Here is a 140,393-nt window from a genome sequence, read left to right on the forward strand (position 1 = left end):
TTCCGTACAAATACGAGTACAGTTATTTTATGTGGAATAAGAGGTATTAATTATAAAAACAAGTCCGTGTCAAGTCTTTAATTCTGATTTAATAATATTTTGTTATCAGTCAGCTTTTTAATGATAGTGGGCAATTATTTTCATACTTGAGAATTTTCAATCCCTGTTACTTCAAAAGAGCATGCAACTGTTTTTGACGACAACCCTACTGGTGTAAAAATGCTACTACAGTCTTCCCCAAAAAGTACTTTGCTGACTGCCTTTGATAAAACATCTGTACTGGACATGGAAACTGGAAACTGTTTATTAAATTATACTACTGATGATAAATGCATAAGAGCAATATTTTTAAAGAATTTAGTGACAGTTCCAGCTTGTGTCTAATATTTTGGCCTCAGCATTTTCTTCTGTGCAATGGGAAACAGTACGGTCTTTAAGGAATAAACACCAGTTAATGAATAAAGTGAAGGAGGTGTCCTATAAAATTATATATAGATGTTATCCTGTATAGAGCTCTATAGCCAAATACCACAATGATGTTGAGTCACTATGTAGTTTCTGTAAGTTTAATAGTGAAACAGTAGCGCATTTTTCCCCAAACTGTTCTGGTTTGACATTTCTGGCTATGTAAATAAGAAGTTATCAAAAAAGTATCGATATCACTAGTGCAGAAATTATTTTTGATATTGAAGCCAATCGCAGTAATGAGATATAATTAATAAACAGTAGCAAAAATGCAACAGCCCACTGACTGGCAAAAATATCATGTGTAGTTACTGCAGATACAATACTATCTATGTAAGGAAATAAGAGCGTCAATTACAAACAATTGATTCATGTCAAAATGTCAAATTAAAATGTTTGTCTCTGTTGTTCTATTTCTTGGGGAGAGGGTGTGTAATCCTCAAGCCAATCATCAATGGAGCACAGCATACAATTAAGTGCACTCAGCAGGAGTATGTCAGTGTTGCAGTCCACTGAACGTCCACTTGAATAGTTCTTTACTGGCAGCACAAAGGACACTGGCAAGCCCATCAGCTCTGCAGCCTTGTGCATCTGTGGCAAAAACAAAAGAACTGAGGATTAAAAGCAAGAGTAAACATTTCTTACCCACTTCAATTCACTGCACCACAGCTACTATGCAATTGCTACAGTTGCATATAGGTTTCAAAATAATCTCCAAATTGCCCCTTGATTATCAAGGTAACACACAGGCACGAGAACATGAGCATACCTAATTTTTGATGAAGAATATACATTGTACTAAAAGAGAGTAAATGCAACAACATTACTGGGGACCATGACTTATAACATTGTATCTGGTTGTTTTAAAATTACAGGTATTAATCGACAGAATTACATTTAATCATGACTATACATAATTGAGCCCTGGGATAGATTGGTGCTATTCTAGGGTGTATTCCTGCCTCTCACTGGGACAGGCTCTAGCACCCCCCATAACCCTGACCAGGAAAAAGCAGGAATAGATAATGGATGGATGGATGTATATACATAATCGTGACCTTTGCTGCTGAGAGGGATTAACAGTTCAGCAGAAATAAATCACGACAGACAGATGGCAGTGCCTTTACCCTCTCCTTAACAATGCGACTCCTGTAGACATACTGCACATCAGCTTCCACTGCCTTGCAAACCTGGTCCACCTTGGTCAGAAGGATCACATGTGGGATGTCTGTTTGGGGAGGAGGGGCACACTTCAGTTAATCAACTGTACTGCACTTTTTATTATTATTGTTTTTAAATTTAAGTAGGAAATTTAGCAATGTTCCATTTATTGCAATACCAAGCGGTTTTTGAGTCAGAAGACCAAAGGTTTATATATAATGTTCTTTAAGATGTTAATTATGTACTGGACATATTATTCATGAAACCAACTATTGTATACTAACACAAATTCAACAGCCTGAATAACTATATTAATTCTAATTTACATGACAGAGCCTGTGTCTGAGGCTGTGGCTTACTGATCTTATTCATCCAATATATTCAAAGAAATGTTCACTTTTGTTTTAAATATACAAAAATGGGCAGCGGTGCAGGTTAGTGGTTAAGAGACTGGAGTGGGAATCAAAAGCTGACAGATTGAACCTATATACCTGAGGACAAAAAATATGATCTTCTAATTAGCCAGGCAAATCAGCCAACATTTAAACTTTAGAACATCGATTGATATGTTTGTGAAAATAAAACAAAATAGATGGGTACCACACAAGGATTGTCTAGTCTACTAGTTACACATGCCATTCAGCATAGCCTTGCATAGTCTACATTTGCATCTGTACAGTGTAGCTCACAAGCATTAACCATGACAATGGACTGTTAAATATTCTTCAGCAGTTCTTAAACTAATTTCAAGTTCAATAAGCTCACCCATGTCTGATATTTCCCATCTCAGCTCCTTTAGTTTGTCTTGCAGACTTTTGCTGTACAAGTGCACTTCGGTTGCATCCAGAACAAACGCAACACAGTGGATTCTGTCTTTCAGTGCAGGTGCTAGTTGGTAGCCAGCTGTGGCAGGGTTGATGGGTGCGTTACTTTGAAACTGATGTGAGACAAGATGAGCACAGAACAAAGACATTACACCAATTATTAGCAGCCATCAGTCATGTATTTAAATAAACAACATAAATTCTAAATTGACATTGAGAAAAATTGAGAAATTATAAGATTCAGGACATCCCAGATGACGGTTGAGTTAATCAACGTAGCCTAAGCTATTTCAATGAGAGACACAAGGAATATGGGAGACTGGCTCTACACCCGTCAAATAGCGTAAGATACACATTTGTTAAATGTGTGTAGGTGTATGTTCTTGCTGTTCTCATTTTAATGGCCAACACAGACAAATGGAGTAGCCTACATAATGGGGAACCATAGGAGAGGGCACAATGCGCATATTTACAGGCAGCAAATATACAGTGGCTGTTAGGGGACTGTGGCTATCCATTAAAATTGTGGCTATTTCATACATTGAGACCAGAAGGCACGCACAACTTTCTTTTATTTGCGCATTTCTCATGGCTAGTTCAGTGACAAAATTGTGTTTCAGATGTTCGGAATGGTCGGGTGATACATTGCGATACAGCATAGTCCTCAGAAAGTTAGCGCATTCTTTGTGGCGTGCAGAACATGACATAGCTGCGAGCTGCAGTGCAGTACGATGGTTAAGGAACTGGGCTTGTAACATCAATTCCCAGCTAGGACAATGCGGTTGTACCCTTGAGGAAGGTACCTAACCTGAATTGCTCCAGTATATAAACTCAAAAAAAAATTGGAAATTTGTGTTTGGTCGATCATATCTGTTGTTACTGTATTATTAGCATTGTATGTTATATCATTGGAAAGCCTGTTCATTTCCTTTTACAATGATCATGCATTTGTGGGATGAGCAGCACAGCTGATTATGTGGGTGGGGTCCCAAGTGAAATGTGCCAAATTTCCCTGCCAATGTCAAACAGTGTATTCTCCTGTTGGTATTGACTATTGTTTTGAGTTGTTTGGGGGATTGTATGATTGAACTCTATCGGTAACAAGGAATAAACAAGACATTGGTAATTTTACGCTTTATTCATTGAACAAACAGTCAGGAGCTGCAGTAGCGGGTGGAAGAACCATACGTAGCTACAACAGCCTGGCACTTCCTCCTCATGCTGGTCACCAGCCTGGTCACGTGTTGCTGTGGGATGGCATTCCATTCCTCAATCAGGATTCGTCGCAGGTCAGCCAATGTGGTTGCGTTGGTCACTCTAGCACGTACAGCATGCCCAAGCTGATCCCACAAGTGTTCAATTGGGTTGAGGTCTGGGCTGTTGACAGACCATTCCATTCAACCACGTTGGCTGACCTGCAACAAATGACCTGCCACTACTGAGGCTCCTGACTGTTTGTTCAATGAATAAAGCGTAAAAATTACCTGATTGTAATGTCTTGATTGTTCCTGTGTGTAACCCTTTTTTATGCAGAAAACTTTTTACTGATACACCAAAATATTAAATATTTTCAGTGATGACTGCAAGAAATACCTTGTGTCCCTCAGGTACATGTCCTTTAATAACTTCCAGGGTGTCATGCAGGGTCAGACCAGTCTCCTCACTCTCTCCAAGCGCCAGGACATCACAGAGAGTGAGCGGTGTGGGCGGTCCGCCTTTCTGCGCCCGGATTTCATAGGACTTCAGCTGGAAGTGAAAAATAAAGAGGTTGTCTTTAAAGCAACCTGATGCTATTCAGTATAGCGGCAATTATGTTATCATGAAATCACCTATGACATTCACGAAAGATTCTACAGAACCCAATCTGCAGTAGCCCATCTGATTCGTTTACTAGAAATGCTTCAGCTGAAAGTTCTCCCAAAGCCATACTGAATAGTGTGGGCTTACATTTGTGTCAGACACTGACTGTCACGTACGGGAGGGTAGGACCCAGACGCGGAGCAGAAGAAATACAGGAACTCAAGGAAAGTTTAAACAAAGACATTTACTACACAAAAAATGCATATGTTTTCTGTTACCTGTATGAGAGAGTAAAGTCTTTGGTTTGATTTGCCTTTCGGAGTTCCTGATGTTTTTTCTTACTCTGTGTTTGGGTCCTGGTCCCCGTGACCTGACACATGTCCCCTGGTAAAACGTATCCCATCCAAATAGGGCTTTAGTTACAAACTATTCATTTTCTCTATATTCATATTGATTAGTATAGTAAAATCAAACATTTTGTATTCTGTATCACGTCAATGCTACTGGAATTGGTGTTATTGTGAATTGTCTTTCATAGTAGGCATACCAACAATTACAGTGCATACATATTCAAATGGTTTTGTGCATTTTCACATTTTGTCGAGTAATAGCCGATTCATTCGCTGACCATGAAACAACTAGGACTTTTCCACAGTTATTGCCATAGCTTACCTTCTTGGTGAAGCCATCTTGCATAGTGCCAACATAAGGCATCAAGAAAACGTGTCTGTACATTACAGATCTGATGGAGTTGATAAAGCTGGATTTCCCTGAACCCACTGGACCCAACAGTAGAACCCGCGCCTTGGACAACACTTCACTCGGTTTGAAGGAAACCAGATTCTGCCTCAGTTCTTCTTTATGGCTAAGAATATGTATTTAGAGAGAACGAAGATGAAGTTATCCAGGAAATAGCATTGTAAATAGTAGAAATTGTGCTATAGCAGGATGCAGAGAACTGCCCAAATTTTCGTTTAAAGAAAATGCACGGAAAACTAGAACTGAATTCCATACTTTTCTGTCCATGCGACCTCCATCCATGGGTTGAGCAGTACATCGCCAACATCTACGAGATGGAAAAATACAAGCAATTACAGAAAAATAGTTAAGTACGCTATTTACATTGACCAGAGAAAATATTATCTGAGTTTATGTTATTCATTGTATGCCATTCCAAACTACTGCATACGCAGAGGCGCAAATAACTCCACTGTCTACCTTGTACGCGATGCACCTCCACTTCCAAGCAGTCTGCCGTTTCCTCGGCCCAGAAATCGCCGTAAATGTCGTCAGGCTTCGATACAACGTACATTTTTTTATTCTCAGACAGCAACTGCAGGCAGTCTCCAAATGCAACTTTTTGCCCCTCGAAAAGGAAAGCTTTGCTGTGATCTTGGACTGGAAATGAGGTTGCACTTTTTTCATCCACAGAGAATACAAAAGCTTTAGGATCAGCACAAGCTTGTCTTGCAAGATGTTTGCTGATATAACCTCCCCGGACAGCACCTGTTTCCAAATACACGGTAAGTACAAACCTTCCTTGGTTTTCAGATTTTTCACGTAATGCATACATCGTGAATCCATGGTGGCTCGCCTTGTACAACAGACAGAGACTGACAGGTTCTGGAAACAGTTTCTGTACATTTCTCTCTCTCTCGAGACCCAATCGAGAAATTAAGGAAGACATGACAAATTGACTCGAGGACTGTTCATAAAGAGTAGGCTAATTTAGCATAAGAAGACAAATGAAATCTAAAATGTATTAACGTCTACACTCGAAAAACGAAACTCAAAGCACGTTTTATATCCGGAGCGATTGTGAGACTTTGGGCGGAGTCTGTAGTTAGGGAAAAGTGCCAACATAAAAATAATAAATATATAAATACAAGGGGAAAAAAAATACACAATAAAATACCCACTGCTAAATTCAACTCTAACATTGTTAATTCGACTCTTAACAGATTACATCTGTACACACTCTGGAATGAGGGACCAAATGTTATCTGTTCAGAGTTGAATTAACACTGTCAGAGTATAAATAACACTGGACATTAATGAACGTAAACAAAATTAAATAAATAGATACATTCTGACAATAGGTATTTCTGCCTTTATTTCCTTGATTATTAATACCTGTATATATCTATTTCCATTTATTTATTTCTTGATTCATTATTGCTGTATATATTTATCTGAAGAAAAAAGTTTTCAACATACAAAAATGTAAAGTTACTCACACGTACAAAACACTATAAGTCATTAAGACTTGCTAAATTCAGGCCTGTAATTAAAAGTACTGATATCAAAATTAGGCCAAGTAACAAGAAACAATATTGGCCAGCTTAGCTAACACAAATTAAACATGCTGTATTCCAAAGCAATGCTGCTACCACTGTTTCCTAAATTATTTCAAGTAACTTGGCCCTGTGTTTTTATGCCTCCGTGACGGCACAGCCGTGGTCGGAGGCATTATGTTTTCGGGTTGTCCGTCCGTCCGTCCCGATTCTCGTGAACGCGATAGCTCAGGAACGCCTTGAGGGAATTTCTTAAATTTGGCACAAACGTCCACTTGGACTCAAGAATTAACTGATTAGATTTTGGTGGTCAAAGGTCAAGGACACTGTGCCCTCACAAAACACGTTTTTGCCTTGAGGGAATTTCTTCAAATTTGGCACAAACGTCGACTTGGACTCAAGTATGAACTGATTAGATTTTGGTGGTCAAAGGTCAAAGTCACTGTGACCTCACAAATCACATTTTTGCCTTGGTTGGCAGAGGCATACAACTGCAAGGCGGTATTTCTAATTTCATTTTACCAGAGAATGTGGCCAAAGCATATGTCACACCTAAGTGTCAAATGGCAATCATTTATAGTGGGAATAATTCTACTGAATAATTTCAGCTGTGTAACACCAATTATTATTATTATTTTTAATGACTACACAATATGTTTGAACAATTGCCTGCATCCCGTGCTTTGGGTGTACGAGAAGCACATCTTCAATAAAATTCACAAATAAAATAGTTTTGCTTAGAAAATTCTGTTCAGAAATACAATACAGTATTTTACATTTTACATTTTGCTGTTGTACTCATTTGGTGAAATTTTATTTGACTATTAGGACTATAGTACATTATTGGGCAAATGTATGTCTGGCTAGGTTTGTAAGATTAAATATTTCATAGGCCTAAATATTTCAAATTTGTCATGTTATTGTTTCTTGGTATAAATGTGTGTTTGTAGGCTACATGTGAATATTACAGTATATGCTACTAGAAGAATGTCATCATGGGGATAATGAAGTATTCTATGTATGTATGTATGTATGTATGTATGTGTATGTATGTACCCTATGCATGTGCAGTATTTACAATATTTTACCATCACAAATGTTGCAGATGTAGAAGAGCTGGTTATATTAAGATGTTTACAACGATATATACAAATGTCAAAAATAGAAAAATGTATAATTTATTACACTAACGGGAAACAACGGGAAGAAAACGGTTTTCGTGCGTGAATCGAAACAGCTCTGTGTGTGATGTAATTGTGCGACGGGTCATCTCGGGTGGATAACCACTTAGCCGTTATCAATTGTCTTATTAAAATGACACAGACATTTTTTTAGATGATAAAAATGGGTAAAAAGAATTATTTATTCATATACGAAAAACGTCCAAATGTCATAATTTATTTTAAAGGAATTCGGAAATCGCCATTCATTTGCCCCATGTCTATTTTTTTAACCGGAAGTCCCGAAAATGCTAACAAACCCGAAGATAATGACGACACGACTTCTGAATATCTCTGGTATGACCATGTGACGTATCGTGATGTAGCACTAGATCACGTGATACTTAAACGCACCTCCCCTGTCTGTGCGTGGGATAGTGCTGTGGAAAACGCGTGTATTTTGCTTTGTTCACCCACTTTAACTTGCAGCTATACGATTAAATCATGTCTCTGGAAGTGGAATCGGCAGAGTGAGTGATTAGGATGATTATTTTACATTATCTGAATATGCTGATTAGCAAGCTGTGTTCTTATATGGTTTCATAAAATAGCATTGTATGTTGTGTTGTTAGCTTTCAAGCTAACCAACGCTAACTAATGCATTTATAGCAGAGCTAGCTAGTTCGTTAGCTCACCTCAGCTGGCCTGCATGTTTATTCGTCCATTTTCTGACTGTAGTTTAGCATTGTCTGTATAAAATTGTGATATAATTATGAAAGACGTTGATGACTAGCGAATGGCCAATGATATTTGGGCACCTGGCTTGCTAGCACCATCAAGTCTGATGCGCGTCTGTTGCGCTAATAGTTAGCAAAGTTGCCTAGCTACCTGTGCCAGCTGGCCAAGTAGCTAGCTACTTGTTGAACTCAATTGCCTTCTATTTTGGCATCAAGTAATGCGTTGTAAGTTGTAAGGTGGCTCAGTTAAGTAGTTACCACATTGACAGCCACTCTAAGCATGTGGTGTTGTATGTTAATGATTTACAAAAAATTTTTTTTTGGACTTTAATGCCAGCTCTCTGCTTGCAAGAAAAAGTGTATGTATGAACGGTTAAGTTCAGTTCAGTGTCTTAGTTTAACAAGCTAGATTAGCTAGTCAACTCGTGTTGTGAAGTTGGGCTGTATGTTGTCTTAAACATTGGCTAGTCAGTTGTTCATAGTCGACTATGTTTTTTTACCAATTTAGGCTGGTTAATGAGGGAAATTAAGTGTAATTAATCACACTTGAACATTTAGCTTAAGATATACTTAGCAGTTCTGCAGTTTTTATGCAATATAAAAACAATATTTGTCTTCTCTGAGATGATGCCATTTGTTAGTGACCCTCGGTTATGTTTCCTGTTTGACTGGGTTCAAGGATTTGGGTAATTGGTGCTGTTTTGTATTTGCAGCGTGATCCGTCTGATAATGCAGTACCTGAAGGAGAACAACCTGCACCGCACCCTGGCCACCCTGCAGGAAGAGACCACCGTGTCCCTCAACACGGTGGACAGTATCGAGAGCTTTGTGGCCGACATAAACAGTGGGCACTGGGACACAGTCCTGCAAGCCATCCAATCCCTCAAGCTCCCGGACAAGACTCTCATTGATCTCTATGAGCAGGCATGGCTTTTCCCTGAACTGGTGCAAGCCAGATGTGCTTTTGTGATTCATATGCTTTGTGTTGAAATTCTGGACCATCCCTGGATAGAAGTAAATCTGTTTCACAGTTGAAGACCTTGGCGCTCAACCTGGAAGGATGCTCTCACAGAAGTGTTGTGTTTTGGGTCAATGTGAATAATTTACTGTGGGTGGCTGTTACTGGTGGTAGAGTGTAGCCAGTGCTGAAGGCTGAAGTCTCTAGACGTACAGTACTACTGTGTGTTGTTCTGGATACGTGCGTCTACTAAGTGATTGTAGTGCAATGTAATATAATGGAATCTGTATCTCGTTGTGTGGATGTAACCTGGTTACCGTGTGAACGGCAGACTACCTTATGGCTACGTACCGCCCACCTGTTGGTGCATCTAACACGTGGTGCCTGGCTGATGCAAGACGTGTGTTCCCTACAGGTGGTTCTGGAGCTGATCGAGCTGCGAGAGTTGGGGGCGGCCCGTTCCCTGCTGAGGCAGACCGACCCCATGATCATGCTGAAGCAGACCCAGCCCGAGAGGTACATCCACCTGGAGAACCTGCTGGCCAGGTCCTATTTCGACCCGCGAGAGGTGAGTTTCTCGACCAACAGGGAGAGGCCAGGCTGATCTTGTGTGGTATGTGGATATTGGCCACAGTTGTCCTTTCCTTAGCCAGGCTTCTGCCTGTCTCATTATATGTCAAACTGGGAGACTGGTGTTTAGATCACTTGGGATTCTGGTCACACGTTGTTGCTGTTTCGAGCTTATTGTCTTCTAGTAACAGGGAGGCACTCAGGCAAAATGCCTGCCATGGCCTACAGAAATGTGCTGACTGCCACTTGTTCTAAAATGCGTTCTGTTTAAATCCAGCTTAGATCATCTTTAGGGTAATTGTTTTTTTCTGCTGTGTGGGTCTTTATTTTAACTTGGTTCAATAGGCAATATCGTAATGGTAATTTAGCATATAAAAATGAAATTGGCAAACAGAGTCTCCCAAGAAGAAAATGTCGTTGATTGATTTAACGGATTGGTGGTTTTCACCAGGAGGGTTTCAGAGGACCGCCCAGCAAAGGGCTTCCAGTTCTGGTTTCAGTGCCTTCTGTGATTTCAGTTTATTCTTCTCTGGTCTCAGTTAGCTCCCCTCAGTATATTTCTTGCCTTGCTGGGCATTCCCATGTACTTGAGGGAAGAACTGAAGACTGGGCTTCTGTGAAGAACTGTAACATCAGTCGATCCCAGATGTGTGCATCAAGTTGTGAGATCTCAAGTCTGTGGCCTCAGTTTAAGATTGTCACCTCTGTGTGTGGATGTGTGTACGCACATGTGTGTGTGTGTGCGTGCGCATGCCTCTGTGTGTGCGCACTTGTCCGTGTGTGCATGGATGTGCACCCATGTGTGTGTGTGTGAATGTGTGCCTCTGTGTGTGTGTGTGTGTGCGCGCCTGTGTGAATGTGCACCTCTGTGTGCGTGGGCACACAGGCCTATCCAGATGGCAGTAGTAAGGAGAAGCGGAGGGTAGCCATTGCCCAGGCCCTGGCAGGGGAAGTGAGTGTGGTCCCGCCTTCTCGTCTTATGGCTCTGCTCGGTCAGGTAAGTCATTTGCCTCCATTTCAATCCTGATGTAATACAAGAACGACTTACATTTAAATGGTTGAAAGATAACCATTAAATACCAGATGTGCGTTGTATGAGCACAGTATTACGTATATGTAATGACCTGTTGGTCTGAACATTTTGTTGGACATAAACATCTGTAGAACATTTGTATTGTTTTTATGGTTTGTGTGCTTACCCTGAAAGCGCTGTGATTAAGCACTGCTTTGGGCTCATCCCGCTACTGTGCGTGTTTAAAACGTGCGCGTCTCACCCCTCTGGCGGCCTTGCTGTTCCTCCCCCCCCTGCAGTCCCTGAAATGGCAGCAGCACCAGGGCCTGCTCCCGCCAGGGATGACCATCGATCTGTTCAGGGGCAAAGCTGCTGTGAAAGACGTGGAGGAGGAGCGTTTCCCCACCCAGCTCAGCCGACACATTAAGGTACCCCTGTCACCTGCCGCCCACCACTGGCTTCCATGCGTCCAGAGCCTGAGGGCTCCATCATACCGGTACAGCATTTATTCAGCATGTCCTGTACCGAACAGCCAATGGGATGTGTTACCAAGGCTTCAGAACGCAGATCCTTGCTTCAACGACACATCAAGTAACGTCCGCAAATCTCAAAAGGCTTCGCCACTTTAGGATAATTCTAGTCTTACCGTGGATTCGGCGAAGGCATTTCATGTTTCCTGCCTTGGTGTGGTTTACACGTGCAGACGTGCAGACCAGTGCTTGTTGTGAAACCTGCTTTTGAAAAGGCGCCCTGTCTGAGCGTTGCTGTGTGTGCCTGCAGTTTGGGCAGAAGTCCCACGTTGAGTGCGCCCGCTTCTCTCCCGACGGCCAGTACCTGGTCACCGGCTCCGTGGATGGCTTCATTGAGGTGTGGAATTTCACCACCGGAAAAATCCGAAAGGTACGCCGCTTGCCCGACTGTCAGAGGTTGAAGCTTTGGTGGGGAAAGTTATGTAACATTTGTGATCAGAGTGGCAGAAGTGCTTATATCTTTGATTGTTCTCTGAAAACAATAAAAATTTAGTTGGGCACAGACTAATCCCCACCAGCGTTTAGTGATGAATGCATGGATCCTCTGACAAAAATGAATCAAAATCAAGACTATTCTGTGGTAGTAGTAAGGTATTAAGGATGCACTCCGTAGCGGTCCGACTGCTGTGGTGAGCTTGAGCTGTGTGATCTGTGGATGCGGATGGCTGTAACAGGAGGTTGCGGCGTGACATCAGTGCCCTGTGTCTCTGCGCGATAGGATCTGAAGTACCAGGCGCAGGATAACTTCATGATGATGGACGACGCGGTGCTGTGCATGTGCTTCAGCCGGGACACCGAGATGCTGGCCACAGGAGCACAGGACGGCAAAATAAAGGTTCTGCTCCCGCTCTCTCTCAACTCTGTCCTCGGTGTAACAGCATTTAAAGCCATTTTGTATTCTTTATAGGCAACGCCCTACAGGCCTGGGTCCAGTATGTATTTTGCATGTTTAAATGGTTAAATATTTAAGCAAATACTAAAATACAGTACTGTTTGAAAACAGTATTGCAGGTCTCACAAGTTTGATATCATTATTGGTGAAAATGTTTCCTTCTAAACTGCAAATCTTATTTACTGGTGATCAAAGGGATAAAGTATTTCCAGTAATTAATCGTCCCAGGTCTAACAGCATAGCTGTTTCTGAGAAGCATCAGATCTTACTGACAGACTAGCGATACATTGTAGGCAATCATTTTCATTACTTGCTGAATGTGTGATAATTAGAATGATCTACTCCTCTTCTCGGACAGGTGTGGAAGATCCAGAGTGGCCAGTGTCTGCGGAGGTTTGAGCGCGCTCACAGCAAGGGCGTCACCTGCCTCAGCTTCTGCAAGGACAGCAGTCAGCTCCTGAGCGCCTCCTTCGACCAGACCATCAGGTGGTGCTACAGTTGGTGCTACAGTCACTGCACTGGCCTGAGCCCAGCAGCAGGCTGACCAGTGACTGCTACACACAGACACTGTGGAACTGGCACTCTGAAGCAAGGGTGTATCTCACAGCATTGGTCGTGTTTGTTGGCTCCTGATTGGATGGTTTGGGGCATGGTTCTACGGACAACCAGTGGTCAGAATTCCAAAACTTCTGCGCAGTGCAGGGATATAGCCACATGGGCATCTGAGGAAAGCTAAGGCTCGGCCTCTGGCGGTCATATTTTCTGTAGAGCTTGCCTGTCATATCGTAAATAATAAGGAACTGCTTCGACTCAGATGATACATGTTCAGAAGGCCTCACTGAGCTGTCACACTTGAACAGGAGAATATTTGCAGCTCATATCTGAGCTCATATCTGCAGTGGTGCTCAGGACCTCAGGCCTAGCACTGACAGCATCGGTGTGAGCAAGCAAACAACAGAGCTTGGGATTTCTATGAGTTTCTGCCAGCAAATCAGATTACTTTCGTCAGTTTTGAATGACTCGTAAATATACTGGCTGCTATTGGCTGCTATATGCACAATTGTGCATTTCACATGGTATCCAATGACAATAATGGCTGTCAAGGCTCCTGTCACTCTTAATTGAGAAATGAAAAGCAAACATGAGAGTCAGTTGATTTTTCAGATGGGAGACTTCCCTCTTTCAAATGTGGAACAATTATTTTTACAAAGCCAAAATGAATGGTCCCCATTGGGGATTATATGTAATAAATTAGAAGTTACATTTCTAGATCTGACTTGGTGGGAATGTAAATTATTTTTCAGTTCTGAAATAAGAAATAGAAATTTTAGGTGTCTGACTGTTTGCAACTCTTTTGGGTTTTTTCAGGATCCATGGGCTGAAATCAGGAAAGTCTCTGAAGGAGTTTCGGGGTCACTCCTCGTTTGTAAATGAAGCGGCATTCACGCCGGATGGACACTACGTCATCAGCGCGTCGTCCGACGGCACTGTCAAGGTACTGCCACTTGCTCAGGTCTCTTCAGCAAGTGTGTTCTGTCCTTTTCAATAGCCAAATGTACCAGGGTATGCATGAGTCTCTGAAAGTGCTGGATTTTGAGTGGCGATTCAAGATGGCCAAAGTGCTTGGTTTTTGAATCTTGAAAAGTAAAGTTTTCCAGAGCCCAAATTTTTTAAAACTTCTTTTTTGGCCAGTAATGCTGTCATCCAGCAGTCATGCTGCCTCCTCATTAAAATGCTTTGAGCAATAATGAAAAAAAAAAACAATTTCAGGTTACTGGACTCATCTTGGTTGTAGTTGGACAAGTTTGTTCTCTGATGGGTTACTTAATTTTCATCCTTACCATTATCTAGTATGAGCCATTCAGTTAAAGCATTCATTCTTCAGTTGGACTACGCCCAGTGATTGGGGGATGTAAATGTATTTATCAGGAATTTATCGTAGCCCATTACCTTCTAATGTGTTTAAAATAATGGCTACAAAGAAACAGCACATTTCAGTTGAACTGCAAACAACCAACCTAGTGAAACTGCAAAAAAGCATGGCTTTAATGAAGGTGATCTTTTATTTTTTCAAATAATTGAATTGAAAATACAGAAACTTGCCCTTGCAGGTCCTTGAAAATTGTATGGTTTTTACTTTACAATTGTTATGGAACCCTGCATAAAATAGGATTTTAAAATTTTTTTGGCATCATTTAAAATATACTGAAATCTGCACGTCCACTTATGTCAACTTTTTAAGGGTTGTGATTGGTTTAGAAATGACAAGTGAAGCACTGCTCTTGGCAAAACCTGTATTGTAAGAATCTGAAATTTGTCTCCCAGGTCTGGAACGTTAAGACTACAGAGTGCTCCAACACATTTAAGTCCCTTGGCACCTCAGCCGGCACGGACATCACCGTCAACAACGTGATCCTCCTGCCCAAGAACCCTGAACATTTTGTGGTTTGCAACCGATCCAACACTGTGGTCATCATGAACATGCAAGGCCAGGTGAGGACTGCTTTGTTAGCCTGACTGGTGTTGCTCACATAAAATGCGCTGAAAATGTCTTTGAAAATAATGTTGTGAAAACAGTGGGAACACTGTGAATGTTTTCTTTGCACACACCCGAAAGGAGTTTTGCCTTTATTGATTAAAGCTGCAATGCTGGAATTCTGTTTAGATTCGTGTCACGTTGGCAGCGTGTGTGTGCACTTGGGAAATAAATGAATGTTGGGTCATCAGTAAAACTGTAATATTGGGGTCATTAGTCACCAGTAGGACAGGAATATTGTACCGGTCAGTCAGTGTCAGTTGTGCTTGTGGTGCAGATCGTGAGAAGCTTCAGCTCTGGTAAGAGAGAGGGGGGAGACTTTGTGTGCTGCACTCTGTCGCCTCGTGGAGAGTGGATCTACTGCGTGGGGGAGGACTTTGTGCTCTACTGCTTCAGCACCGTCACCGGCAAACTGGAGAGAACCCTGACGGTACGACCCCTGTCTGCCCCACCCCTGTCTCTGTCCCACCCCCTGTACTGTCCCCGTGTTGTGATTCTTGTCTGTCCCCCTCTTCTGTTTCCATGCTCTCTCCATCACCTTCCTCAGTCTCTCTTCTGTCTTCTTTGCCTTCTCCCTCTCCTCTCAATGCCTCCCTTCTTTTTCATGTTTTTCACACAAATTCCCCCAGATATTAGCATATATTTTATACATTCTGTTGCTGCAAAAATGTTAGAGCCAATGTGATCGGTTCAGTGAAACCCCTCATCTTCCAAGGGGTCTGGGAAACAGTGGCCATGCTGGCCTGGTTGTTGAAGCTGGGAGGTCTCTTTTTAAAGTGTTAGCCGTATTTAATGTCAAGCTTTAGGGCTGTATTTTAAAGGAGATCCTGAAGATGGCCTTTTACAGATTTTAAATATTCCCAGTAATTATACTGTTGCAATTTATCGGGTAGATAGATACAATTCATTAGTGTACTCCATGGCTTGCATTGCAGCAGTTCTTGTGCAGCTACCTGGTGTAATTGTAACCCTGACTCTTTCACGTATTGGCATGTTAATATTTTTATTACTGAATATGCTGGGTTAACGGTCACGTGTCTGTGTTTGCGAACAGGTCCATGAGAAGGATGTGATCGGCATCGCCCACCACCCTCACCAGAACCTGATCAGCACGTACAGCGAGGACGGCCTGCTGAAGCTGTGGAAGCCGTAGAGCTGCAGACTTGCGCTTTCCGTTCTTCTGAGGGGCGGGGCGGGGTGGGTTGGGGGGGGGGGGGGGGTTCAGGCATCATGCCTTTCTATCATCATTTTTCATCGTGGGACCAGGGAACTCGGATTATTGGTTTTTCATTTTTAAGTTTTTAAAGCATATCAGGTCATAGTTTTTTTGTCGTAATAGTGTTTCTGGTAATGAAATGCATGATTATTTATTTTACGACAGGCAACGTGAAGGGCTGTGCATTGTCTCTTAGTGGCCGTCTTTCATGAATAAACTGATGCATCACCAATTCACGTTTGCATTTTCACCACCCTGTTCATTGTTACTCTCTCACGTGCGTCTCCGCTGCCTCTACAAAGCATGGATGTTATATGTTTATAACCAGTTGGGACGTGCTTGTTAGCCTTCATGTTTCATTGTGTCCAGGGTATTGTTTCCCTTTCGAGGGAGTGCATGCTCGTGTCTCTGTTTTAGTGTGTGAAGTCTGTGTGCAGAGAATCCAAGCATTGAGTCCATATGCAGTTAAAAGAAAACCAACTGGCCAGGTCGCTACATTTTTTGTTTTTTGTAATGCATGGTTATTTGTGGAGTTGGATTAGTACAGTACATACCTCTTCCAGTATATACATTGTTAAGGACCCTTTGTACATTAGAGTCAAAGACAAAAATATTTTTGGACAAGCCTGATTCTGTTCTATAATGTACATTTTTTTCTTCAAATTTTGGTCTGTAGAATCTAAATGGTAGTGTATTACCCAGTATATATTTTTAGCTGCTCAAACTTTGTTGAGTTTTCTTGCCTTAATGTCACTAATTACCTCCCTTCATGCATCCGAGTATGCACAGTTATTGTGGTTTGTGTTTCAGGAACCACGCATTTAAGGTTACTACTAAATGGCCTTGTTTTTTAATTAAGAGAAATGGGATTGTTTTTTGGTCAAAGGCTTGTCAGTGATGTCATAGTAATAACTGGCAGTGTAATTTATGACACTTCATGATTGCAGTGAACTGAAGCTATCATCACTTGTTTATTATCGCATTTGCATGGTTTTCAATATCTGGATGAATCCAAAACCATGGTGTTTGGTGAATGCTCCTAGTTCTGCTGTTGTGACACTTCCTGTGTTTTCAATCACTGGCACCTCCCATTGGAACATCTTGGGATTGCATGCATTCAGAAAGTATTTATGCAGACAGGGGGATGAAGTGTTTGGATTTTCTTAGCAGCATTATTGTTTGAATATTCTAGAATAAGGGCTGAGAGAGTAAAAGGACATTGACCAACAAGGCAAAGCAAGAAAAAAAACAATTTTTGAAAGTTAGCATTTGTGTGTAAGGAAGCTTCCAGAAGAGATGAAACTGGTAGACTTTTTTTGTGGGCCGCTCTGCCACAGAATTTTACACTTGAGTGCTTCAATAAAGGCTTGCTGCAGTTCCAACCACTGGACTCTCATTTACTTCCTGTGTGTCACAGGAAGAACACTGAGCTCTTGTTCATATCCATGCCCATCTTCCCTCCCACATGTACTGGTAATGCATAAATAACTGCTGTCAGTACAACTGAACCACACCCTTTATGTACATTTTCTCACATTCGCCAGGCAATATATTTTTTGTGGGCAAATCTTTTATATCAAGATTTTAAAATGGGGATTGACATAATTGTAAGGTTTTTTCCACTCTCGGTGACTAAGAACACAATCATGGGATAAGTGGGAAATATAAAAATAAAAAACCCTGCTTCTTTTTCTGCCTATGTGCAGCTGAGTTGGTGTAAAGCTTAATAGCTTTTACACGCAAAAATCTATATTTAAAATCAGTGGATTTCACGTCCTCTTGGTTAAAATTAGCATTTGGCACAAACTTCCTTGGGTACAATTGGTTTTAAATTAAGGACTACCAACAGCATACTTTTTATATCAGGTAATCTAGTTCGTACAGGAGATTAACATTTCAGATTTGAATAAAAGGCAAAGTTAAAAATATACAAGCAGCAGATGCAAAAATGTATCGTGATGCTCTATGTACCATTTCATAAGATCATCAAAACCTACATTTTTCCACTGCCCAATAATTCCACTGATTCTGTTTTTTGTAATATAATATAGCCTAAATGATGATGCAGGATTCAGAAAATGTGCTTCCTTTACTTTATCCTGTGCCATATTGACACCCTTGAAATGAAAAGCCATCCCCTCTGTTTTCCTGTCACTCCTCAACCCCCAAAACAGAACTTCACCTCAACCTTCACATGAAATGATCACACGGGCGAGTCTTCTGACTCACAAACAGGAAATGCACATCTCATCCACTTTGGCAGCATCCTTTTCCCAATTCGCCACCTAAACCAGGATGTGCAGTAATGGAAGGGAAACCTACTTCTTTGTCTGTCAGTGAGATCTCTGTCATCACATCTGCAGCTTCCAAAATGCCTGGGTTCTCGTTTCAGAGCAGAGCCCTGATTGATGTATCCCAGTGCTCTAGGACGTTTGGCACTGAATGCCACCTCTCGAGTGGTAGTCTGTGTCCTCCTTGTTTTCGAAGAGATGGCTTTCGCGTGGCAACTCGCAGTCCTCCAGGTCTGTGTAGAAGTAGAGGTCATCGTCCATTCTCTCCGAGTCTTCGTCCTCCACCTTACCCGGGAGGTAGCGCTCCAGCTCCTTCAGCTTGTTCGGGGACAGGAAGTTCTCCTCAGGAAATACCACCTGAGGTTACGAGAACAGTTCGTGTGAAATATGCATGCTTTCAGCCCACAGGTTTGTCACATCTGCTTCCTTCCAGCACAGGGAGCTGTGCTGCATAAAAGGTCATTAACACCCACATAAAACGGCATTGTCTTTAGCAACACTGACCATGTTACATCTGTGAGGACAACACAGAGACTGCTACGGTCTTAAGGATGAGATGCTGCAATGAATGACTCATACACTTTGGAGAGGGCCATCAAATATGGTGCTGTAGCCAAATTAAGTTCCCCCTTTTGCCCTTAGTCTCACCATCAAATTACACTTTTAGGACTTACTGCCTCATCTCTAAATGTTGAGCATTCTTGTACAAAAGGGCACCTTTGCATCTCTAGGGCAGATGCCTACATTTATAGATGAGGTTTTCACAGCAACTCTAATGAACTTAACATCATGGGTGACAGGCACTTCATAGCCACAAAAGTCAGTTTATTGCTGATGAGCAGATATCCCAAAAAGCCACACTAACCCCATTACAGGTCCAGCAGCCCATGGACGTGGACATGGTGAGGCAGAGAGGGGCACCAGAGATATTCTAGTATATTCTCTATGGGCATTGGCAGCACCCACCGTGAAGACGATGATGAGACGGCCCTTCTCAAATGGCCGGCGATAGAGGGGCATTCCCTCATTTAGGACACACTTCTTGGTACCAGGCTTTATTAACTCTCCTGCAAGGACAAAAAAGGAGGACTTTAGGAGTCAGGGTGCACAAAATACGATATTTCAGGTGTCTTAGTTACAAATGAAATTAAACACGTGCTCAATGGCCTGTTCATCTCATAGAATAGTTTGTTCTTTCCCTGTACATGCACATTTTTGAGGCCTGCACCTAAACGTGAACTTAAATATAAAATGATGTACAATAAGTGCATACTGAAGGTCACTGGAACTACTACAGAACACAGGTCCGATAAGGTACAATTCTAGTTATCCATAGCCATGAACTTCAAGTATAGTTCCAACAGTAACCATAGGCTAAGTCAGTGCAGTTATGGCAAGTCAAACCTGAAGTGAGGCACGATTACAAGAGATGATAGAGCTACAACATCAAGATGATGATACAGGTACAACATAAGTGCGAGATGAACATACAAGTGCAATATGAAAGTCCTAGAAGATCAAGATATAATGGCGCAAGTGATATAAGAGTGATCCTAGATTGGGAGTAATCCAGTGGTGTGTTGTAAGAGTTAGTCAAGGTAGTCTGAAGAGATGTGTCTAGACGATGGCGAAAAATGGGAAGTGACTGAGTGATTCATACAGCAATGGGGAGTTCGTTCCACCATGGGGGAGCCAGGGTGGAGAAGCGCCATGGTCAGGACGAGCAGGAACCATCCTCACTGAGGGCAGGAAGTGCAAACTGCCCTGCTGCAGTTGAGCGGAGCGGTCGAGATGGCGTGTAGTGTTACCTGGATGTGAGGTGATGAGGAGAGTTCTGCTGTCCAGAGTCTGAAGTGGCTTCCGAAAGCCACACAGCGCCTCCACTAACTGAAGTTCCATGGTCATGATCAAATTTTCACCCTTCCTGGAACAGACAACAGGCAACATGGAAGTGTAGCCACAAGAGTATGGATAAACAGGACCTGGACATGTGATACTCAGGACTTAGGACACAAGATTATGATTCATGCATTGGAATATCACTGATTTGTAAGTAAATACCAAATGGGCCCTTCTGAACCAGAGATTCCTTTTCTGCATTCTGGTTATCTCCGCAGCCTATGAGGAGAGTCAGACCTCACCGGGTGAAAATGGGGTGTGCTTTCTGGTCCAGGACAATAATGACATCCCCTGGCTCCAGTCCAGGCTCCTGGTCACCCTCTCCATGGAAGACTATCTTCTGTCCATCTTTCATTCCTACCAAAACAAACAATAACCATTCAGCAAATGCTGGGTTCTGACACTCCCAGGCACACTGGCTTAAGAGCCATACACCAGACATTCACTCCAACCAAAAAGCCTATGTTAAAACACTAAAATCAAATAATGTATGTCAGCTAGATGTGCATAATTGTATGTTGGAGGTAGGGTCCCTCTCTTGCATACTGAATGCTGTATTAGCAAAGCAGGCTTGTGCCTGAGGTCAGTAGTTCCCCAATTTCACCATGCAAGCAGCTATAAGCCAAGCTACTGTGTACCGACAATGCTAATATAACATACTGGGCAAACAGAACCCCTGCTCCACATTTTCCGACGGGCATGACTATCTCTAGATCTACATTTCCTACATGATGAGTAAATGGTATCCTGCCTACTGTAGATGCCTACAGTTGACAGTTATTGCTCAGCTTTACCTGGCATGTGTAACCCCGCTGTTAGCATTTCAGTCCACAAGTAACTGGTATGTCGGCTAATATTAACATAGTCGAAAGGCTTCCACTCAAACATGTTAAACACCCTTTGCACAGCTATAATATTTCCCTGAACTTTTAGCATGTTTTACTCAGCATAGAAAGCACGTTCTATCTTCAATATGTCTAGCTTCTTCCAGCTGCATTGAGCGGAAGCCTTCTAGATAAAGCAATGTGGGTGCTGTCTGTCTTCCCTGTGATCCATCGAGACCAGGGGTATGTTTCTGCACATGGGGCTGAAACAGTGCAATTGCAATAATGTAAAAAGGCACCTAAGAAAAAACTAAGATGATGCCAATGACACCAGAATTAAGATACACCACGCTCTTCTCAGGTAGGGCAAGTCCGTACCTCTGTCGATGTGGACCTCCAGAGTCTTGGTCTGGCGCAAGATCTTCCGGGCCCTGCAGGCCTTACACTTGTCCTTTTGGCTGATGCGCAGCCCCTGGCCATGGCAGGCTATGCAGAGGGTGGACACCTGCTGCACTACGTGTCCCATGAGCTGGTGGAGCTGTACCTGTACCCCTGTACCCTGGCAGCATTGACACACCTCCACCGCTCCCTTCCTGCCCCCACGCCCTGCAAAGACACAACACACACACACAGGATTGACCACGACCCCATTTGTATTCTCACTATCAGCAATAGACTTCCCGAGGCCACGACTCTCACCCTGGCATCGGTCACAGATGATGTTCTTCTGGAGGGAGAGCTTCCTGGTGGCTCCGTTATAAAGCTCCTCCAGGGACACACTTAGCGTATGGACCATGTTCTTCCCTGTGTGTAGGTGAGGTGTCACTTGACTAGTCCAAGTCAATTCATAACCTCATGCATAACCTTTAATCTAATACACCACTTACTGAACAGTACAATAACAAGTATATCACAGTAATCTATGCTTTACTACACAAGTTATCTGTAATCTTCCAGTGGGATATTAGTTCAATGTTCATAAATTAACAGCAGTATGAAGGCCAACTAAATATGCATGCTGAGAGTTCATAATCAGTTCTCCATTTATAAAAGTGTCATTGTAGTTAAATGCCAAAGTCAAGATCAAAAATCATTAAATCACCCTACGCTTGTGGAAATAAATCAAATTCATCACCTTTCCTCTCTCGGTGCATTCTTCCACCTCCTCCAAAAAACATGTCAAAGATGTCCATGGGAGAGGTGAAGCCCCCGCCCCCTCCAGTGCCACCATCTTTGATGGCTTTCTCTCCCCCGCGGTCATACACCTCTCTCTTCCGAGTGTCTGAAAGGACTTCATATGCCTGTGAGATCTGCTTGAACTGTTTAGACAGGAAGAAAGGGATAGTAATCACGCATACACAAACACGTGTGTCTGAGTGTGTGGCATATGTGCAGATATGTACACTAGCACAGCCATACTTTCTACATAGCCTGCCATAATTCTACATATTTCTTAAATATTCATTTAATCTTAATCAGCAGTATGTACTCAGAAACCGTTGAGATATATAGATGTTTCAGAGAAAAATTATATGCATATGCATTCTTGGTCACAATGTCAACAGAGAAAAGTCACAGAGGGAGAGGTTGCTTGGCATGTACAGCATGCACTCAACTAGCCAGTCAGGACATGGAGATGAAAGAACACATTGTCTGTAGTAATTTGGACATATTTGGACACGGTGTGTTTTAATTATCAGCCTGTCTGAAAAGAGATGCCCTGATTGACTGGTCGTCACTAATTCATCTGCACTTATGGCGACATCTCTAGCGTTTGATATTGGCTTCTAACAACATTTCACTCATAAAGGCATATGTCAGAATGTTTCTAAGTAAGTGACACTTTAGCCTCCTGTTTAATGAGCCGAACCAGTTGATTATGTTTGAGATTTTTCCCTTGAAACATGAGACATTCACATTGCATCACAGACTGAAATGAGGAGCCTGGGTCAATCGTTGGCACGTCCGACTTATTCTCACCCTTCCTCCTTCTGTTGGGTTCTTGTCAGGGTGGTACTTCAGTGCTAACTTCCTGTAGGCTTTCTTCAACTCCTCCGCAGTTGCACTGGGCCTGACACCAAGCATGTCATAAAATCCTGTTTCCTTCACCATTGCAACTTTCTCACACACACGCACACGCACACACAAGGGAAATTAATTTACCGCTATTGCCATTGTTCATAATACATAAGACTGTTCAATATATTATTACACGTGGAAACATGCTCGCACTCTCAAACCTAATCATGAAAGTAAACGTCAATAACTGACGTTTCACATCAAACATTCACATCGTTTCATAAAGCGAAACACAAATTCAAGTGCGCTGTGTGCTTTTGGTCAGCAGAAGGGCTACAGCGCAGTGCAACCCAGACTTGAGTCAAAATGTATTTCAAATACAGTAACTCAGTGCTGTGGTAAAAATGTAAAACATGGGCTGCTATATGTACTAAAACATGGAAAAACATTTTTTAAAAGGTGACGTTTATCCCATAGCTAATTGTTAGAAATAATCAGAAATTGCAGGTGTTTAAGGTGTTGAAGTGTTTAAAATAACCATATACATTTGAACTAAGGTTGGTGCCATCATGACTAAATATGGTTTTGTTGACATTGTTCGTCAGCATGAGATCTTGCGGCCCCTTCATTTCTATCGATAAAATATGTAAAGACCAGGCAAACATTATTCAGCAAACAAAAATCCCACCTATCGTGTTACGTTTAAGTTCTCAAGTTAGCTAATGTTATCAAGCTATGTATCAAACGTAAGGATTCATTCGACTGACTTGGAACAAAGACAAATGTGCCCGTTTGCTACTGCGAATCTCCCGAGGTCCCGTGTTGCATGAAGCGACCTGTGTTAGCGAGCTACATGGTTGTTTTGTCGGCTGGCAACACACATCAAAAGGCGACCGGCTAACGTTACTATATTAATAACTGTATCGACAGGTAGCTACTGCAATACAATGTGTCAGAGCTCGGCACTTAGCGAGTTGACATAGGTTAGCAAGAAGCGGTAAACGTACAAAAACATTCAAAAAACGCAATCCAATAAAATTAGATCAGTGCTGTTTAGATGTATCACTATAACAATTGCGACTGCTTACTTCGTTATAGACAAAAACTATTCTCTTCCCAGTTCTAGTCACAGATGACGAAGACCCACTTTCCTCCAGTTGCTTTCTGTAAGTGCCGCTCGTTACCCAGCTTCTAACTTCCCTTTTGAGACTTTCGGTCAGTTACCTTAATGCCTACCTAGCAACCATGAATAAGAAGGCCTTGTGTGTGTGACGCTAAGGTTATGACATCTAGTATGTAGTAAGCAAAGTATGATTATGTACTACTTAATTTTGTAACTTGTCAGTTTGTAACAGTGAACTATTAAAATTGCCAAAAATCTACAAGTGAAGAAAATGAAACCATATTATCTCGTAATAGCAGTGATCCACACCATTGTCCCAAAGCTCAAATGAATTCTCCTAAAAATACCAAGTTGGCGATGGGGAATGACACTTGCAGGAGGAAAACTGGTCCTTAAAATCTACTCCGCAAAATCTACTCCAAACATTTCTAGGACCAGAAGCACCATGACAAACGTCTGGGACTCTGTACCCAAAGGCTTGATTGGCTGGAAACCCACACCTCCATTTGTGATGTCCAACTATGTAGTCCTGACTTAGAACAAACAAGGACCCTGCAGGACTTTGTATTTATTAACCCCTCGTGAAATGGTTCTGGAATTGGAAACAATGGACTGGAGATGAACACTGCATTTGAAAAGCACACCACTTGCCACCTGATGTACCCTCATGTAGTGGTGCACAGTCCTACAGTACCCAGCAGGGCAATGCAATGATGAATCCAAATGTTCCATCCACACATGTATAAACAGGTAACAGTAAGAAAAGCATTTTGACAATTGCGGTTTTTCCTAAGGCAAACTTGTCATCTCTAATAAACTCCAGTGTTTTTGGCCATCTTTGTATATATTACTTTTTTGACCACATTTTGGGTTCTCCAAAACTTTTCAAACACAGCAAAGGCAGAAGTACACTAGTATTGTGTATCATTTGCCACGTGCCTAAAATAGTGCACAAAATAATAGTGTAAACACAGGATACATAAAAATAAAAACATACAATTTTACACCGTGGGCATAATGTTAAACTCATCGCTGATTGGCCACTGTAGATTACAAAAAATATAACCTTTATTTACATGCCGTTTTTAAAACACAAGTATTGTTAATATAATGAATATCATAAATCCATTTAACCAGTCATAACTACTTAAGAATACTAAGCTTCCATTTGACAGTATTCTTCATCTTTGGAGGAATGAAGACCTCTGGATCTGGAGAGAAAGATAGACACACTGTGTTAATAAATACTGATAGGGGCATGGATCTGAGATTTACACCTTAGTCCAAATGTGGTGTTTATGCTGTGCATACCTTGCTGTATAGCTGTAGCTGGTCTCTGCTGTTGATATGATGCGGTGATGCTGTTCGCTGTGGAGTTAGGCCCTGTGATCTATAGAAGAGACAATAAGGAATAGTGTTATGCTTGGTTTAGTTCTCCCAGGGCGGTGGGGGTGTGGTGTTGGGATGGAGACTTACAGGGGCGTGGCTTTGAAGCCGGTCCTCCTGCCAGATCTCTGGGATGGCCGTCTCCATAATCCGCAGAGCTTCCCCGTAGTCCTGCTGTAGTTTCCCAGCCTGGGAGTCGAATCCGAACAACACCAGAGCCTTCAGCAGACCGTGTACCTCCTCTGCAGGGGCAGAGCCAGAAGCTGTGGTCACACAGGACCCACACTCCCAACCAACGCAGTGATCGACACACATTTACTGCCTACAATCCCTCAGGTTACAGACATGCGTCTCAAAAAAACTGAAATCTGGGCTTGTCCTGAAGGTGCTGGCGGGCCAAATCGGACGTGCGTGCGTGTGAGTGTGTGCATGTGCGCGCATGTGTCAGTGTGTGCATGTGCCATGTGTTTGCTTGTGCACTGCTCAGACCTTGCAACCCGTCTACATGGTGAATGATCTCGGCCAGGGCGTGCAGCAGGGCCACGTCCTCCAGGGGGCTGCCCTCCTTCAGGCTGTGCTTCTTTCGCTCCGCCTTCCTGCGGTTCTTGGACGACCTCCTGCAGAGAGCTGTCGTTTCAGTGCCCCCTCTCAACAGGGGTACAGCAATGCTCATGCTATCTGTGGTATTCTCCCACTCCTACACTGTGCGGCCAGCACTGATCCTAAAAGAACGCTTAGTCATCTAGCAACATTTCCTGATGATTTACCTATGGAGACGTGCACACAGGTGTTTGAAGACGAGTCTAGGGACTGTTCAGCCTATGGGAGAATGTCTGAATGTAATGGTAACAGCATCACAGAGAATGACGGATGAGGACTGAATGGGGTGGGAAGGGCCCGTCACTCACGAGGAGATCCGGGAGTTGCTGTGGGTGTATTTGGAGCTGGCGTTGGTGCCAGTCATCACACTGCTGGACTCAGAGAAGAGCTCGGCGTCTGGGCAGTCCGGGGCATCCTCGTCTGGGCGCACAACAGGAGGAGAGTTACAGCCATGTGTCTGTCTGACATGTCCAACTGCCCATATTATGTATTGTCTATACTACATCAGCACTGTCATCTCCGACAAAGGGACAGACCACAAGGCTAGACCATGGGTTGGACTACATACAGCGCACTGACCTGTTTTTTGTCTGTGCTTTGTTCATATATACTACATAGTATATACTCTGTGTGTGTTTCTAGTGCTACTTTTATACATGCAATAATGCTGCATGTCTTCAGTTACCCAAGAGCTCCAGTCTGGCCTTCTCTTTCAGCTCCCGGACTACACCCAGTCTGGTTTTGTGACGTACGAACAGTGTCCTCTGGGCTTCGAGGAACACAGACTGATTGTTGTATGCTGAAGAAAAAAGAAACAAATCAATAGGTCACAATTCTGGTGAGCTGGTGTGTGTGCATTGAATGTTATTCTCATATTCACAGTGGCTGATGCTAAGCACTTTTACCTTCCAGAAGTGCTGGCTTCAGGTTGGTTTCAATGATGTCCTGTCTGTTGTACAAGTAAATCTACATATGAAAGAATAGAGAACTGCAGTGAGCAGATCACCTTCATGATCTCTTTGTGTACCCTGACTGGCTGTGGTGATTAAGAACCTTGGGCACAGTGCATTAGCGACCATCTGGATATAGCGCAGCAGTGGAATTCGGCTCACCAGTCTGAGGGTCTCCTCCCAGGCTGCACCTGTGATCAGGGCGGATATGGCCTCCTCACAGTCCTGCAACACAGCACCACATGGCACTCAGAACACCTGCCTAACCTAACGCCAACCAGTCCACCAACGAAAAGGACCCTCCTGCATGAGGTGGTGGAATTGGACTGGGTCATTTAGAGCTTGGTATGTGGTGGTGGAAGTGGAGTGGGTTATTGACAGAGCTTGGTATGTGGGGGTGGAGGTGGACTGGGTCATTCACAGAACCTGCTATGTGGTGGAGGAAGTAGAATGGGTTATTCATAGTGAGCATCAGACCCGTGTCAAATATGTATTTGTTTAGGATTCAAATACTTTTCTACACTTTACTGATCTTGTCTGGTGTATTGGAATCATTACCAATGAAATACTCTCAAGAAGTGCAAACCCTGCCTTCTGGTCATATTGGCAGGCTCAATTACACCAGGCAAGATCAATAGAGCACAGAAAAGTATTTGAATCCAAAACAAATATGTATTTGACCCAGGTCTGGTGAGCATTCCATTTAGAATGCACGATACCTTTGCATACTGCTCCAGCAGTAGGGCTGCTTCCGTGTATCTTCTGAGCTCCATCAACTTCCCTGGAACAACAAACAGAGGGGTGAAAATGTAAGCTCATGGTCACAGTTTAGGAAAAGAACTCCTCTCAGTCTGCTTTAACGTGGTATTCTATGGGTGACCTCTTTGTCATCCAGTTTAGAGTTTCAACAGGAGGGCTGTGGCACAAACTGCTGCCTTGACTTAATTACAAGTCTGTCTGGGTGCAGCCTGACAGTCACCTTTACAATCAGTCACACTCCAATTTTAATTTTGGAAGCTGAAAACACCAGTAGTCTTTATTGCTCCTACTACCTTAATGGTAGTTCGGGCAGTTCTTATAGAGATGTTCCCACATAATTCACTATAAATGCCACTACAGGTGAGACAGTATGTACTTTACACATAAGGCATCTGCTTATCAGGCATCATACCCGCCAGGTCTCGGGCGAGCAGGGCCAGCTGGTCGGGGGGCAGGGGGATCTGGGCGGCCACACAGAGGGCGTGCCGCCAGCTGCTGCAGCTGACGAAGGCCTGGAGGGCACGGGGCGTCTCTCCACATCGCCACAGCAACATCCCTGCCTGCTCTGCCTGCTGCTGTTCCACTAGGTGCTCCGCATACGCGCAGCTCAGGGCCTGGACACAGAGGGGTCAGAGGTCAGCACTATGGCAACATCAGTGATTACATCAGTGATTAGCATTACAGGGCTTTTAGGGCACTATGAATCTCAGACAGAATGCTTTATAAACCGACACCCCTAGTCTCTGACGTGCGAAATAATAAGAGGATTAAATAATGTTGGGGGGTCTGGAATGCGGCAATAGCCTGTGTGTACTGATGAATCTGGCCTACCTTGTACTGTGGGCTATCTGACGGGTAGAGACGAAGGGCCTCGCTGTAGAGCCGCTGGTCCTTCACCAGGTTCAAACACTCTGTGAAGTGCTCTTCTCCTACATTTATTAAAGCACATCAAACGCATGTCTGAGATAAACCCAGCCACTTTTTCAGACAGGCTACTGACAGTTTAGAGCAGGGGACCTCAATTTTATCCAGAAAGGGCCGGTGTGGGTGCAGGCTTTTGTTCCAACCAAGCAGTAACACACCTGATTCTACTAATCAACCCCTTGGAATCTTTGCTAAGCACCTTGATTTGTAGAATCAGGTGTGTAACTGCCCAGTTGGAACAAAAGCCTGCACCCACACCAGCCCTTTCTGGATAAGTTCGAGGACCCCTGGTTTAGAGTAATACTCTATACATATAATATACTCACATTTTGCTCAACTAACCAGGGTGTACTACATTACTCTTCTCAGAACAGTATAGATTTCTTAACAGCATCTTGCTGTAGTACCCCAGAAATAATGAAGAGCATTATTTGGAATTGATAAAATCCTCACCACACTTGCTGAGATAATGCAAAGCCTTTTTGTATCTCTTTAGGTGCTTATCAATGGTGTACCGCTGGTAGTTGGGCTCCATCTTCTTCAGGGCATTCAGGAAAGGCAGATACTCTTTTGGGTCCTAGGGATGCAGGACCATAAGCAAGTTAGAAAACAACCAGAACCATAAAATAACAGTATAACAGGTGCTGACTTTTCTGAATTTGAATACCCAGCACACTCTAGTGAGCACTACTTCTTATTGCAGGAACCTCTCAATACAGCAAGGTGTACATTCTCCAACTGCATCCAGAAAGAAAGAGAAGAAAAGGTGCTGAGGGCAGAATGGACCATCACCCACCTTTTGAGACTTCTCAGCCACCATGAGAACAAGGTCAAAGTCGTAAGTGCCAAGTGAGTGTTCATAGAGCTCATTCACGTTGACCAGGAATAGAAGGTACTTCAGGGCCTCTTCTGCACTCACAGAGTTCTCTGCATTTGGAGGGTTCACTGTACACACAAGCACACACACACATTACACACGTTACATAGTCTTGCTATCAACACAGAACTTCTCTTATGGCTTTCATTTCTTAAAGGCAGCCACCTTTACCTCGAAGCTCATGAACTTTCTGTAAAGCTATTTCTAGTTCTGGAGTGGTCTTCTTCACATGTGAAGTCAAAATAGACAGACAGTACCTTGGCAAAAGTAAAAAAGAACACATGGATCAAAGTAATGAATTCTCTACACTTTAAATCCACAGTTTATGAATAATAAGGTAAGATTCATTCAGTGTAGGATACTAACTTGTGAGGGTCTTCAGATTCCATAGTGGACCTGAGAGCATCACATACAATGTCAACTTTATTCCCAGAACACCCCGGCCCAGCCTGGGCAGCGGTATTAGATGGACATGGGTACATTGTCTTGGTAGTGTCCTCCTCCCTGAATTTGGGAAACACACAATTTTAATAATATAGTCACTAACATACAAACCACACCCTTTGCCTTTGTAAGAAGGGCAATAATATTGATCGTAAATTTATTTTTGATACACAAGGAATCTTAGTTCATTTACACCTGTCTCTGGTGGGACCAAAACTATTTCTTTACGTGAAGAGAAGTGAAATATTATTACTTGAGCTCTGTCAGGAACAAGTTGATGGAACTGACAGAGTCAATCTGTGTGAGGAACGTCTGAACACTCTTCAAAAACACCTGACAATGAAAAGGTAAGGAGGACACAATCACCCGAGAGCCCACACTGAAGATTAAAAGGATTCATGAATGATATCACAGCTAAAGCACAGTGAAACAGGTGAGTACTGACACACACATACCTTGGGATTGTGGTCATAGATGAGGTTGAGGTTAATTCTCAGCTTCCTCATGCACTCAAAGGCATCTTTGAACTTAAGACTACAAGGGAGTAACAGGTATCACTCAATTCCAATGGGCCAATGATATGAACTTTGTATTATGATGTAATTATGGGTGTGACATTTTGTAAAAGTGTCCAAAAGCTCACCTGTCCAGCCACTTCCTGACCTGTGCAAGGACCAGTGCTCGATGGTGGATAGTCTCCAAGTTCCCTCGAGGCATCTATAAAGTGCACCATTACGTGAAAGATGTAACTCACATTCTCTGGTAAGCTCTTGAGTTTCTAAATTCCCATTCTATGATCTGTGGTCATGCACTGAATGTTTAATCAACATCCTCAACTTTGTAGAAATAAGTGTAAGCAATGAGCCCTTTCACCTCTGGCCATAAGAGCAATCTTAAATGTGTCAGTCTCTCAGTCACACTAGTTTGTCTTGTTTTAGAAAATTTAATGTTTAGGTGAAACGCCATATGAAGGCAAAGGTTCCTAATAGGATGTTTGGTTGAGAGATTTGTGTGCCCAAAGAAGAAATAAGAGACTTGGCGCCAGGAGGCTGAATGATTGACAGCTGACCTGTAGGATGAGCCGTGTGTCCTGGGGGACCACGGTGACGATGCGGGAGCCCCTCTCTACCCTCCGCAGCGTCTCGTCATTCTGCCCACCGTCTGAAACAAGAGCTGCCTGCAGTCCTGAGGAATGGATTAGGAGAGTATAAAGATCAGGACTGCTTGGGTGTGCAGCTAGCTCTGTCTGGGCTCTAATGTTGAATGTTCTAAGGTTTTCTCTACTGATCAGACAAAAAGTGAGTAGGTCTGAGGTCTTATTACAGTCCCCAAGATGCAACATGTACAGAATATGGATGCGAGCAGGCATGTACCCCATTGTTCCAATCTATAATCAAAATTTACTAATATTAAAATTAACCTTAATTAATTTTAATACTTTTATTTTTAATATTTCTCACTTACGGGGAACAAAATTAACTGCAGAAAATCGGTTTGTTTTTCAATAAAACACAGAATTGTTTGTCTGGACCCATACTTTGCTGGTATGTTTAACCAAGTACTTTCCCTGTCTTAACCACCCATTGGTACCGTTTAAAGAAGTCCATCAGACAACACCATTACCTTTCACTGTGAGCGTGCTCAGACTGAGGCACCTGCACGTATGCGAGTGAGTGGTCAGCAGGAGAAAGGTATCATACACCACAAAGGAGGAGATGTTGGAAGCAATCTGCAGGGAAGAGGCACAATGAATGGCAGTCTCACAAGTCAACCTCCACAGTGCAGCCAATCAGCAATCACCCAATCTATACAGAACATTCCAGAACTCAGTAATGTTGTTCGCTGCCACAATGCCTGAATTATGTCTTGGGAAAGAGTTGTTACAGACACACAGGAGAAATGTTTGATCATCAGAGTCTTAGGCTATGAGAGCTGACTTGAAAGCACAGTTATGGTAAGAATACAGAAAGTCGCCAGGGAATATACCTCTGTGTCACCCACGAAGAAGCGAGATCTGTCTGTGAGGCCAAACAAATGTTCCTGTTGAAACACAGAAAGCACATGAAGCTAGGCTTGAGAAAACAATAAATCTAGAATTTTCTCCACAGAGATCATGAGGTCATGATACATATCATGCAGTAACTCTATTGTAATTTATAATGCCCGTCTCCATAGTTTCAATGCCGTGTTGTTTTCCCACTTCATGCCCATACATGGTTAATGCAGAACTAAGGTTGTGCCATTTGCATACCTCCCCAGCAACAGTACCCAGGGCAGTCTGCACACAGGGCAGGGGGAAGTGAACTGCGCTGCCACTGGAGTTATGCCATTCCACCACCGCGGGCTCAGAGGAGTCTGTGGACACAACACACTCTTACACATGCACAAACACACACAAAGACACAAGCGCACATACGCACACACAGGACCTGGCACTTCATAGTTCAGCTGTGCGCCCCACAGGTCCTGCTGCAGGTGGACGAGGGCCCAGGAATGAATCTGTGCACCAGCACACAAACACACATACACACACACAGACACACAGACACACACACAGAGCCACTCGCCCTGTCCTAGTGCCCACTCTGTATCACATCAGAGAATCACTGACCCCACAAGAACCTCCGGATCTGCCCGTCCTCCAGCTGCAGGGCCACCGTGCCAGTCCTGGAGCTGTGGCACATGCTCATCACATGACCTTCCACCTGGACACATGACCTGGGGATGCCAACAAAAAGGTGACTTTCTTCAGTGTGTGAGGGCTGTTGGGAGGCCTGTCCAGCTAAAGCACTTCCTCTCAGTCTCATCATGCTAATCTTCACTCCCCTGAACGAAAGACCTTATAGTGATGGAACAAGCCTACAAACATGACTGGACATTCCAAATGAAGAAGAAAACAAATAATAGGGGGAACAACAAGCTGTTAAAAAGGAAATAATATGAAATGGCATGACACCGAATCATAGGAACGGTGTTACTATGTACAAATGCACATTGATTTCACAGAAGCAAGTCTATATAACGGCATGAAAATATAATGAGCCCTATGATATGCCCATAGCCCTGCTGTATGGTCATGTTTTTCAAGTACTTTATTGTTAGAGTCCTTGCATGGCGTGTCTGAACATGAAGTACCTGATCTCCAGTCTGTGCTCAGGGCTATGGGTCCCTGAGGGTCCCATTATAAGTAGGTGGGACTGTGACGGCCGTTCTCCACACCCCACTGCCAGGAAGGTGTCATCCTTCAACCAGAGGAGCAAGCGAAGCGCCAGGGGCTCTTCCTGATCCATCTCAATGCTGCACCACAAAAAGATAAACACCCAAAATATGAAATTCAACCACCACGTTCCCTCACAAACAAAATCAGGAACAATGCCCACGGGATTCACAATCAGAACAAAGTAAACCTGTAGGTCTTCTTCAGCTCTGGGTTCTGTGCAATGACTCTGAATCCAGCAGGTCCAACTGCAGGATCACTCTGGTTTCCCATCTCTACAAAAATTCACACACACACACACACACACAAATACACTCATTGTCACAGGGAAGGGAGGAGAATGCCTTTCATTCAAAGAATTCTCACCAGGTATTTCGTTTTCACAGTACTTACCTTTTCCATAAACAAAGACACGCCCATCTGCTGTGAGTACTGCCAGGTCATTGGTCCTCTTGGGCTCAGGGTGAAAGGTCACCTGATTGACAGCAGCAGGCAGCTGGAGCTCATAGGCACACATTGGCGGGGGAACCACGCACTGGCGGAACGTTGTGACCAGAACCTTGTCTGCAATTCATCAAAATTCCTGTTCAGCATCTATGATAATCATCCAATTCTCATATTAAGTAAACTTACACCTAACCACATGTTCAAAAAATGCATCAACCCACTGATATAGTGATCACGTTAACACAGGATTTTACAACCACATTTTTTATGCCTGCTGTGGAAATATTACCAATGTGGTTATTAAAGCTACTGTATTTTAAGTTCATGGGTTGTTTGTCAGTACAGATATCGTAAGTAAAAAATCTTTACAAAAAGTCTCAAAAAATCATTGGCCATTTAAAGTTGTATAGCCAATGATATTCTGCCTACGCAAAGTTTATATGAGGCCTGTGCTCTCCTTGTTGTGTACTTAGCCTCGCTGTAATATTGATTTAAAAAAGAAAAAAGTATTTACATGATGGTGTTTTTTGTACCGCCACAAAGTAGTGAAGATGGAATAGTTTGGACAATGTACAAATTGCCTTAGGAATACGATAATGCTGTAGGATAGCTCCAAGGAAGCATAGCACATAAATGTATTCCGAAAAACCTATTTAGTCAGCCCACCCACTTTTTCACAGGCCTGGACAAAAATGTATTTATCCCTACAATGCTTTAGTTTGCTCAACATGAGAACATTAAAATGAAAATTACTCATATTAAAAAAAATATATTATTAGCCAATGTGGCAAAAATTAGGTTAGATCAGAAGGCCAAAACATTATTTGTAGTTTGTTTGATCCTGCATCTATTTCAAGTGCTATAATAAAATTATGAATGACCAACATTTGCGGTATTTTGAGTTGGCATATTATAGCAAAAATATATCTAAATGCAAGTAAATTGGTGTAAAACGCCAAGTTTGAAATGTCCTGTGTTGCAAAGACACACCATTCCATGGGCTAGCGCGACGACTGCTGACAGGTGACGAAGTGAAGTGACAAAAGGCACAAAAACCAGACTGAGGCATTGTGAAGCAACAAATTCTTTGAACAAATTCAATTCACTGTGAAATGACTGCAGAAATGGATAGGCAAGTTATGCAAACTGAACGAGACCCTTGAGTTGCTACTGATTCTGACCTCCATCAATCACAGCAACGTTGCCTTTGTCATGGTCGTCGTCCCCCAGGCTGCGCTCAGTGCTCCAGCCCCAGTCATAGGTGAGGCTGGTCCAGCCGCGGGTCAGCAGGTGCAGGCGGTGGGGCAGCTCAGGGTCCCAGCACATACAGGCTGGGGCCCTCGCCAGGGTTTTCCCAAAGTGCAGGCTCTGCTTCATGTACCAGTGGTAGTTCCCCACTGTCCATAACTGAACTGTCAACACACAGGCACCAACCCCGGGGGTCACAGTTGTCTTTAAATCCTCTCTGGTGCCTGAGACCTCAAAAACCATGGTAATATTATGAATGAAATACATTAATTAATGCTTTATATATCTATACAATCTTAATAAAAGCAATAAAGTGTTAAAGTCCGATTTGGAAGTATTCTCAAACTACATTAATTTCACTGCATAACAATCTACAAGCATGATTTAATTTTTTATTTTTAAACTGTAAATCTTATCTAAAACTGGAGTGTACAGTAGTGGAGTTGCTGAAAACCCTGATAATCTAATCCCAGGACGAGAGAGTAACCGGTCTCACTGTATGTGCTGAGCTGTCCATCTTCCCCAGGGCTCATGTCTTCTAGCCACACAGCCAGCACAGTTGAGTCACTGTTCCACAGCAGCTCCTTCACCTGACACAAAGCAGAGACAGGCAGCCAATCACAATCAGGTCCCTTATGACATCATGCATAGCAGGAATGCTACACATAGCTCTGGGTAGATAACAGATAACACCAAGCAGAATCCTCTCAGCACTGCATTACCTTGACCTGCTCCTTGCCAAAAGGCAGAGTGAAATCTCCGTGCAGTAGACCGTTCCTCTCCATGAAAACCACGCTATGCTTGTTCGGGTGCCGCTGCGTGGATGCAATCAGGCTCCCTGAAGGTCTAAAACAGAAGCACTTCCTGGTTCAGATTCAGAGCACTAAAAGAGTTTAAAGTCTGATGTCATCCACTCATATCTGGCACTACCAATGTGAGGTGAAAACCTTACTTCCAGCACAGTGACTGTTCCAGACCGTTGATGGCTTCGCTTGTGGACTGCAGAACACACTCCCGGTTCCACACTCTTACCTTCCTGGCACCTGAAACAAAATTAATCTTTAGCCCATTTCAGCACCATTACATTATACAAATTTTTTATCCTGCGTTTTAAAACACGTCCCTGCCCTGCAAATTCCTTAAAGAGTGAGGTCCTGTAAAAAGGTCCAAAAACACACCTGTCCGTGGGCACACAGCACTCACAGCAAAGAGCTGCCCGTCCCCTCTCCACGAGATTCGGGGCCTCCGATCATCCCACGGTACAGCGGGCTGGATCTCCTGTCACAGAAAGAGAGAGCAATGTACACTAACCCTTCAGCAGCGCATCAGAGAGACAAACTAAGACAAGAACACAGAAAGACCACGAGCAATCCCTTCATGAAACACAATATGCCTCAATGCAAAAAAACTGTAGTGAACAGTGAAATGAGTCATTCCATGAATATGACTGCAGTGAAATGACAGCCGACTAATTTGATCTTATAAACATCATCTGGGCGCATTACACTGGTGCAAACCAAGCAGCCCTTTAATAGATGGAGAAGATTTCTGTAAGGTGAAGGCTTACCACTATTTTACGCTGGGCAGCCTGCTTGCCCTCTGAACCGTGGAACTGAGTCTCCTTCTTCCCCCAGCCCACAGTGATAAACTTGCCTGACAGAAGAATGCAACACTTAGTCTGATGGAAATTAAACGGGTCAAATGTGAATCGCTCTTTCAGAAGGGAAAACCAGCGCTGATGGTGGATTCTCCGTTGTCTACCACTGTATGTCTGCTCATCAGAGTCTACATGACGCACCTTCACCAAAATCATCCTGGTGGATCTCAACCTCAGTTATGGGTTCGAAGTCCTTGGTCATCATGATAATGGTCTCCTGACCTACAGGTCCAAAGAGAGCTCAACCTTACCAAATACCACAGTAATAACTCATTTACATTACACACAAAAAACAGCTACCACAAACAGATTATAAAAAGTGTTTAAAGGAAAGCAATTTCTTTCAACAGAAAAAAGAATAAAAAACATAATGGCCAAACACAGCAACAACAAGGCTGTTCTCACTACTGAGCATTTAAGTAAGGTGCTGCAGTACTTGGTTACCGATGCTGACCTGTTGTGAGGGTGACCAGCTCCTGATCAGGACTCCAGCTCATTCCAGTCAGCCCACTGTCCACACTGCCCACACACTCCAGCTGAAAGATACACAAAACGTGCAGAGACTTCCATCGGATACATTTCCTTTTCTATACAAAAACCACATCAGGAAACACACCAAGTATTTTCTAACTGTTTACAAATTTTAACAGTATGTCTCTGGATACCTGGCTGGAGTTAAGATTATAGAGGATGACATCTCCGCTGGCTGTGGCCACACACACGGACTCCTGGTCCGGTAGATCCTGGATTCCGACAACGGTTCCGCTGCCATCCTCGGGAAGATAGTTCTCAGCTGTCAGAGACACTTCACTCACTACCTACAGGAGGGAGCACAGATTCATCTATACGTGTTTCACTGATTAGGGTACCCAAGATCACATAGCGATACCTACGGTGGCTTTGAAGTGTAAAACGCAAAAACAAAAACTTTCGGCCCTGAGGTGCAGATGCAACATACAAAAACAAAAAGGAGTGGTCCTGAGGTGCAGATGCAACATACAAAAACAAAAACATGCAGCCCTGAAGTGCAAAACACAAATACAAAAAGAAAATGCAAAAACAAAACTTTCAGCCCTGGAGTGCAAATGCAACATACAAAAACAAAAAGGAACAGCCCTGAGGTGCAAAACTGAAACATACAAAAACTAGCAGCTCTGAGGTGCAGATGCAACATGCAAAAACAAAAACTAGTAGCCCCGAAGTGCACTGTTGCACTTCGGGGCTACAAGTTTTTGTTTTTGTATGTTGCATCTGCACCTCAGGGCTGCTTGTTGTTGTATGTTTCAGTTTTGCACTTTGGGGCTACTAGTTTTTGTTTTTGTATGTTTCATCTGCACCTCAGGGATGCTCGTTTTTGTATGTTTGTGTTTTGCACCTCAGGGCTGCTCCTTTTTGTTTTTGCATTTTCTTTTTGTATTTGTGTTTTGCACTTCAGGGCTGCACGTTTTTGTTTTTGTATGTTGCATATGCACCTCAGGACGACTCCTTTTTGTTTTTGTATGTTGCATCTGCACCTCAGGGCCGAAAGTTTTTGTTTTTGCGTTTTCTTTTTGTTTTTGTGTTTTGCACTTCAGAGCCACCGCACGATACAGTGGACCCACCAAACATAATTCGAAATGTGTTGTCAAATAAGGCCAACCTTTTCTCAACTCATACTAGCCACCCGTTGTAATGGGGGACGCATATGTAACGATATACCGACCTGACCAGCTCTGGGATCAAGTTCTGTGATGCCGTATTCGGAGGCCACCAGGATGGTGCCTGTGTCGGTCCGCACCGAGAAAAACTGAGGACTGCCCGGGCTCTGCAGTTCTGCACAGCGCTGGCACTTCAGCAGCTTCAGATTCCGCATCGCACCTATGAAAGTACACTGCCCATGACACAGCTAGCTAGCTACACACACTTTTTTCATAATGCCATTCTGCTCATTAACCGCTTAGCATGGCAACCACATGCTATTGGAGATCGTTTTTTCTCATGTGTTTGCCAACTAGCTGAACGTGATTTAGCTAGCTAGCTAGCAAGGGAGAACGATCTTGTTTGAAGAAAACTTGGCTAGCTAACGTTAGGTAGAAGAACACAATTAGCTTGATAAGCTGCCAGCAATTTCCAGAAACGTGTCATTGTCATTGGCAAGAATGTATTTACATATAACTAACTACCTAGAGTCAAATAACTACACGTGCTGTATAATAACAAAGCAACCATTACTGATAGCTGTGTTAGCTACCTAGTCAGCCACGCAGCATGTTAATTATCCACATTCAATCAACAGACACCCTGTGATTGACTGAACGCAAACTACACGTGAATGCGATTTTTCTTGAATAATACAGCTTTTTTATTTATTTATTTATTTTACCTTAACACGCAACACAGTCCTCCCGAACGTAGCAACTGATTTCAGAAATACAAAAGCTACAACTAGCACGCTGTCAACCTCTTCAACTTTGAACCTAACCTCTCCTTGTGTCCCGGTAATTGCGGAGCGGTGCGACGGCTTCCTCGTCCGGCAAGGAGGCGAACTGCAAGCGAAGTTTCAGTGCTGTCAGTTAACTGGAAGAAACAGGGTTGAGAGTGGAGACAGTATACTAATAACCATACTAATGTTTAGATTTAACTAGTTCTGTCTTGCAGATATTTAAACCTTGGTTTGACACAGGGCATCGGCCCGGCTATGTAAAGCACAGCAACTTTCAGTTGCAATATAAATTTTATTTTATGGCATCCAGCCCTTCCAGGGGTAAGATCACAAATATGTGATTAGAATGTTCTTAACTGAACATTCTAATTCTGATGTAACAATCACTACTGGTAATTTAAAGCAATAAAGTTTGGCTTAAAAACACTGTCGTAGAATTTTGGAAGGAAAAAACATTCCAAAAAAACCCTAACCCTAACCCTAACCCTTCTCTTCAAAGGGTTATATTCTAAATAATAACTGCGTGCGCAAGGTTCGACTAATTCATCAAATTTAATTTGAATTTAACTTGTGATGAGGAAGAATCAGTTAGCCTGTTGAGAAAATAAAGTAACACTAAACATGCATATTAACATACGCTCTATGACTAGGCTAGGCAAATGTTATGTTGGGTGGACACTTCTGGCGTGTGACAAAAACATAAAACAAATAACACGCTAAAAAAGAAACATTTTAAATCTTCTATTGTTCGTTTGATTCTATAATAGTTGTGACACCTGACCGGTTCATGCCTGTTTCGCAGTGCACTTTGGGCAATAGTTTTACAGTTTGACAGACTGCCAATCCCAGTCTGTGAGCTTGGTGCTTTGGTCTGTAGGAACAGCCCATTTTTAAACAGAAAGAAACACCTAGCCCTGTTGTAATTTCGGAGTGCACACCCTGTTGTTCCTCTCAACCGTATTCTGAGTGTTCTTTTAAACATGAACTCTTCAGTGTTGCATAAATGCGGATTTCTTGGGTGTTTTTTGACAACCTCTTTCGAAGATGGATTTGGGGAATAAAACGTTACCTGCAGCTCACGCATTAGTTTAATCTCAGGATTGCCATGGGCATTCATAGACTCATTGTGTTGGCCGTCTGGATTTAAAAACATAGCTCGCGTACAGGTGTTTATTCCGCGAATGACTATCTAGTTCCCCAGCTTTGGTTTGAATACAGTTTTTCGTTCTCTTTTTTTCCTTTTTTTTTGAGTGGGGGCGAATGGTAGTAGCAGGAAACTTCTTTCCCAAAGGATTTCGAGCGACATGGTGGAATTTGAAAAAATCATGTAAGTGACCTTTTTCGACATATATACCCTGAAAAAACTGTCAGTAAATTCAAGTTAGGGCGGTGCTGTAGTCAGTGCGATTAGATTTCATTGACAAGATAGTGCTTATTACTGCGCATTCGATTTACACTTTTGCCTGTTGCTTGTTGAACGGATACTGACCATACCTGGAAGTTTCCGAGCTGAAACTACAGTGTAAAATTCCTTAGTACTGTAAATTGTAATGCTTTTATTTTCTAGTATCGTTGTAATTCTGAACGTTTTGGAAACACTGCCCATCTATAAAAAAAATAAAATAAAAATGACCTTAATTGCATGGGTACAGGTGGTGGGTAGTGATGAAGTGTTTGTTTATCCATTCGCGTTCTCTACATAGTAAAAGGTAAACTTTTACGATGTAAAGCAGACTGTTGGTGCTTAACGTTACTACCTACCCAATATGGTATATTACCTTGTATATTTCATAAACAGGAGCCACGAATGTGAACATATACTCTTAGTCCATTTTGACTGCTTTGTTCGTGAGCTGTACCTATTATTGTGCAGAGCCCATTAATAGTTAAATATAGTTGGTTCCTTTTCAAAGCTTAGTCATTGTGTTAATCTTTTTTTTTTTTTTTGCTCTGCTGGACCTTAGTGTGATGGAGGTGGAATACCCAGAAGGAAATCCCTGTCCTGCTGTGTCCACACCACTTCCTCTCCAGACAGGCTCTCCCACTGTGAATGATGATATCGCCGCGCCAGGCATCCCAGGAGAGGTCACGGTGAACGGAATGGGTGCACCAGCTGGGGAACAGAGCGACGAGGCTGCCCCTCACACCAGCAGCCTTGAGCACGACATCGAGGCCTCCAGCATTAAACTGTGTGGGTACCTGAGCAAGTTAGGGGGCCGCCTGAAGAACTGGAAGTCCCGCTGGTTCACGTACGAAGAAGGGAATTGCCAGCTGTTCTATTACAGGACCTCCCAAGACGTGAACCCCCTGGGTCAAATTGAGCTCCACAACGCCACGTTCGGCTACCCCCTCCAGGCGGACGGGGGCACCTTCCACATCCAGACCCCAGAGCGAACCTACATCCTCAAGGTAACTCCAGAAGTTTGTGTTGGCTTCATTCAGGGGCACAGAAGAGCTCCTGAGGCATCCTGTTCAATTGAGTGGAGAACTACAAAGACAGGTTGTTCATGTCGTTACTGTTGATCTGCATCTGCTTAGTGGAGTTGTTCAGTGTAAGTGTTTAAACAGACAGGGGAAGAACAGAAAACATATCACTCTCATGCTAGTCTATTGATGTTATTTACTCCTAATTTTGGGTCATTTTAATGTCTTACACATATTTAGAGAGAAGGAATTCAAACATTTTCTGAAATTTGGTTTACAGTGTTAGTTGACTGAAGCCATGTGATTAATTTTCCTTGGGGGGGTTAAGCTGTTTTCTGTTGCATGTCAGAACTGTGTCTGATTCATTTCAGTGATGCAACCGATGATTGTAGCCTACATTGTTAGCCAGAATGATTGTTGCTTCATCATGTTATGAGCTGCATCTTTTGTCTTATTTTAGAGGCCTAAACAAACATCTAGCAACAATGTTTTTATTTCTATTGCAAAAATGTCTTTAAAAAGATGAATGTTAAAGAGCAGTCAAATCAGCGATAAAGTTACAGCTTGGATAACGCTTGGTTAATAGAGCCCATTTAGAAATAAAACCAGTAAATACAGTGTCCTGCCAAGACGGCAACACTGTTTTCAGCCGTTATTTTAAAATTCATATATGGTTAGAGATGATTACATTAGAAATACTTCTGGTGTACAATAAAAATACATTTTCTTCATTATAGAATGGGTAAACGAGCAATACAGTATGTGGTTGCCTATGGTTTAAGTGTCATTTTGTTTTTTATAAAGGGCAGATGTAGGGCATAGGGTTGGGGGGGATAAGAGGAAGTTTGTGGTTTTTATTGCAGTGGTCATTGCTGCCGCAGACCACAGCATGCTTAACTTGTTATGTTGTGTGCCAATCGAGTGCTTTTTAACTATTTCTTTACACAGAACCTGGTTATCATGTGCTGTACCGGTACTGCTTTACTAAAGCTGAACTACGTGCCTTGTTAAAAGGAAATTTTTCTTTCGTTCACTTCTTTATGTATTTTATAGATATTTATATCTTATTACAATTCTGGGTACTGTCCTTGTTGGGCCCTATAGTTAGTTCCAGCTGAATGAACTCTGTCAGCTAAATCTCCCCTTATTCTATTTCTGACCCTGAGTAGAACATTGAGAATTGAATTAGTGCGGTTGACACCACAAACATAATTCCTTACTGATAAAAATGCTGAAGGTGTTAAAAAAGTAGACATCGTTTTGGTTAACATGTTACAATATTCAAGTGGCATTGTGACTGTGTACTTGGGTGTATATTATGATGAGCGATGTGTAATACTTGTGTTTGGGTGTTTTTTCTAGGGGCAAGTATTGCCCCATTTTTAGAGTCTGATGGCCGTGGCAATTCCAAAAATGCAGAACCTTGCACTAAACTCATGTTGATCAATGCAGGATATGTGGGCTGAGGTCAGTGTAGTGTGCAAATGGCAGTGAAACAGTGGCACAGTTGTGTCTGAGTGTGTCACAGATTCCCCCGTGCCCCGGGGTCAACAGCTGTGTCTGAGTGAAAGAACGTTTTTATCAGCACAGGCTTGGAAAATATGTAATTCTCCTCTGCGATGCGCAGAAACTTATTTTCTTTGTTGCATGGCTACACAAGCTTTTTGGCTGTTTCAGCACTTAACAGAAACTGCTGAAACAGAGATATGCAACTAGGATCTTGTATTTTACAGGACATGATACTGTACAATGTTTTACGCTGTCCAAAACATGCCTTATGACCATTAAGCATATTACTCTTCATATTTATGATAATCAGTAACATAAAAAAGGACATGTGACTCATAATTGAGCTCTATTCAGCAGTATCCGGTTTCATTCTGACAGTATTTTAGCAGGTCTGGCTTTAGTTAATGAGTATATGGAACAGTGAGGGTCCCCTTACAGGCTATCTTTGTTTTTTTTTTCTTGGACACAAACACAACACAGGTTTTTGCTTCTGAAACCTGTGTAGTCTTGCCTTTTCAAAGAAATTTTAGATTACACACACACACACACTCACACACAAACACACACATACACACACATGCTCTCTCTCTTTCTTTTTCTTTCTTTCTCTTTCTCTCTCACACACACACACGCTCTCTCTCTTTCTCCTTTCTCTCTCTCTCTCTCTCTCTCTCTCTCACGCACTCACTCACTCACACACACACACACACACACAGACAGCCATACAGGCATTGCATATCTCTAAACGTGAAGCACTTTATGTTTCAGGCTGTGAACCACCAGGCCATGATGTACTGGCTGCAGCAGCTGCAGCTGAAGCGATGGCAGAACAGAGAACGCCCGGTGAGTCCAGTGACCGAGTCTGCGCAGACCTGCGCAGGAGGACAGACCCAATGTGCAGGTAAGACAGCCGGGGCTGCAGGGAGATGCCAGGGAATGCTGTGCCAGCTAATGTCATTGCACCCTGTACCACAGAACACAAGGCAGTGCTGATCTGTGTAGCTCCTTTATGCTCAGTCCTGAAAATAAACTTGTCGACTGGTTTCTGTTTTAGAAAGCTATGCAGGCCCAAGGAATACGGTGGTGATAAGAACAGGAATTTTCTCGACTTGTTTGTCGAATGTGTCCTAAATAGTTTGTAACACATATTTCCTCTATTAGCAGGTGAGGTGCTCCAACCAAGAGAAATTAGGCAGCTGCAGGTCACTAGTGTACTCAGGCATTCTTGAGCATCCATCCATCCATTATTCCTACCCGCTTATCCTGGTCATGGTCGCGGGGGGTGCTGGGGCCTATCCCAGCATGCATTGGGCAAGAGGCACCCTGGACAGGCCGCCAGTCTATTGCATGGCGCACAGTCCCAAACTGAACAACTACTATAGTCATTTCAGAAATGCAAAGTCAGGGTCTCTCCGTAAGTCCCCTATGGAGTTTGTATTTACAGAGCAGTGTAAAATGGTCAGCATTATGGCATATTGGTTAGGGAACCGGGCTTGTAACTCGGTTGTAGGTTTGATTTGCAGGTGAGGCATTGCTGTTATATCCTTGAGCAAGGTACTGAATTTAATTGCTTCAGTAAATATCCAGCTGTGTGAATGGATTGTATATAAAACATATAATATAAAAAGGGAATAAGAGAGTTAATGTGTACAGCATGGAACCGTCAGCTATAAATTACACATCAAAGCTACTGTACATGTGCAGGATGGAGGTCGGAAGCTCTTGTGTGTGTGGATGTTGGAATGCCTCAGATCCTGGCACATTTGCGGTTTATCCGTACAGTGTCAACCCATCATGCTGTTATCTTTCATTTAGGAGAGTGCTGGTGCTGGAAATGATTTATTTTACCAAGTTCATCTATGTTTTAAAAGTGAGCATTTGGATTTTCAGCAGTTAAATGAGATCAGTTCCAGAGGTGCTGGTGTGTCTTACAAGTTACACTTCATGTTTACAGCATATATCGTATTTATTTAATCGTATGTAATATTATGTAATCATACTTTTGTAGATAATTGTTAGATTTAGAATGTTCATGTTTTACGTGTCCTTATTGAAATAATGAAATGCGGAATAGGCATCTATTTTCATGAATATTTGTGGTGAAGTGATCAGGAGGAACATTTTAAACCCACGGGATTCATCTGTTTTCCTATAGTCCCGAGTCTGGCCAGGCTGTGGAAACTGCAAGGGCCAACACTACTGTCACCATAGTTACTGGAATCTGTCTTCTTTAATCAGGGGAAGGAAATGGGTGGGGAGATGCCAGGAGATCATTGGGAAAATGGGGAAAAACCCTTTGCTGGACATTAAGGAGAAGTAAAACTATCTTTCCCCTGAGGATGATAAAATGATAATTGCAGTTTGAGTCATAAGGCGGTAAAGCCTGTAAGCAATAGGTGAGTTGTGCAAATATTGAGACAGTAAGTTGTTTCCCTTCCGCTGCTCAGTGCAGTGAATGTTGCCAGTCAGTCACATGCTGTTGGGAGGATACTTGGCTTGCATTAATGCTCTCTACAGACTTACATACTTGACAGCGGAGGAAGAAAAATACTGTATCAATTTTCTGAAAAATAACTTCCTACCAAAAATGTATACCTCCATATTTATTTTACATTTGTACAGGTTTGTTGTGTATCTCTTGATGATATGACATTTTTTTCCAATTGAGAGTTTGTGACAAAGGATTTCATTGTTCTAATTTCAATTGAGCCATAAACTTTGAATTTGAATTTCACCCAGAATGATTGTGCCTTCTAAGCCAGAGATGTGTTAACCATCAACCCAAGTCCTAACCAAAGGACAATCTAATCGGTAGTCTTTTATAAATGGACATGGTTAAACATAAACTCAAAGCATGAAATGAATAGAACCAGTTATTTGACAATAAGATAAACAAACTAAATTCATTTTGGGTGGAATTGCACCAGTTTATGCTGGACTATTTGTATGTCTGGAGTTACATGCTGTATTGCATGCAAAAAAAACAACCTGTTGTATTTTGTTCCCAATTCCTAAAATTGGCTGGTTCCTTTGTTATTTACGTACAATAATACATATGCAATGGGTCTCATACAGTTGCATTTCATGTGGTTCTTGGAGAAATGAGTTGTATAAATATAAAGTAGTCACCATCAGCAGATATGATTGACAAAGGTAACCAAAGGCAGTACAAAAAATACTGCCAGTCAACCTGAGTTAAAGGTAAACCAGTCAGTATAAAATACTGTCTGCAGGTGGAAGGACTTGTATACCCACTAGCCTGTGTGCGTATGTGTGTGCGCGTGATTGCATGTGTGTGGGTGGGAGAGTGCGTGTGTGCGCATGTGTGTTTGTGTCTATATCTGAGATCAGTTCTTGCAGAAGGAATGTGTTGAGTTTCATGCCCAAGGAAACCTGCAGTTGCCTCGAGGAGGGAGGATCACTTCTGATTTGTAGCCACAATAATCTGCCCTGAGTGCAGAGAACGGGACAGATTATACCTCTGAAAGGAAAGTGTCTATAAATGACCACGTGTCAAAAATCTATTTTCTTTATTTCAGTTTAAGATGTTTTTGTTTACAACTAATTTAGGAGAGGACAAGTTTAGTTTGAAGTATAGTTTAGGAATAATTCTTAGCTTAGGATTCTATAGCATGACTTCTTTTCCAAGACATCCATGGGTATTCTAGAATCTAAATTGTTAAACTATTCTCTGTCATAGTGTTTTGTCGGAACATTAGCTGCTAAAGATACTGTGCATAGATGACCTTTATAATGATGGCCCAGAAAGAAAACGTTTGGTATGTCTTGCCTTTAGGGCTAGTCAAACCACATGGTCTGTTTTTCATTCAGCATTCACTGCAAGGCTCTGTGAAAGTCACATAGTTCCCACCTTCAGTACCCTTTACATTATCGTTTATGTAGGAAATGTATGCAGGAATTATGGATAACATGTTTAAGGTAAGATATAGAATAGAATAACTTTATTTTTTTGCAGGAAGAACTTCAGGTATGGATGTTAGGAGGATTGTAAAATCCTGAAATTGATGAGGCTCTCTGACCCTATGATTCAGGGAGTCCAATAGGCATTTCTGCAGCCTATCAGACCAGACCTGGGTCAAATACGTATTTGTTTCGGATTCAAATACTTTTCTGTGCTCTGTTGATCTTGCCTGGTGTAACTGAGCCTGCCAATATGACCAGAAAGCAGGGTTCCAATACAATTGGTTGCAATAAACCAGACAAGATTAGAAAAGTATTTGAATCCAAAACAAAAAGTATTTGACCCAGGCCTGTATCAGACCATTGAGCATGAGAACTTGACGCGTGTTTGGTACTTAATGTGCCTGAAGGATAAATTCTCTGAGCTTGTGCTCTTTTGAGTCAGCCAATATAACTGGCAAAAGGGTACCCTCCTGTTTTAAAGGCTTAATCCTTCTTTTCCTTCCTCTAACTTACATAATTGAAAAACCTGAACTTTTTCAGCCAATTTCAAATGTAACAGTTCCCTGGGGTTTATGGGCTGAAGGAAGGGGAATGAAAGCCCCTGCACGCTGGAGTCATTATCCTTTGAATTATGTGTCACAAGCCGAGCTTTTTCCCTAAATAAACAAATCACTGGGGGAACAGGCTTGTTAGTTTAGCAGCAGGTGTAACTGAAGGCAGAGTGCCTAAAAATACCTCTCCTTCCTCCTGTGATGGGTTTCATTTCATCCCCAACATCCTGCAACTGAGAAAAAAACACTATTATAAAGACCTTGTGTTCCTATTGTAAAAAAGATTTGGCATTGGAGGGCTGGTGTGTGCTGGGGTGGGGTGGGGGTTGTTAGGTAGGAAGTAGCTGTTGAGCTTGTTTGTTACACTGCTGTTCCTCTGCATTGTTCACGCAGTGTGTTCCTGCATGCACCAGTGTAGTCATTTCTCAACTGCATTTCCCTCTGCACTGTAATGGCAAACTACAGTTAACTAACTGTACTACAGGTATTTTGATGCTTGTGGTATCACTGAAATTGCATCCCAAAAAACTTACCAGCCCTGTGTGAAATATGGCTGATTATCAAATTCAGTTTTAATGAAGTAGTGAATTGACAGATTTAAAAGTTATAGATTAAGATACCTTGGTCGTTTTTTTTCCACATGGCATGAAGACTGTAGCCAGGAAGTGCCTTTGCTTTATTTCATTTTGCAGTACTGTGAGAAACATTATCAAATGCTTTGGAGATGGAAAACTGAGCAGCAGATATGACTTCATAATGTAGCCTATTTTGCTGTCGCTGCCTAAATATTTTCCATTAGAGATCTTGATTTGCTCTAAAGAGCAGATCTGAACTCCTTTGAAACTATCTTCTGGAACTGCACTCAGTAGTGATGCGAAGGGTAAATGGTGCAGCCATAGCATAATCATTTATTCTCTATCTTCTTCCTCATTTTGGTTGTTTTCAAGCCAACTTTCACATGGAGAAATGTAAAAATGGGTGATCAGATGACTGGCTGGAAGGGATCAGGGGTCAGGTGTACCTACTGAAATTAAATTCAAATGTCGACAGGTGCACCTGCATTATGGAAAAAAGCGCTCGAAAACCATGTGACTGAGATAAGAACTGAATAGTGATGTTATTGCTCCAGGGGTTGCAGTCTTTGAGCCACTGCAGTTAGTCAGAGATTCCTGGGAGAGGAGGCTCTCCAGGGGCATGCCTGGTGATTTAAAGAGGAAGGGGTGGGGCGCCGTTTGTCATGAAGAGGCATGTTCAAGGGGTTGCCTGGGCAGATTTACCCATGACTCCTCTGATGTACGGAGAAAAGACATGTAGTCCATCAAGTCCAGGAGCAGAAAGTGAAACTATCTACCTCTAACCGGTTTGTGTTGTTATGGCCTGACAACATTCAAATTTGGTCTTTTTATATAAGCACAGAGAACGCAAATATAGAAAAGAATCATTTCTTTTATGTGTGCAAACATTTCATTTTTTAACTGAAAGTTCTCTCACTATACTGACTATATATTATGAAGGAATTTTCAAAGGAACTTCTGGCTGTTCACTGAAAAAGTACTGAATCATTACCTCTCTGACCTGTTGTCATTTAATATCTAACTGGAGTTTGAAATAAACAGGTTCTCTAGAGAGTTCAGTTTGGGTCAAACCAACCAAATATCTTGTGAGAGTCTGATTCTGAAATGCCTTGACCATCCATTAAAATTCTGCCCCCAGGGTTACATTTAGTCTTTTTCTAATAGCTTTAGGTGCCCTTGAATGACCTGACTGCGTGCAAACGGGTGCCCATTGTGAACAGTGTCTCGTGGGGCAGGGAAATAGGAACTTGTAAGAGTGTGTCACGATATATTCGTCCTTCCTACCAGTGCACACAGAAAGTAACGCACGCACGCACCTACACACACACGCATGCACGTACACACACATATTCATCAGAGCAGGCCTTCACTCCTGTAGGGTCTGCAGGATTTCATTCTTACTTGGAACTTAACTACGTAATCAGATGCTTTATTGGTAAAATTAAGTCAACTAACTTGGTTTCTTTGGTCTAACACGGTTACTTAAAGCAGAGGATTGCCAAAAACTAGATTTTGTGGTCATCTGGGACCAAGTTTAGGGATTTCTGTTTCAGAGGAACTTGCCATTAAGATCTGGCCCAGAGTGAATGAGACTTGGGAGTATGTCGGCTACACGCATATGCTCAGTGCGGTCTGAGTTTCAGGCACGTTTTGGCCCATCACAGCCATACAATGTGAGGAAACCAAGCACGGTCACCAGCGTATTGTTACGCCGCGGCGCGACAGCTTCACTATGTTATTTTTAATGGGCTGCATTATTTTTGTCGCGTATGTCAGGAAGTAGCCTGTGTGTATTGTGTTGGGGTTGACAGCTGTTGCAGGTCCACCATTCATTCCATGGCTCTTTTGTTGTTGTTTTTTCATCTCAGATAATGAAGAAGACTTCCTGCCGGTAGTGAAGACCCCCACAGGCGTGGTGGGAGAGGAGGCTGCCTGTCTGCCTGCTCCGCAGCGTTGCAACCTGAGCAACGTCTCCTTCAAGCATCCCCTGACCGAGATTCAGTGAGTACTGTTAACACTCTTTTATTCATTTATTCATACACTGAGCCCCTGCTGTGGCGTATCACATTTGGTACAACGATATTCTCATTTTATGGTTATAAGGAGCGCACGAGACTCTGGGGTAGAAATGTGTGAATGTGAGCGTTTTTAATGAAGAGTCTGTAGCTCCCTTGTGAAATGATTTCTGAGAAAGCAGTCGGCACGAGGTTTAGTGACATTTGTGCTTTACATAGTTACAGCACTTTCAGTTTCAGCAGTATTAATAAACTTCATGCCAGCCAAGATTTGAATGCTCATGGCAGTGAAGTCATGTGACATTCCAGCAGTGATTACCTGTATATAAAACAGAAATGATATGTATAGGTGCATTATAAATAAAGCCTCTGTTTTTCAGTGTTATATGCATATATATAGTCAAGGGAATAGGGTACTGGTTCTGTTAATGAGGGTTAGGACAGCAGCTTGCTTGTGGTAATACTCTTGAGAAAAATCTGTAGCTGGAGAAGTGAATCTTGTCTAATGTGGTGAGGGGGGAAATTGTCCGACTGAAAAAAAAGGAAGCTCGCAGTTCAGGTATTGTTTCAAAACTGCATTATGATGAAGTGAAATAAAGATTGCCAAACTGGAGCTTTCCGTTGGGCAAAATGCTAACTGGCAGACTGAGTATATCCCTGCCCTGCAGGCTCTGAGTGGGAGGAGTTTGAAGAGTGTGATGCAGCTGGGGGGGGGCGTATGAGCTCATCCTCTGTGTCTCTGGCAGGAACTCTGTGCACAGCCTGCGTCTGAACCGCCTGTCTCAGGAGCTGACCCGGAGCAATTCCCTTTGCAAGGAGCAGCAGGAGACCTCCGCCTCGGAGACCTCCACCAAGAGGAGCCAGGACACTCCCGGTACGTCCCCCCTACACCAACGCTCTACTACAGACATACTCCTGTCACGGTCTTGTGTACTTTGAGACATGCAAAGCAACAATGTTACAGACGCTGCTTGCTAGCGCACACTCGTGAAGACGCACAGTCCAATGCAGATCGTCTGTTTACGGTGGTTTGGTGGTCACACTTATACAGTCTTGCAGAGGTCTTGTGTGTGCTTACAGTACAGTGGGTGTGTCAGAGTGTGTGTATTTTTGAATGTGTGTGTGTGTGCGTGCATGTGTGTAAGTTTGTGTACAGAGAGAGGGGAAAGGATGTTATGTCATGAACACATTAACAGAGAGCAGGAAAGCCTACTGAGTCAGACAGGGCTGTCTAACTGTGTCCCTCTCTCTGAGACAGACAGGACTCTGTAACTGTGTCCCTCTCCCTGAGACAGACAGGGCTCTCTCTCTAACTGTGTCCCTCTCCCTGAGACAGACAGGACTGTCTAACTGTGTCCCTCTCCCTGAGACAGACAGGACTCTGTAACTGTGTCCCTCTCCCTGAGACAGACAGGGCTCTCTCTCTAACTGTGTCCCTCTCCCTGAGACAGACAGGACTGTCTAACTGTGTCCCTCTCCCTGAGACAGACAGGACTCTCTAACTGTGTCCCTCTCCCTGAGACAGACAGGACTGTCTAACTGTGTCCCTCTCCCTGAGACAGACAGGACTCTCTAACTGTGTCCCTCTCCCTGAGACAGACAGGGCTCTCTCTCTAACTGTGTCCCTCTCCCTGAGACAGACAGGACTGTCTAACTGTGTCCCTCTCCCTGAGACAGACAGGACTCTCTAACTGTGTCCCTCTCCCTGAGACAGACAGGACTCTCTAACTGTGTCCCTCTCCCTGAGACAGACAGGACTGTCTAACTGTGTCCCTCTCCCTGAGACAGACAGGTCTCTCTGTCTAACTGTGTCCCTCTCCCTGAGACAGACAGGACTGTCTAACTGTGTCCCTCTCCCTGAGACAGACAGGGCTGTCTAACTGTGTCCCTCTCCCTGAGACAGACAGGGCTGTCTAACTGTGTCCCTCTCCCTGAGACAGACAGGACTCTGTAACTGTGTCCCTCTCCCTGAGACAGACAGGGCTCTCTCTCTAACTGTGTCCCTCTCCCTGAGACAGACAGGGCTGTCTAACTGTGTCCCTCTCCCTGAGACAGACAGGGCTCTCTAACTGTGTCCTTCTCTGTAGCTTCCACCTTGCCTGAGGTGGCCATACTGCTGACTGACTCCAGGAGAAAGGCGCAGTCGCTGTCCCCGAATTTACGCTGCAGGAAGAAGAAGACCACCAGCTCGGCAACCATGCCTGCAGACTGGAGGCAGATTGGCACAGACCGGATCTCCCGTCTCCAGCATGAGGTCTTCTCTCTGACCGAGGAGGTCAAGTCTCAGAAGGTAAGAGCCTCTGTAGCTCTGCCTGTTCTGTCAATTTGAGTTACAGTCAAACTGAAGAAAAACATAAATCTACCAATCAACCTGGGCACAGGGCCAGAAGAAGCAACCCTCAAATGACGACTGGAGGGAAATGAGTACTCCAGTGTTGCAATATGTAAAATGAGTATTGGTTAACTCAGCCTTCTACGTGCAATGCTGGGTGGGGAAAATCCCCTCAACTTAAGCTGGTTTGAAGGGGAAATTTTGCACTTTACCCCAGCACCAGATGTTAGGATACAATGAAATAGTATAAGTTCTGAGCTCATAAAAAAAAATTAATTGAAAAATACTTCCTCGTGAGCCAGGTAAAATGAGATATTTCCTGATAACCCAGTCTGTGATGTCACTTCCTGCCAGGAGCTGGTGTGGCTGCTGCACAAGGCCCTGGAGGCGGCGCAGCAGGAGAAGCGCACTTGCACGCAGTTCCTGTCGGCCGAGGGCGAGCAGGAGCGCCTGGAGCTGCTCCGCCACCGGGAGCGCCACGTGGCCGACCTGGGCTCCCAGCTGGAGGCCCTGCGTGGCCACAAGGAGGCGCTGCAGCACAGCCTGGCGCAGAAGGACGCCCACATCACCGAGCTGCAGGAGCACGTGGTGCTGATGATGGAGAGGAACCACGCCAAGCAGGAGGTCATCCTCAAGCTGTCCGAGCAGGTGGGCGCCCAGCCCGCCCCCGTGGACGCCGAGACGCGCCGGCAACAGCAGGAAGAGGTCGAGAACCTCAAGGTGAGACGGCTGTACTTCTGGGACGCGCCCCCACACAGTTCAACCGGCTAACAGCGCATGCTAACAACCTGGAAGCCTGCCGTTCATCTCATGACAGAGGTGCCTAACAGTCACACTCACGCTTATGGTTGACTCACCTGTGGTAGCCGCGGTAATTGCATAACTGCAGCGAGACGGCAGGCTTTGCGAGAGTGAGTGTTGATGGTGGGAGTGCGAAAGGCCTCACCGCTACACCACTTCGTGACTAAAGCGCTCAAATCGCTCGCCTGAGCCCGCAGCTGTGGTGAGTCACGGGGGGTGTCAAAACCCACTCGGCTGGAGACCCTGAGGCGTTAACTGGCAAGTCCCTCTAGAGCAGCGGTTTGTTCTTAAGCAGGCCTGTGTTTGCAAGCAGCAATCTGCTTGCTGTGAAACGGCCAGGCCCACCAGCTCCCCGGGGACAGTTTGAGCCTTGCTGTCGGAAGGATCGTGCTGTCCTTCGCAGTACTGGGAGGGTCTCACACAGCTGGGCGGGACCGATGTGAAGGCTGTCACTGGCATGGCGAGTCAAACAGTGGGACGACAGAAGGAAGAGTTCATCGTGACTCATAGAGTGCTCATCCAGAATGTCTCCCTCTCTACCTCTGTCTCCCTTCATCCCTCACCCGCAGGACGACATTGAGGCCTACAAGATCCAGAACAAGTTCCTGAACTCGGAGATCTACCAGCTGACACAGCTGTGGAGGAACAGCTCGGAGCAGGGCAAGAGCCTGATGGTGAAGGTGGGTCAGCCTAGGCCCCCCGGTCTAACCGGTCTACTGTAAACTGGGCCAGTGTGGCAGTCATACACCTGCCCTCTCTCTACCACACGTCCGTCAGCAGTGCCCTCAATAGCAGGGGATTGTGGGTAGCAAGGCAGCCATTTGGAACTTCAGCTCCAGGTTCATTTGCCTTGAATAGTATGACCGTAACTGCAGTGAGACCTATCGCTAGACCAGTTACCAGTGGGCCGTTGTACACTGTGACTGTTAATGATGTCAGTGACAGGTAACCATGTCTATGACCACAAATAAAACACTGTGAGACCAAACGCTCAAACCGCTCACCTGACCCCTACACCTCAGCCACACTACAGCTTATGAACTGAAACAAAGTCCATTGTTATCACGCTGACTGCCGGTACAGCTCCACTGCTCTCTGCATGAACATTTTCATAACAGAGCTAACACGGCGTTACGCTACTTAACTGAACTTATTACTTAAGCACTGAAATGATCTTAAACTCAAAATATCCTGTTTTAAAACCTGTGCTCCAGAAGAAACCTAGAGGAAAATTAACAAATTCAAAATATTTCAGTAATTAAGTGATTAAGTTTTCTTAACTTGAAAAAGCAGGTGGGAAATGAAAGGCGACTGTTAATAATTTATGTGCAGGTCTGCTGTGTTCCAGTTCATTAATGAATATGACATATGCTCTCTGTGTGTCTGTGTGCTGTTGGCAGTGCGCCTACCTGGAGGCCAAGAACTGTCAGGTGGAGAGCAGGTACCTGGGTGTCCTGCGCAAGCTGCAGGAGAATAAGGGCCTGGACAGCACCCAGCAGGAGGCGGTCAAGAGGCTGATCGTGGACGCGCTGCAGGGGGACGTGACCGACAGCCTAAAACTCAACCCTGTGAAGTAAGGGAACGTTTTTTTCCGAAGGCCTGGCGCCCTACACACGGTTTAACTGGAACCTCCCCTGCTGTGTGTCTCACAGTCATGTCGTAACAGCTAAGGAAACGGAAGCAACCATGGGTCTTCTGCCAGCAGTGGCTAATAAGTCATCACAGAGTACTCACCCATAACTATGGCTCTGCCCATAAGCAATAATTCATCTTGAGTGACAGAAAGAGGTCAATGCCACATTTTGGGTTACTGGCAAGTGGATAGTGAAATACATTACTGAAAGTGTTGAATTATGGTAACAGACAATGAAATTTATTTTGGGGCTTGAAGAAGATGAAGACCAAAAGCAAATAAATGGATGACTATTGTACTGCAGGAGAATAATTTTCTGAGGATGGCAAGGGAAGGGGGAAAGATTATTTAACTCCAATGTTTTCTGCTGTTTCCCTCCTCCGCCAGGGAATATGACGAGTACGGCTTCAAAGTAATCGCCGACTACGAGGTGGAGGACATGAAGCTGCTGGCCAAGATCCAGGCGCTGGAGATCCGCTCCAACAACCTGCTGCAGCAGGAGGCGGCGGACAGGCCGCTGCTGGGCCGCTGGGCACAGTACATGAGCGGGCGGCCCCCGGGCGAGCTGGCCGCCTCGCCGGAGCTAAAGGCCCTGCTGCGGGCCGGCATGCCGCGGGAGTACCGCCGCCAGGTGTGGCGCTGGCTGGTGCAGGTGCGCACCCTCTCGCTCCGGGAGCGCTACCCGCAGCGGTACCAGGAGCTGTGCGACAAGAGCCAGGCCTCCCAGCACCCGGCCTACCGGCAGATCCAGCTGGACCTCCACCGCACCCTCACCAGCAACCAGCACTTCTCCTCGCCCTCCAACCCTGCCGTGCAGCAGCTCCACCGCATCCTGCTGGCCTTCTCCTGGCAGAACCCCACCATCGGGTACTGCCAGGGCCTCAACAGGTAAAATGCATCCGCCATTACTATAGCCAGGGCCTAAACAAGCACATCTATCATTACTACAGCCAGGGCCTAAGCAAGTACATCTACCATTATTGCAGCCAGGGCCTAATTAAGCACATTTACCATTACTATAGCCAGGGCCTAAACAAGCACATCTGCTATTACTACAGCCAGGGCCTAAACAAGCACATCTACCATTACTATAGCCAGGGCCTAAGCAAGTACATCTACCATTACTGCAGCCAGGGCCTAAACATCTACCATTACTATAGCCAGGGCCTGAACACATCTACCATTACTACAGCCAGGGCCTAAACAAGCACATCTATCATTACTACAGCCAGGGCCTAAGCAAGTACATCTACCATTACTGCAGCCAGGGCCTAAACATCTACCATTACTATAGCCAGGGCCTGAACACATCTACCATTACTATAGCCATGGCCTAAACAAGCACATCTACCATTACTATAGCCAGGGTCTAATTAAGCACATCTACCATTACTATAGCCAGGGCCTAATTAAGCACATCTACCATTACTATAGCCAGGGCCTGAACACATCTACCATTACTATAGCCAGGGCCTAAAGAAGTACATTTACTATTACTATAACCAGGGTCTAAATAAGCACATCTACCATTACTATAGCCAGGGTCTAAGCAAGCACATCTACCACTACTACAGCTAGGAGCTTAACAAGTACATCTACCATTACAAATGTGAAGAGTGTGAATAGGTCCAATATATCTGCCTTACCGCTGCTTGGATCTGAAAACCAACTATAGACAGTGATACAACTTCCAACGTACACAATAATGAGTAGTAATTAGTAATAAAAACGGTCTTTCATAACAAGTAGTACAGTAGGATAATTAACGACGCCAGCATGGCCTTAACTATGAAGAATATCGCATGGGGTACATGACCAATTAGATTGTACGGTCCAGTAAATCCCCCCACCCCCCCCTCCCCCAACGCACCATTACCAGCAGTGCATTGTGGGCTTATGACGGCTGTGACTCAGCAGTGTAATTCACACAGGCTGGCTGCCATCGCTCTCCTGGTGCTGCAGAGTGAGGAGGATGCCTTCTGGTGCCTGGTGGCTGTGGTGGAGACCATCATGCCCCAGGACTACTACAGCAAGAACCTCATCGCCTCTCAGGTGGGTGATACTGAGCATGCTCACAACTCTGCAGCTGAAAAGCTTCATAAATGCTAAGTGCTGGATGGGTTTCAAGGGTTACGTTCAGACTGCAGAGAGCATAACCCAACTTCAATTTGTGTGTCCACACATTATTTGCATGTAAGTTGCATGGTAATGTAATAGATTTATTTCCACTTGCAGATGTGGCACAAATTGGAACTGAAAAGATGGAACTAAATGTGGTTTTTGCTAAACGCACTTCTAGAAACATCCAGACCGTTTCAAATATTAGGGAACTGGGCACATTTTGGCTGCCATCTGAACATAGCAATCATTTAGCAGATACACTGCTAAAGTAGCACAGAGTAGAATTATCTGTAATTTGTAGTGACAGTTGACCTTTCGGCTTTTCATTGTGGCAACAATGCCACTTGACAAAATAACAAAATAAAGTGCACAAGTGCATTCATTCATTAACTGCGGAAACGCTAAGCCACACGTGCACCCTGGGTACAGACGGTACTGAACGCGTCGGCCCCCTGTCCCCCTCAACCCCACAGGTGGACCAGAGGGTTCTGAAGGACTTCATGGTGGAGAAGATGCCCAGGTTGATGGCCCACTTTGAGGAGCACAACATAGATGTGTCCCTCATCACCTTCAACTGGTTCCTGGTGGTGTTCGTGGAGTGCCTGGCCAGTGACATCCTTCTGCGTGTGTGGGACGCCTTCCTGTACGAGGGCACCAAGGTAGGGGCCACAGAGGGGCACTGCTTCCCTGTCTGAGGGTTGTGCGTGTGCGGTGGGTACTCATGACCCAGAGGAACTCTGTAGTCAGCTTCCCAGCCTTTGTCAAGACTGTGGTTCCAAATCATTGCACTAATGCCCTGTGCTTACAATGTTACCACAGAATTTACTTCATTTCATTAGAGAAGCAGCACTGTCCAGCCTACCCATTACTGATCTGTGAATTTAACCATCTGCCCCAATGAAGAAACCAGGGAAGACAGAAAATCCTCTTCTCCTGTGTCCATTCAGTTATTTTGTATGTCAGTTCAAGCAGTGTGCCAGAGGACATGAACATGCACCACATCAGCATGAATAAGTCTGAATAAATGGTTTTCCAGGTAATATTTCGCTACGCCCTGGCACTCTTCAAGTACAAAGAGGAGGACATCTTGAAGATCCGTGACAACGTAGAGATCTACCAGTACCTGAGGTTCTTCACCAAAACCATCTCAGACAGCAGGTAAAGGGGTGTACATGGCGTGCACGTGACTCGCAATCAGTCACACAGACCCTAAGAGCGGAACTACCTTGTGGTAATAGTGGCGGCTTAGAAGTTAAATGACTTTTACGAGCTACACAAGGTCACAGAAGGTAGAAAATGTATTCTGTCACCTTAAATATTTATACAATTAAAAATTGTACTGTCATGCATGACCTGAACTATAAATGTATTCTGCACCTTGAGATTTTTTTCCCTCACTTAGAAATGTTGCTCTTCTTGACTTAACTGTACTGCTGCAAGTTCCTGGCAACAGTCTCTGAGCAGCTATTTTTGCATTAGACAGATACGGTCATAAATAATTCAGTACAGCAGCAGTAGAGGACTGTGCTGAACACATGCGGGGAGATGCAAGCACCAGCGAAGTGCATTGTAGACAGCATTAGCATAGTCTAAAAATCCACATCACAGAGACGGCCGAACAAGATGTGACACATGATTTAGTACTACGGCTCTACTCTGTAGAATTTGGGGTTGACTTCCCATTTTGGTTAGCCTCCTCCAGTGTGTGGCTGACCCAAATTCTGAGCCCTCGTTAAACTTGAAGACCCACTAATGAGTCGCCACCTGAAACGCTGTGAGGGAACTGGGGAAAGCGCCTGTGTGCTAAAAACCAGGCTGTTGCCGAGGCGGAAGACGTATCCCGGGAGCAGGCTGGTTACCCCGCGCTCTCTCCCCGCTCCGCAGGAAGCTGACGAACATCGCCTTTAACGAGATGAACCCCTTCCCCATGAAGCAGCTGCGCGCCCGCCGCGCCCTGCACCTGGAACGGCTGCAGGCCGAGCTCAGCGAGCTGCAGAGGATCCAGGAGGAGTTCGTCGCCGAGAGCGCCGAGCGCAAGGACAAAGACCTGGACGAGGACGAGGACGCGTGACCTCGGCCCGAGTCCGGAGAGTTCCATTATCAGCGGGTGGGCGGTGGGGAGAGAGACCGGGGTCGAGAAGGGTTATCACCACTGCAGGCCAGTGGAGCAAGGCCAAACTATTCACCTGCCTATCAGCTTAAAAATGACAAAGAATGGAAGTTAATATTTAACCATTTATTCTGAAGGAATCCTTTTGTATAATTTATAGCACTTCACATTACATGATCATTGTTGTAAATGCAGTTTTTGGACTGGAAAGTCTGGTGGATGTCTAAAGGAGGTGGTCTTCGTGATTGGTCACTAGAGGGCAGTGTAACAATAAACTTGCCCAAGAGAGGGACAGTGCAATCTGGGCCATCCAAGGTCTCGTCTGGCCAAAAGAGCTGTGATAAAGTAAATCCATTGCAAATTATGGTATTCAACACTGAGCCCAACTACAGTAGCATGCACACAGTGGAAACTTATCTGCTTTTACCAGCCTCATCCTACTGTGTAAACAGCATCTCCTACAGTAGGAAATTACTTACTGCAAGCACTCGTACTGGTACCACAGGAAAGGTAAAGAGCAATAGGTAGGAAGGTAGTGACAATAGAGTGGATGACATCATGCATGTCATTAAAATCCCTTTCCACAGTGTAATTATGGAAAGGCAGAATGTCACATCTCATTTTGAGGTGAATTATTTTTTTATGGCATTATTTGAGCATACTGGGGATATGGTTCTCTACATTTGTTTGTATTGCTATACAAATATTCACAGCAAGTTAGTAAAGTTTTATTTTTCACTGTATATTCCAGCTGAAATATACAAGCACTGTAAGTTACCTGAAGAAATTTGAATACATTCAAAAGCATTTTGTTATCTGTACATAAATGTATATTTCCTTATGGTTTTCTAATGCAGGCAGCATTGTTTTTCTTATTAAATTAATGTTTGTTCACCATAAGCCTGTCTAAATACTTTTTACCCTTTATTTAAAGGAGTTTACTGTTTGTATGAACAGACACAAAAAACAAGGTTACACAAAAAGACACAATGAAAAATGGTCAAAGTTTTCCATTTTATTACTTTTTTTAAAAAAACAAGATACATAAGAAATAATATGTAAAAAAAAATTAGTTTGATGTTACAAACAACTTACTGCAGTTAGGAGCTAAAAGCTAGTGTTACACCAGACAAGTAAACACATCTCTCTCCAGTTCATAACAGTATCTTTTTATAGGAGCTGCACTTCCCTCTGAGAGTGGTGCAGGTTCCAGGGATGAAGAGGAGAATAAAGGAGACACATCTCAAAACAGTGGCTTGTCGCTGAATAAAGCTATTGTTCTATCAGATATCAGTGTTAGTCGTTGTGGACCTAATGGTATACGATTCACATCCTACAAAGATGTCCTGCAGTTTAGAGAAAAAAAAATTAAATAAACAACAAGCGAGTCTTCCACAGTCTTAACGTAGCTGCAATGAAATTGCCTCGTCACCAAACACAATTGGCCCACGCAACACGTCCCTCCAAGAAGGGCTTCCACTGTCACTTTAATGGAACGTGACAAACCAGGCCTCAAATCGCAGCCCTTACTGAGAAAAACAGAGAGAATGACCAATATCACTATCCTTTTGCGCCTTCACCCAGCTAAGCACAAAGCCATCTCTGTGCAGTGCGCCTGGCTGCCCTTTCTGAAAAACTGGTAGAAGGTTCACTTTGGCAAATGGGAGTGATGGGGGTCAGTCTGAACCATTGTGTCCGATCCACAGACAGACAAAGGCCCAGAGCTAGATTCTTCATCAGTGGCTTCAGTCAGTAGCACTTCTGGTCCAGTAGAGACCAGAAATGCTGGTCTCTACTGGACCAGAGAACAGGAGAGTTCTCTGTAGTGCCCTGTTTTTCAGTCTTTCAATCCCGATAAGCGTCCTCCTGAGAATGAATTCCTCTCTTATCAATATAAATGTCAATTACTATGAACATTGTTTGAAGAATATTCATTAATACTGATGTGATGCGTTTAAGGGCAAGTTTGCTCACTGAATGTTCTATTTGAAGCCATTTAAAACCTATATCTATATTCCTCTGGTCATATAACGCTTCAGTATACGTGACCAAGCTTAAGACATTTTAACAATTCTTTTAAGATTTTATTTTATTTTTTTTAATCATAGTGGTATTCAAATGTACATAATCTATTAGTGCAATTCTTAACATGCGCAAAGGAGTTGGTGGCAAATGTAATTCCGTTAGACGGTTTTCAAGCTGCATGCTCTTAATATTTTATAGTTACAATCTTAGTGTATGGTCTGCACAGGCTAGATTAGCCCAACAAAAGTACCTTCAGTCAACTGTACTCATTTTTTTAATCATCTAACTGAAATTTCATACATGACTTATTTTTGCTTTGTTTTCACCAGTGGAGGGGGGATCTGCTTCGAAACAAAGCCATTACATGAGCATGGTTGAGTGAATCAATGGTAAACTGCACATTAGCTTGTAGCAACCACTCTCCAGTGTTACTGTAATACTGATCTGTATTCGGTGTGAGTGCACCATAGACTGAGCCGAGGTACACCCCTCCACTCAAGGCTGTGCTTTCATGAAACAATGCCCTGCCCATATAAAGGATCCTTCCTGGTAACTTCTTCATTAAAATATGTTAGCGCTTAAAAAAACTCAAATAAAACATGAGAACATAACAAAATTAAGAGCCTTTTTATAAATCTTTCTGAATTATATTTGATTCGTTTTAAAGGGGGTCAAAAAGTCTGGGTCATGTCAAATCAGTCTTTCAGGAATCGGATAGGTGGTACCTGAAGTCTCCCCTCAAAGTTTAAGGCAAACTGCACGGGGTCACGTCGGCTGCCCCCACTGTGTGTCCATTGCCAGGGTTCTGCCATTCACCTTCGCGAAGCGGCCCTACATCTGGTGAGATCCAGCAGGGAGCGCAGCCCACTGAACCGGTTAAGGCAAAGTGCGAGACTGTGTGTACCCCTCGCTTCTCCTCCACTGAGATCCATCCTACTGAAGAGTCTGAGAAACCGCGTGTACAGTCTTGAGAAATTTAGTGCAAGTAGGAAGACTATTTCATTGTGATGCTTGCCGAGCGGCCTACCGGTCACCCCTACCAGTCCTGGTGACGCGCCCAGAGAGCACAACGTCACTGACAAAGATATATGGCTGCTCATTTGACTACTGTAGGAAACCAATGCAACTCTGCAGGTCTTTCAATGGACTGCATAAGCTTACAGCGACGTATTCATTTGCCTGGCGGGGTTACGCCATCTATAAGGAAGTGGTTGCCCTGTCTCAACAGAATTCGACCCATCACCGGGGGGTGCCGACCACCCCCCAATACCCACCTGATGGTGGACCCAGTGCTGGTAGGGTGTTGATCTGGACACCGTCCCAGGACGGCCTACCTCCCTCCTCTCATTGTTCTGTGTACAGCAGTCTTCCCCTGAACTCTGGCACCGGCTGCTTGTCCTTCAACATCCACAGTCAAATCAACTGGATCACCTTAACCTGTCTGCATTTCGGCACAAAAGAACATTTCTGCCACTGCAGAATGTCGGTGTAGTCTGAGATGTAAAGTAAATAAACATGCCACTGCGTACAATATCTCCCATTCAAATTAAAAGTATAAAATGAATCAAATATTGTACCATAGTGCCAACAGACTGTGGAGAAAGAAGCTAATTTACAGTGTATAGTATTTCCAATGGTGGCTTAAAAAACATTAAGTGGTCTTTGCTTCGGGGAGTTACTCTTGCATCAAAGGTAAAATGTACATGATAATGGCAACATACATGATGAATAACCAAGTCCAAAGTGATGCTAGACATTTTAGTACTGCGTCTGACTAAAGGACAGCTTTTTTTTAAATTGTATAAAAAAGGACATCACTACGAAAATGCATCAGCTGTTAAAATACGCAGAGCTTCAATATAAAGTGCTTCATTACGTTGAGTTATTATACAGTTTCTTATTAAAATATTGTATTCCCTGGAGTGAAACCATAGTAAACATGTTACACATTGGTAAAAATAAACATTTGGAATGTCTACAAAACGTCCCAATAGGTGATTTTGGTCAAGCTGAACTGGGTCCAGGGGCCTGGGGGGGGAAAAAAGCGATCACGTCTTAATCCAAGCACCTGGCAGTTCGGGACGAGCTTGCATGCAACTAGCACACGACGTCTCTCTCTCTCGTTAGTGATGGTGCGGGATGAGGGGGAAAAAACGAGCAACGGAACTGGACATCATGCAAAATGCAGGAGGGATGGACCCAAAGTAAAAATTCAGGCTGGGGAGATGGAATGGAATGAAAGCCTGACGCGCTGTGCTGTCGGGAATCGCCCTGCCTAACGGCGGGAAGGCTAAAGCTCGCGGCGCTCTCGCGCTGACGTGCTGGAGCCAGACGCAGGACCTATGCGCAGGCGCAACTCGTTAACCGTTATTCATACAGGGTAGGTTGACTGAGCGCACATGCTCTTTTGCAGCAGCGCCCCTCGTGAATGCTCCCCCAATAGCCTAACCTGCATGTCTTTGGATTGCTGGAGGGAACCCACGCACAGGGAACATGCAAACCCCACACGGAAAGGCCCCGTCCAGGATTCAAACCCAGCACAGTGCTAATCCACTGCACCACCGTGCCACCCAGTGAGAACCCATAATGAGCTCAGCAGGTGGGAGACGGTTAAAAACTTACAGCTGCCCCACGGGAGCAACGGTACCCCTCAGACGGCGGTAACAGTTCTGCCTTTGAGCGCCGGGGCAGACAGGCGGGGTCAGGGGCCTCGTGTCACACACGCTTTCGTCTGACACTTCATTATCCGCGTCAGAAAACGGTATCGCCTGTGCTGACTTCTGAAAGCACAACGGTGATAAGGCAACAAAAAATAAAAGAGGTAATGAAAAACAAACAATAAACAAACAACAAAATAATACAGCCAGAGGAAAAAGTAGAAAAACAAGCAAGCAGGAAAAGAAAAATGGATGAAAAGTGTTCCTTGGTGAGAGCTGGAATGGAATGGTGAATAAGCAGGAGGATGAATCTCAGCAGGCGGACACGGATGAAGGCTGCAGCAGCGTGAAGAAGAGGAAGAGCGTGGAGGCGGGCAGGTAGACGGACAGGAACACAAGCATGTCCTCGGTCAGACAGAAGACCAGGGCACGCTCGGAGAGGGCCCAGTCCACCAACACGCACGCCAGCAGGTAGTACAGGTGGAACTCCTGCACCGCGTCCGACTCGCAGCCGCCACTCACCATGGGCTTCGCCTCCGCGTCGTCTGCCTCCTCCGCCCGGGCCCGCCCCCGCTCCGGCAGCGACTTCCTGCTGTTCTCCACGAACTCCTGCGCGGTGGGAGAACGAGAGCCCCGTCACACCCCCGCCGTCGCCGCGGGAGCCGAGCCGGCGTTTCGGTCGCGACGGCAGACAGACGCGCGCACCCCACGGCACGTAGAGAGCCTTTCCCTTTCAACTTTCACTTAATCACCCACTTTGTTTCATTCCGTATCTGCATTGGCTTAATTAGCCCAGAAATTATTGCCATCAGCACATGCAAATTTAACTGCAGCCTTAGATCAATATTCATTTGCAAGCAGCCTTTCATGATGTGTGGTGCTTTATAGTTTGTTTTTCATTATTATTTTTTATTTAAAAAAAAAAAAGAAGAAGCAGCTTTTTTTCACTCTGGGTGAAGATGCTATCAGACAATTCTTAGGCCTGCTGCTCCTTTGCTGTAGAAAAGCACTCTATGGCAAACTCCCACTGGGGCTCCTCTGACAACCTTAATCACTTCATTTATATGGACGAGTACCTTAATTGTTCTTTTTTAACTAGGCCTGAGACGGCGTTTAAGTTTTTACAGAATAATCAATGCCGGGATCCTCTTACTCGTGGCACCAGTCCTGTGGTGGGACTGCATCACCGGGCTCTATCAGGCCCTCCTGTTTGCAGCCGCACTCAGAATGATGCATAAGAGCTCTCTATTAGGCCTCTGATCTGTCCATTGATCTTCTCCATAATGCATTTTCTCTCCCCCAGCTGTTCTCCCACGAGCACGCGCAGAATTACGCACTCGTGCCGGCACCGCTCTCTGGAAAGAGCTTTCTGGCTGAAAAGGCTTTCTGCCTGTGATTTCTGTAAAGGCAAATGTAAAGGATGTTCACAGTAATGGAAGTGAGGGTCTGATATATTTAGGAATTATTGGTGGGACGGAGACTGTAATTTGTGTCCCTGAGAACATAATGCCAGAAAGCATGATGTATCCAAAATGAAATATTATATATATATACATAAACAGTATATTTTATGTTGGTGTGATCCTTTGAAGGCGAATACACACAGCCCTGTGCTGGCCTGTTCTCACAGCAATTTCAATATGCGCTCAAGAAATAAATTTAAAACACGCATTTAACACTACCTCAGAGGCCGGGTTCAAAAGAATTAGGAGGGGCTACGTTACAGTGCTGCTTAGAGCCGAGGTCCAGGGCAGGGAGATTTTACCTCCCGTCCACACCTGTGTGAAACCTGCGGGGTTGGGAGGGCCTGCTGATCTCCTTGATCCCACTCCACCCCACCCCGCCCCCAAAGCCATGCCTCACCATGAGGGCCTTGTCCATGTAGAACTCCTTGCCGGGACTGCCGTCGTTGTATTTGGTGTCGATGGCAAAGCAGAGGAAGAGGACGTCCACCACGATCTCGAAGATGGAGAGGAAGCAGTGGGCCACCAGGAAGGCAAAGAGACAGACTATGATGAGGGGCAGCACCCACACCGTGTAGTCCCTCTGATAGTTCAGCGCCATCACCCCGGCGAAGGCCGTACAGGACACGATCAGCACCTGAGAGCACATTCACAATACAGTATCATTCATACTTAGCACGCTACGCTAATCTTTATCCCTGCTACGGTATCCCTCAGATTTACAGTGCTATCTTAATCTTCATCTATGTTACAGTACCATTCAAATTGATCATGCTAATCTTTACCAACACTGCAGTATCAGATTTAACATGCTACGCTAATATTTTTCTATTTTACAGTAGCGCTCATATTTACCACACTAACCTAATCAGTTTTGACAAGACAATTCAAATTTATTTGTTATATCTGCAGCATATGGCCAGCAACTTTAGTCTTCAAACAGTGGATCAATAAAATGCAACAATTCAGAGAAGAACCGCAGTTGTGTTGTCCACTCTCCTGAATCACTGGACATTCCAAATTATGGTGCCAATTGGGCATGTTCAGCCCCACACTGGGTACCAATTTTTCTTTTAAATTAAATTAAATTAAATTAAATTAAATTAAATTAAAAATTATATTAAATTTAAAAAAAAAAAAAAAACTGAATTGTTATATTTTATTGATAGGATCTATTCTATTTGGATGCTGCCACCTCCACCTACCTTCCCCAGGAACAGAACGAAATCCCCCACAGCATTGATGGCGGCCACTCTCAGCGCGTTCTCCACCAGGATCACGAAGGCGTCCCTGGCAGAGGTGCAGAAACTGGTGCTGTTGATGGCGGTCGCTGCGTAGGCGTTCTGCAGGAAGGGGGGAGGGGGGAGAGAGGGCGTGAAATGTCACGTGAGCGCAGCTGCCACTGGGGGGTGCTGCCGCGCTGGTTAGGACATGCTCGGCAGCCCCCCTGAGCCCCCCCCCCCCCCCGCAATCTTGCATTCAGCGAGCGCGCCCACCAGACCAGCTCACCTGATTCAGATAGTTCAGGCACTTCTCCAAACACCACAAGCAGCAGATGCACGCGTTCAGCATGCAGCGTGCGCAAGCGTTTTCCTGCAGAAACAAAAAACAAACATCAAACCGGGCTCTCTGTGAGACAATTCCTCCCAACCAACCCTCAAATCCAGCCACATGTGAAATTGATTTTCCCTTGCCGTTCTTTATACTGGTATGGCACCGGCTGTATGTCCAACAGATGAGTCATAGACCCTAGCTGGCTGTACTCAGGGGCACAGCTGGCTCTGCCAGAATCCCCCCGGCTTCTCTTACCTTCCCCTTGAGCTGGTTGTGGATGTACATCAGGATGAAGCGGGGGATCTTCACCAGCGTGATGATGAAGGCCCCTTTGGCCACCGTGCCCAGGTGGTAGCGGACGAGGCGGAACACGGACGACAGGATGGGGGTCAGCGGCAGCCTGGACTTGTCTCTGCAGGGACACAGAGGAGACGGGATAGAGACCCGCCCCGGCTGCGTCCGAGACTGCCCCCATATACCCTAACTTTCCACACGGGCGCTGATCTTTTCAACAAGTCATGTGGCCCTTAAGGAGTAACACTCTGTTCATTCTTAATGAGAGGGATCGGCAACCTCTGATCAGGACCAATTTAATGAGCAGAATCAATGATCTCCAGTAGAAACTTTTTGTGTCCCTGAAGGTGTCAGGGAGTCAGCACGCAGTTTGGAATGCAGCCCTTTACCACAAGGAAAGGCAGACTAACGCAGAATAGAGGATGCGTCCGCAAAACAGCTTCATAATAATTAAATACAGCTTAGTTATGCTTGAGCACAAGCAAAGGGAAACACAAACGAAATTAGGCAGTTTAATAAACAGAGCACGTTCGTCATTCCTCAATACTATGATTGGTTCGTTGATTATGATTGATGGCATTCATTTACATTTTAAAATTCCACTGTATTTGTTATTCCATGGGATGCAGACAGATTTTCATACAGCCCACCAAAGAACATTTTGACTGTATGACCATTGCTTAAAGTAATGTGGCTTCCATCTCCTTGAAGCTGCATTGTTGCAATGACCAGGATAATGCGAGAATAGATTCTGTTATGTTCCCCTGTAGGTTTCTGTTAGTACGCGGTATAAAAATGCTCCTACATTATCACAGAGCACATTATCAGCATTCATAACCAGATTCGTTCTAGCTAAAGGTGCACCTTTGTGCAAACAATCAGTCAGGGCATTCATAGCTCTTTGTATGAAATATATTGTGCACTACTGATGAAATAAAATTTTCCTCATTATATTTTTAAACTGATTACTTCTCATTTAATTATTGATAAGAGGATTTAATTATTGCAAAGAGGAGATAAATGGTTGTTTCAGTCACACATGGATGCTTCCAATTTGTACTTCTCTGAACTGAAATGGTTTTGGCTGTTTGCAACTCCTGGCATAACTTATAAAACATTTAGCTTTTATCTTACATTTCAGGAATTACAGAAGAAATAATACTAATATTTGGCAAAAACCACAAAGACAGACTTTAAATTGAAATATGGTGAAATACGTCACTCATTTGAGGCTCACTGGTCTGAGCGCCATTCTCATTGGTGGACACCCCGTGGGCTCACCTGGTGAAGTAGTAGGTGACCACCGCCCCGGCGACGGTCATCTGCTGACAGGCCAGGATGAACTCGCTGATCCATATCAGACCCACCGCATGGTACCAGCTCATGTACTGGAGAGGCCCGGTCAAGCGGAACTCCACCAGTCCCGTCTCGTTCTGCACCGGGTTACCTAAAGCCACGGGGCACAGACCCACTGCGTGAACACAGAGAAGCAATGCAGCACAGCCCTCACTGCAATACGCCCACCTGGCCTGCATTTGACCTTTCGTTTCAGCCAAAAACCTACAGACAGGTAAGCACCACTCTGTTTGTTTGGTCCTTACAGGTTTATATTATAAAAGTTAGCATGTGGTGTGGGTATGACTGACACTGCTGTTTTTCCCCCAGATATTTTACCTCAGAACCTCTGATTGGTTACAGAATGTGTGTCACACATTATTACAAATATTACGGCCATTCTGACTCTGAAACTTCCATCCAATCAGGGGTATCCAGCAGGTAACTGACCCTACACCCCAGCTAGACCTCTCCGTTCTGCTGCCACATGTCGCCTGGTCCCTGCCCCGGCTCGCACCAGCACCCGGTCACGCCTCCTGTCTGTTCTAGCCCCACGGTGGTGGAATGACCTTCCTGTGCAAGTCAGAACAGCAGAGACCCTGGCCGTCTTCAAACGTAGACTGAAGACTCACCTCTTCAAGCTACATCTCACCTCATCACCCCCCACTACCCTCTAACATTTTTTTTCTAAAAAAAAAAAAAAAAAAAAAAAAAAAAAAATAGGGTGTACAATTCACACTTATACCTAAGCAAAGTTATACCTATTGTAGCTCTCTTGCAGGAATGTTGTAAAGCGCTTGTCTCCGAGTTTTGTAATGCACTTGTTGTAAGTCGCTCTGGATAAGAGCGTCTGCTAAGAACCTATAATGTAATGTAATGTAATGTAACAATTGCACCAGCAGGTGACGCTTGTTGGGCACCCTCAGCAACTCTAAGCATACTGCACAGCCAATCAGAGCCTCTCTCTGCTTCTCCCTGAAGCTATTTTATTACCAGTGGTGCCGAGGAACAGCAGCACCATGATCCAGTAGAGCCAGAAGAGCACGAGGGCCAGGAAGGTCCAGAAGGGCTGGAAGACCAGCAGGGGCAGGTGGATGAACACCTTCCCAGCCACGTGGAACAGGGCGATGGTGAGCGCCACACGTTTCCTCATGAAGAGCATCAGCAGCAGCAGGATCACCTGACCAGGATGAGGAAACGGTCATGCCTAGAGTACAGCTATGGCTAACTGAATGATTTCGGTATGACACTACATCTACTCAAAAACAAATCCATTCTTCTTTAAGACAAGTACATCTCACTCAACTACTGTACTATACCTTCTGTCCATAAACATGCTAATGTGATACAGTTACAGTATGCAGAATACTGTACAGGTATTCCCAACAAATATTCCATGATTCCCAACAGTTTTCATGTTAATATTTCAATAACTTTGGTGTTTCAAATCCAATTATTTGCTCCAACAGGAAGAACGTTAATAAATGTAAACTGAAGCATAAAAACTATTCTCTCATTTCAAATGATGTATTTTTTTGGTTGTCTCAAATGGAACATCCACACCTGCATATGGAACCTACCGTGAACACAGTGGCAGCAATGGCGTAGACCAGGAGGGCTTGAGTGTTGTCACTGGATGATTCTTGTTCTTCTTTAACTACGGTAGTTTCATTTGCGTTCATCCTATGATCCACATACAGCCACCACAGTACACCTGTGCCACCTACAATGGGAGAAACAGAAATCGCTACACACAGTGCTGTGCACATATGTTCATAATTTTGAAATTTAAAAAAGAAAAACTTTAAAATACATAACTGAAACTATGGAAGCCCTGAGTAAACGTCAGCCTTCTCTCAAGCCCAAATAAACTGCACTGTTATATGATTTCTCCCATTTTGTTTTCAAAGTTTAGTTATGTTTAGCACATAAATATATAAATAGCAAGTCATGAAATCAGAAGGATGGATGAAACAGAAGTATAATTAGTGTGTTGAATGGAGTGGGAAAACTACAGGCGTATGACAGATGGTCCATTCTTCAGGAGCTAATGATCTGAATCGGCTCAATAACAAATACACGCTGTCGATTCAAATGACTTCTAAACGTACAACCAAAAAGAGAGAAAAATCTCAAAGGATTCATTATGGAAAATACATCTTCAAAGTTACACTCCGACTCAATCGGCTACACGTTGAGAAAAGTGGCGTGAAGCGCCGAAAGGGCTCCGGCAGCTCAAACAGTGAGCAGCACCAGTCGACTTTTTGACAGGAAGTGACCTCACCGAGGGATCCCAGGACCACAAGGAAGGTGAGGATCCAGACCAGCACGGCGGAGATGTAGCGGATGATGACCATCAGGAGCATGGAGAGCACTGCAGGAGACGCACAGAGAAAGCTCACTTTCTCAGCCCAGCTCCCGCCATCCCCTCACCACAGGGGAGCGCATGCCCGTCAGGTTTCTCCGTAATTATGCATTCATCAGATCGCTCTTCAATTTGGTTTCTGCTGAATGCACATATGCGCACCTACAGAAGATTCACGTGTTTGCGCAAGCGGTCTTCTTTACATGCGACGTCGTACGCACACAAAGTCAATTCACTGTTAACATCTGAACACCAAAAAATTAATTACGTTAATATCAACTTCTGTAAACATATACACACCATATAAGCATGATGTGAATAATCCATCTCCTGTAAATGGAAAAAAAAAACAGATGTGGACAGTGCTTTACCAAGTGCCAGCAGACACAGCCCCAGGATGATCTCCTTGCTGGCCATCACCCCGGCGATGAGGCCATGCAGCACGCTGTTGTCGTTGACGAAGGTGATGACGGCCTCGGCAAACTTGGTGTAGCAGGAGATGTCCACTGGGGTGCAGCGGTTGAACACTGGGAGAGACTTACTGCGCAGGGACGGAAAACAAAAATCACTGGTACTGACGACTTTCTGTAATTCCTTGATTTGGAATATCAACATGGTAAGAGAAAACCTTAAGGACCACATACTAATGACTTAGTCTACTGATGTGCAATGGCCCTCTCTAATTGTCTTTATAGAAGGGATGTAGACTGTGCACAAGTACATTGAAATTGAAAACTGGAATGTCACACAGTGTATTGCGACATGTGTATCAACAATTTCCAAGGTGTTAATTAGTTGTTTTTTGTCCTGAGTGTTGTTTCAACATAAAAACAATAAAAAATAATGTTTAAAGGCACACTGCAGGATTTTTTTTTAGCCTTGCTGCAGTCCTGTGTTAACAATAAAAAAAGTCTCCTCCTCCGTCTTCAATCCCGCCCACTTACTCCTAATAGCCTGGCTAACATAGCTAGCTGGATAGCTTACAAGTTCAAAACAAAACAAGCCAACTCTGTGTCACTTTTCATCCTCTTGGCAAACTTATCAGCTGACGCCACAGAGGAAACGCAATTCCAAAATTAACTCTAGTTCTCAAACGAGCCCTGTCGGCTTGTCTTTTTGCTTCAATGTATCTGGGCTCCTTGGCTAGCTAGCTAGCAACAAACTCTCCGCTGAAATCTGGTCCCAAACCAGAGGCTCTGTAGTCACACCCACCGCTCCCCACACAGAAAAGAGGGCCACGCCCAAACCCGTTTTAGAATTAGTACATACAGCTAAAAGTGCATGAATTCAGTGACAGTACATAAAGACAGAGATAACCAGTGCATCACAGACACGACTTAGCATGATTATTTTATAATATTTGCAAGGTAATAATATGCTTGCATAGTATGCCTTAAAAAAAATCACAGATACTGAGCAATACTGGAAATGGGATTCAAGGCCAATGGCTACACAGCAACTTGGTGGGAAGTGAGGGAGACTCATTTTCTTATATGGGCATCAATGGCAGTGGCCACTAAAAATAAGGGGGACCTCCCAGAAGACCTTGAAAAACCTTGAGTACCTTTGTAGCAGTCACAGACACTGCGGTAATAGGAACTTGAAAACCACACACTCTCCAACTTTGACATAATGCAGCCTGTCGGCTCAAACACTGGCAGCACTCAAGAAAATTAGTCCATAGAGGTGATGAGCAAATGGTTATCTTCAGTTCAGCTTGATTAAGGCCTGTGTTTAACTTGAGTTTAATCTGTTTACGTACCTTGGTGGCACAGGAAGTTTAGGGCATTTAGTTGTCTTTTCTGGAAGGCTGGGATATTTATGAGCAGCCAGCTCATAAGAGCAGAGTTCAGACCCTATAAAAAACACACAGAACAGTTTTCATGTGCTGCCAGTTGTTCCGATTGCATTACAGACTGCAGCAGTATTATTACATGGGCTTGCATAAGCACAAAAATGATTTTGCCGTCTCACTCCACCTCAGCAAAGGCCTAGTATAAATCTTGCCAGGAAATGGCAGCCGTGCATCACCCAGATGGGTGCTACACCCGGGTAATAACTGCAAAAAGAACTCTCGGGTCCCTCTAAGGGGATGAAAAAGAAATTTATACACGGATAAAAGCACCGAAGGAAATTTTAAAGGAACCTCAAATGGAAAAAAAGCACTCAAAATGCAGAGAAATTTGGAAAATCTCTCTCTGTTACAAAACTGCTTACTTTTTTCTAACTTGCTTTTTAAAAGGCTGTGTGTGGCTATTATTACTAAGCATGTAGGAGCAAAGCACAATGGGATTACTGAGTGTGGTTTTCATGGATATTGATTTGCAAAGTATTTACACAGTGCCTTGTATCAAATTAGCAGCTGATAAAACCACACCCCTGGATACCAAGGACAGTCAACTGTCCCTTCAAAAAGGGAGACTTTGGATTCAAGGTGCCAAAAATCCCATAGTGCATTGCTCCATTGTGTTAACAGACAAAGGCCAGAGCCTTCTAAAAACAAATAACAAAAAAGAAGCAATTTTGAAACGGGAACCAATAGAGATACTCTCAGAGATACTGGATTTTGAGTTATGTTTCTTTTCCCCGTGGAAGTTCCTTAAAAACAACTGGAGATTTTGAGTTCATGTTTTTTTCCCCAGCGGAAGTTCCAATTAAATAACTGCCAAGGTACTACTATGGGCCTTTGTGGCGAGAGGGTGTGGGGACGGTCGGACAGTCGCTTGCAGTCTTGCAGACTCTGGAAGAGATGAGCTGGCGACAGTGGTGACATTGCAGCGGGACATGGGAGAGTAAATGCAGCCTTTGTTTGGCCCCGCCTACTCGGGACTGGATGCAGACAGTGTGAGACTGTGCGACTCTGCGGGTGATTGACAGAGTACAGGACAGAGTGAGGCAATGGCATGTGATGTCACGCCCACCCCAACCCCCATCCCCCCACCCCACCAAGTCTCTGCACTCTAAGAATCTTTGTCTCCCTGATGGGAGGGCAGAGTCCATGATTCCCCATCACTGCCTGATTTCGGGGGTGGAGGGGTGGGGGGCTGGGGGACGTCCGTGACGATGGCTCTCTGCTCACTCAGAGCAGGGCACAGCTGTCTCCCTTTCAAATTAAGAGTAGAGTCTTTACAAGGACACAGACACCGCATCCTCACGGCGCACATGCGGGCATGGAGAAAGTTCACTCATGCTTACAATCATTTTACTAGCTTTCCCAGCGGAAGGAGAGGGTTGGCCTCACCGTTCACCATGGCAAACCTCTTGAGGTCTGCGTAGGTCTTCAGCTCCTGATCCGGACAGAGGGACACGCACAGAGCCATGGACTTGATTCTCCTCTGCACAATGTCAATGTTGCAGGGGTCCAGGAAAAAGACATATCTGGGGAAAAAAACAAGATTAGGAAATAATATCAACGGGGGGGAAAAAATGCCAACACAGGAAGCAGTCAGCCTTAACTTGTTTAGAAATTTCAGTCGCTACGAGAGGCCATATCGGAATTCTGTGCAAGTTCTCTTTATAAACATTGTGTAAGCCCTTGTTTTGGAAGCTGGCTACGGGAATCTGAGCAAGAGGCACACCCGTAGCACATCCGACATGCCCCCCCCCCCCCCCTCGCTGGGCAAAGTGCCTGTCTGTGTGCGCCAATCCGAGAGAAGTGGGCAGTCCGCCCACGCTGAGAAGCAAGAAACATTGTGCAATACACACATCTGTACACTGTCAAATATGTCAAACAAAGCTTAATATCACTGTACCAGCTACACTGCATATTACCCAGACATGCTGGAGACAAAGCATCTTTCCACGGTAGCCTCTGGTATGCCAAAAAAAACAATAGAATAACCACCCAGTGGGCAGACAAAAAGCCTAGTTTCTAACCCAGCTGGAGAGAATAACGGAGTCAATGTACCCCACTTCCACAATCCCCTTTGCACTGTCTAAAATGCTTTTAGGTAGGGGGCAATTAGCCATGCTACAAAGATCTGAATGCTAATCATCAACATAAGTTTCAGAATGTTTAGCAGTTCAGAAACTGTCGAACAAACACATAAAATACAACCAACACACACACGCTGAAGTAGTTCCAAATGAAAACCAAGCAAACCTCAGTCTAATCATCAAAGAGAGTCTTGGGATCAATCAATGAAATGACAAACAACACTGAAGCAGCTTTTAATACAGCGAGAGCCCCTATGAATGAAGATGCTAATCCATGCAACATGAAGTGTCAACATTGGCATTTTCATTTTACTGAGACTGCCTGGCCCTGGCCTGAATACAAATTACTACCAGATGAAGGGATCTGACAGCAACCTCAAAGGACTACCGATTTCTTACAAAATAAATTGATCAAAACGACAGGGGCACACATATTCAACAAACATTTTTTATCATAACTCAATAACAATTGAGTTTTCCTATTGTTTTTTTCCCCAAAGAGAACTCTAGCTAGTACAATTACTTCATTTTTAAAAAACTAGCCTAATCTATTAGCCATGCTTTTACTTGAGGGACTGAAACGTTCGTTTCGGCACACTAGAGAAAATCATTTTTTGGAAAAACCTGTTCGGTGGTGTCCTTTCTCTCTGTGGCCGTAACAGTTGCATTTCCTTTAGTTGCCCAAGAATTCGCATCGGAAGGGGAGACGGGGGGGAGAAAACGCAGACTGACAGGCGTGCGACTCTCGAAGGAATCTGTCAACAGCTGCCCCTCACCGCAGCCGTACCTCAGGCGCGCATGTGTGTGTGTGCTTGTGTGTGTGTGTGTGTGTGTGTGCGCGTGTGTGTGTGGTGAGGAGGGCCCTCCACCGCCAGGCACTCCTCTCAGAGTGGAGACGCCCCGCAGGCCCCTCACTCCTCATTACCTCCCCCGGCGCGCTGGGGCTCCGCTCCCCGAGTCCCTCCGCCCCCCCCCACCCCCACCCCCGAGTCTCCGCCTTAATAGCCTGTCTGCGGGCACCTTTTCACCAGCAATTACGCAGCCCGCTCTGCAGGCCGGCCTAAATCCACAGTGACCTCGGGTCCAGCGCTGGGCCCAGGCTCGCTTTCATACCAGAGAGAGGTGGAAGGCCTGTCAAGTTGTCCTAATTAAGCACATAATTGCTTGCCGATCCGGTAATAAGGACTCAGGATGAAAAGCTTAACGCCCAAGAGGGGAGAGCGCTGAAGGGCATAAATCATCACTAACATATTCTTTCTGATTCTTTACTATTACTGTATAGCATGCGCAGTATGTGTACCATTACACACATACATGCGTTATATATAATTCATATATTACGTATGCACATGTATGCATATATACACACGCGCGCACACACATACGCACATGCACGCACAAAAAATCTTGTAGTTATTTCCATTTGGTTTTTTTTTTTAAAGAAGTGAGCTTTTTTTGGATGCCAGAACATAATCTGTGCCACCTGTTCAAGTCTTCTGAGGGATGAGGAACAAACAGAGCATGAATGTCAAAGCTTTATCACTAATCACTCCAGCATCAATCAATAGAGCAAATAAAAACTTGAGCTTTCAGGAGGATCTCACAAGCCTTCGCGTTTACTTCCGACAGCTGAGCCCGAAGAAACGGCCGCCTTCAGGACCGAAACCCAAAACAACACGCCGACAAAGGCCGCAGACCGAGCGAAATGCCTTCCGCTGATATTAATCATTGTGTGTTCCCGCTCTGTGGGATGTTTGTAACGGGCCTCGTTTCAATGACCGATGTCGACGCGCGTCAGATTCGCCAGCCGTGTGCAAGAGGGCTTCTCTGTCTCCGCCGCTTCACGGCAGCAGTCGCCCCGGTTTGACTGTTCACGAAGGTGTGAAGAAGTCTTAGCGGCGGCGCGGGCTGCATCAGCAGAATGCCGGCGGAAGAAAAGTGGAGCAGACAGAAGCGCTATCGGGAGAGAGGGCCTCGTGTTACAGCTCCGCAGACTGCTGATGCTGCTTCTGGGCGACGCAAAACAGGGGCCGGCTTGCGCCCACCGGCCCCCTCCGGAACCGCAAGCCCAACAGCCCCGAAGTCTCAGACTGACACACACACACACACACACGCGCGCGCGCACAAAAAAAACACGAACGCGCTCAAAAAGCTCTGTCGTCTGCCTTTCGGAAAGCTCGCAGTTCATCAGTGAGATTGTTCAGTAAACCTTGAGTCCTGCAAGCCTGGCCCAATTCTGAAAGGCAGGATTAATGAGGCTAACGTTCATGCAGGGCCTTGGAGAAGCTCTTCCTCAGCTCCAGCTACCCCCCCCCGAGTGTGCCAATACATCATTCCGTGAGGATACGGGCCAGGCCCCGGGTAGATGCCGAGGAAGATCACAACAACACAAAGCTTTACACAGGGGACAGCAAGCTAAGGTACAATGGCCCACTGAAACGTAAGACAGAGCTTTGCCTACTTCTTCAAATGAAAAACAGGGATGGTTGTTTTCGCATGGGAAGAGAGGTCTGGCTATAGCAAGAAATTCAATGCTGCCCTCAGACATTTGGGGAATAATATGTTTTCTCCTTTAATGGTGGCCTTTTTAATTGTGTCATTACTCAGCAGTAAAGTTTCCAACTATGAATACAGTTATGTTCTGTATACGCCATGATGATGAAAGATACATTTGGGGAAGACTCAAAATTCTGTATAATTACCCAACCATTAAGAGCACATTAGTTTCATTCTCCAACCCCCACCCCCTTCTCCACCCCCAAGAAAAAAAAAGTGTAATTCTAAGTGTAAGTGTAAGGTAACACAAATGAAGGAGGGCAAAATTCCCATAATGATCCAGAGTGTTAGCCTCTATTAATTAAGGCAAATTCAGAATAAATACCAGCTAAATTTCTAAAGAAGATTTTCTAAAATCAGTAATGAAACCATCATAAAATTTAAATGCATTAAACATTCACATATTTTCTCAGAGCATTATGACATGTAAATCTGTCAGCAGGCAGACTAAATGTGGAAAATTAACCCATTGACAAAGAAGAACAAACGAAACACCAAGTTACGCCTACAAGCTGTTACGGTTTCAAATGGCTGTCAGCAAAGCCCTGGTGGGAGGTGGGGGAGGGGGAGGAGAAAAAAAAACAACTCACTTTTTGTCAGTCTGATCCAGGCCGCTGAGTCTGATGCCCTCTATCTGTTCGTTGTTCTGGCCACAGGTGTTCCCATAGCTGTCATATCCGGATATCAGCCGAGAGGCTGCCCCCGTGACGATGGTGTAGCCACAGATGCCTCCCTGAGAGAGGGGTTGGCATCTGTTAGCAGATCCATGGAATGCGTCCTTGTACCGAGCGCATTTCCACAGGCGTTCCCGTTACTCACTGCGGCCACTTTCAACTATGCGGGACACACTCGGCAACTGACGCCTTAAAACGACATGACGACTCCCCTGGTGAACGGACCTCATTAAACCTAATGACCTGTGAAGGTGTTCCATTCTTTATGTAGAGTAGCACAACCCAGTGTCATTCTTAGAGTCAACGGTGTCCATTCGGGGCAAGGTCAAAATAAAGAACGTGGCAGAAAAAAGGGGCAGGAGATAAGCTACACATACATATGAAGCCAGCAGTTTGAATGAAGTACTGACCTCACTCAAGTTTGGAATATGTCCACTATTTTGTCAGTAATACTGCTCCTTTGAAGTAATGATCCAGCCAACTGCATTTCAAATTACTGCTGTTTTTCAATGTGCTGTGATTTATATTGTCTTGCAATTACATTGGCCAGATTTAATCAGGTGTTTGAAGCCACAGGAATGCGGTATTAGTGAATCCACTGAGATAAAGACCTCGCAATACCTCATGAGTGCACATCATTTACCCTAGGTGCACTAGGATAACCGCCCCACAACCATCTATATTAATGAATGTGACACCAGCATAAATTAATACTGGCATTGATTTTGTAATATCATAGTAATATAATACAACTATACTGCACAATTACACTTGCTAAATTATGCTCTGTCTACGGTGCAACTCAGTCAACCAACTATAACGTAAACTACACCAGAATGAGCAAAAGAAAAATGACGCAAAGCCTCAGATAAAATTTTACTTACCATGCCAACGCAGAAAAGTAAAAATATAAAGAACCATGCAATGTCTGTGCAACTCCGATCTTCCAAGGGTTTCCATTCTCTCTTTGTCCTCTGCAAAAAACAAACAAAAAAACAAATAAACAGAAAAACACACAAAATCATCTGCCAATACGACCGTTGCTCATTTCGTTATCAAATATGCACTAGTGATGCTAACCTTAACGTACGTCGATTAACATCGTATTGTGACGCTCGACAGGTAGAACTGTACTAGAAGGGTAATAAAAGGTGAACTGGTGTACAATGGTAAGTTTTAGCTGTTGAAGAACGTATAGTTTACATTACCCAAACGCTTGCAGCAAAAGCACATGCGTATAGCGGTACCACAAAATCCACAAGCTGAGTGAGGAAACGCTGTCATTTGTGTTTACTAGACAGCTATATAACGGCGCGTATACAAAGAATTTCCATGACAATGATAGGGGACCCTTCCCTTAATTCGATGCCTGGATTTATTTCGACAGTTGAACTATCAATACCTAACAATAATTCACTGGGGCACCATATTGGCTGTGAAAACGACAATTATCTCTGTCAGATTATGTTTAACAAATTAATAAGATTAAACTGCTGCACAGAAGGTCGCCAAAGAAGAAAACAAGCTACATCCTACACAGTCGCTAGCTAGCTGGTTAGCTTGCTAATCAATGCGCAACTGAACACAGCTATGCAACGTAGCTAACAACAATTACTACACACAATGTGAAATAACGTTACACCTCACTGCATGGTGCGCTACGACGTTTACACATTGCAAGCGCATTCGATGAGGAGGAAACAGGCTCTTTACCTCTGTACTACCGCTGCATCCCATTGCAGGCAAGGTTTAGAATCCCGAAGAACTTAGCTACACCACACAAGAACAAAAACCCAAACTTGCAGGGAGTTGACGGTGTCTCTTTACCCTGCATAAATTGCAATGTACCCACGAAACGATCTGCTGAACAGAAAAGTCATACAACCGGCCAGATCCTGCCTCAGTGCATGCTAATTCTCGGTGCTCTCCCTCCAGGTAAGAAGGATTAATACTTTAGGATTTATCGCGCCACACTTCCTGGTGGGTTTTGCAGGTGTAGCCGGAAAAGGAATATTTTCAGCCACTCACGACTTGAGCTTCTGCAATCTGTGGTCGAATACATTTTTGAGGCTGCTGGGAAGATGGCGGAACCCGCGAGTTTCAATTAGCCATTGTCGTTTAACCAGAGACTGTAAAACTAAAAGAGTTTAACGGGTAGGCTGTGCTGTATGTCGTCTGCCCCAGTGTCGCAGGTGTACAGTATTTCGCACGACACCGGCACACAAGTGTAAGCACAATTTGTATTCATTGGTTACATTTTTTCTGGGTTGAAATAATAATTTCAATAATTTTAAACGAAGTATATGTCATTCTTGAATCTTGTGTCCTGATATAGCCTATTACAGGTTCTGCCTTTTATGATCGTGTAAAGAATGTTGCTTCATGCATTGATTTTGTTGATGTGTTTTGTCTCACGACTACAGTCTGTGAATGTTAATTTGTTTAATTTGTCAAGAAAACCAATTTATTTTTCCCACCGAGAAAATTGTATCGCATCTTTTATTGTCCAGGCCTGCTATTAGCTATACCTTAATTAGGCTACCGTATTTCTTATCGAATATAATAAAAACGATGATCTTAAAGTACAATCTTGTATTCAAATGCCAAATATGCTCTGTAAACAGTAAAATATTCGCTAAATGGTTTCAAATGACCATTTTGTAATAAGCATTAGCCTACTAGACTAAAGAAAATAACAAACTCAAATAATTCAGCACCCACCCTGAACACATGCAAAAAAATCAAAATGAACAACAGCGACGTCTGTGTCTGAGTTTGACGACTGAAGGTAAGAAAGCTCGCATGTGCCATCGCACACACCTATGCCCTCATTCCCTAAATACGGAACACGTGAACTTTTCATTATGTAGGCCTATGGCAACCATTTTCCTTTTAACGGTTCTTTCAAAGCTGCAGAGTAATAGGCCTAGATAAAGTACAAATGATCTATTCACGGCATCTAATCAAGAGATCCGCTATTTTTTTTACTTAGGTAATTAAAAGTAATTGATAGGCTGCTTTCTACCATCAACATATAACCTAGCCTATCAACAAGTGGAATCACTACTCGTGGACATCAGTACATCCATGTTATTAATCTGCCTTCCACTACTCTTCACATAGGTAAATCTCAATAAATCTAATGTTACAGCCCAGCTATATCAAATAAATTCCCTTGTTTGCTTGCAGTGTGTCAAGGTCAGGAAGTCAAAACAAGATTGCACTTCAGTTTCGAACACCTATCTGTCCACTGCTTTCAGTCTTAAAAAAACAATTGTATACCTTTCTCCTGGGTCTTGATTGATGGGAACCTCCTGTCAACCTCTTACGATCACCCATCTTCCTTGGTCTGCTGCATTATGTGCAGTGTCTTGCGATGTTTAGATGAAGCCAGTCCCTGAAAAAATAGGGCCATTGTTCTATTGTTTTCTGTTGTACCAGGGAGAGCGTGAGCATGCTGAGGGAGGTGTGTGTGTGTGTGTGTGTGTGTGTGTGTGCGTGTGTGTGTGTTTCTGTGTGTGTGTGTGTGTGTGTGTGTGTGTGTGTGGGTTTGCAGTAAGTGCGCATACTGCATGATTAGTATATGACATCCCTCCAGCCAGACAAGGGGATTGAGTGTGTGTGTGCATGAATGAGTCTTGGGATTACGGCTGGCAGTGCCAGGGGCCAGATGAGCAGAACATAATAGCAGGTCAGGCCAAACTGGTGAGGACATGGTGTGTGTGTGTGCGCGCGCGCGTGTGTGTGCGCGTGTGCGTGTTTGTGTGTTTGTGTTGGTCAGAGTGACCACGTGGGGCAGACTGGTCAGTCAGTTCAGAAGACCAGAAGTATGATGTTGACAGCTTGTTTATGGCCCTATTGCTTATCAAAACAGCCAGTTAAGAAATGGGGAAAGTACATCTCATGAAAGACTTCCTGTTTTTTTTTAATGCTCATTCTATTTTGTCAACTTTTTTCCTTGCAGCCTTCTACACTCCATTGCATGTCTCAGTGTATTTAGCAGAAAACAGTCTTATTTGTTCCTGTTCCTGTAATAAGCAGAATAACTATATAATAATAAAGTACCATAACTAAAAGATCTCAGAAGTGTGACACATAAGTAGGCCACTGTGTTCACTGGACACATCTACCAAAATTCCCCCAAAGTTCTTTGCTCAAGTTTTACTTCTGCTGTGATGACACATATAACATGAGTACTGCTTAGTGATCATTTTCATTCAGTCTAAATATTGTTTTATCCTAACAGCTTTTTTATTTATTCATGTATTATTATTATTATTATTATTATTATTTTATTTTGGGAAGGAGGTTGTGTTATCTGCCACAGCAGGGGTTCCCGAACTTGGTCCTGGGCCCCCGTTGTGTATGCTGGTTTTTTTCATTCCAACCAGTCGTAATCCCAGAATGTGTTTTTTTTTTTTTTTTCTTAACCCTTTAACTGACTTCTCAACCATGCGGTAGAGCTGACTTTGACAGTGAAAAAACCTATGAGAAGAAAAAAAATCTGACCAGCATCCTGATTGGTGTGGGGCTCCAACCCCCCTTAATCAATTTGCATAAAAAGTATCTTCTTTTAACACAACTGTGTGGAGCAGCAGTTCCCGCACTTTACCCACTCTGATGACAGAGGCAGCACTACAAATCACTCCCCAAAGATTAGGGCATAAAGCAGGAATTTGGTAGGTAAGAGATAAACCATGATGTTTTCCAGATAGAAGAGACCTTAAAGAATAGGAATATGATATTAAATATCAAAAATGTTAAAAATCCATTGTGCCAGAATTTTACAAAAACATGCTCAACCGTGCGGTTGATATGTCAGTAAAGGGTGGAAATGACCACGAGGCAGGGCAGATGTTAGCATAGTAGTTAGCATGGTAGGAAGATGTTTGAGTGGAAAAAGTGAACAAATACAATGAAATTACATTATATTACAAAAACACAATATTATCCTATTACATTACACTTGTTCCTGGTGATGGTTATACACTTTGCTTTATGTCGCTCTGGATAAGAGCGTCTGCCAAATGCCTGTAATGTAATTATATGTCAAAATATGCCTTAGTATGCACATATTAAGGGGAAACATGTAGTGCAGTGTATTGTGACCTCTTCATTGTTTCATTCTTAGCGATGGACACCAAATTTTTCTATGGCAGAGGAAAGGGTAGCAAAGCTGTGGTCCCCCTTGATCCAGAGGAGTCAGACATAGAGGACAGTGATGAGGACTTGGATGATCCTGACTATGTGCCAAGGCATACAGGTGACACAGTTGAAGAGTTACCAATCCCTGAGCTTAGTGGCCCTGATACACACTCAGACAGTGCCCCCAGGAGAAAGGTAGCCAAAAATCAGCTTGTGCAGGTCGCAGATCAGGATTCTGTTACCCCCAAAAGTGCTGAGAAAAGAAAATTGTAGAGAAAAGTAGATATCACTTCAGTCAAGTTTCCAGAGCCTATACCCCCAGAAATCATTAAGGTTCAGACACCATTATTTTACTTTTCCATGCTATTTACTGATAAAATGGTGCACCACATATGTGAGCAGACAAACCTCTACTCAGCTCAACAGCTTAGATTTCCCATTAAAACAAATCCAAAAGAGATTCAAGAGTTTTTAGCCATATTGCTATACACAGGTGTGTTCCCATTTCCGTCCCTGGAGGATTACTGGAAGCCAGAGAGCCGCTTTGCTCTGGTTGCCGACATCATGCCACTACGCAGGTTCCGGGCACTGCGCAGTTTGCTGACAATGCAGACTGTGGAAACACTATCGACAGGTTCTATAAAATCAGGCCCATTTTTGACATGTTGAGAAGACAGTGTCTTCTCCTCCCAGCTGACCAAAAACAAAGTATCGATGAGGTCATGGTTGCCTACAAAGGCACAAGAGCAGGAAATCTCCGACAATACATTTCCAGCAAGCCAGATAAGTGGGGATTTAAACTATTTTGCCGAGCTAGTTCCACTGGGATTGTACATGATTTCATTTTGTACCAGGGAAAGACATCCTTTTTCAATGTCCCCCAGTCAGAAGCTGAGCAGTCCATGCTCATGGGGGAAAAAGTTGTGACCACACTCTGCAGAACAGTGGAGGAACCAGAGTCAACAGTTGTCTTTTGTGACAACTTTTTCACAAGCTTCAACCTTGTGCAACTTCTGGAGGCCACCACTGGGATAAAGTGTTTGGGCACTGTGAGGAACAACCGGATGTCAGGAGCAGAGAACCACCTGAAGAGTGACAAGCAGTTGTCAAAAGAAGGAAGGGAGCATTTGACTACTGCTGCTCAGGGGAATTGTTGCTGTAAAATGGCGTGACAACAAATGCGTCACTCTCCTCAGCAACGCATGTGGGGTGGAGCCAGTTGGTGAGGTCACAAGGTACAGCAAGGAGGCAGGGAGGAAGATACCAGTCTCCTGCCCTGCAATAATAAAGGCCTACAGTGAACATATGGGAGGTATAGATTTATCTGACATGCTTGTGCATCTCTATAAGACTCCCATGAAATCACGACGCTGGTACCTACCCCTATTTGGCTACATATTGGATGTGTCAGTCTCCAATGCCTGGCTGCTGTACAAGCGAGACTGCCGCATGCTGCAAGAGAAGCCCATGCCACTCAAGAGATTTAGAACAACTGTGGCCCGCACCCTGGAAGGCATCCACAAAACCCCGGCCCGAGTTGGTAGACCACTCTCCTCCTCACCTCCACCAGAGAGACCACCACAGAAGCGCAAAAGAGATGCTGCACCCATTGATGATGTCCGCTATGACAGTTTTGGCCACTGGCCAGCCTGTGGCCCACAGCGAGGGCAATGCAAACTCTGCCCAAAGGGGGTGTCACGGTGGAAGTGTGCAAAGTGCGGAGTCTTCCTGTGTCTAAACAGCACACAGCAGTGCTTTGTCACGTATCATCTCAAATGAAAGCTGAAAATGAGGCGAATAGGAGATTCCAAAACTGATCAGTTGAAAAAATATGTTCAGGACTGAGCATGAACTCAGATACCTGCAATGGGTGTTTTAATAAAAAGTTTTGTTCATGAGTTTATACTTAAAATAAAATGGCGATGTACCATACGGTGCCTGATTGTAAAGCAGAAATGACATACAAAGGAGTATATGTATACAGATGTTTGTTCCAAATCGTAGTTAATTATATGTTCAATATGAAATATGTAATCAAAATGAACTCAATGATACCTGGAATGAATATTTTTTTTACAGTTTTGTTCATAGAAACAAAATAGTGCCTGATTTTAAAGCAGAAATGCCATATGACGCAGTATATGTCAATATATACAGATTTGTGTACCTAGCCATTGTAATTGATGGGACATTTACAGGCCAAAAACATGTTGATGAAGTGTAAAAAAGACCAATAAACTGTTTTAAGGTTTTAAAGAGAGATTAAAGTGATTGTGTTTCAGGAAAAATGTTCAGAAATATAGCAATTTGTGAATAGCATCTTTTACAATAAACTGACATCTCAACCGTATGGTAGAGGTCTATAATTTCTAAAAAAGGGGTCAAGTTATGAAAAAAACTGTTAGACATTGTTATTTGGTGCTCAAGTAATAGGTATTTATGGTTAAATAATTTTTTCATCACCTATTTCAATGAGTGACAGTTAAAGGGTTAATTAGGTGCTTTTCACATTTAGAGAAATAATTTACCCTCTTAAGCCACATTGTATTTGAAATAGCCATGTATGCCTTAAAGAATAAAATTCCCATATGGCTATTATTGTGTTATACTGCAAACAATTGCATAAAAAGAGGAAAGAAATTAAAGACTGAAGTGAATCAACAGGCTTCTAATTCGTGAAAGTTTGTACACTGGGCAACTAAAACTAACCATCTGGAAGAAAATTGATTCAAAGATGAAGTAGATGATAATGAGACAAACATACATTGTGTTAAGTTTTAGGAAGAAATTTTGAAAGAAATTGAACATATGTTCAACAACCTAATTAGAAGCCTATTGATTCACCTCTGTCTTTCCTTTGATAAAAAAAGTTACCTTTTATGTAGTTGTTTGCAATGTAGCACGGTAAGCACAATGTAGCGCAATATCAACATGGGAGTGTTATTTTTCGTGAAATACAAAGCTATTTTATACATATGGCTTAAGAGGGTAAATAATCCCTCTAAACATGAAAAGCACCGAATAAAAAAATTGCAGCTTGTTAAAATTATGGGAATTTGATGTGATTGTGGTTGGAACGAAAACCAACATGTTTGGAGCCACTGCGCAACAAGGATCTCCAAATTCTGCGTTTTTATATATGACCACTAGATGTCAGTAATCTTTCATTTTTACATGTTTGCAGGTGAGCGAGTACAATGACGCAAAGGAGCAAGAAGCACTGAATGATGGCACGGATATTACTTATTACGTTTTAAAAAGCTTTAATATACCCTTTATCTAACTATGGAAATATCACCTTTACTCTAATGCAAATGCATACAATTACTATTTTAATATTGTATCCAAATACCATAGAACCACCAAAATCTCAGGTTGTGATTCATTAATAAATACGTCTATTTTACAATAAAAATATTCTAATTTTATGTTCTTTATATATTCTTTATATATATTCACAAACAAATGATTATACATAAGCAAATTATTTATATCGTTTTGAGTCACCATGTCTCAGAATATCCTTTTGAATGTGGTTGGTGTTCTATACAATTTTATATTGTACACAAATGAAAGGCTATTGATGTATTTTCTTGGTGTTTTTCCACAAGTTGACAACTGATTTTGTAAACTGCAAAAATGAAAAAAAAATTTTTTTGCAAGTATTCTAGTCTTATATTTAGACTTATTTAATAGCTTATTTCTATTACTTTTTAAGTAAGACAAACATACTGCCAATGAGCTGAAATAGTTTGACCCATTTCTAGATTTGCCAATGGGGCAAGAAAAACTTTAAACAAGCTAGTATTTAAATTTTCTACCTGTGAGCAAAAAATAAGATTTTAAGTTCCATTACTAGAATAAAACACTTAAGACAGCCTTTTTTGGAGCGTATAATGTCTGTCAAAGGTTAAGTTCTATGTAATATTTTATTTTAGATAATTATTATTGAATTTGTACATTTTATTTATTTATTTTTGGCTATGCAATCTGTGTGGGAGGGAAGTGTGCTTCTCAGTGAAATGGCATGCTTTGTCTCAATTTCAGGTCTGTTCATTCATGTTGGGTAATTACTTTTTGTACCCCAGCTTATGGGAAAATCTGTGAGAAGTGTAAAAAAAAAAACAAGACTGCAAGTCATTTCACTGAGATTTGCCAAATAGATGGTATTAGGATAAGTGGTCTCTGGGGGTTAGAAACTCTACTCCAAATGCTGAATGTGTGTCTATTTAATAAAATACCACACAAAAAACAACCCACCATATACAAATATGGAGATTAAAGGAATGTGAAATAGGCAGATGTTAAGCGCTCTTATCTGACCATTTACTTGTATGTTCTAAAGTCATGCTGAAGTACAGGTAATACAAATGGCATGTAGATCAAATTACACTGAGAAACAGTCTGAATAGACATCATTTAAGATGCCAGGTGTAAATGTAGCACCAGACAGGTAAGGGAAGTGGGAAGTAAATGAACCTGTTCTCATTAAAATCATGTTGGCCAAACACATTATGAGACATAGCTATTGCGCTTATATCAATATTCTGCATTTTGGTGATGTATGCAGAAAACGTTAAGTAAATGTATATTGTAAGAGCTGTTGTGTCATTCCAGATTAAAGTTGATTTCTCATATTACACAGTCAAGGGGTACAAGCTTCCGCAGCTTAATCCCTTTCTCTCCATTACCCTTTTTCCTGTGGCCTGCCACTCCCTGGATTTTATTGTTCCCTCCTCCACCATAAATGTAGGGACCTAGGGATACAAAAACCAAGGCGCTATCACTCCATTAACTGCTTGGGGGTAAGGCCCATGAAAGAGGGTTGGCTGCATTACCCTTGCCAAGCCTGTGCATGTCTTCACTGCTGTTGCTGGGTAAATGAACGCAGTCCTGCCCACTTGCACTAAAGTGTTAGCATCAGCAGTGTGATCGTCCACACACCCTTTCCCCCTTTATTTCCCTCACACAGGTTTCCATCAGCCTTCAAAATGGCACATGGTATGTGATGTTACAGTGTACGTTTTTGTTACCGCAATACATGTAAAGGCTTGGTCATCAGACAAAGTAAACATGCTAACAAAATTCTTTTCAGTTCCCCTGCTTTCCCCTAAGGTATATTTGGCCTTTAGATCGTGAATCCATGACAACAGAGCGCCTCCCTCAAGTGTGTGTTTCACACTTAGACTCAGACATCAGACAGTCACTGGTATTTTCCTGTTGAATGTGTGTTAGTGTCAGCAATGTGCTTGAGCATCACCACACAATAGCTCCCTCCCCCCAACTGTGTCCTTGTTCTTCCCACATAAAGCAGCTGCAGCGAACATGATGTCGTGATACAGATTTACCACAGAACACTCAGGATAATGGGGATTGAGTCCTAGTGTGCTCCACGCTAGGGCAGACTATTGTCCCAAAAAAAATAAATGAATACTAAACCATGACAGAAGCATTTAGCAGATGCCTGTTTGCTGCTGGCTGTACACGGGCCATATCCATCCCATCGCACAGCTTAGTCAGGGCTGCCTCGACCTGTGCGCACATCCGCTGAGCAGCTCACTTCACTCAGACCCCTGACCTGTGACCAGGCTCTTGCACACACAAATAACCGAATCAAATCATGTAATCATTGGGCGGCAGTGTAGTATAATGGGGTAAGGCGTTGGTCTTGTAACCTGAAGGTCACAGGTTTGATTCCCCGGTACGACACTGCCGTTGTACCCTTGAACAAAGTACTTAACCAGCATTGCTTCAGCTGCATAATTGGATGCAATGTAGAATGTTACATAAATAAATAAATAAATAAATGAATGAAAGTTGCGTAAGTCACTCTGGATGAGAGAGTCTGCTAAATGCTTGTAATGTAATGTCATCAGGAATGTGACTGGGTCGCCAAGATCCATTGGCATCACTGGAATCTCTCTTGTCAGCTACGGCTTCAATCTCTCCTGCCTCTGAAGATTTGCATTTCCCTCTCTGCCAGACTGGACCTCTTTGCCATTACATTCACCAGCCTACCACGGGTCCAGTGCGTAGGTGAGCCACTGCACTCAGCTGTCCAGCAATACAAACCATCCCCACGCACACAACTCTTATGCAAAGGAAACTAACCTATGGAAAAGGGCTTCACAATGGAGCATATGGGGAAATGCTGTAATGCCAGTACTGACATGATGTCTGTGAGTCTACCTACCTCAAGGGGTTCTTCCGCCCACAAAGACTTTTGGGTGTGCCCATTTCATCTCTCCCTGTGCTTGCTTTCTTCTTCAACGGCTCTCACAAGTGAAGCACATTCCCCATTAGCCCACACCACACTGCCATATGACTTTGGGAACCTCTTGCAACCCCAAGATCTGTAATTCTTCACTGCCTTCTGCTTGATTCATGTATGACTTTTAATGAAAATGCACACCGGACCTCCTGGAAAAGATGTGAATTTTGTACCAGTGAGCCCAAGTCTTGATAGGTTACAAATGGTTCCAACCCAGAGCACATTCACATTACCACCCCACCTCCACCACTCTCTTCCCTGGAATCACACTAATATGGCCTGCCTTTATCATACTAATATGGCCACATTTATCATAAATCATGGCATATAATGGAAGTGGTCCACCTAGTGTTGCACCAAAAAAGAATGTCAACCGGTCCTCACCAGCAAAAAATGTTTGGTTTGATCAGTATATTAACAGCTGTTGTTTGAGTGGTGAGAAAAGTAGGGGCTTGTTATGGCTGCTGATGGGAAAGTTGAGCCAGATTTAGTTGACAAGCCCCGTTTCCTCCCCACTGTGGGGTAAAGAGTGAAAGGTCTACCAACTGAACAAACACTATGTTCTACTCTCAGCCCATTTCCTGTCTGTTTACACATAAAACGCTCACCTTTTGAAAATATTGACAGAAGACTGCATGAATAAAATTTCCAAAGTTGTGAAATTTGTGGAAATTTCTTTTTGGGACGTTTTTCGGAATTTTGTTCTCAGACCATCCACGCTCCTGTTTAATTAGGTTGAGTGAAATGTAACCTGGCATGACGCCAGTTTTACTAATCTGTACTGCCGACTAGTATCAGGTAGCACTGCAGAACTGTGCTTTTTTGAATTTGATCACAATTAGGATCAAGAGTCAGGTGTTTAACAAATGGGAAAGTAAGAAATGTAATTTTGATATTGTAGCATTTGCCTAACGTGACAGTTGTCATCATTCATATATTACTGTAGTAACAACAGTAACTGTGACTGAAGTACTTATATTTGTTTCTTCCCTGCATAATAATCTGAAAATGTCTATGAATTTCTGTTCAATTTGTGCACAATTGAATGACAAAAATATTTAGCCTTGCGGCGCCCTGTATCATAAGTAAGACTTTGCTTTCTCCGCTGATTAGAACCCAGATTACTAAAAGAGCTAATCTGATTAAATTTGTGATGTTCACCAAAGTTTGAGGCCCATTTTTTCTGTCTTCATTTTTAAAAAGTTGTCTTGTAAAATAAAGCTGACTTACAAATTATTATTCTTCATTATTGTAACACAATGCAATCCTGTGCCAGTGCTGAATTGGTACCACACCTGATGTTTTTTTAGTTGAATTAATTAAACATTTTCAAACAAGCAATATCAAGTCAAATGCAAATGCATTCTTCTGGGTTGTTAAAACAGTTTTCTCCTGTTTTGTAATTGAAAATATAAATCTTGATAAATTCCCTAATTTCCTTTTAAGAATAAAAAATATGAAAATGCTGGGTTCTAATGATATATTAATTACATTAGATTGAGACAACTGGGCCACCAGCGGAAAGGAATTTGCATAGTCAGTCAATCTGTCAGTTGAATGTCATAGCTTGCCGTGATATAAGTGCTTTTCAGCCATATACTGTCCTGAAGCAGCCATGGGCAACAGTGGATAAGGGCAACTCAACGCTTTGTCTGGGAAGTCTGACACTGTTTCTTCCTCTTTGATGATCATCGTCTATTTATCTTCACTCATTTCTGGATCTCATAGGTCTAGCTAAGAAACCACAGCACAAAACCTTCCCCTATAGCAATTAATGTAAATATTTGCTTTACTGAGAACAAGAAAAAAAAAGTCTGTAAATCATCCACAAAATAGGGCACAAATCCCAGAACATGTTGTGCCTTTCAGTTTTGAACAAGCTGAACAGCTATTTTCACAGGTACAGGGTGGGCAGAAGCCACAATTAATCCTATAAATGCATATCCTGGAACCCTATCTTTTAATAATATGTTTTGTTCATGCAGACAAAGATGGTGATAAAATGTGTTTTTGCACGCCCCCCCCCCCCCCCCCAGTCAGTTTCCATGCTTTTTATCCCCAGTGGACATGGTAATGCTGAACTGAGGGCCCCTTGCAGGGGGGTAGGGGGAGGGGGGTTGTTTTGCTCAACTTATACCTACAAAAAAAAAAAGTTCTGCCCAGAGACATGTTTTAGACTCATATTTTATGCAATAACCATATTTTTCTGATACTTAAGCAGTCTATTTTCTCCCAAAACACAAAATAAGCTTGTTTAATTTGTTCTAACACCAACATACCATAGATTACCATTATTTGATTGGTTAAATCGTTTTTATCCTTTTACATTTTTTTAGACTGGACACAGTGAAAATTACAATTTGTGAATTGTACGTAAATTATATTTTTAGTGCAACCAGCACATTCTCTTTTTTAACTGAAGAGGCTTCTGTAAAGTGTTCAGTGCTTTTGCTTAAACAATTTGACAAAATGTGTCATTCCAGCGAGCACATGATAGTGTGCAAAGGAGAAAAGTGGAAGTGGTCCTGGGGGAGTTGTATATGTAATGTTGGTGACAGTTACAGGAAACAGATTGTAGAACTTTCAGAAGATGATGCATGTATCATCTCCTAAAGTACTTTTATTGGATTTAAAAAATAACAAACACATTGCCACTCTCCATGCCTTAACTGGAGATTAATTTTTATTCTTATGGCGAGGATATAGGACACAACCCAGAATTACAAAATTCCCCAATAACTGCAGTTCTGCTTTCAATATTACACCATTTTACAGGCATCCGATTTCAGTAAGATCGTTGACCGCGGTCACATGGATGGTTCTTCTATAACACGTGGGGGGCGCGGGGGGAAGGAGGTCACTCGGCTTCAATAAGATGGAGGCTCTGCCTTGATCTGGATGCAGCAGACACCAAGTGTTAGTTTTGTTGAGGGTGGACGTTGTGTATGTGTTGTGTGGATTTTGGTGAGGCACTGTTTGAGGTCCTGAGGGGGCATTCATCATTTTTCATTGCTGTTTTTTGTGTGCACACAAGGGTACTTTTGGCATTTGTTACTGGGTTGAAGGTGTGGGGGAGTACAGTAACATAGACTTCCCTTCAGTCCTGCCCTGCAGCTCATTGTCTTTTCCAGTGATGTGTCTGCTTCTCACTGTTTCTCAGCTTTATCTAATGTTGTGAATCTGTGACAGTTTGGTGTAATGTTCAGGGACTGGGCTTGTAAGCAGAACATTGCAGGTTTGATTTCCAAGCAGGGAACTGCTTTTGCACCCCTGAGCACCCTGAGCACACTTAACACAGATGTCCACAATACATGCTCTGTGTAAGTCGTGTAAATAAACCTTAATAAGGGCAAATAAAACAGGTAAAATATATTATATTTAAATTAATATATATTTATTTAATAAGAGTTTATTATGTAGTATTAATTCTCCCTATATGGATGACACAAAACAAACTTGAAACATAACTTACTTGCTTTTACAAGGGGTAAACCATAACACTGCACACTGTACACAACTGGCAAATACTGTGATTTACAGACATTTCAAATACTGTATATTATTGTCAATTCAAATTCCAAAGCAAAAACCTTGGAGTGTCAATAAAATGTTTGCCCAGGAGAACAATTCTCCAGTTGCACAGCATTTGTGAGTGTAATTTGAACACACAATGTTCTCAGTGCCATACAAATCGCTGCATAGAGACTTACAGCTGGTGCCCACAGTTAAAAGAGAACAATAGATGCTGAAGCATGTCTTAAATGAAAAAGAGCTATACCGATGAACCGCTTATGCAGTTTCCCCGTCCACTGTTGCGTTAGCGAAAACTAGCTAAAACCAGGACTCCCATAATTCTTGGCTGTAACCAATCTCCTCGCACCAAGTAGGTTTATAAATCTCCTTGCTCCTTGACCGCTTTAAAAAGATGAGTGTTTCCATATGGAGCTATAGCAGGAAAATACTCCACTGAGTGGATCATGACTCATCATTTTTTAAAATTTATTTCATTGTTCTTATTCCTGCGACAATCTGTGAGTTTTTCATGCAGCATGCGATTTGAAATGTAGTATGAGTACCAGTGTTTCTACCAGGTCTGCATACTTGCCAGAGGCCCCAGCTGGGGAGCTCGATGTAAAAACCATATGTTGAAAAAAAGAAAAAAAGATGAACATGATGTTCAGGGCCGAACGGAAAATACGCACGTGCAAACTGGTAGCTGTTATTGTCTGAGTAATGCAGCTTGTATGTGTGGTGCTAATTCAGCAAAAAGTTTAAAGTGTCTAGTTTTTAAGTATTCTTTTAAGTCGCATTAGCTTGGAACCTTCGGCAGAATACAGTGTTGAATCTATCTTTGTATCTGAAGAAATATAGCTGAAACTTAAGGAATTCTGACTTTTACAAGTTGTTGAAGAATCTTTTTTTTTTCTTTCTTTCTGGTATTTGGAATACCCAATAGCGATGATGAACTCAAATCAGTGCTTCATAAATTGCTGTCAGTGAAGGAGTGTGCAAACTAATGCCCGCCATGAGCTGTGGTGGTTCTGACAGAAGCTCAAGGTGAAATTCATCCAGGAGGCATATTTCAGTCAAATTTCCCTATGTGGGAAGAGCGTTATGTTACAATGGAGATGAAAGTGTATTACACCAGAGTAATTTCATATACAGTATAAGCTGATTGATACATATGCTATGTAAAAAGTTGTGTAAGTCGCTCTGGATAAGAGCGTCTGCTAAATGCCTGTAATGTAATGTAATATCAGATGCAACTAAATTAAGTGCTAGATGGCACAGCCTTTCGTACAAAACTGATTATTAGATTATTGATCATTAGTGAAGTAGCAGTGCATATGCCTGCAAAATCAAAATCATACAAATGAGTACAAAAAACTAGTAGGAACATAATGGCAGTGGTGTCAGCATGTTAGTTTCTGCTGCTTAGCCAGCGTCACTTTAACTACCTGGTTTAAGTGTTTTAAATCAACAAATGAATATTGATTCTGCAATCCAGCCAGGATTGTCTAATTGGACATGTACACCTGATCCCATCACAACATCATACTCCGAACTAGGCCTCCAAAATGAGCGCAACCAGCTTCTACATGAATAGGACTAAGCAGTGGATGCAGATTGATTGTAGATTTCCGATCAAGTAGATGAAGTCGCTATTGCACAATGACGGAAAAAATGCCCTACCGACTGAAAACATGCTTCCTTGGGCTATTTATATATCATCTCATGGGACCCTTGCCCCGGTCAGCAACAACCCTGATCCAATCCAGGCCACATGTGTGCCTCAGTTAGGTTCAGTGCTGTAGATCCTGATGAAATGAATCTGATCCCAGGGCTGATCCGATGCACAATTTCGTGCTGACCTCTGCTTGCTATGGTTTAATTAGCTCAATCATATCTTGATCCCACTTTTGTGTAAGCACCAGATCCTGCCGCAGACTGCAAGTGTATCCTAAACATTTTTCTGGGCTCAAAGTACAGGAGCGAACCGATGTAGTGTGTAGCGCGGTCAGAAAACTAAAACTAAGGAAACTGTTTGGAACAAAAACTAGCGAGCAGAACATATTTCCAGGACCAGAGTTGTGTACCCCTGTCCAAAATAATTACGCTACCTAGTAAGTGAACAAAGACCATATTACCTTGTTGTGCGGTTTTTTTGTTTTTTTTTGTTTTTTTTGTCAGCCACAGAACCCATTTATAGAAGATTGCTGCACTGGCAGCACAGAATGTTTTCTCTGTATTTCCTACCATGATATTTACAGCAATCAGCCTGGCTGTGCCCCATCAGCTGTCATGACTGTTTATGTAGCCGTGGCAGTGACCTTTAGTTAGGGGTTATTTCGCACAAATGTACAAGTCTCTCCAATTATGACACCCAATAAGCCTGAATGCTTGGGAAATGGAAAGCAGCGTACGCACACTCATCAGATATCATTCAGAACGTATATCAGTTACAGAAGCAAAAGTTCAGGAAAACAGAATTTTAATAGCTATGAGAGTGGGTACAAACTGGATAAATTAATCAAGGTATCACTCCCAGGGAACCCCTATTGAATTAAATAATGAATTAATCGTCGTCTTTTAGCCTAGCCTACTGATGCAAAATTTGCTTGATAGCGCAACATTAACATCCCATTGCTCAATATTTAATCGACGTCACAAACCATTGGCTGGAATTTGCAGCTTCCTTACAAGAAAATGATCTGGCTGTGCCTTTATACGGTCTATGGGCTGTACTGACTCTTATACCGTCAACCAGAGAAAACCGATAGTCCACAGATAAATGACATCACCTCGCCTTTCACCCAGTTCCTGAGCAATAAAAACTATCCACAAGGGGCGGAAGGACGGCAGGCCTATTAATTATCGTGCAAATAAAAATAAAATAAATAGTGAACTCTGAATTTTTTTCAACAAACAAATATCAGAAATGGTCATTTTATCCATTTAAAGGGACCACCTCGTGGGAGGCAATCATGACCTGAAATAGGCTAGTTAGACTGTTCTGCTTCTACCATGTCTCAAAGGCTGACTTAATTTTTTAGACATGCATTATGATATAAGCATTATTTAATAAACTTGTATGTTATTTTATATGCTAATATTGCGATTGCTTACTTTTCATGGCCCTAAATTAAAAAATGGCTCAATCTAACCTACATAATACTATAGCACCAAATGTAATTCATATGCCTGCATTTCTTGATAAATGAAATGTTAGTCGTCATATTGATTTGAACTCCTTTTTCAAAAGAGTAGCGTAAAATCCCGAGAGTATGAAAAAACATTGCTCCCAAAACTGAGTCGAGCACTGAGACGAATTTTCAGTTTTTCTGTAACATATCAGGGAAAAGAAAATTCCTAAAAGTTATGTTGCAGCAAAGCCCGAAGTAATTGTAGTTTCTTTTTCCGGCGGGCTGAATTTACAGCTTGTCGACTAAAACACCATCCCCCACAAATCACTTCTTCGCACCAGAAAAAAACGGTAGCTTGAATTTAAAAGGGCAACCACACGGAGAACACAGACAGTTTAGTTCCTCTGTGGTACAAATAACTTTCTAAATAAAAAATAAAAACCTATTTCAAGAATTCCATTCATACAGACTTAGAATCTGTTGAAAAAAGTATGACAGGTTTAAAAAGCATTCAAATGCACATTTATATATTTATGGATTTAAATATCCAGGAATATTGTATTCCTTAGTGTCATGTCAGGCAGGACTTGTGCAAGGGGTCAATGGTGTTAATTTGGATAATGAGGAAAACACCTGCCAACATATGCCGCATGGTGGTTAATACTGAATTATTTTTCTTTTTCATTGACACATTTTCTTCCTCATGTCCACCCATTTGTTTTCTATACTGTGGCTTGTGGCTATACACACTGCCCTTCTCAAGTTTGTGTGGATGGGAAGTGCACATCTCATAGGGTTCTTGGGGTGCAGTAGGCTATTTGAACAGACCTGTGCAAACAGTATAACTTGTTCCAATGAAGATCTGTAGGTCAAAATATTAAACATCACACGGTTACATGAAATTACCTGTGTTTTTGAAGTGTAAGCAAATCTGCACGTTTTCATAATGCATTCTTAATATCACAAGACTGAAATACTATCTGAAGCATGGGAAAGTATTCTCTCCCTAAAATTGTAGAATGATAGAACATTCATCTATTTTTTTCACCATCTGAAAACCTGGGTTTCCATCAGTGACCTTGCTATCTCCAGTATATCTCTGGCTTTATTTTACAACCCCCTTTCTCACACATGGTGCATAGTAGGCGATTATGCTCATTGTCTGCCTCACTTCTCTACAAACTCTGTGATTTTGTTTTATTAATATGCTATGTATTGTATGTACTGAAAAAAATCATCTGTCAAATGCAGCAATGTAAATTGTATGTGATTTTTTTATTTACAGTGTTTTAGCAGTGGGCTCCAGGTTCCCATCCCTAGCGGTAAAGTGATGTTTCAAGCTAGGACAAGGATTGTATTACCTGAATTCAACCTACCTTGACACCGGTATCAACCAGGCAGTGATGAGTCAGAAGGTCTGGAATTGACCTCTGAACCCCTTTGCGCCATACCCACCACCTTTACAAGCGGAAGAGGTATGGCGAAAGTCACCTGTGAATTCACCTGATGCATATCCACACTGGTGGTGTTGTTTTAGATTACATGGTACTTGGGCAAAATTGTAAAAATACTGTCAGTTTTCATTTATTCCAACCTGTTGGGCTGCCCCCCCCCCCCCCCCCGTATCAGTTCTAGGCAATTCCATTGAAAAATTATTGAAGGAAACCAAATGGTCTGCAATCTTTAGATGATTTATGTTAAAGTCCTGATTTTAACCACCTGATTCCAAGAGCGAATTCTCTTAATGGCAAAATCCGGCAACCCTTTTCAAATAGCCCTTTTAAGACCTACGCGCTACACGTGCTTCCTTGGCTATACACAAACAGAGTCTGTTTGACCGAGAGTAACCCTAGATCTCGTCCAGCGGCAGCACTATAAAAGCTTCTTGAGGTTAAAAACGCCGCTGTTACTGCGCGAGCGTCATCGTACGGTGGAGACAGTAAGCCAGAGAGAAAGTGGCCAAAGGGGTTTATATTGATTTTCCTCTTGAAAGGAATTACAATTTATGCACAAGAAGAAGTCGTTTCGAATTTTCGGAGGAAAGGTAGGTTTTTCGCCTCACTCACATGATTTGGGTAATTAATTTACGCGACAGTGGTTTCTCAATGTTGGCAAGATAAATTGAGATAAGGCCAACTATTGCACATCGATTATGATTTGTTGTAACTTTATTTGTTTTATGGCATGATTGAAAACGAACCAAATCTGACCAGTAAATGGCACACTTTCTTTGTTCATGCGTTTATCTTATTGCTTGCTGTTATCATTTGAAATATTGTGGTAATGATTTTACATTCGCCTCGAATTGACTTATGTTGAATACCTCTTCGATAAAAGCCAATAAAAATATATATATGCTGCTCATGTAAGTTTTTTATGTGAGTGAAAAGTGGCAACGTGTTTGTATAGGAAGTGCCTATATATGACCGAACACTGTATCGAAATTGTTTGCCAAGCATCTGGTTGTAATGAGGTTCCTCGGAATGACCTGGGGTCCAGTTTTCACCAAACATTAAGACACTTAAGTGTTTCAAACCTTACAGGTTAAAATGATTCCACATTTTTATTTTTCATTTAATCGTGTGCATACAAGTATTATGAACGGCATATTTTCATGGAGTTCATATTTCTTTTTACTGAAGGCACATTTATCACCCAATAGGTTCAACCCGAGGTAAATTTGGCGTAGCATCTATATGTTGATGGTAAACCCACAAAATAGCCTACGCAATTTAAAAGAAAGAAGACAGGTATGATTAGAATGAATGGGTCCCAAAATCAGTAAATTATGAAACCTGAATGAATAAAATGAAATTTCATTGTTGCTGTATTGTTTGATTGATCAGTCAAACAATAACCTAGTTTAAGAATCGAATTAATTATTTGATTTGTTATCCGGTTTGGTGTGCTGTTTTTTGTAATGTAATGTGTCATATTATTAGAACAACAGTTGCGTTTCATAAGATTAAAAAAGGTGGATGAGGTTAAAAAAAACTTGTTTGGCGTGCGAGGAAGAGCAGACCATCATTGAGCGGACGAAACGCTAGCTAGTTAACAGGCTGTTTGTACCAAAAGTGGCGCTGTGGAGCGTATGTATTTTGTATTGTAAACTCGCAGTGCTTTTCATCATGTAGTTCATTTTTAATTGCTCGAATGTAACTTGGTTCGGATATTTAGATAATGGTTGATCATTTCCAGCACTTTTCTCTATTTAAGGAACCGATAAATATGAGCAATAGCCTTCGCTAGCTTATTTTGCTTATCTCATGGCCTACAGCAGACAATCAGACTCCAGGAATTTTGAGTGAAATTAATCGCTGTAAAGTGTATGTAGTGTGAAGCGTAAATGTAATTTTGTCATTTTACACCAGGCTTATGTGTCCTGTTGCCCTTCATAAATACTAAAGAGCGCATTGTAAATAAAACATAATTTAAAACATAAATTAAACATAATTTAATTTAATAACTTTATCGGGTTGAATTTAATCGATCAGAAATCGAAAAAATAGGCCTCAAATGTATGTTGATGTAATCATTGACATTTATATTAGACTTAGTAGTTTAAGCAGGTTGTCCTTCAAATGAACAGTCTAGAGCACATATACACAAACTGATACATCACATTTCATTGAATTAGTGGTAAAAAAAGAAGTAACGGTGTGGAAGAAAGAACAATGCTATTTTTCCAATAAAATATAGACTTCACTGTGTAAAGATGATTGAGTGTTCCATCAGCATGTGAATTCAGTTTTTTTTCTGAATCATATCCTTCTTATCATTTTAGAATATTAATAGTTTAAGAAAACATCTTTGAAACATGATAAAGACGTCTTTGAATTTTGATAAAGAACAGCAATTAGAGCTACCTATGGTGGTGAGACATTAGCAGTCTTTAACTTGTTTTTAGTAAGCCATTGGATTGACTTTATCACCTAAAAAAACAAAACAATGAAGGCCATTTTTCATTTATTTGACAACAGTAGGTTTGATTCTTGAGTTTAAATAGCACCATTACTATGCCAAACTGACAAAGGAAAAAAAAACTTGAGCTGCTTTTAAAAAAACTGTGATCAAAGAAGGAAGATTAAAATTGTATAGGTGGTAGATCTGTATGTGGCAACGATCTGCGAGAACCTTAAATGCCCGCGTTTGCACTATTGTGCCCCCGGAAGTGACATGCAGCGGTCTGACAAAATGGCAAGCTTGCTTAAAGAGTAAAGAAAAAAAAATGAAGTGTATTGCCACTTTGTGCTAGACTACGCACTTTGGCCAGGACCTTTGAGCGGTGTGTTGGTTGGACTTGAGCGCATTTTCCTGGACCCACAGAGCTGTGTCTTTGCAGTTGAGAGCAGGACTGCAGTGGGGTAGGAGTCCAGAGGCGAGATGTCCGTCTCAACTCAGTTGGGCTTGCTGCTGTGGAAGAACTTCACCTACAGACGACGACAAACGGTAAGAACCTCTCCATCTCATTCTCTCGCCACTGAGGAACAGCAAGAACCTCTCCATCTCTCCAGCTGATGCCACACGGCTTAGGCTTGGAAGGTGTTAATCTGTCTCAATTCTCTCTTACATCTGCGATGGAGAGGTATTTGGAGAAGTCTTGGTAATTGGGCTAAAACATTTAGCCCAGTTTAGCCAATGTTATTACTCTGGCTTCTGTACACAAATGCAGGTCATGATACATCTGTTAGTGCTTTTGAATTCCAGTGTGTTCTGATAAGGGTCCATTTTTACCCTATAGTAAATGGGAGTTGTTTTTTTTTCTATTTCAAGCTAAACTATTTGTTCTGTATTTCATCAAAGTTGTCCATATTAAATGTACAGAATCAGAAATGATAGAAAAAAGGAAACCGTGAAACAAATGGAATTGTTTTGAGATAAATAAAAAAACGTTGATAGGTAAGAATACTGTTATGAACATTTTGCTCCCATCCTTGTACATATACATGATTCATAGACTCTTCAATAAGGGAATCTGACATAGAAAAAGTGGTAACTGCTGTTTGATCAGGGAACTAGATGTCAACCATGTGCTATATTTTGATTGGCATAGTGTGAAGTAAAGTGTATGAAAGACACCTGTGAAGAAGTTAAACAGTATGAAAATTTGCCACACAGTCCCTTTCCTTTTTATTCCACCACTTGATCTCAGAAGCTAACGTTCAGCTTTGCATTCTGACCGTGATCTGCTTTGAAGCTTCAGTGGCAGTGACACCATTGGCAGTGACACCACCTTTTCAAACCTTGAAGTGTTCATATGTTTGGTCTACCCTGAGTGGCACAAAGGACATAATAATAATTACTGAACACCATGCACAAACTGAAATAAACCTCTTGGCTGTGGTTAGTGGAAAAGCCCTTGGCTGCGATTAGTGGACAATGTTATTTTAGCATTTGAATGCTCTGATTATGGTCAACTTGTAATTTGTTTTCCTGTGGTAAATTATTATAAAATAATAGCATGAAACATTATTCAAATAATTAAGTGAAGATTACAGGAAGAGGACAGAAAGTGAAAGCAGTGCCGTATTCACATTAACTAGAACCTGAGTTATATAAGTGCCAGGATGAAGGTCCTTACAGCCTCTGTACAGCTGTGCCTGGCACCTCCATAGAATGAAGGGTTTTCTCATGACACGGTCTGTTAATTGAGAAGAGAACCCAGATCCCCTGTCTGGCTTTGGGTGCAGCAGTCAATCAGATCTGTAGTATTGTAATGATGAAGACCAACGCAGCTGGTATGTTTGACATGGAACATTCTGTGTCAGACATGCCGGTGTGAAAGGCACATGACGTATCTCTTTGTGAACTTTGTAAAGTGCAGACCGAGATAGCTCAAGAATTGAGAAACCTAAACCTAACAGAGGAGTAGTTGTGGTAGCAAAATGTGTTCAATAACCTGACCCTGTTTTTTTCTCCTTCCCTGTATTTGATGTGCAGCTCCAGCTCCTGGTTGAAGTCGTGTGGCCTCTCTTAATCTTTTTCATCTTGATAGCAGTGAGGCTGAGCTACCCTCCTTACGAGCAACATGAATGTAAGTGTACCATTCCCTTTCAGCGGTGGCAGTGAAATAATGTAAAATGCCAAAAAGTGCCATACAGGCTGACCATATCACACCGTATCACTCTGGCGCGCTTGTGCAAAACTTCACAGGCCATTCAATCAATCAGTTATTCAATGTACAGCCTTGTGATGTCACAGCCTTCCATGTAAATTAATGGTTTAAGTGTCACGCTAATTATACATACACAGATATTAATCAATTCTGGCATTACTCTCAACACTTTACTCTCAACCCGTAATCAATCAACTGTTGTAGTTAACTGGCTGGTAGTGTGTTTTTCTTCACCATAAGAAAGAAAAGGAGGCTAAACGTATCCTTCTTTAAATATGTAAGAACAGAAGGTGAGAACAGTTGTTGATTGAATCAAGGCTTTTGCACTTTTCCCTGAAACATGATCAAACAGCCCTTGTCCCTGTCATTTGACAAAGCTATTGGTATTTGATTCTCAAAACTTCTCAATTTAGCATATTAAAGCATAGTAGATTGTAACTTCCTGTCTCTATCTATAGTGGTGTTTTCTTATCATGCACTTTTGTAAGTCACTCAGGTTACAAGGGTCTGGCAAATGATGAAATAGTGAATTGTGCTAAAAAGACAGTAAAAAGTACTTTTTGAAAAGAATTCAAATTTGGTCTTCACTCAAGTCTTAAAGATAATGGTGGACAGTTAAAATCCCCTGGTGGCTTTCCATTCTTTGCTATGTAATTATGACTTCAGTGTGATGTCACAAAATTTGAATGTGTCCTAATTTAAACTTTGGGCAATGTCCGATAGTTATATAAGTGCCGGGATGAAGGTCCTTGTGAAAGAATAACATATTGTCAACTGCACTTTTGATGTTTTTTTTTTTCCAAAACTAAACTATCAAGTTTGGAAGCTTGTTCATATTAAGTTCTCTTATCGAGACTAATCAATATGCAAGTTGATTTTATAAGAGCATATTGTTTTATGGGTTTTTGTGTCCTTGTAATGAAAGTTCTCTAGTGAGAGATTGGTCCCGGCTAGGATAACCCAGATAGAGCTATTATCTATAGAGTTACTGTCCAGTTGAATGCTTGCTGATCCTTTTTGCTTGCTCAGCAAAACAACCTTTGTCCCCTAATGTCAAAATCATTAGAGCAATATGTTTCTTATCCAGAAGATAACGAGGTGATATTAAATCCCAATATTCCCTTGTGCTCAGGGGTTGGAGATGCAGTCTGAAGGTGAATGCATCTTCAGCCTCTGAGCATTGCCTGGCCAATCCTCTGTCCAGTAGTGTGGGGGATTGTTTTTGTGGATCTTTTTTTTTTTGAGCGTTCATATCAAGGAGAGGTCCATGGTTAGTTTCTGTACAGTTTTAAGACCAGCTCCCACTGTTGATTCAAGGATAGTGAGATGTTGTGACTGAAAAGTATCAGAATAAAATGCGCAATAGATTTAAGAGAGATTGATTTAAATCCATGCTTGGAAAAGGTCCAGCCTACTCGGGTGTCACCTACCAAAGTATCACCCTGCTGAAGTTAGATCTGATTTAAGGGAAGGTACACAGTAACATTCCAGAGCGGGACCAAATGTTATCCATTTAGAGTTGAATTAACACTGGACATTCTTGTCCAGTGTCCAGTCTTGTTATCACCGTTCCACTGCTAAAAGGATTCAAGGGGTCAAGAGGCACAAGGTAGTTTATGTAATCTATGGCCATTAAATTCTGATGCAATTCTGTGGTGTCAGCTGTAATCCTGTAATTTTTCCCAGCATTAGTTATATTATTGTGACAAATCTATGGAAAACTTTAGTTGTTTTAATTTGGGGAAGTCGTTTTGAAAGAGATCAAGTCTGCTAAATCGAACTTCTCTTCCTGTAAAGTTTTTGTGTTGTTTGTTTGTTCCTGTTCCTTGGATTCACTAGGAAGGGGAAGTGCAAGCTGGTGAATTGTTTTTTGCTTCGGCTTGAAACCTCGGTTTTAGAGCAGGGCAGGAAATGTTTTCGGTGTGAATCATCATCTCGCATGTGAACTTGGGCATGTTTCAACCGGTCCCCCAGACAAATCTGCGTGTCTCAGAAACAAGGCCATGGTTTTCTACAGGAGCCTCCACTCTCAACTTGTGACTTCTCAGTCGTCCGTCACGATCCAAAGCCAATTCTAAATTTTGCTCATGTTCATGCATCTGGCAAATAACTGTCCCACAAACATAAAGTTATTTGTATATACATTTATTTCTTAAAGACCGCAAGGGGTGGCAATTGCAGAGAATATCTTACATCTTAATATCTATCTTAATATAGATTACAGAATGCCCTTTTTGTGTTCGTTTGCCACCATCAACATTGAATTGACATTATCCAATGAAACTGAAGTATGTAGTAGATTATCGTTTACTACTTCAATTTGAAAGCAATGTCAGATATAAACTGTTTTAAGGAAATAATTATTCTAGTTCCTGGTAGAGTTCTTAGCGTTGATCGTTTTCTGTTTGGCCAAGCAGTGGTCCAGTTAGTATGGCTTAAGGTTGCCTAATACCTGTTGTCTTCTGTCTTGTGACACAAGTGACCACGAGTCTTCAGAAAGGCAGCACCTCAGGGGGCGGAGGTCATGCGTTTTCGCTGAGGCGGTCGTCTGATAAGGTCTCTGGGAGTTTGCAGTCTCCTGGGGAGAACGTCCACCTGCGTACTGATGTGGCCTCGGAGATAACACAATCTGGGAGAACGCGTCCATTATCAGCGCCGTCTCAGGACAGAGCTGCCGTTTATTTTCCTGTAGAATCAGATATCTTCCCAGACATGTACACGATGTTCAGCTTTGTTTATTTATTTATTTTTTAACTCCCGATACACTCCCTGCTATGTCACGTCTGATGCATTAAGCATTACGGCTTATGCAAGATGCTGGATAGGACTTGCTGGATAGGAATGTTTTAGGGTGATTTGTGTTAAACTGCGTATATAAAGAAATGGATGCTAGGAATTAATGTCACTGAGATGCACTTGAATGACTCATAGTTGCACATCTGTAGAGACTTGACCCCATTTCTGTGAGGAATAGCATTAGATAGTTTTATTGACTTTCAGTTGTTTCTCCGCCTGTAAAGCCATGGTTTCCTCAGGCAACTTTTATTGTGTGTAAACCTGCAGGATGATATCTAAAGTAAACTGTACCACGCAGCACGTATTGGTCGTTAAACTTTCCCCTGTTTCTCTCCTGTCCTGTAGCATTTTGCCTATCCTGCGTTTTACTACCTTTCAGATAAGATACAGCACACTGTTTGCCGCCGAGATTCGCTGGTGTTTTTTGAGGTTTTGTGACTGTTTGTGAACACATGTCTGTTTTTCTCCAGGCCATTTCCCCAACAAGGCCATGCCCTCCGCTGGCACACTGCCCTGGGTCCAGGGCATCGTCTGCAATGCCAACAACCCCTGCTTCCGCAACCCCACCCCAGGAGAGACCCCAGGCATGGTGGGCAACTTCAACCAGTCTATGTGAGTGACCCCTGCAAGACCCACTTTATCCACCCCTGAGAAATATTGCACCAAAGAATATCATGCATTTTCATTTATCTCACAGTAGCTTTGTGTTAAACAAGCTATATAAATAAGCAAAGACACAGACAAAAATGGGCCGTTATGCTACTTCTTTCTCTCGGTGCTACATAACAGCTGGTAGTTTATGCACATTTTTAAGTGTCTTTCACACCGTTGCTCTATCTCTTTTGAATCCCCATAGTATCTCGCGCCTGTTCGCCGATGCCAAGAAAATATTGCTCTACAGTCAGAACGACAAGAGCTTGGAAGGATTCACAGACCTGTATCTAGCACTGAGAAACATGCAGAACAGCACCTCAGGTAGGAACAGTCTGTCTTACAGAAATAAAATGTCTTCCAAATGGATGAATAAAGTAATATGTGGAACATATAACTGTGTTCTTTACTAGTTGGTGGGATCTGTCTGCATTGCCTCTGCTGTTGTTGTGTACATTTTGCCCCTTAAACACCATTACATAGCCTCCTTTTTTCTCTTGTACTTGTGTTTTTTTATAAGGGTATTGTCATAATGCGTTGGCTCTCAGATGGTAGTATTTTATTGATCTCCAGCTCTCGACAGGGTCAGCCTTGCTTCTCTCTCTTTTGTGACAAACATGCTCGGGATTGGAGGATGACTCCCTACGTGTATTAATGTGCTTAGGAGGCAATCTATTCAGGGCAATAGATAAATTCTTTACATGCATATATTTGCAAATATTGCAAGAAGGTCCCAGGTTCGAATCCTGGTCGGGGCCTTTCTGTGTGGAGTTTGCATGTTCTCCCTGTGTCCGTGCGGGTTTCCTCTGGGTATTCCAGTTTCCTCCCACAGTCCAAAGACATGTAGGTTAGGTTAATTGAATTTGTAGGTATGAGTGTGTGAGTGAATGGTGTGTGTGTGCCCTGCAATAGATTGTGGTGACCTGTCCAGGGTGTATTCCTGCCTCTTGCCAATGCATGCTGGGATGGGTTCCAGCCCCCCTCTCTTCCCAAGACCCTAACCAGGACTAAGCGGTTAAATAATGGATGGAAAGATATTTGCAAATATTTGTAAGATGGCTTATTTAGTGATTAAGGCAGGGGATACCACACCCCATCTTGGATTCAAATGTCAATAGTTAAACCTCAAATTTATTGTAGCATGCTTAACAGTTTAGCAGTTACTGTAAGCACTCTTAATAAAAACAACACCAGCCATATAGCAGAGAAATCTCCCTTATATTCAACATTTTTCATTGTCTCTGACATCTGTTTCTCTGCTCTGCAAGACCTATGAATGAACATTTGATTTAGAAGTCCTGCAAATCATTTTCCCCTATCTCCACATGAGTCTTCAAAGCATATGCAGGTGGTTGTCATGAAATATTAAAATCTGTTTCTTTTGAAAGTTTGGAATTTTCTAAAATCTAAGATGAAACAAAGGGTACTTTGTACATTCTAAGGGCTGTATGCAGAGACATTTGCCTGTTGGCACAGTCCTGGCTCACTGCTAAAATGGATATATATTTAAATCTCAGAGTAAGAGACAAACCGGCTTTGTGTACAGCATACTGTCTGCAAAGTGCAGTTGTGCAAAGGGGATAGAATCTGTTTTCACGGTAAAGCAGTTTATTAAAGAGTAAGTAAGTAAGCATGATTTTCATCAAATACAGAAAGAGGTTCAGCAATTCATTTTTAGCTTTTACGATAGCTTGCAGCAAGTTGTGAAGTCACAAAACATTTGGATTCCCTTGGTTTTATTTGTAAAAGCTCTTGATTTGTTTTTATGTGGATGTCCACTATGTTAAAACAAAGGAACAGTATTGAAAATTTACTGTGAAGTTATCCAACTGCAGCATGGGCTACCCATTTTTCGTGTGTAAAATATTGAATTAATACATATGAATTTGTTATTCTATTACTGGTATTAATCAGGTTGAAAAGTTGTGGTTGACTTAGACACTAAAATTATAGCATGCTTAGTTATGTAATTTCCTTCAGAGTTATGCCATGTATGCAGACATATCGGTGTTCTTGAGGATAAAGAGCATAGTTTAACTGAGTTAAACATTTTGAGTGTGACACACCGTTTACAAGCAGCTCTATCTTGGGAAGATGAATGCCAGCTGAATGATTATTTTTATGGCTTTATTGTAGTCACTAATTCCAGTCCCGGCACGGAGTTTAGCGCTGTATCGCAGAGTGACAAGCACCCCCAACGTCCTGATAAATCTTCCCCCCCAATGACCTGGCCTTGATTACTTAAGTTTTATCTCAGCTGTTGAAGCCTGTAATAGCTTTTCTTTGTGGTTATGTAAGTGAGGTGCGCTAGCTGTGACATCAGTGAGTTGCTTCTTTTCTGAACTCCCAAAGTCTGCGTTAATGAGTGAAATCATCAAACTTGTTTGAGACTGAAGGATCGTTTTTAATATGTCCAATGTGTGCAGACGCCTGAAATCAAAATGGCCCTGTACATTGAAGAGTTTTATAACACTCATTAGTTCATTGTAACGAAATGACATTAACAAGAACATCTCTAAAAGCAGCAACCTTACGGAAATGGAAAAACTAAGCTCACCAAAACTTCATCAAATCATTTCTTAAAGCCATGAACTTACAGAAATGAAATATACCAAAAATATATTGAAATAAATATATATTATCTGAATATTGCGACACTTTGAATATATGGGCAATATACAGATTATTTCCATTTTTATATTTTGCAGTATGTTGAATATATTGAAATATATTTATGTACATGGACATGATTAGTCCATGGACAATACATTTTAGTTTATTCAATTTATGTTAGTGTATCTCTGCGTAACTTTATTGTGATTAACATTTCTCAATAGGGCACAGTGTTTCGTAGATATTCATTTCTCTTGTGTGGTAATTGACCAGCCAATACATGCATACATGTGAACAGCACGCTTGGGAGCAAGTTATGTTTTCCATTAGAGCACATCTGCGCAGATACTGCAAATGCTCCTTCAGGTGGTGTTTATTGACAGCCAGCTGCTTGTCGGCCACTGGGGCTACACGTGACTGCGTGTTCTTCGCTGCTTCCTGCCCTGTTGGGAAGACAAAAGGCCAGGTCATGGGGCCTCATTATCATTTCTGTTTTTGACCCTGCTTTGCCTGGTGTTTGACTTCCTGGAAGTGCATGTGAATGGCAGATCAATTTTTTTATCTGTGGTACTGGACGCAGCGCAAACCGATTTCGTAAGGACCCTTAGATTATATTCCCTGTAGCTAATTAAAATAATGTAATAAAATGAACACCTGAGAGCCTGAACACACTGAGCATTTGACAAATAGACATACCTGCCAGGTGTGAAACAGAATAGTTTTGTTTAAATCACAGTGCTTAGTAAGGCCTTGCCAGTATCAGTTTTGAGGTAGGAATTACCATGTGACCAATGAATAATTCATTAAAGTAGTACCAACAGAAGAATTGGATTGGGGGAAGGAAGGTGCCATCATTTCCATTATGTGACAGGAAGAAAGACACGGAGTACCATAGATCTCTCAGTCCTTATGCTGGGGTCATTACAGTTGTAAAAGCACCTTAACCGGTCTTATTTAACAGTCTCCAATTGTAAATTGATATTGGTTTTTTTCTCCAGTGGCAATATGCCTAAAATGACTTTTCTAGAAAGAGTGAACAGCCCTGGGGATACAGCTCTTCAGGAATTCACCACCTTCTGTTTCAGCATTTCTCATCCACTGCGAACAGTCAGGCACACAGTCAGTGTTTTTCTCCTTAAACTCCCTGTGGCTTCTGTAACCCATGAACAGTGCACAGTTCAATACACTGCCGGGGCTTCAGGGATTTCAAAGGCACACTGACACCATTCCACACACTCCTCACATGACTCAGTCATGCTTCAACAAGACAAGCGGCAAAAGTGGTCCAGCTTCTGTGTTACAGTGAGAATTCCGCTCTGCCACAGTGTGTAAAAATCAGTGTGTGTGTGTGTGTGTGTGTGTGTTGTGAGTGAGAAAGTGTGTGTGTGTGTGTATGTGCGTGAGGTGGCAGCCCTTGTTTCCAGGGAACATTTTGCAGATGTAAGCACAGAATAGCATTGACCGTCAGTAACCCCCGTGAGCAGAAAGTGCCTCAGTCAGGTGCCATTGAGACTGAGCTGGTTGTACAACGTTCTGACACACTGAGGCACAAATAAATAGCCGAAGACATCTGGCAAGGATGCCCACTGTCTCTCTCCTTGCCAGCTGCTTGCTCTGTTCATTAATTATCATTTCAGACAGACAAATGAAGGATCAGATTTTTGAAATTCGGCGTATCCAACATCCTTGCATTCTAATTGAAACCCTTGGTTTTGAGCGAGCACCAATGCACCTTTCATAATAGAGCATGCAACACAAAAAATGATAATTTCAGACTTTCAGACTTAAGGTTGTTTGAGTCCTTAAGTATGGCCTGAAGCTGTTTGGTCTAGAATTGTTTTTTTATGGAATCCATGTTCCATTTTATGACGAGTGTTCTTTTATGTGTAAAGCTATTTGATAATTCTCTTCAGGTTTCAAGCTGAAGGATTTTCTCCGTGATGATGAGACCTTGTCGAACTTCCTGATGTACAATGCCTCCTTCACCGAATATGCCATCAGGGAGATTGTAGAGGCCAACGTCGACTTGGAAAAGGTAAGATCAAAACATCAGCTTTCCAGTTATTTTGGAATACGGGAGAATTTTGCATTAAAAAGCCTTTTTGCATTCAAGAGCTTATCGTTGCATATTATGCAAAATGCTTTGTAAATACAGTTCTACTGGGTGAATATCAGATAATGGCCTGCACTTCATGCTTTTGGCATTTCTGCTCATTTACATGCAGTGTAGATTCTAATGGCCAAAGAAATTGTGTTGCTCAGTCCATTTTTTTTTGTCAGTCATGATTTGTCATCTTGTGTGAATGTTAGTCCCTGCACTATATTATGTGCACGGATGTACACAGGCTGACTGCTTTTATAGTTTACAGCTGATGGAATACATCTGCGTTTTGCTGGCTGAAAAAAACACACGTAAAGTAATCCAATTGAATTGTTTGCTAAATGTGCTGACATTTGCAATGTAATGCCTGATGTCTGTATCTTGCCCCCTCCCTCCCAAGCTAGTCGACAGGAGTATTAACTTACTTCCTGTCATTCAATTTTGTAAAAATCACAAAAGAAAGGGAGGAAAGCTTTCAGAGTTCAAGTACAAGTCACAACTGGCTGTTTTGAAGGAATGCAGATTTACGTTGATCTGATCTAGCACGTCTTTCATATTTTTAGAGTTAGAATGCCACTGTTTGTTGATGAGAAACATACAGTTTGCTTGCGAGTAGAAATGTAGGGGGGTTTGCTTCTCCTGCGCTAAGAGGATGGGAGAGAGGATCTTTTTTGCCCTTTTATTTAACCCGGTCACGACTATGTGCGTAAGACAAAGTGTCACAGGGCACTGTGATACAAAAGGAGAAGAACAGCCTTTTCACAGGCCTTGCTTCTCTCCCCCCACCCCTCCTCAGAAAACCCAAAGAAACATCTTGAAGATGTTACTGGAAAGACTTTTCTGGTTGGTTTGAGACGCTTTCTAGAGCATTCCTCACCCTTATGTTTCTGGAATTGCGTTCGTCCTGGCCCCGTCCGGGTCCCCCCCCCATGCGAGCAGAGATCTTGAATCTGCGCCGCCCTCTTTGACCGCCGGCGCGCCATGACAGCTTGAGTTTGTTTCCCAGGTGCTGACCAAAGGCTTCAGTGTCCACCTGAGGGACATGTGCAACACCACCACGCTCGAGGACTTCGTCACGATTTCGGACCTATCGGTGTCACGGCTCGCACAGGAAGCCATCTGCAGGTCCTCCGCGTCGTGGCTGAACCGGGCCGAGAGCCACTTCCTGTCAAACCTGGACTTCCTGAAACCGATACGGGTGAGCTCGCCTCTGGGAATGGCCATGTGGGGTCTCATAGCCTGACCACATCAGCTATTGCGAAATAGAACCTTAGATGTTTTTTTTTGACAGTCAGGTTATTCATTTTCTGGAATGCCATTGATTTTTTTTTCTACGTGGGAAGCTACAGACATGTGACTGGATAGGTCAAGTGTACCTTTGGTAGGATCGTTTTGGCAGCCCCAGTTTGGTCCTGTAAGCATAAGAATACCTGCGCTGTCTATCCAGTGAATATAGTTATGCTGCATGTGGAATTTATTCGGTTGGTTAGATTGAGTAAGTGTGTCATGTAAGTGTTTATTTTTAGTTATTAAAATTAGACATTTCTTTGGTTCTCGCGCATGTACGCAGCTGCAGTTCCAAACAATTCGCCATTCCAAATGACCAATTGCGCCCAATTAAAAAGAAAAAATAAGACATTTTTATACATAATACATTTATACAGCTATTTACTGAAGCATTTCAACTACATTGCTCCTGGGCACAAAATCATTGCCCCACCTAAGAATCAAACCTGCAACCATGAAGCCCTGCAAGCATTAGTAGACCTGCTCTGTTTATCCAGTGAATGTAGTTGTACCACATGTAATTTATTCGCTTGGTTAGACTTCAGTAAGTGTGACATGAGGGTGTTACAAGCCCAGTTCCCTAAACAGTATGCTAGACTGCCTTTTTAGTTGGCAGAGGTGGTGCTGGAAGAGAAGGCTTTGTTAAAGACTAAGTTTAACCAATAGGGGTGCAGGGAGATTCCTCTTATCTCACTCAGAAACAGCTAACGTACTGGTGATCCTTTTCTGCTGAAAAACAAAGTTATTTGATTGGTGGTTCACAAAGTTACAGAAGCAGAAAAATGCACCAGAGATCAGTGCAGGTGCTTGACTAACTGTCATAATTTATAGCTTAAAGGTAAATATGACAGTGCTGGAAATGTTGCCCACTATACTGCATGTGGGAACTAACAATTTTAAATAAAGCTTTGGCACAGTTGGTTTCTGCAAAGTTTAATGAGAGGAGAGAACAGTAAGGCAGTTGGCATTGCAGAAACGAATGAGGAACGGGTAGGTGCTGGTGAAAGGCAATTAATTAGTGTAGAAATACTGTATATACAACCACAGAGGAATACTTCTATCATGTTGAGTTTTAGGTCTTTGATTATGCCATTTACAGCCACTGGATAAAATTCCACAAAAAGGAACAGTCAGATAAAGTAAAGTATTGGATTTGTGACATTATAATTGACATAGATAAATATAATTCAGGCTATAGACCTACTTAGCAAGAAGTCTAAACTCTGTGGCACTGTGAATAACTGCCAGGGGCAAAGAATAGATGTTCGTACATTTGAATGAAAATTGGAAGTTTTAGGGCCAGAGCCAAACTGTGTCGTGTTGAGTTTTCAGGTTTTTTTAAAATAAAAAAACTTGTAAGGACGTGTTGTATAAACACCTCCCCTTTTTCTTTAAAGATATTGGGATTCAAAGGGCTTTTACAAAGGGCAGCAGAGGCATTAAACTAGTTCATTTGTTTGAGTCATGCTTTTGCATACTTTTTTTTCTTCAAAAATGAAATAAAAGCCTGATTAATAGTTATAGCTGACTTACACGTTAAGACAAAATGTGGTTTTTAGTTGGTATTTGGTCAGTGTATTTGGGTGCCAGGAGTCATGCTGTCACATGATCGTACAAACAAGCTGACATTTTTTGCACACATCTCTAGTATAATTTTGCTTTTTTAGCTTTACTCTTCTAAAAACTTTTTTTTTTTAAATCACATTTCCAGGAGATGGATGTCAAAACTGAATATGTGAGAGGAAAAGATAAGCCTCGCAGCTGTGGAGTAGTCTTCTCTTTGTACGAGTGTGAAAGTCTGGAATAGGTTGCTGTCAGGAAATTACGCTGCAAAAGTTCTGCGGTGTGAATGTGGGGGGCCATGTTGGTTTTACCCTTTGCCTGTTATTCTGTCCCTGTGTCCATGTTGACACTCTCTCTTGTCCACCCACATAAGGATGTGAAGCCTGACCCCGAAGCCCTCCAGCAGGTCTCTGAGGCTACAGACAATCTGCTAGAGAGCCTGGGTGCACTCACAGTGGAGGTAAGCAAGCGCACCATCATTAACAATCATAAGTAGCTTTACTGTGTAAGGGGGAAGCTCACCTCAACCACCACCAATGTGTAGCACCCACCTATAAGCATGGAAGTCATTTTGCATCAGAGTTCTTAACACACAAAAGGTGACTTGGAGGAGGGAAAGGAAATACTTATGGAAAATCCAAGCATTGTCTTTCCCATCATCACCAGCGTTCACGTAGGAATGGGGATGAGACTATAGATTTTTTTTATTTATTTAAGGACTCTTGTTTTTTTCTGTAAAGAGACCATAGTGTTTTTCTTTTTTTAATGTTCTAGCAAATTATTTGTTTTAGAGTTTTGGAGATAAACCACTGTAGCCTTCACCCTTTCCTCAAGGACACTGCTTGTGTTTTTGGGGAGGGCTGCTCTGTTTTTATCTTCCCTGAGGCCTCTATAAAACAGCAGTGCTGTTATTTTTCTGTCTGTGTTGTGAATGTTTGTTTTTCGGCACCCTTGTTCTCTTAATATGTAGGAAGTCAAACACCACTGTATGAATTGGGTTATCTATCAAAGGTAGCTAAGGTGAATTGGCAGCTACAGCTTTAGTGTCTAAGCAAACAGTAATTAAGGAGTGTATTTTTAAGTTCTGAGAGGTGCTCATGAATCAATCCCGTGAGGGTGTGGGATGGGGAAGCCAGGTGTTGGGGGCTGGCAGTGCAGATTCCCTGCTGTGTGGGGGCGAGGGGGGTATCAGCTGCTTCCCCCACATTTTTACCAATCTAGCTGTGAAGTTCTCTAGAGACAAAGCTATCGCAAACGCTGTATGCATCAGCAAGGGGACAATAGGGTGGGAAGGGATGCTCACACTTGTATGAACAAATCACTGAAATTTAGGAAGCCCGAGAGTTTCGAGAATTGTTTGCAACTTAATGGTGCAATCGGATTCCCGTAACTGCAGTCCCGTCGAATGGGAAAAGCGGTGTGTGTGGGAGCGGGAACGCGAGCGCTAGAGCCGCCGCGTCCGCTCTTCACGGCATGACGTCGTCTCGTGGACGAACCGCACTAAGGAGCCAGCATCGCAGGGAGAAGCCGCCAGGAAAACTTGAACCCCGCGAACCAGAGTCATGAGACCTCGTTCTCCTGAACGTCTGGCCCAGCTGTGCCGGTTTTAGAGCCGGTCGCGGTGGAAACGGCCGTCGGTTGTGTAACAAGCCGTGAACTCGCAGGGAGACAAAAGAGTCAGCATTTCCCCCTGATTCATTTGCCATATGGCGTGAGTGGACAGAAACTTCTCTGGGCGGAAAAGGCTTTCCGTCTGGTCACGCGGAAGAGCTGAAAAGGAGACCGTACCTTTTACCCAAAGAAGAAAAAAAAAAAGTGTTAAGTAGAGTGGCAAGACCATCCCCCCCCGCTTTGGCGCCCCCTCCCCCTGCAGTTGCTTTTTGTTCTTTTGGAAGGAGGCAGCGGCGGAGAGCTGAACTCTAGTAACCCCCGGCTGTCCGTGGGAGGGAGGGGATCCTTCCGTCTCGGGTTACTCAGCCCGGCTGAACGCAGCGCTGCTGGCGTGCCCAGACACCAGAGCTCCTGCTCAGCCCTTTCTTCTGGGGCCCCATTGTGTGGATGGGAGAGACGGAGATGGAGGAGACCTTTATTTTTCCCTTTATCGGTCAGAGTTGAACATGTAGAGCCGGTGAAGGAGGTCAGGCTCCAGCTGTCTACAGCGTGAGCCACACATGCGAGGGCTCTCGTTGCGGTATTAAACCTGACTGAGAGCACGTGCCAGCCAACTTGCTGATGTGGCTGTGCACTACGGACCCACCCCGCACCGACACACCTACCGATTTTAAACAGCAGTTCCTGTCTCTAGGAGGCTCCCGGTGTCACACAGATTGCCTGCCTCGTCGGGAACATGCCCGACAGTAACTTTCCCTCCAGCTTGTTTTTTTTTTTTTTCTTTTCCTCCCTGGCTTCCTTTGTTCCTTTCTGCGAGGAAAACTGAGCTCAGGGCGAGTCGGACCGAAAGATCGCGTGTGTCACGGTTCAGCACTGTGGCTTTTTTAGGCTTTACCCCTGTAGTGTTCCCGCAGGATGCCGCATTCTGATGAACGCGAATCGGTTAGGAACAAGATTTTCAGGCTCACTTACCTGTCGTTGGTCTGCATTTTCAGTTGGTTTTGGTATACACCCTGTCTGTCTGAAGGCATACAGTGCTACCAGTTAATAAATAAAACCAGGAAATATTAAATCAGACAATCTGCGGTCAGTAAGCTTTGTCAGCTTATGGTAGTCCAGTCAGTTGACAAAGGTCATGTGGCTTGTGCTTTATTTTAATAATAAAAGTATTCTGCTCTAGAAGGCACTGCAGATACCTTTTGTAGGTGGTCCCTGTGCTCCCAAAGCAATTGAGCAAAAATATTATGATGGTGCAATCACTCTGTATGTTGGTTAGAGATGTGAGCTGTTTCTTAATATTGCTGGGCCCTAGTGCTACACAGTGATGTTTAATGGCCGACCTGTCCATCATCCCCCTCCCTCCGTACAGCTGGCCAGCATGAAGAGCTGGAAGGACATGCGCAATGAGATCCTGTACCTGAAGGAGAACGCCACCACCTCGCCCAGCCACCTGTACCAGGCCGTGTCGCGCATTGTGTGCGGCCACCCTGAGGGCGGTGGCCTCAAGATCAAATCCCTCAACTGGTACGAAGACAGCAACTACCAGGCCCTCTTCGGCAACAAGAACAGCAGCGAGGACGAGCCCGTGCCCGTCTACGACAACTCTTCCAGTGAGTCTCGGCCGATCCCGCCAATCTTTCCCTTCAAACGAACCACCACGCTGCCCACCAGCGATGAGTCATCAGTCGGTAGAAGGGTCAAACATTCCTTCTACCTGTGGCAAATAACGCATAAGCATCCACATGCATCCCTGTCTAGTGTTTAGCAGGGAGCTTTCGCAATTTTTTAGCTTTAGAACTAAAGGGCTACATGGATGACGTACATGATTTTGAGCTACATGACCTGAAAACTACTGTATATTACTATATATTTTATATATATATATATATATATATATATACATATATATATATATATATATATATATATATATATACATATACTACCAATAGCTCTGAGTCACCATTACTGTTGGTTTTACTCTTTTATGTCTTGTTAGCAATTTGGTCACTCTAGGACCACACAGATTCTTAAAGTCCAAATTAATCACCATAGTCAAAATATTTCATCCAAATTAAGAAACGTTTTATTAAAAAGAGTAGATAGTTGTTTTTATTGAGAAATGTGAAAATATTTATCATGTATCATGTTTCTGGATCTTTCCTGCTAGGGCAAACAAAGTGACAGTTGTTGACATTGGCTGCTTTTGGCCGCTGACATTGGCTGTTTTGTAGCTAAAATTGAAATTGAAGGCTGCTCTTCTTCGCTGACCCCGCTCCGTCTCCCTCAGCTCCCTACTGCAACAGCATAATGATGAACCTGGAGTCCAGTCCCATTTCCCGCATGATCTGGAGGGCCCTGAAGCCCCTGCTGGTGGGGAAGATCCTCTACACCCCAGACACCCCCGCCACTCAGAGGATCATCAAGGAGGTGCGGAACTCTCCGGGGGGGGGAGTAATCAGTACTCCTCATGGAATACTCCTTTTTACAGTGCTCCTATATATTCATTGGCTGAAATTGAGATTTTATTTTGCCTTTTTTTTGTAAATCGGGGTACAAATGTGCAAAATTAGTTTTCCCTCTCCTCAAAGCAGCATTTACTATTTTGTGCTGTCAGTATTATTGTTATACGTTGATAGGGGAAAACTGTGAGATAAAAAAAACTTTGTTCAAGAAGATTATAAAAAATCTATGCTAAAATGTTTCCATTCAGAATAGTAGTTGCAATTTTCATTTCACTGTATTTGCAGAGAAACTGCATTTAAGATGGAAACACACTTATATTAAAATGACTAATTTATATTGTTTTGGCATGTATTTAAAAAGTTTTCTTTGTTGGCTGTAAATCACTTATATTATTCCTGCTGCACGCTTGTATTGTTTAAGGTTTTATAGTGCATAGGGAAGATAGTAAATACATAGTTGGAGCTTATGACCTGGTCATAATGGTCCCCTCTCCTGCTCACAGGTCAACAGGACCTTTCAGGAGCTGGGCGTTCTTCGGGACCTGGGCGGCATGTGGGAGGAGATGAGACCCAAAGTCTGGAACTTCCTGGAGAACGGTGAAGAGATGGACCTGGTCCGGGTAGGTCTCAGCACACGCAGTAACATTTTTAGACTTAATTCAACAAATGGATAATTGTACTCTTTTCAGTGTTAAATATTCAATATCATACATACCCACTGTCACTACCAGGGGAGGCTAGAAACAAAACAAAATGATTTGATGGGAAGAAAATCTAAAGTACCAATATGAAAGCAACCACGTCATTTAACACGCGCACACACACATTGACACACACACATGCTCACACACACACACACAACACACATATTCATGTAAAGAAGTGCACAACAGCTGCTTTCCATTTAAAAAGCCTGGGGGTAGAATTATTCAAGCAAATCAGATTTCACCAAACAAGCACAGCCTGTACTGTCTGGGAAATGGGTTTATTCTCATAAAGGTAAAAATCTTTTAATGAATATTTATCTCAGAAATTGAATGGAGAATGAAGATGTGAACTTACAAAACAGTGTGGTTGCTCTGCAACTGTCCTTGACATCGAATCACACCAGAAACGGACATAAAAAAACAAACCATGAGTAATTTCTCATCCCTGCGACACACTGCAATGCTGTGCAGTACTGTTGGTCTGACTGAAAGAAAAGGAAAGCCCATCAGAGCTGTGAGAAGCAGCTGGTACATCTACATGGTGTTCTGTGTGTCAGGGCTTGGCATTTGGCTGTCGGTGCAGTGGACGTGGGCGTTTAATGTGTAGGCTGCATAATTGCTCCTTGCTCTGAGCAGCTGTGGAGATCATGTCACGGCACGTTAGGCCTGAAAGGCCTCTCCGCAGCTATCGGCCCCGCCTCTAGTGTGTGCCAAACGCGCGCACGCTCACACTCATACGTGTGTACACATGCATAATGGGCTCACACACTACCTGCATGCAAATGCTACTGCACTGCAGCCCTGTGGTCTAATTTGGGATGTAACACACAGTGACTTACTGTACCTCCATACTTGTTTGTGAAGAAGATGCTGGTCAGGTATTGTGTTTGGTAATGAAGTTTACTATATTTTCTCTTTTTTAGATCTAAAACAGTTTATGAGAATGTGTTGAATTTGGCTTTAAGATAGCAGTTTTTATCTGACAGATTCACTACAGTTATATTTCAATATTATAACAGTTTTGACACACTTGTATGTATGCTATGCTTTAGGTATGTAAATGAAAGTTTATTGCTTTCTTTTTGCCTGAAAACACACTTATGCCCCTCTCTTGAAAATATTATCACACGATTTAAAGGCTCTGTGATAAAACAGGTTAATCAACATTGACAGCTTTGAGGGTTAGGGCTATTACTTTAGTTTATTACTGTACTAAAGATTAACAGTGATGAAATCAGTGACCATATTGTACAGTAACAACAGTGCTGAGCAGTAAGTACTGTACTGATTATTGATTTTGATGAACCACAATGGTTCTCCCTCTGCTTCCTCCATTACAGACTCTGCTTCAGAACAACGGCAGCGCCCACTTCTTTGACTCCCAGCTAACCGGCACAAACTGGACAGTGGAGGAAGTGGCCAGCTTCCTGTCCAAGCAGTCTGAGGACACGCGTCCCCCTGGCACTGCCTTTACCTGGAGGGACGTATTCAACGAGACCGATCAGGCTATGCAGACCATCACGCACTTAATGGAGGTAGGGGTCTGGTTCTCTTTCATCCAGGCTTTCCCTTTCTTTCTTTTGTCTTTTTCTCTTTCTTACTCATGCATGCTTTATCACATACCAGCATACAGACAGACCAACACATGCAGGGAAGACAGCATTCCCTCTTCGTGCTGCTCTCGAAATGACAGCTCAGCACCATTGACATCATACCCGACGAAATTGCGAAATCGCTTGCAAGAAAACAAGAAGTGAAATTGGCTTATGCAGTCAAGATAATCCTCACAGAATTTGTGGGCACGCTGAAAGCTGTATTTTTAAAGAGCTTACCACAATATGGTTTCCATAGCCATCTCTAGCATGGAGCATGGTGGCCTATATTTTATACAGTCACATGACCTCCCCTGGAGAGGAACTGAATGAGGAAAAAAGCCCAAGGAGTTAATGGTATTTAATGCATCCTTTCAAACCCCTGGGGACATACATTTGAATAATTCTTGGACTATCATGGTAAGGTTGATGTACCAGGTCAACATAATTGTTTATCTGCTACAGAGGCTGTCTTGTACTGTAGTATCCAAGGGCCATATCTGCTTGAATTTGACATTTTCTCTCCACAAGTGAAGAAGTAAAATTAGTAGAATAATTTAAATAAACAGTAATTTATTCTGAGTAAATCAAATTATTTAATATTTTTTTTGAGAAAAAGAAATATAATGGGTCTACTGAGTTACTAAACTAAGTATATATGTGCAAGGCGTAAAGTTTGTAAAACAGCCCTGCAACCTACTTAAATGTTATTATAAACAGGTAAAAGTTTTGGGCAGAAAGCCCATGTGGAATGTTTACAAAATAGGAAAAATGTGGAACTGTTTACAGTTTCATCCCTTTGTTTGAATTGTGATGTAACATTATCATGAAAGGCCACTGGATCAAGTCACTGCTCAGAATCGCCCAACTGTTCAGACATTTGATTGGCTGTTGTCTGTTTGTTTCCAAAGTGTATCAACTTTGATAAGCTGGAGCCTGTGGCAAATGAAGAAAGGCTGGTAAACAAATCCATGAGTTTGCTGGACGACAGAAAGTTCTGGGCTGGAATTGTGTTCCCAGACATCAAGTCTGGCAGCTCTGAGCTGCCTCCAAAAGTCAACTACAAGATCCGCATGGACATCGACAATGTGGAACGAACCAACAAGATCAAAGACGGGTAAGGCCCACACTCAAGACTCAAGTCCCTCCTTAGGCTCTTGCTGGCTTGTGAGTGTTTAAAATGGCAGTTCTGTCTTGTGTGCAGGTATTGGGATCCCGGTCCCAGAGCTGACCCCTTTGAAGACCTGCGCTACATCTGGGGCGGGTTCTCCTACCTTCAGGACATTATTGAGCAAGGCATCATTCGTGCGGTCACCGGCACCAAAGAAAAGATTGGGGTGTACATTCAGCAGATGCCGTACCCCTGCTATGTGGACGACATGTGAGTAGAGCCCATAGTCATAATAAGCATAATGATAGAACCTGTTTGCATACCACCTTGCATATCTTTGAATCTCAAAGGGTTTTGCTCAGATTTAAAAAAACAGGAGCTGTAAAGGTCACACAACCTTGTTGCGTTTGCCTTCACCTCTGGACCGGGTGTGTCTGTTTCTGTTAATTCCCTGGACTTCTGGTGATGCTGAAATTTATATTTGCTTTATAAACACAGTGCAGTCAAATGCATATAAGTCAGAGCAGGTGTTATGTCTAAACTTTGACCCGCCTGCCAATTAATCATTACGAGATGATTACAATGACTGAATTCAGTCTGGATGAACTAGTTCACCTTTGACCAATAATAGTTCTTCTCTGAGGGTTACCATTGTTCATATGTAGTTTGCACGCGTCAGGCGGCTGATGTTTTCGCCCCAGGCTTTGGCCTCTGTGGCAATTAGGAAAAGGTAAATTCTGCAGACATTAGGAAGGATTTATTCAAGCAGAGAGTAGCCAATGTGTGAAATTGTCTGCCAGGTCATGTAGTAGAGACAGAGACTCTGGGAGTTTTCAAGAACAGATTTGATATGGTGATGGATACCATCTTCTAGCCTGTAAGTAAAGAGAGTACTAGGTACAATTTAGTTAGGAAAATGGCAAGCATTGTTGGGCTGAATGACCTGTTTATGTCATTATGTTTTCTGGATGTATGATATCCAGTTTTAATGCATCTGGCTGGGATGCTTTTGGAGTCAGTTCCTTGTGTTTTGACACTCTACCCTCCTGCTTTTGTACCAGGTTCCTGCGTGTGATGAGCCGTTCCATGCCCCTCTTCATGACCCTGGCCTGGATGTACTCAGTGGCTATCATCATCAAGGGTGTGGTGTATGAGAAGGAGGCACGTCTGAAGGAGACCATGAGGATCATGGGATTGGACAATGGAATCCTGTGGCTGAGCTGGTTCATCAGCAGCCTTATCCCCCTGCTCGCCAGTGCCTCCCTGCTGGTGCTCCTCCTCAAGGTGCGCCCATATCGCACAGTTCTTAGCACACAGATTAACAATGGGTATGATGGAAAGTCTGAGGCTATGTCCAGTTGCTGTCGCAGCCTCTTGATTGCCCCATTCTCCCCATCCTTTGCCCCCACAGATGGGTAATCTCCTGCCCTACAGTGACCCAGGGGTGGTGTTCCTGTTCCTTGCCTCATTCGCCGTGGTGACCATCATGCAATGCTTCCTTATCACCACTGTCTTCTCCCGCGCTAACTTGGCAGCGGCCTGCGGCGGCATCATCTATTTCACCCTCTATCTGCCTTACGTGCTGTGCGTGGCCTGGGAGGACTACGTGGGCTTCGGCGTCAAAGTCTTTGCCGTGAGTGACAGCAGGAGTTCTTGAGGGGGGGTCTCATGTTGAATTCAGGAGCAGAACTCCTTCAGTGTCCTGCTCGCAGGCCTCATGGTGAATGTCTTTGTGCTGCAGAGCCTGCTGTCCCCAGTCGCCTTTGGATATGGCTGCGAGTACTTCGCACTGTTTGAGGAGCAGGGGGTGGGCATCCAGTGGGGAAACCTGTTGGCCAGCCCTCTGGAGGAAGACCGCTACAGCCTCACCACCTCCATCATCCTCATGTACTTCGACGCTTTCCTTTATGGGGTCATGACCTGGTACATCGAGGCCGTCTTCCCAGGTATGCATTTTTCGCTGGTAAAGGGCGCGTGCGGAAGGGGGTGCTTTGTGTTTTTGTGTCCTTAACTTTTTGCTGATGTCCTTCAGGCCAGTATGGGATCCCTAGGCCATGGTATTTCCCCTTTACCAAGTCCTACTGGTTTGGGGAAGATGGGGACTCAAGAAGCTCGATCCCACTAGGAAAGAAAGGAAATGCAGAAGGTAAGTGTGGGACTAGATGTTTAAAACAAAACCAAAAAAGTGTGTCTGAATTTCATCCTGACTTATAAAGGTCAATTCTAATAAATCTATGTTGGAAAGGTCACTGTCCATCTCTCATTCTGGCTCCTTAGCTGTGTGCATTGAGGAGGAGCCTAGCCACCTGAAGCTTGGCGTCTACATCAAGAACCTGGTGAAGGTGTACAGCAATGGAAACAAGCTGGCGGTGGACGGGCTGAGTCTGGGCTTCTACGAGGGTCAGATCACCTCTTTCCTGGGCCACAATGGAGCGGGCAAGACCACTACCATGTGAGTGCACCAACTGACTTCCATGTAAAGCTTTCACTGTAACCAGGTCCGTCTGGGCGATTAAGCTGAACGATGCGCCTTTGTATGTTTTGCAGGTCGATCTTGACTGGGCTGTTCCCCCCTACCTCTGGCACTGCTTACATCATGGGCAAGGACATCCGCAACGAGCTCAGCTCCATTCGACGGGACCTGGGTGTGTGCCCACAGCACAACGTTCTCTTCAGCATGTACGTGCTACAGTCGGTTACTCTTCTTGCCTATAGCAGGCAGTAAAATCAAGAACTTTGACCCAGATCATTAAATACGGTGGTGGTGAATTAACCTTTATAACTTTGTCTTTCCTCTCTGAATTGTTCAGGCTGACTGTGGAGGAGCACATCTGGTTCTACGGTCGTCTTAAGGGGCTAACCGAGGAGGAAGTGAAGGCTGAAATGGAGCACATGATCACAGACATGGGCCTGCCGCACAAACGCCGGTCCAAAACTAATACACTGTCTGGTAAGAGACTTGTAACAATTTTTTTTAAAAGAAGAAAAGAAAAAATATTTTAAAATAATCAGACCTTTGGATTTGGAAGCAGTTTACATGGGATAATAAACATTAGGAGAAATTAGATGAATTGGTTCAGCGTTGATTGTTTGGTGTCTTGCAGGTGGAACGCAGAGGAAACTGTCAGTTGCTTTGGCATTCGTCGGCGGGTCAAAGGTTGTCATTCTGGATGAGCCCACGGCTGGTGTGGACCCTTACGCTCGCAGAGGCATCTGGGACCTACTGCTCAAGTACCGCCAAGGTAGATTCTGCTTCCTCACACCTCTGGCAGCCTTCTGTCTGATAGTCAATGAAAGGGAAAGGAAGTGCTTAAGAATGTGACCTGATTGGCTGTTTCTCTACAGGACGTACCATCATCCTCTCCACCCACCACATGGACGAGGCCGATATCCTAGCCGACCGCATCGCCATCATCTCCCATGGCAAGCTGTGCTGTGCTGGCTCCTCGCTCTTCCTGAAGAACCAGCTGGGAACAGGCTACTACCTGACCCTGGTGAAGAAGGACATGGACATAACACTCAGCTCCTGCAGGAACTCAAGCAGCACCATGTCCTTTATCAAAAAGGTGAGCAGCAGCTTCCATACTTGACCATACACCACGCTGTCTCTGCTCTCATGACCATTCCAGCAGATGGATGTTTTTAAAGTTAACGGTTCTATTACATTCATGAGAGTTGAAGTTGCTTTTTTTTGTAATTTATTATGTCACAAAATATGAATATTAATGAATAGGACAAGCTGATATGTATTGATGTCCCCTGCAGGAGGACAGTATCTCCCAGAGCAGCTCTGATGCCGGTCTCGGCAGTGAGCATGAAAGCGAAACCACTGCGATTGGTAAGCTTGAGGGGGCCATGTCCCTGTTGGACCAAACAAAAATGAAAATGGACCTTACTTCGACCGCATTAATGCCACATATCCCTCCAGACGTCTCCCTCATCTCCCACGTGATCTTCAAGCACGTTCCCGCCGCACGGATGGTAGAGGACCTGGGCCACGAGCTCATCTATGTGCTGCCCTATGAGGCTAAAGATGGGGCTTTTGTTGAGCTCTTCCACGAGATCGATGACCGCCTCTCAGACCTGGGGATCTCCAGCTATGGCATCTCTGACACCAGCCTGGAAGAGGTGAGTCGGTATCTCGTGTAGTTATTCAAATGTGTACATACGAGTCTGGCTATAGAGATACGGGGACTGTAGCAGGACATGTCCAGCGGAAGAATATCACCTGGGTCACCTACTTTCCTAATGTGGTTCCACTTTGTTGTAGATATTCCTAAAAGTGGCAGAGGACAGTGGGGTTGACACTGAAATCATCTCAGGTAAGTCATTTTTAGGTGCCATGCATTTTATTTTTTGTGCATTTTTCTCCAGTATCCAGCAATACAAATCTACAAAATGAATGCCTGCAATAAATATTCCAGAGTATATTATCAGAGTATGGTTAACCCAGTTAAAGGTCTCAGAATGAGGCGGTGACTGAATGTCCTCTGTGATGCGTTTGCTCAGATGGCACTGTCCCAGCACGCAGACACCGCCGACATGCTTTCGGAGATCACCAGAGCTGCCTCAGGCCCTTCACTGAAGATGACCATGACACGCACGACTCTGAAGGAGACCCAGGTAGCTGCTCAATGCACACCCACAGTCCTCTCTGTGGGTTTCACACTGTAAACACAGCCATCTTGGATGCAGTCGACTTGATTAGCTAATAGCTATGTATGGGTACCTTAATGTGCATCTCTAGTTGACCACGAAGGCTTATGGTTTTGGTACCCATCTTATTTACTTTACCTTCGCAGTGAAATGAATAATTTGTTTGAAAAGGCCACTTCCGGTTATAAATAAAGAGCATGCTATGAAATGGAAGGTCTTCAGTGTTGAGCTTGTATTCTCTACCTATCTGTTCCTATGGCTAATGTCCAGTGGCTTCCCTTCCCAGAAGCTCGGGAGACGGACTGGCTTAGTGGCAGCGATGGGAAAGGTTCGTACCAGGTGAAGGGCTGGAGTCTGAAGAGACAGCAGTTTGTGGCCTTGCTGTGGAAGAGATTCTTATATGCTCGTCGTTCCAGAAAAGGCTTCTTTGCTCAGGTAACATAACATTATTAAGTAGATCCCATATGAAGTGGTAAAATAATTGTTGAAACTTGTTGAAACAGATGCGGTTTCTTGTGGTTCTGGTGTCTAATGAAATTGCTCCTGGTTTCAGATCGTGCTCCCTGCTGTATTTGTGTGCATCGCCTTGGTCTTCAGTCTGATCGTTCCTCCGTTTGGAAAATACCCCAGCCTGGCCCTGCATCCCTGGATGTATGAAGAACAGTTTACCTTCATCAGGTAAGGCGCTCACAGACCTCTATTGCATCTCCTTTGGAACGTTATTTGGAATGTTTTTTGAGTGAGACATCATGGAGGGAATGCCTTTGAAAATCTTCACAAATCTTTTCACAGCAATGATGCCCCTGAAGATGTCAGCACACAGAATTTATTGGGAGCCCTGATGAATGAACCTGGTTTTGGAACACGCTGCATGGATGGAGAACTTGATCTGTAAGTAACACCTCCCCCTCACCTAGACAGACTACTCACACCCTATTCACACACACAGACAGACACACACACACACACTCATCAGGCAAATAATGAAGGTGTGTTCTCTCTATTGGGCAACAGTGATGCTCCGTGCACAGAGGGTGATGACAACTGGACCAAACCAGATGTTCCAGACAGTCTGCGAGACATCTTCAAAAATGGCAATTGGACAATGGAAAACCCCTCTCCCATGTGCGAGTGCAGCTGCGACGGTCGTAAGAAGATGCTTCCGGATTGTCCTGCTGGAGCTGGAGGGCTCCCACCACCCCAGGTACATATAAGCTCCTCCCCATCCTTAGTCCTTCTCCAACAATTCATGAAGCTACAATGTAAATGCAAACAAACTATTAAAATGTGTTTCTTTATGTTTGCACAGATGAAAATTAGCGACACCGATACCCTTCAGAATCTAACGGGCAGGAATATCTCGGACTACCTTGTGAAAACCTATGCTCAGATCATTGGGAAAAGGTTTGTCTTCAAAAATGACAAAAAAGGACAGTTTAAGAATAAATTCCAAACAAAGAAGTGTCATTACCCAAGATAAATCCTACAGCACGTGCACTGAGAAAATTCCTGTTTTTTTTTTTTTCTTTCACAGCTTGAAGAACAAGATTTCAGTTAATGAATTCAGGTAGGTTTTCTAACCTTAGATATATTGCCTTGTACATTATTTTTTACGTTGGATATATTGGCTTGCACATTGTCACATCCTGAAAAAGGTTACATCAAATCTACTTTTGTCCAGGTACGGTGGCTTCTCTTTGGGGGCAAGCAGCAATCAGGTTCTTCCACCAGTGGATGAGGTCAATGACGCCATCGCTCGTGTCAAGAAGCTCTTGAGCTTGGAAGAGGTAAACTTAGAATCTGCTCTTACTTTATCACTTCAAGACTGCTGCACTCTTCCTATGCTAAATGTGTGTGTGTGTATGTGTGTCTTCTCTCGTCAGGGTATGGCAGCTGACCGCTTCTTGAAGAGTTTATCCCAGTTCATCCAGGGTCTGGACACAAAGAGCAACGTCAAGGTTAGTTGGCAGGACCACTATAGCTCTGCTTTCTAAAAGCCACTGTTTGACTGGCAAAGTCCCAGTCAATTTACCATTTGGCTGCTGCTAAACAAGACCTCATCTTAACAGATTTTACTTGCTATCTGTTCATACTTACATAGTAACAGAGGGATCAGAAATTGATAATTGAGATGCACTATTTTCTGGCAGTAGTCTAGGAAATGCCTTTCTTCAAGGGAGTGCTAGGTTACATCATTAATTAATTATATCCTGTATTACATTGACTAGGGGAACAGGCAAGATTTGTCTTTCCAAATAAAGGCCTTCATGAAAGACAAGGGCTGAATTGTAAGGCCTGTACTTTGGCTTGGAAGTGACAGTTACAATTCATATACTGACCTTTGTCTTAGATTGGATTAAAGAACTAGAGTACTGATTTCCCTTTTTTTGGTTTTTTGGTCTGCAGTAAGTTTCGGTTCTCTCAAGTTGAGACATTCTTGCGTCTGAGCTCAGACCTCGTGTCTTTGCTCTGCAGAACAATGTCCACGTAATGATTCTGACCACTTCTCTTCTTTCCATCTCTCTTTCTCAGATCTGGTTCAACAACAAGGGCTGGCACAGCATCGGAGCCTTCGTCAATGTGATGAACAATGGAATCCTACGTGCCAACCTGCCAAAGGGCCAAGACCCCAGGAAATTTGGCATTTCTGCCTTCAATCACCCGCTCAACCTCACCAAGGAGCAGCTCTCACAGGTGGCACTGTAAGTCTTCCACGTGGCCTTCACTACAGAATGGTTATGAGTCCACACCCGGGGTAATACAAGAGAAATTAGACAGTGTGATGTCACCTTACTGGTAGATATCAGAGAGGAGCTTCATCAATCACAAAATATGTCAGCAACATCTAATAGGGTAACACTAATGGTGGTCGATGGATACTTTCTGGCAATACTTCCTGTGTATGTTTAGGTATACATATGTTTAGGATACTGTACAATTACAGTTTAGTCATTTAGCAAAGATTTAACATGGTAAGCAAACACCATAAGAGCACGAAGAAGTTATGTAACCGTCCATTTTGCAATCTTGCAGGATGACTACCTCAGTGGACGTGCTGGTGTCCATCTGCGTGATCTTCGCCATGTCCTTCGTGCCAGCCAGCTTTGTGGTCTATCTGATCCAGGAGCGCGTGAACAAAGCCAAGCATATGCAGTTCATCAGTGGGGTGCAGCCCTTCCTCTACTGGTTGGCCAACTTTGTGTGGGACATGGTGAGTCTGGTCAGCATTGCAGTGCTGTTGTGAACCCAGCCAATCTTCTTTTCCTTGAGAACTTTCCGTAACTAAGGGCAACTAAGGGCTTACCATTATGTCTGCATCTTTGTGCATTTCAGTGCAATTACATCGTTCCTGCCACTCTGGTCATCCTCATCTTCGTCTGCTTCCAACAAAAGGCCTACGTCTCCTCTACCAACCTGCCGGCACTGGCTCTGCTGTTGCTGCTGTATGGGTGAGTGGTGGTGTCTGTCCTGGGTCAGTCCTGGGCCAATACTGTGCCATGAAGCTGCCAGGCAACTTGCATGTCCTGATGTCCCCTTTAAATGTTGTAATTCAGCAGATGCTTTTATCCAGAGAAACTTAGAGAGTCCCTAAACAGGTTAGGCAGAGAGAGGCTGTGTGTCACAGCAATGCTGCAAGTCCCTAAAGTGCACCCTTATGTTTCAGCTGGTCCATCACCCCGCTGATGTACCCAGCCTCCTTCTTCTTCAAGATCCCCAGCACAGCCTACGTGGCCCTCACCAGTGTCAACATCCTCATCGGCATCAATGGCAGCATCTCCACCTTTGTCATGGAGCTCTTTGGCAACAACGTAAGGGCCTGTCTGTGAGATGCAGCTTATCCAAGCTGGTGGATAAATAGATATGGAGGTTACTGGCCATCAAGGAGAGGCAGTACAATACAACAAGGAGTAAAAATTGTTGAGAGTGCACAATTTACAGTACATAGTATTTGTGTCCACAGTGTAGCACCCACATTAATGAATGCCGATATATAAAGCGGAGTTGAATTGTTAATGTGTATGACCAGCCGCAAATCTAACATCATCCTTCCAACTTCTTCTTCCCCAACAGGAGATCGGCGGCATCAATGACATCCTGAAGAATGTGTTGCTGATTTTCCCGCACTTCTGCCTGGGCAGAGGTCTGATTGACATGGTGAAGAACCAGGCCATGGCAGATGCCCTGGAGAGATTCGGTAAGATTCAAGTTCAAGTTCAAGATGTGTTCATGTTGCTGTTATCAGGAATGACAAATGACCGTGGACCCCTTATACTAACGTTATTATGTTAAATCCATGGTGGTGGGTGGGTGAGAATGCTTTCCTCATGGCTGCTCTCTGTTCTTCCAGGCGAGAACCGCTTCCGCTCCCCGCTGGCCTGGGACATGGTGGGCAAGAACCTCTTTGCTATGGCTGTGGAGGGAGTGGTCTTCTTCTGCATCACTGTGCTCATCCAGTACAGGTTCTGCATCAAGGCCAGGTAGAGATCCCCAGTAGAGCTGTGCTTTGCATGCACTCATCTTTTCATGCAAATGCACACTGATATTAAATTCACAATTACCATTGAGTTGGTAATGACCTGGCAAATTTAGAATACTCCTCTTTATATGGGTTTTTGGGAGAGCAGGACAAGGAAAGAAAGAAAAATAAGGAAAAAGGTTGTATATAATTAAAAGCACAAGAGCTGGGGTATTCATTCATTCGTCTACAAGCACAGGAACACTGATGAACCATTATTCCACCGCTCTGCAGGTCACTGAACAGAAAGCTACTGCCACTTGGTGAGGAGGATGAGGACGTAGCCAGAGAGAGGCAGAGGATCTTGAGCGGAGGAGGCCACACGGACATCTTGGAGATCAGAGAGCTCACTAAGGTCAGATGGAACTTTATCTAAGAGTATTTCCTGAAGAGCTCAAGTAATGCTTGATACACTGGTACTTTTCTTTTTTTATTAATAATGGTTTAACACTTACTGTTTACTGTAAGTAGTTATCATTATTGTGTAGAACATCCACATTACATGTCATGAAGAGTAGCAAGTGGAGGAGACTTTGACATTTATTCAGACAGATGTCAGTTTTAACTAGTTAGTTTGAACCATAAAAGTGTTTTTACTGCAAAATTGTTAATTGGTGACTTAGTAGGTGGCAGTTGATTTAAGAGGAATGGCACACATTTCCACTGTTAAAATGGTGAACGTAAGCTGTACAGATTGTGCTGTGAACCTGTCTTAACACGGTTTGTCACATCTACAGGTGTACAAGAGTAAGACCATGCCGGCCGTGGACCGCCTCTGTGTGGGCATCCCTCCAGGAGAGGTAGGCTCCTCCTCCATTTCCTGTTTATGATCCGGGATGCAATCATTAGAGATGGACATGTCTCCAACCGCAGGCGAGACGGTAGTGCTAATTATTGTTTTCCTCTAGTGCTTCGGCCTGCTTGGTGTGAATGGGGCTGGAAAGACAAGCACCTTCAAGATGCTGACGGGAGACTCTACTGTCTCGAGAGGAGAGGCCTATCTGGCTGGAAAGAGGTAAGGTCACAGAACGTGAGCAAAATCCCATTCTCTGCGTGATCCTCATGGCACACGCATGATATTATTCTCCTCATTCCAGAGGCTTAACTAATTCAGGAAAGTTTCTCAGTGTGTTTTATTTATTTGATGTTGTGCTGTAGATGACAAACTGGTTTCCCCTTGGGGATGAGAAAAATATCAGCCTGACTAAAGATTGGATCATAGCAATGATGGTCTACTCTAAGAGGAACTCACAGGAGTGTGTGTTTGATGTGCAGCATCCTGACGGAGATTGATGAGGTGCACCAGAACATGGGCTACTGCCCCCAGTTTGACGCCATCAATGACCTCCTGACCGGCCGCGAGCACCTGGAGTTCTACGCCATCCTGCGCGGTGTGCCCGACAAGGAAGTCTGTGAGGTAGGTGGTCTGTGGCCAGGTGGCCATTTCCTTATGAGTCATTGCTGAAAGCCATCAAAGGAAGAAGCATTGTCCCCTTATTTTAGTAAATTTAACCACTTAAAACCAAATTCTTACTCGGATACCAGGCATTGCTTTGACATGAGAAACGTGATTGGCTGCTTCTCTCAAAGCGCTGGGTGTAGGAGCCAGCAGGGGAGTGGCTGGCACGGCAGCCATGTCTGACATTGGTCTTTATTGTTTCTGTTTTTCTCAGGTTGCAGAGTGGGGGATCCGCAAGCTGGGCCTGGTGAAGTACATGGATAAGCCGGCTGGGAGCTACAGCGGTGGGAACATGCGCAAACTCTCCACTGCCATGGCTCTCATTGGAGGCCCACCTGTGGTGTTCCTGGTGAGTACTGAGGACAGCCATCTCTCCATCACTCACACGCACGCACGCACATTTACACGTGCACTCACACACACACGCCACTGCCAGTGGCGTTCATGTGAAGTAGAACTTTTCCCTCGTTACGTTTCCTGAGGAAATGTTGCGCACACAGAACCATAAGTCATCTGATAGACTTCCGTTTTGCTGGCTCAGGAGTGAGGGAGGGAGATGTGAAGCAAACACTCATGTACATTTTTGTTTATCTTGGTGCTGGTGACCCATAACCTACATATTAAGCAGTGAGCTGAACACTGTCACGTTTATTATTGTAAGAATCTTAAAGATGTTTCTCCAGCTTTAATAAGTTGCTTTAATCGAGATGGTAGCTTAAGCGAGAAGCAGCAGAATACACAGTGAGTGCCCGGCACCCAGGTTCAGAATTCGTTGGCCTTGGTTAAAACTATTTGAGCAGCTGGCAGACCAAGAAAATTATAGGAAATGTGTGGCTGCCTTTGCTTTTTTTTTTTTTGAGTTACCTGAAGCTTTTATCAGTGACATGAGAGAGAAGCAGGCTGAAGATGTGTATTTGTGTTCACTGCAAAACTCGTAAGTCTGTATTAACCGACCTGTACTGTCTGACAGGACGAGCCCACCACTGGCATGGACCCCAAAGCTCGCCGGGCTCTGTGGAACTGTATCCACAGTGTCATCAAAGAGCGACGCTCCGTCGTCCTCACCTCGCACAGGTAAGGGAACACAGGCTGACTGATAATGGTGATTGACAGACACCCCCCGTTAATGCTTACACTCTCCTGTGGCTTGTGTGTGTTTTGGCAAGCATGTGAATGCTAAGTCCTCCATCTTAAGTTTTGTTTACACTTGTCTCTGCTGCGTGCGTCTGGTGTTCTTCTGGTTCGTCATCAAATTGCCCGTTTCTGCCTTTGATAACTAGGTTTGAAACAGCTGTCGCTTGCCTTTCACCAGGGGAGACTTGCTCTTTTAATTTCTGCTCAGTACTTGTGGATAGTGATTAGTGATTTGTTTGACTTTGCATATTTGACCTTATTTGTTTGATTTCTATTGTCATCTAGGCCTTCTGGTCTGTTCGCCGATTGGATTGTTTGACCATTGGCTTACTCTACTTGACCTCAAATCTTGTTTTGCCCCTCTGCTCACCATATAATGACTCCAGTTAGTCAGTGTTCCGAGCTGGGTCCTTCCTTCAGGGGACACCATTTTTTATTTTTGAAGGTGACTCTGGGTGGAATTTTAAATCCCCATTGGGAGTACGCTATTCAGACTCTTGGTCTCAGCTTGCAGGTTAAGTCTCTAAACTCAAAGCTGCTCACCATGCCTAGCAGGCCTTCGAAGACTAGCCAGGTTATTTCGTTTTGGATAGGCAGGTAGGGACTAGAGTTGCTTGTTGGTCTGCTGTTATCATTCCTATTACCCATTTTCCACTCACTTCCCTTATCCTATTTCCCCTCATGGCCTGACCTAGACCGAGTCATAACAGAGTATCCCAGACGAGGCCCCATACCCGGCAAGCCTTCCTGTTACTGTCTGACCTAGACCGGAGTGTAACAGTGTGCAGTGATGCTCATGACTAACCAGGAGTTATGGCTTTGTGTAAGAGCTTGGAGAAGCTGGGTGTAATCACCATGTTTCCCCTTCTTGTGTCCACAGCATGGAGGAATGTGAGGCCCTGTGTACCAGGATGGCCATCATGGTGAACGGCCGATTCCGCTGCCTGGGCAGTGTGCAGCACTTGAAAAACAGGTAACAGAAAGGGAAGACTCAAACTCCCAGATAGCTGCATGTCTCGAGCAGTGCGACCATCCTGATATGCACTGAAGTGCTTTACTGGCATGACATAGAATATGTACTTATTGTCCAGGATAGTGATGGAGAAATGCAAAACAAGAAGTTGCATAGTCAGATCTTGAATGCAAGTTCCATACGCACAAGGTGTGATGTATTAAATAATGAAACATTTTCCATCTCGATGACTTCTACATGGACATCCACAAAAGATTGAACTTTAATCCCATTTTGTATCAAATTCCTCAATACAGCAAAAAATGCTAAAATTCAACTGTAATGTCACAAAAAACAATTTTGATCACGATAACGTAGATGATGAAACAAATGAATCCTCACCCCTATCTGTAGGTTTGGGGACGGGTACACCATCATCCTGCGGGTGGCGGGGCCCAACCCGGAGCTGGAGCCGGTGATGAAGTTCATTGAGGTGGAGCTCCCGGGGAGCACACTGAAGGAGAAGCACAGGAACATGCTGCAGTACCAGCTTCCCTCCTCCCTCACCTCCTTGGCCCGCATCTTCAGCATCCTGGCCAAGAACAAGGAGTACCTCCGGATAGAGGACTACTCCGTCACCCAGACCACACTAGACCAAGTAAGACATGGCGACCTGACCAGTGTACACGTCAAGTAAACCATCAACCATCACTAGAAAATCACTTACCTGCTCATTGGCAGCCCTCATAGCCCTCATTGTCTTAAGCGATCATTAATTAACTGGTTATCTGGGGGTTTCTAGAACAATGTACGAAGCAAGAGCAGAACACAAATGGCACATAAGCAAGTGCGAGCAGGACAGTAGACCAGCAGTGTAATGTCTACCTGTATACCAAGAGCCAGAGCAGGGCCGGTGAATGTTCTCTGCACGCCATCTCACGATTTCCTCTTCTCCTCCCAGGTATTTGTTAATTTTGCAAAGGACCAAAGCGACGAGGACCACTCTAAAGACATTTCCGTCAGGAGGAAAGACACTGCGGTGAACATTTCAGAGCCCAGCTCTTTCCTGAAGGATGGGCAAATGAAGGACAGCTATGTGTGACCGGACAACATCAGCGGAGGGAAGGAGTTTTTATTATTTTAGGTTTTTTCTTATTTTTAAAAAATAATTTTCATTTAAGTGTGTGCCAGAAAAGGAGCACACTGCTGGAAAAAACTCAATGCAAGTCAATGCAAAAGAAATATTAAAAATTGTTTGGTATTAACAAGGACGGGCCCGGTGCCCCTTGCTATAGTTTAAGGACAGGAGAGAGGGTGCGAAACTTGAAAATACTATTATTTGTTCCTCTGCTATGACACAGTCAAGCTTGTACTGTGGTTTATTTTGTTCAGCTTGGGTTCAGAACATTTTCTGCAGTGTGAAAAATTCCAATCATTCACTGCCAATGATGATAAAGCAAAATCAGTCTACATTTTTATACAAAATAGACATTGAAAGAATCACAATCATTCTCACCCTAAACATTGCCAAGGGCTTAAAAACAAAGCTATGATCTTTCCATTTGATTGTTTTTTATATATGTACTTTCTACATTTAAATGCTTAACCAAAATTGTAAAACGTTTAAGTCAAATGTGGCATTATTATAAGACCCTTTGTTTTCAGTACAGTGCCTGATTTTTCTTAACACTCCAAATCAGATTATAAAGATCATAAAATGACAAGCATGGAATGTACTGTACAGAAAATGTTTTTCGATTTTATACTTTTACGACTTTTTTTTTTTTACTGTTCAGGAGATTAAGCTTTAATTAAGCTTTAATTAAAGTTTGTATCAAATACCTCAGCATATATCAATGCCCTGACTTTCAAATAATGGTTCCAGAACCATTGCTCTAGTATTTTCGTAGTCATAGTAATGCTGCGTGAACTGTGGTAAAATGTGCGAATGCACAGAACAGGTTTTTGAACAGCAGTCGACCAGTGTGGACCAATCCGTTTCTTGATGCACCTGTGCAGATGTAGGTGCATTTCTTTAAGTGTTACCAGAGCATTACTTGTGCCTCAGGGCTGAGGCCTTCTTACACAAGGAGGTGAAACTGCCTCATGTCTGTCAGACTGCAGTGTTTTTAGTCATCTCGTGGCAGAACTATGAAGAACACAAGAGCTGAAGAGCTACGTCTGCTCTTAGTGCGCTGCTGCTGTATATTGTCAGTCAATCGTATGGTAGAACACACATCGGTGTGCCACTGTTATTCACTGGGCGATCTGACAAGCTGCCATGTTATCTCCAACTCCAGGTGCATCGCTGCCACGTGTTCTCATCTCAATAGCCATAATTTCTAGAACCCTAATATGATCATACTGTGACTGTGACACCTCTAACGCTATCTTGCCTCTATTGTGACCACTGGCCAAACACCAAGTGTTAAATTGTGGAAAATAAAATTAATAATTTTGTTCATGCTGGCACAGCTCCTGATTGAATCGGAAACAAAGCTTTCGTCAGGTTGGCTGTGACTGGGGAAAAGGAACTGTGGTCGATCCTTCATTCCAAGCACTTTATGTACTGTCTAGCAGGATCGATTTGCACTGGAGAACAAGCAGACAGAATATACACAACCATTTGTTTTGATCAAAAAGAAAAAAAGAAATTGGGTCCTTGTATGGTCAATATTTCTTGTTTAATGTGTTTACTTTTTTAATATATTAAGAATGGCTGTGGGACAGTCTGTTACTTGTCATGTACAGTACTTATTTACAAAATAAAACTTGAGAAACTGCCAGCCTGACTTTGTATTTCTTTTGTACGATTATACACCAGCACCAACAATTCTTTCCAAAGGCAATATACCAAGAAAATGATCTAAAATGAGACTACTCAGAAGCTCTGGGCACAAAGGCACATTCACACAACCAGGAGAGCACCTTCACAACAACAAACTCACACAATGTACCCAATACACCATGCAGGTTTTATTATTTTTAAAATGAAAACAAGTTGCCAAAATGGCCACCGTATAATGTAAAAAGTGGTGACCTTTTTTTTGAGCATATTTTCCTTAAAGTTTTAACTCAAAGCATGGAGGTACCTACCTGACCTAGAAATCATTCAAATTGGTGACATGGTTGATCAACACATTCATGTTTACATAAAATATTACATGTGAAAGGACATGACCGCATGGTGTGATAGCACAATGAAGAGCACCGAGACAACTAGGTTCACTTCATGTCGAAATTGTATTTAATTTGCCTCACAGTTTATCTATGAAACACTTGATGTGGTCCACAGTAGTGGGCATGAGTCACTGAACCTCACAGTTCACTGTAACTACACTGAATATCACAAGAGTGCATTTTATGCGATAACGTTTATGTTTGATTGATCCATATTGCACAACAGACTATAAATCTCACATCTTTAAAGGGCTACATCATCTTTGATGTACTTGATGTGGTCAAGCTAATAAAATACCTCAGTAGCAGAGCATGCTTCCCATATGGAAAACAAGTGCAATAAAACCACGCCAAGCTGGATTAGTGCATGTGGTTCTCAGAGCTGACGGTACCCTTCCCCAGGCCGAACGGTCACTGCAGTGGGGAGAAGGTAGTGGGCAACAGCAGCTTGCTCCTCTGGGAGTCCAGATACTTCACACTCTCCCTCACTGTGGAGACAGGAGGAGGGTAGGGACCATCACAGAAAGAAAATGTTTTAGCAAAGGCTACTGTACAAGTTTTAATCCTGCAAAATACCCCTTTGTTATTCTGTTGTTGAAAACGAGAACTTTCTCAGAGCACCAACCTGGTTAAGTAAGAAAATAAATAACAAATTCTCTTCACAGACAGGACACACACATGAAGGCCAATGACTACATACTATACAGGAAAAAAGGCGGATGATGACTGTTCACACCAGTTATGAAATGCATTACAGGCATTTTAGCAGACACTCTTATCCAGAGCGACTTACACAACTTTTACATAGCATTTTTAAATACAAGCAAGACCACAGTCTAGTAGTTTTAAGTTTCACACTCAGCCACATATAACCACAGCATACACGTGTAATATACATTACAATATACATGAAAAGGACTGTTGAGCTACTTTGTTGTGTTTTACAGAGAAAGCTTTGCAGGACATGCATGACACTCCGAGCATTAAAGAACCCTGAGAGGAGGACACAGATTGCGAAATGGTCAGGTCATGTCAGAACAAGCTGGTACCTGTATGTGGACATGACAGGCAGTGCTGAGGAACAGTGAGGAGGAGAAAACAGAGCCCGGTTTACCTGCTGCCACCACTCTGGCATCCCCGTGGGCCTTGTGCCGAATCGCTGCCCGCGTATCCGGGTCCTCAAACCACCACAGGACCTGAACTGGGCCATTTGGTTACAGTGTGAACACAAGCAAATCCCGAGAGTATCATATTAAACCTCACTTCCACCAGACACCACTCCAGTGATGCTTCACACTAATAGGCACGTAAATATCAGGATGATCACGGTGTTAAACTATTCTAATTTACAATAGAAAATCTTGAGCTAATCTTCAGTTAGATGCAAATTCTGCAGTTCAAAATTTTAACTTCAAATACACAAAGCCAGGGTTCTTAAACTACTTACTTAGGGGGAGACAGATATTGTTTTCATTTTCCATGTAATACATATACATTTAAAAAAAAAATCTAAAATGTACTAATAAAACATGTATAAAAAAGTAGATGCTTCCTTTAAAAAACACATAGGCATTACTCATTATTCTGTCACTAGTGGGAAGCATGCTGACACTGCATAAAGATGATCAAAGCACCAAGATTTGGCCCCTGGGGCAATAGCTGAAGAGCCCGGCCCTAAGCTATTGACCTGTGTGTGTGGAGGAAATCTCACTGCTAGCTAAGCAGATCTTGCAGCGTCCCCAGTTTAATGGCAACCACACACTGTTGATAGCCAAGGTGCAATCTGGCCCTCGAGGGGGAAGTCAAGAGGGAGGGGGGTGCATATAGACTGTGATGCTGGACTGCTGGAAAGAAACACTGCCAGAGTTGTGCTCACCTTGGTTGAGTGGTCCAAACTCGCTGTGGAAGACGGCCACCAGGTGGGAGTAGCCCGCGCTGGCGTGAACGTTGATGGCCGCCTGAAAGGCATGCCCCCACACCGCGGGACCCCCTGGTTTCATCTGGAAGGTTGACAGCTCATATATACCTGGACAAGACAAGTGCCCATAAGCACTTGCGCTGGGTGGAAAGGCAACACCGAGTCCATGCAAACAGACAGTTATGAACTGGACAAGAAGTTACTATCTGTTCACGAAAAAGGCACAAACTGTAGCCGTTAAGACAGTCGTGAAGTCCTTGTAATTCACAATCTTGAATCTGATCACGAGTGTGCACGAAAGAGACCTTTTTGGTTGTGTATTCACGCTTACGATTTTACAAAGGACATAGCTGTGAAATGTGGGACAGGTCTGAGTATGATTGAGCACTGCAGAACTTAAAGGGGGAGGAGGTGGGTTGTGCATAAAAATGAAAGGCACTTGTGAATGCAGTTCCACTTCAAAAAGAAGGAATTCCATGTTGACAAAAGGCATGAATTCTCTGTTACATGCCCGAGCAAGACTACCTATATACTTTACCATGAAAATCCAGCCAAACTGACATTTCGCATTTTTTAAGTTTTTTTTAAGTCAAAACTGACTGTCTGCGCTGTGCAGACAGTCAGCCTAACAGAACAATACATTAAATGTGGCCTGAGGAGGGAGTTCTCTGCACCCCACCTTTCTTGGGGGGCTTCTTGACAGTGCACCAGGGCACCAGGTAGGCCACCTCGTTCTCCTGGTACGCCAGCATGGGTATGGCCTTAGCGATGTACTCCTCCATCCATTCCGGGTTATTGACCAGGGCAGTCCGTGCATCTGACCTCTGGGCGTAGCTGTCTGAGGGACCCAGGTCACGGGCAGGGAGGAGGAAAACACAGCACAACTGATTCCATCCACATAACACAAAAACGGGATAACTATTGTATAAAATCCCTTCCACACTACACAAAGTGAGCTCTACATTATGAAAATACAAGCATAGTTACTTTGCCCAGTGTGAAATACACAGATGAGCTTTTCATTCTTAGGCGACAGAGTTATGGAACTCATTACCACAACACAACAGAAATTCTCAAGCTGTTATGAGTTTTAGATATCGACTAACTTACTGTTTAACTTTAGCCCTTCATTTATTTTGATCTTACTTGCTTCATCCACTTTTATCTATGATTTTACCTTTATAATACACATTTCATTATTGCTATTTTGTTGCATTTCAGATGTTTCAATCTTTCTGCTGTTAGTTCTTTTGAATTTATGCTTATGCCTGAAGGATGTTTTGCACAAAAGGCACTGTACAAATAAAGTTAACTAATTTACACACAGTCTGGCTTCTGCCTTTAAAAATAATCAAACACCAAGGTCAAACGCTTACTACATGCACAGTCGCTGTAGGCCACTGTGGTTCTCAAGGATTCTAATCAAATTTGGAAGTTATCCAATGTCCTCTGAACTAATGACCTCAATAAAGCATTTCCAGGACAACCAGTCATGGTCTAGCATCACTTGTGAAGCCAGCTATAACCGGAGTACGATTTAAAGGCTGCCATTTTATAATGCAACCGATCTGTTGTCAGCTGTTAGCTTTTAATTTGATCTGAATTACCATTTTTATCTATTTAAAAGCACTCTTCACCTTATGGCCTCTTAAAAAGCATGAGGTTGGTTGTACAAAACAAAAGCAGTACTTGTATATTTTTAAAAGCCTCATATTTGACAAGGAGGCAAGTGTGTCTAGCCAAACACGATGAGTCAGGGAATAAACATCCATTTTCCTGTTCAATTACAGCAAGGATCAGCACATGATTC

General features: G+C 43.2%; 8 protein-coding genes across 22 annotated transcripts in view; 3 read left to right on the forward strand and 5 right to left on the reverse strand.

The window, feature by feature from the left end:
- Positions 1–552: 552 nt before the first annotated feature.
- Positions 553–6,075, reverse strand: LOC135259310 (interferon-induced protein 44-like). Of its 3 annotated transcripts, XM_064343530.1 has the most exons (7): positions 5,469–6,075; positions 5,265–5,316; positions 4,923–5,115; positions 4,044–4,196; positions 2,392–2,563; positions 1,593–1,693; positions 553–1,056 (listed from the first exon to the last, which is right to left on the reverse strand). In XM_064343530.1, the coding sequence occupies exons 1-7, from the start codon at positions 5,935–5,937 to the stop codon at positions 853–855; spliced, it is 1,344 nt and encodes a 447-aa protein (XP_064199600.1). In that variant the 5' UTR covers positions 5,938–6,075; the 3' UTR covers positions 553–852. The 3 variants fall into 3 exon arrangements, with proteins under 3 accessions (XP_064199600.1, XP_064199601.1, XP_064199602.1); XM_064343531.1 differs by lacking the exons at positions 4,923–5,115; positions 5,265–5,316; positions 5,469–6,075 and adding an exon at positions 4,417–4,515; XM_064343532.1 differs by lacking the exons at positions 4,923–5,115; positions 5,265–5,316; positions 5,469–6,075 and adding an exon at positions 4,310–4,343 and having other exon boundaries at positions 4,044–4,222.
- A 1,997-nt stretch (positions 6,076–8,072) lies between these two features.
- Positions 8,073–17,537, forward strand: smu1a (SMU1 DNA replication regulator and spliceosomal factor a). Its single transcript, XM_064343543.1, has 12 exons — positions 8,073–8,234; positions 9,155–9,365; positions 9,815–9,967; positions 10,856–10,966; positions 11,281–11,409; positions 11,762–11,881; positions 12,230–12,346; positions 12,762–12,889; positions 13,772–13,898; positions 14,729–14,896; positions 15,217–15,369; positions 15,994–17,537. The coding sequence occupies exons 1-12, from the start codon at positions 8,209–8,211 to the stop codon at positions 16,090–16,092; spliced, it is 1,542 nt and encodes a 513-aa protein (XP_064199613.1). The 5' UTR covers positions 8,073–8,208; the 3' UTR covers positions 16,093–17,537.
- On the reverse strand, positions 16,275–24,718 carry LOC135259315 (dnaJ homolog subfamily A member 1-like). Of its 3 annotated transcripts, none has more exons than XM_064343544.1 (9): positions 24,277–24,718; positions 23,150–23,286; positions 22,305–22,488; positions 21,869–21,973; positions 21,548–21,775; positions 20,588–20,702; positions 20,255–20,370; positions 19,413–19,513; positions 16,275–18,803 (listed from the first exon to the last, which is right to left on the reverse strand). In XM_064343544.1, exons 2-9 carry the CDS (start codon positions 23,279–23,281, stop codon positions 18,579–18,581), a joined length of 1,206 nt encoding a protein of 401 aa, XP_064199614.1. In that variant the 5' UTR covers positions 23,282–23,286; positions 24,277–24,718; the 3' UTR covers positions 16,275–18,578. The 3 variants fall into 3 exon arrangements, with proteins under 3 accessions (XP_064199614.1, XP_064199615.1, XP_064199616.1); XM_064343545.1 differs by having other exon boundaries at positions 23,150–23,290; XM_064343546.1 differs by lacking the exon at positions 24,277–24,718 and adding an exon at positions 23,956–24,270.
- A 639-nt stretch (positions 24,719–25,357) lies between these two features.
- Positions 25,358–39,339, reverse strand: elp1 (elongator acetyltransferase complex subunit 1). Of its 2 annotated transcripts, none has more exons than XM_064343533.1 (37): positions 39,183–39,339; positions 38,523–38,677; positions 37,486–37,638; positions 37,275–37,356; positions 36,962–37,042; positions 36,731–36,816; positions 36,342–36,441; positions 36,116–36,206; positions 35,886–36,009; positions 35,660–35,753; positions 35,097–35,327; positions 33,862–34,032; positions 33,659–33,743; positions 33,387–33,548; positions 32,863–32,969; positions 32,503–32,606; positions 32,238–32,291; positions 31,875–31,980; positions 31,321–31,436; positions 30,895–30,968; positions 30,707–30,785; positions 30,505–30,584; positions 30,174–30,311; positions 29,979–30,064; positions 29,727–29,875; positions 29,384–29,507; positions 28,838–28,935; positions 28,419–28,620; positions 27,967–28,028; positions 27,410–27,472; positions 27,203–27,263; positions 26,983–27,096; positions 26,606–26,717; positions 26,187–26,314; positions 25,788–25,939; positions 25,623–25,701; positions 25,358–25,522 (listed from the first exon to the last, which is right to left on the reverse strand). In XM_064343533.1, the coding sequence occupies exons 2-37, from the start codon at positions 38,670–38,672 to the stop codon at positions 25,455–25,457; spliced, it is 3,966 nt and encodes a 1,321-aa protein (XP_064199603.1). In that variant the 5' UTR covers positions 38,673–38,677; positions 39,183–39,339; the 3' UTR covers positions 25,358–25,454. The 2 variants fall into 2 exon arrangements, with proteins under 2 accessions (XP_064199603.1, XP_064199604.1); XM_064343534.1 differs by having other exon boundaries at positions 38,523–38,690; positions 39,183–39,310.
- Positions 39,340–40,031: 692 nt separating this feature from the next.
- tbc1d2 (TBC1 domain family, member 2) lies at positions 40,032–60,137 on the forward strand. Its single transcript, XM_064343535.1, has 14 exons — positions 40,032–40,569; positions 41,207–41,651; positions 43,944–44,076; positions 50,094–50,226; positions 50,987–51,114; positions 52,328–52,530; positions 52,927–53,292; positions 53,943–54,053; positions 54,774–54,946; positions 55,394–55,894; positions 56,938–57,058; positions 57,601–57,786; positions 58,164–58,285; positions 59,012–60,137. The coding sequence occupies exons 1-14, from the start codon at positions 40,547–40,549 to the stop codon at positions 59,196–59,198; spliced, it is 2,832 nt and encodes a 943-aa protein (XP_064199605.1). The 5' UTR covers positions 40,032–40,546; the 3' UTR covers positions 59,199–60,137.
- A 100-nt stretch (positions 60,138–60,237) lies between these two features.
- slc44a1b (solute carrier family 44 member 1b) lies at positions 60,238–81,506 on the reverse strand. 6 transcript variants are annotated; one of them, XM_064343538.1, is made up of 17 exons: positions 81,379–81,502; positions 78,981–79,070; positions 78,013–78,155; positions 74,172–74,308; positions 72,693–72,786; positions 71,302–71,471; positions 70,850–70,939; positions 70,146–70,288; positions 69,559–69,745; positions 68,512–68,677; positions 67,192–67,348; positions 66,892–66,975; positions 66,588–66,725; positions 65,783–66,019; positions 64,442–64,528; positions 63,885–64,039; positions 60,238–63,290 (listed from the first exon to the last, which is right to left on the reverse strand). In XM_064343538.1, exons 1-17 carry the CDS (start codon positions 81,433–81,435, stop codon positions 63,080–63,082), a joined length of 2,346 nt encoding a protein of 781 aa, XP_064199608.1. In that variant the 5' UTR covers positions 81,436–81,502; the 3' UTR covers positions 60,238–63,079. The 6 variants fall into 6 exon arrangements, with proteins under 6 accessions (XP_064199608.1, XP_064199606.1, XP_064199609.1 ...); XM_064343536.1 differs by having other exon boundaries at positions 63,885–64,042; XM_064343539.1 differs by lacking the exon at positions 81,379–81,502 and adding an exon at positions 79,810–80,129 and having other exon boundaries at positions 63,885–64,042.
- A 16,535-nt stretch (positions 81,507–98,041) lies between these two features.
- On the forward strand, positions 98,042–136,271 carry LOC135259317 (phospholipid-transporting ATPase ABCA1-like). Of its 3 annotated transcripts, XM_064343549.1 has the most exons (50): positions 98,042–98,200; positions 100,499–100,605; positions 102,097–102,190; positions 105,538–105,679; positions 105,924–106,042; positions 110,245–110,366; positions 111,439–111,630; positions 113,656–113,742; positions 116,263–116,503; positions 117,184–117,323; positions 117,862–117,978; positions 119,406–119,600; positions 120,569–120,774; positions 120,862–121,038; positions 121,830–122,052; positions 122,180–122,401; positions 122,510–122,714; positions 122,801–122,914; positions 123,046–123,220; positions 123,316–123,447; positions 123,579–123,718; positions 123,873–124,010; positions 124,114–124,334; positions 124,534–124,606; positions 124,697–124,896; positions 125,039–125,090; positions 125,278–125,391; positions 125,711–125,859; positions 125,978–126,102; positions 126,217–126,315; positions 126,439–126,628; positions 126,734–126,828; positions 126,959–126,991; positions 127,106–127,211; positions 127,308–127,382; positions 127,957–128,126; positions 128,458–128,635; positions 128,758–128,873; positions 129,089–129,233; positions 129,496–129,619; positions 129,773–129,902; positions 130,175–130,295; positions 130,678–130,740; positions 130,849–130,955; positions 131,216–131,357; positions 131,614–131,748; positions 132,370–132,473; positions 133,414–133,506; positions 133,900–134,143; positions 134,447–136,271. In XM_064343549.1, the coding sequence occupies exons 2-50, from the start codon at positions 100,540–100,542 to the stop codon at positions 134,585–134,587; spliced, it is 6,792 nt and encodes a 2,263-aa protein (XP_064199619.1). In that variant the 5' UTR covers positions 98,042–98,200; positions 100,499–100,539; the 3' UTR covers positions 134,588–136,271. The 3 variants fall into 3 exon arrangements, with proteins under 3 accessions (XP_064199619.1, XP_064199617.1, XP_064199618.1); XM_064343547.1 differs by having other exon boundaries at positions 124,534–124,896; XM_064343548.1 differs by having other exon boundaries at positions 124,534–124,896; positions 125,714–125,859.
- A 438-nt stretch (positions 136,272–136,709) lies between these two features.
- LOC135259318 (protein NipSnap homolog 3A-like) overlaps positions 136,710–140,393 on the reverse strand; it is a 5,264-nt gene continuing 1,580 nt past the window's right edge. For 2 of the 3 annotated variants that reach the window (XM_064343550.1, XM_064343552.1), the window contains exons 3-6: positions 139,263–139,421; positions 138,542–138,691; positions 137,780–137,866; positions 136,710–137,153 (exon numbers count right to left, since the gene is read on the reverse strand). In XM_064343550.1, coding sequence (XP_064199620.1) covers positions 137,077–137,153; positions 137,780–137,866; positions 138,542–138,691; positions 139,263–139,421 — 473 coding nt within the window. In that variant the 3' untranslated portion in view covers positions 136,710–137,076. The remainder of the gene's footprint in view (positions 137,154–137,779; positions 137,867–138,541; positions 138,692–139,262; positions 139,422–140,393) is intronic. The other variant, XR_010331234.1, reaches the window with a different exon arrangement.

Source organism: Anguilla rostrata, chromosome 7, assembly GCF_018555375.3.
Source record: "Anguilla rostrata isolate EN2019 chromosome 7, ASM1855537v3, whole genome shotgun sequence".
NCBI lineage: Eukaryota > Metazoa > Chordata > Actinopteri > Anguilliformes > Anguillidae > Anguilla > Anguilla rostrata.

Excerpts from the sequence above, each read along its gene's own strand:
- LOC135259310 (XM_064343530.1), bottom strand. The coding sequence starts at position 5,937 with ATGTCTTCCTTAATTTCTCGATTGGGTCTCGAGAGAGAGAGAAATGTA. Across the intron at positions 2,564-4,043 it reads ATGTACCTGAGGGACACAAG|TTTCAAAGTAACGCACCCAT; the intron begins GTATTTCTTGCA and ends GTCTCACATCAG. Across the intron at positions 1,057-1,592 it reads GTCGCATTGTTAAGGAGAGG|ATGCACAAGGCTGCAGAGCT; the intron begins GTAAAGGCACTG and ends TTTTTGCCACAG.
- smu1a (XM_064343543.1), top strand. The coding sequence starts at position 8,209 with ATGTCTCTGGAAGTGGAATCGGCAGA. Across the intron at positions 11,410-11,761 it reads AGCTCAGCCGACACATTAAG|TTTGGGCAGAAGTCCCACGT; the intron begins GTACCCCTGTCA and ends GTGTGCCTGCAG. Across the intron at positions 12,347-12,761 it reads CACAGGACGGCAAAATAAAG|GTGTGGAAGATCCAGAGTGG; the intron begins GTTCTGCTCCCG and ends CTTCTCGGACAG.
- LOC135259315 (XM_064343544.1), bottom strand. The coding sequence starts at position 23,281 with ATGGTGAAGGAAACAGGATTTTATGACATGCTTGGTGTCAGGCCCAGT. Across the intron at positions 21,776-21,868 it reads CATCTGTGACCGATGCCAGG|GGCGTGGGGGCAGGAAGGGA; the intron begins GTGAGAGTCGTG and ends GTGTCTTTGCAG. Across the intron at positions 19,514-20,254 it reads CCTCATCACCTCACATCCAG|GAGAGTTAATAAAGCCTGGT; the intron begins GTAACACTACAC and ends TTGTCCTTGCAG.
- elp1 (XM_064343533.1), bottom strand. The coding sequence starts at position 38,672 with ATGCGGAATCTGAAGCTGCTGAAGTGCCAGCGCTGTGCAGAACTGCAG. Across the intron at positions 28,621-28,837 it reads CAGATAGCCCACAGTACAAG|GCCCTGAGCTGCGCGTATGC; the intron begins GTAGGCCAGATT and ends CTCTGTGTCCAG. Across the intron at positions 25,523-25,622 it reads AGCTACAGCTATACAGCAAG|ATCCAGAGGTCTTCATTCCT; the intron begins GTATGCACAGCA and ends CTTTCTCTCCAG.
- tbc1d2 (XM_064343535.1), top strand. The coding sequence starts at position 40,547 with ATGGTGGAATTTGAAAAAATCAT. Across the intron at positions 54,054-54,773 it reads GCAAGAGCCTGATGGTGAAG|TGCGCCTACCTGGAGGCCAA; the intron begins GTGGGTCAGCCT and ends TGCTGTTGGCAG. Across the intron at positions 55,895-56,937 it reads TACTGCCAGGGCCTCAACAG|GCTGGCTGCCATCGCTCTCC; the intron begins GTAAAATGCATC and ends TAATTCACACAG.
- slc44a1b (XM_064343536.1), bottom strand. The coding sequence starts at position 81,435 with ATGGGTGATCGTAAGAGGTTGACAGGAGGTTCCCATCAATCAAGACCC. Across the intron at positions 71,472-72,692 it reads AAACTTCCTGTGCCACCAAG|TAAGTCTCTCCCAGTGTTCA; the intron begins GTACGTAAACAG and ends GTCCCTGCGCAG. Across the intron at positions 66,726-66,891 it reads GCCTGAACTATCTGAATCAG|AACGCCTACGCAGCGACCGC; the intron begins GTGAGCTGGTCT and ends CCCTTCCTGCAG.
- LOC135259317 (XM_064343547.1), top strand. The coding sequence starts at position 100,540 with ATGTCCGTCTCAACTCAGTTGGGCTTGCTGCTGTGGAAGAACTTCACC. Across the intron at positions 128,127-128,457 it reads CAGCTCTCACAGGTGGCACT|GATGACTACCTCAGTGGACG; the intron begins GTAAGTCTTCCA and ends GCAATCTTGCAG. Across the intron at positions 134,144-134,446 it reads CCCAGACCACACTAGACCAA|GTATTTGTTAATTTTGCAAA; the intron begins GTAAGACATGGC and ends TTCTCCTCCCAG.